Source organism: Somniosus microcephalus, chromosome 12 (assembly GCF_052327205.1).
Source record: "Somniosus microcephalus isolate GS21.2 chromosome 12, FLI_Smic_1.0, whole genome shotgun sequence".
NCBI classification, from domain to species: domain Eukaryota; kingdom Metazoa; phylum Chordata; class Chondrichthyes; order Squaliformes; family Somniosidae; genus Somniosus; species Somniosus microcephalus.
Genome location: NC_140998.1, coordinates 217,968,386 through 218,109,824, shown reverse-complemented (window position 1 = coordinate 218,109,824; position 141,439 = coordinate 217,968,386). Strand labels below are relative to the sequence as shown.

The following is a 141,439-nucleotide window of genomic DNA, read 5'->3' as shown; positions in this document are numbered from 1 at the left end:
GGAAAGGGCGGAGTTACCCCAGGGGCGGAGTTACAGTGGGGAAAGTGCGGAGTTACTCCAGGGGCGGAGTTACAGTGGGGAAAGGGGCGGAGTTACTCCAGGGGCGGTGTTATCCCAGGGGCGGAGTTACTCCAGGGGCGGAGTTACAGTGGGGAAAGGAGCGGAGTTACCCCAGTGGCGGAGTTACTCCAGGGGCGGAGTTACCCCAGGGGCGGAGTTACCCCAGGGGCGGAGTTACAGTGGGGAAAGGGGTGGAGTTACAGTGGGGAAAGGGCGGAGTTACCCCAGTGGCGCAGTTACTCCAGGGGCGGAGTTACCCCTGGGGCGGAGTTACAGTGGGGAAAAGGCGGAGTTACTCCAGGGGCGGAGTTACCCCAGGGGCGGCGTTACCCCAGGGGCGGAGTTACAGTGGGGTAAGGGGCGGAGTTACAGTGGGGAAAGGGCGGAGTTACCCCAGTGGCGGAGTTACAGTGGGGAAAGGGCGGAGTTACTCCAGGGGCAGAGTTACAGTGGGGAAAGGGCGGAGTTACTCCAGGGGCAGAGTTACCCCAGGGGCGGAGTTACAGTGGGGAACGGGGCGGAGTTACCCCCGGGGTGGAGTTACTCCAGGGGCGGAGTTACAGTGGGGAAAGGGCGGAGTTACCCCAGTGGCGGAGTTACCCCAGGGGCGGAGTTACAGTGGGGAAAGGGCGGAGTTACCCCAGTGGCGGAGTTACCCCAGGGGCAGAGTTACCCCAGGGGAAAGGGCGGAGTTACCCCAGGGGCGGAGTTACCCCAGGGGCGGAGTTACCCCAGGGGCAGAGTTACAGTGGGGAAAGGGCGGAGTTACTCCAGGGGCGGAGTTACCCCTGGGGCGGAGTTACAGTGGGGAAAGGGCAGAGTTACCCCAGGGGCGGAGTTACTCCAGGGGCGGAGTTACAGTGGGGAAAGGGCAGAGTTACAATGGGGAAAGAGCGGAGTTACCCCAGGGGCGGAGTTACAGTGGGGAAAGTGCGGAGTTACTCCAGGGGCGGAGTTACAGTGGGGAAAGGGGCGGAGTTACTCCAGGGGCGGTGTTATCCCAGGGGCGGAGTTACTCCAGGGGCGGAGTTACAGTGGGGAAAGGAGCGGAGTTACCCCAGTGGCGGAGTTACTCCAGGGGCGGAGTTACCCCAGGGGCGGAGTTACAGTGGGGAAAGGGGTGGAGTTACAGTGGGGAAAGGGCGGAGTTACCCCAGTGGCGCAGTTACTCCAGGGGCGGAGTTACCCCTGGGGCGGAGTTACAGTGGGGAAAAGGCGGAGTTACCCCAGGGGCGGAGTTACCCCAGGGGCGGAGTTACAGTGGGGTAAGGGGCGGAGTTACAGTGGGGAAAGGGCGGAGTTACCCCAGTGGCGGAGTTACAGTGGGGAAAGGGCGGAGTTACAGTGGGGAAAGGGGCAGAGTTACTCCAGGGGCGGAGTTACAGTGGGGAAAGGGCGGAGTTACTCCAGGGGCAGAGTTACAGTGGGGAAAGGGCGGAGTTACCCCAGGGGCAGAGTTACCCCAGGGGCGGAGTTACAGTGGGGAACGGGGCGGAGTTACCCCCGGGGTGGAGTTACTCCAGGGGCGGAGTTACAGTGGGGAAAGGGCGGAGTTACCCCAGTGGCGGAGTTACAGTGGGGAAAGGGCGGAGTTACCCCAGGGGCAGAGTTACAGTGGGGAAAGGGGCGGAGTTACCCCAGTGGCGGAGTTACTCCAGGGGCAGAGTTACAGTGGGGAAAGGGGCGGAGTTACCCCAGGGGAAAGGGCGGAGTTACCCCAGGGGCAGAGTTACAGTGGGGAAAGGGGCGGAGTTACCCCAGGGGCAGAGTTACAGTGGGGAAACGGGCGGAGTTACCCCAGTGGCGGAGTTACCCCAGGGGCGGAGTTACAGTGGGGAAACTGAGAGTTACTCCAGGGGCGGAGTTACCCCAGGGGCGGAGTTACAGTGGGGAAAGGGCGGAGTTACCCCAGGGGCAGAGTTACCCCAGGGGCGGAGTTACAGTGGGGAAAGGGCGGAGTTACCCCAGTGGCGGAGTTACCCCAGGGGCGGAGTTACAGTGGGGAAAGGGCGGAGTTACCCCAGTGGCGGAGTTACCCCAGGGGCGGAGTTACAGTGGGGAAAGTGAGAGTTACTCCAGGGGCGGAGTTACTCCAGGGGCGGAGTTACCCCAGGGGCGGAGTTACCCCAGGGGCGGAGTTACAGTGGGGAAAGGGGCGGAGTTACCCCAGGGGCGGAGTTACAGTGGGGAAAGGGGCGGAGTTACTCCAGGGGCGGAGTTACAGTGGGGAAAGGGCGGAGTTACCCCAGGGGCGGAGTTACAGTGGGGAAAGGGGCGGCGTTACCCCAGGGGCGGGGTTACCCCAGGGGCGGAGTTACAGTGGGGAAAGGGCGGAGTTACCCCAGGGGCGGAGTTACAGTGGGGAAAGGGCGGAGTTACCCCAGGGGCGGGGTTACAGTGGGGAAAGGGGCGGAGTTACTCCAGGGGCGGAGTTACCCCAGGGGCGGAGTTACAGTGGGGAAAGGGGCGGAGTTACTCCAGGGGGGGGAAGGGGCGGGGCTCTCTCTCTCTGGGCGGGGCTAGCCGAGTGGGCGGGGTCATCTCCCCTCGGTGGGCGGGGTTAGATGAGTGGGCGGGGTTATCGCAGTGGGCGGGGTTAACTCCCGAGCGCGTCGGTTTGCCTTTTGAATTTCAAACTCCAACGACCGCCCTGCCGCTTGCCGCTCCTCACCGCCTCCGCTCGCTCGGCCCGCTCTCTACTCCCGGTGAGTCTCTCGGTCGGTGTCCGCTCTCTCCTCCCGGTCAGTCAGTCTCTCTCTCTCTCTCGGTCGGTATCCGCTCTCTCTCTCCTCACACTCGCGGCCTTGCACCGCGCGCACTCTCTCTCGCCTCGCTCCAGAAACCCACCAATCAGCGCCGCCCTCCGGCGGCCACCCACCAATGGGAGATGGAGGAGTGAGTGGTGGGCGTGGCGCGTTGGTTAACAGCCAATCGCTGCTCCGCCCCCCCCCCGCTCCGTCCATCCATCCAATCAGAAAACCCGCCCCCACGGCGTTCGAAGCCGGCCAATCACGGGCATCCGGAACGAACCGGCCAATCAGCGGCCTCCAGACACCAAACCGGATAAAATAAAAGCAGGAAATGCTGGAAACGCTCAGCAGGTCAGGGGCAGCATCTGTGGACAGAGGAAAAACAGAGTTAACGTTTCAGGTCGAGGACCAGTCGTCAAAACTGGCCAATCAGTGGTCGCCAAACTCCAAACTGGCCAATCAGTGGTCTCCAAACAAAACTGGCCAATCAGTGGTCGCAAAACTCCAAACTGACAATTCAGTGGTCGCCAAACACATATCTGGCCAATCAGTGGTCGCCAAACAAAACTGACCAATCAGTGGTTGCAAAACTCCAAACTGGCCAATCAGTGGTCTCCAAACACATATCTGGCCAATCAATGGTCTCCAAACAAAACTGACCAATCAGTGGTCTCCAAACACAAAACTGGCCAATCAGTGTTCTTCAAACAAAACTGGCCAATCAGTGGTCTCCAAACACAAAATTGGCCAATTAGTGGACTCCACTGACCAGTCAGTGGTCTCCAAACACAAAACTGGCCAATCAGTGATCTTGTAATAAATAGCTGTTAGATTCAAAGATGGGTTTTAATTCTTCGAACAGAGACTGACAACATGCAGCCGGGAACAGATAGCAGAAATGCCAGCAAGGTCGAATATCAAACATCAAACGACAAATAGAAGTGATAAGGGAATCGTAAAATGCAAGGAAACAGGGAGGATAGCACCTGCTAGATAACAAGGAGCCACGAAGCCATAAAATGCCCTTGAAGAAACTTGACCAAACATTCCTCAGAAAGGTAAGAGGGAGGCTTGTCACCAATACAGAAAGGGACGGCGAGGGATGCCTTCCTGCTTCACAATTGGACAATAGGATGGGGGATCAAATCATTGACACCAGGTGATTACCAGCCCACCGAAATAACTATAAATATAGACGACCGAGAGAGGAAATCAGGCAGTTAGGGGCGAAGGCTTCCCCGAGGTGGCTACGGCCTAACACCTTGGTCAAGTTAAGCCTCTGAGGTGGCTGACGGCCTAACCCCTCCAACAGCTTGTGAGATGACCCAACGGAAGTGACCACTGCAGCAGACTGCAGGAATCCGCCTTATCCGAGACCACCGTACTGCCTCCCCGTCCGTCCGGTCGTGGCATTCTGATTCAGGAGTCGTACATCGCTTTCTACTGTCACGGGTTGTATCTCTATTATACTCGGCTTAAACCATATGTAATATCTGATTATGCTTTAAAACTAGCTCTTTAATAAAAGCCGTGCAACTTCTAAAGCCCTGTTGGGTAATCTGTGTGTGAGCCTGTGATTCGAATCATACAGTCTCCAAACACAAAACTGACCAATCAGTGGTCTACAAACAAAACTGGTCAATCAGTGGTCTCCAAACACAAAACTGACCAATCAGTGGTCTCCATAGAAACATAGAAGATAGGAGCAGGAGTAGGCCATTCGGCCCCTTGAGCCTGCTCCGCCATTCAATGCGATCATGGCTGATCGTCCAAATTCAGTACCCTGTCCCTGCTTTCTCCCCATATCCCTTGATCCCTTTAGCCTTAAGAAATATATCCAACTCCTTCTTGAATATATTTAATGTATTGGCCTCAACTGCCCTGTGTGGTAGAGAATTCCACAGGTTCACCACTCTCTGGGTGAAGAAATTCCTCCTCATTTCTGTCCTAAATGGCCTACTCCTTATCCTTAGACTGTGACCCCTGGTTCTGGATTCCCTGACCATCGGGAACATCCTTCCTGCATCTAGTCTGTCCAATCCTGTCAGATTTTTTAAAGTTTCAATGAGATCCCCTCTCATTCTTCTAAACTCCAGCGAGTACAAGCCCAATCGACCCAATCCCTCCTCATACATCATTCCTGCCATCCCAGGTATCAGCCTGGTGAATCTTCGCTGAACTCTTTCCATGGCAAGAACATCCTTCCTCAGATAAGGCGACCAAAACTGCACACAGTACTCAAGATGTGGTCTCACCAAGGCCCTGTACAACTGCAGCAAGACATCCTTGTTCCTGTACTCAAACCCTCTCGCTACGAAGGCCAACATACTGCTGCACCTGCATGCTTACCTTCAGCGACTGGTGCACAAGGACACCCAGGTCTCATTGCACTTCCCCTTCTCCCAATCTATTGCCATTCAGATAATAATCTGCCTTCCTGTTTTTGCCACCAAAGTGGATAACCTCACATTTATCCACGTTATATTGCATCTGCAATGCTTTTGCCCAAGCACCCAACCTGTCCAAATCATCCTGGAGTTTCTCGGCATCCTCCTCACAGCACACATGCCCACCCAGCTTTGTGTCATCTGCAAATTTGGAGATATTACATCTAGTTCCCTTGTCTAGATCATTAATATATATTGTGAATAGCTGGGGCCCAAGGACCGATCCCTGCGGTACCCCACTAGTCACTGCCTGCCACTCGGAAAAAGACTCATTTATTCCAACTCTTTGCTTTCTGTCTGCCAACCAGTTCTCTATCCAAGTCAATACCTTGCCCCCAATCCCATGTGCCTTAACTTTACACGCTAATCTCTTATGCGGGACCTTATCGAAAGCCTTCTGAAAGTCCAAATACACCACATCCACTGGTTCTCCCTTATCTATTTTACCAGTTACATCCTCAAAAAATTCCAGTAGATTAGTCAAGCACGATTTACCTTTTGTAAATCCATGTTGACTTTGTCCGATCCTGTCACTGTTTTACAAGTGCCCTGCTATTACATCTTTTATAATGGACTCTAGCATTTTCCCCACTACCGATGTCAGGCTTACCGGTCTGTAATTCCCCGTTTTCTCTCTACCACCTTTTTTGAATAGTGGGGTAACATTAGCTACCCTCCAGTCCATGGGTACTGTTCCAGATTCCATCGACTGTTGGAAGATGATCAGCAATGCATCAACTATTTCTAGGGCTACTTCCTTAAGTACCCTAGGATGTAGATTATCAGGCCCTGGGGATTTATCGGCCTTCAATCCCATCAATTTCCCTAACACCATTTCCCTACAAATACTGATTTCTTTCAGCTCCTCCCTTTCATCAGACCCTATGTTCCCCGACATCTCTGAGAGGTTATTTGTGTCCTCCTTTGTGAAGACAGAACCAAAATATGTATTTAATTGGTCTGCCATTTCTTTGTTCCCCATTATAAATACCCCTGATTCTGACTGCAAGGGACCTACGCTTGACTTCACCAATCTTTTTCTCTTCACATATCTATAAAAGCTTTTACAGTCAGTTTATATGTTCCCTGCAAGCCTACTCTCATATTCTATTTTCCCTTTCTTAATTAATCCCTTTGTCCTCCTTTGTTGAATCCTAAACTGCTCCCAATCCTCAGGTTTACTGCTTTTTCTGGCCAATTTATATGTCCTCTCCTTGGATCTTATGCTATCCCTAATTTCCCTTGTTAGCCACGGTTGAGTCACCTTTTTTGTTTTATTTTTATGCCAAACTGGGATGAACAAATTCTGTAGTTCATCCATGCAGTCTTTTAATGTTTGCCATTGCCTATCCACCGTCAACCCTTTGAGTGACATTCCCCAATCAATCCTACTCCACTCACGCCTCAGACCATCATAGTTTCCTTTATTTAAATTTAGGACCCTAGTCTCTGAGCCGACTACTTCATTCTCCATCTTAATGAAGAATTCGATCATATTATGATCGCTCCGACCCAAGGGGCCTCGTACAACAAGATTGCTAATTAATCCTTTCTCGTTACATAATACTCAGTCTAAGATGGCCTGATCTCTGGTTGGTTCCTCGACATATTGGTCCAAAAAACCATCCCATAAACACTCCAGGAATTCCACCTCCACAGTATTATTACTAATTTGGTTAGCCCAATCTATATGTAGATTAAAGTCACCCATGATGACTGCCGTGCCCTTATTGCACGCTTCTCTAATTTCCCTTTTAATGCCATCCCCAGCCTCCGCATTACTGTTTGGAGGTCTATATACCACTCCCACTAACGTTTTCTGCCCCATGGTATTTCTCAGTTCTACCCATACAGATTCCACATCATCAGAGCTAATATCCTTCCTTACAATTGTGTTAATCCCTTCTTTAACCAGCAATGCTACCCCACCTCCCTTTCCTTTTTGCCTGTCTTTCCTGAATATTGAATACCCCTGGATGTTGAGTTCCCAGCCTTGGCCACCCTGGAGCCATGTTTCCGTAATCCCAATCAAATCATATTCGTTTACCTCTATTTGCGCAGCTAATTCATCCACCTTATTACGAATGCTCCTCACATTAAGACACAAAGCCTTCAGGCTTGTTTTTTTAACGCTCTTAGACCTATTAGAATTATTATTTACTGTGGCCATGTTTGATTTAAACCGTTGATTTCTCTGACTGCCACTTTTGTTTTTCTCCTTCCTATCTTTTTTCTTTTATCCTTGTTTCCCTTTCCTCTTTCCCCCTGCTCAGGTTCCCAACCCCCTGCCATTTTAGTTTAAACCCTCCCCCAGAGCACTAGCAAACACTCCCCCTAGGACATCGGTCCCGGCCCTGCCCAGGTGCAAACCGTCTGGTTTGAACTGGTCCCACCTCCCCCAGAACCGGTTCCAATGTCCCAGGAATTTGAATCCCTCCCCCTCACACCATTCCTCTAGCCACGTATTCATCTGAAATATCCTTCTATTTCTACTCTGACTAGCACGTGGCACTGGTAGCAATCCTGAGATTACTACCTTTGAGGTCCTATTTTTAAATTTGCCTCCTAACTCCCTATATTCAGCTTTTAGGACCTCATCCCGCTTTTTACCTATATCATTGGTACCTATATGCACCACGAGAACTGGCTGTTCACCCTCCCCTTCCAAAATGTTCTGCAGCCGCTCTGAGACATCCTTGACCCTTGCACCAGGGAGGCAACACACCATCCTGGAGTCTCGAAACACAAAACCGGCCAATCAGTGGTCTCCAAACACAAAACTGGCCAATCAGTGGTCTCCAAACACAAAACCGGCCAATCAGACAGCTCCAAACAAAACTGACCAATCAGCCATATCGAAACACAAAACTGGCCAATCAGCCGTATCCAAGCACAAAACTGGCAAATCGTGTTTGACAAATTTATTAGTGTTTTTTGAGGATGTATCTAGCAGGGTAGATAAAGGGGAACCAGTGGATGTAGTATATTTGGATTTCCAAAAGGCATTCGCTAAGGTGCCACATAAAAGGTTATTACACAAGATTAGGGCTCATGGGGTTGGGGGTAATATAGTAGCATGGATAGAGGATTGGTTAATGGACAGAAAACAGAGAGCAGGGATTATCGGATCTTTTTCAGGTTGGCAGGCTGTAACTAGTGGGGTGCAGCAAGGATCAGTGTTGGGGCCTCAGCTATTTACAATCTATATTAATGACCTAGATGAAGGGACCGAGTGTAATGTGTCCAAGTTTGCTGATGATACAAAGCTCGGTGGGACAGTAAGGTCTGAGGAGAACACAAAGAGACTGCAAAGGGATATAGATAGACTAAGTGAGTGGGCAGTAAGGTGGCAGATGGAGTATAATGTAGGGAAATGTGAGGTTATTCACTTTGGTAGGAAGAATAGAAAAACAGAATATTTTTTAAATGGTGAGAAACTTTCAAATGTTGGTGTTCAGAGAGATTTGGGTGTCCTCGTGCAAGAAACACAGAAAGCTAGCATGCAGGTACAGCAAGCAATACGGAAGGCAAATGGCATGTTGGCCTTCATTGCAAGGGGGTTGGAGTATAAGGGTAAGGAAGTCTTGCTACAATTGTACAGGGCCTTGGTGAGACCACACCTGGAGTACTGGGCACAGTTCTGGTCTCCTTATCTGAGGAAGGATATACATGCCCTAGAGGCGGTGCAACGAAGGTTCACTAGATTGATTCCTGGGATGAGAGGGCTGTCCTATGAGGAGAGATTGTGTAGAATGGGCCGATACTCTCTGGAGTTTAGAAGAATGAGAGGTGATCTCATTGAAACATACAAGATTCTGAAGGGGATTGACAGGGTAGATGCTGAGAGGCTGTTTCCCTCTGGCTGGAGTGTCAAGAACCAGGGGTCACAGTCTCAGGATAAGGGGTAGGCCATTTAAGACTGAGATGAAGAGGAATTTCTTCACTCGGAGGGTTGTGAATCTTTGGAATTCTCTGCCCCGGAGGGCTGTGAATGCTGAGTCTTTGAGTATATTCAAGGCTGAGATCGATAGATTTTTGGACTCGAGGGGAATCAAGGGATACGGAGATCGGGCGGGAAAGTGGAGTTGAGGTCAATGATCAGCCGTGATCTTACTGAATGGCGGAGCAGGCTCGAGGGGCCGCATGGCCAATCCTGCTCTTACTACTTATGTTTTCATTCAGTCATGCAAAGAGACTGGAACAGCTAGGTTTGTTCTCCTTAGAGCAGAGAAGGTTAAGGGGAGATTTAATAGAAGTGTTCGAAATCATGAAAGGTTTTGATCGAGTAGAGAGGGAGAAACTGTTTCCAGTGGCAGGAGGGTCGGTAACCAGAGGACACAGATTTTAAGGTGCGATAACAAAATACTGCGGTCGTAGGAATCCGAAACAAACACAGAAAATGCTGGAAATGCTCAGCAGGTCAGGCAACATCCGTGGAGAGAGAAACAGAGTTAACGTTTCAGGTCGATGACCTTTCATCAGAGCCGGAAAAAGTTAGAGAGGTATCAGATTTTAAGCAGATGCAGAGGCTGGGAAAGCGGGGAGGGGAGGAAAGAACCAAAGGGACGGTCTGTGATAGGGTAGACGGTCTGTGATAGGGTCGGAGGCAGCAGTTGTTAAATGCTGCAAATGGGAATGGCCGAAACATCAACGGCCTGCCATCTGGAAAAAATAGAGGCATAGTCTGAAACTGTTGAACTCGATGTTGAGTCCAGAAGGCTGTAAAGTGCCTAATCGAAAGGTGAGGTGATGTTCCTCGAGCTTATAGAGTCATAGAGTCATAGAGTAATACAGCACGGATAGAGGCCCTTCGGCCCATCGTGTCCGCGCCGGCCATCAAGCCCTGCCTAATCTAATCCCATATTCCAGCATTTGGTCCGTAGCCTTGTATGCTATGGCATTTCAAGTGCACATCCAAATGCTTCTTAAATGTTGTGAGGGTTTCTGCCTCCACAACCCTTTCAGGCAGTGAGTTCCAGACTCCAACCACCCTTTGGGTGAAAAAGTTCTTTCTCAAATCCCCTCTAAACCTCCCGCCCTTTACCTTGAATCTATGCCCCCTAGTTATTGACCCCTCTACTAAGGGAAAAAGCTCCTCAGCATCCATCCTATCTATGCCCCTCATAATTTTGTACACCTCAATCATGTCCCCCCTCAGCCTCCTCAGCTCCAAGGAAAACAAACCCAATCTGCCCAGTCTCTCTTCATAGCTGAAGCGCTCCAGCCCTGGTAACATCCTGGTGAACCTCCTCTGCACCCTCTCTAACGCGATCACATCCTTCCTGTAGTGTGGCGACCAGAACTGCACACAATATTCCAGCTGTGGCCTAACCAGTGTTTTATACAGCTCCATCATAACCTCCTTGCTCTTATATTCAATGCCTCGGCTAATGAAGGCAAGTATCCCATATGCCTTTTTTACCACCTTATCCACCTGTTCCGCCGCCTTCAGGGATCTGTGCACTTGCACACCCAGATCCCTCTGACCCTCCGTCTTGCCTAGGGTCTTTCCATTCATTGTGTATTCCTTTGCCTTGTTAGTCCCCCCAAAGTGCATCACCTCGCACTTTTCCGGGTTAAATTCCATTTGCCACTGTTCCGCCCATCTGACCAACCCATCTATATCGTCCTGCAGACTGAGGCTACCCTCCTCGCTATTTACCACCCTACCAATTTTTGTATCATCCGCGAACTTACTGATCATACCTTTTACATTCATATCCAAGTCATTAATGTAGACCACAAACAGCAAAGGACCCAGCACCGATCCCTGTGGTACCCCACTGGCCACAGGCTTCCAGTCACAAAAACAACCTTCGACCATCACCCTCTGCCTTCTGCCACTAAGCCAGTTTTGTATCCAATGTGCCAAGGCACCCTGGATTCCATGGGCTCTTACCTTCTTGACCAGTCTCCTGTGCGGGACTTTATCGAAGGCCTTACTGAAATCCATGTATACCACATCCACTGCGTTACCCTCATCCACACACCTAGTCACCCCCTCAAAAAATTCAATCAAATTAGTCAGACATGATCTTCCCTTGACAAAGCCATGTTGACTATCCCTGATTAATCCTTGCCTCTCCAAGTGGAGACAAATTTTGTCCCTCAGGATTTTTTCCAATAATTTTCCTACCACTGATGTTAGGCTCACTGGCCTGTAGTTCCCTGGTTTTTCCCTACTACCCTTCTTGAATAATGGTATGTTGAGCTTCGTTGGAACAGTGTAAGAGGCCGAGGACAGAGAGGTGGGAGTGGAGTGGAGAATTAAAGTGACAGGCGACCGGAAGCTCGGGGTCACCCTTACGGACTGAACGGAGGTGTTCTGCAAAGCGGTCACCCAATCTGCGTTTGGTCTCCCCAGTGTAGAGGAGACCGCATCGTGAGCAGCGAATGCAGTATATTAGATTGCAAGAAGTACAAGTAAATCGCTGTTTCACTTGGAAGGAGTGTTTGGGGCCCTGGACAGTGGGAAGGGAGGAGGTAAAAGGGCAGGTGGTTGCATCGCCTGCGCTTGCACGGGAAGGTGCCGTGGGGAGGGGAGGGGCTGTTGGGGGTGATTGAGGAGTGGACCAGGGTGTGGCGGAGGGAGCGGTCCCTTGGGAATGCTGAAAGGGGAGAGGAGGGAAAGATGCGTTTGGTGGTGGGATCACGCTGGAGGTGGCGGAGGATGATCCGTTGAATGTGGAGGCTGGTGGGGTGGAAGGTGAGAACAAGGAGAACCCGATCGTGGTTCCGGGAGGGAGGGGAAGGGGTGAGAGCAGAAGTGCGGGGAATGGAACGGACACGGTCGAGGGCCGTGTCAACCACGGTAGAGGGGGATCCTCAGTTGAGGGAAAAGGAAGACATGTTGGAAGCACTGGTATGGAAGGTGGCATCGTCAGAGCAGATGCGGCGGAGATGTTGAAACTGGGAGAACGGAATAGAGTCCTTACAGGAGGCGGGGTGGGAGGAAGTGTAGTCCAGGTAGCTGTGGGAGTCAGTGGCTTGGAGAGCTATAGAGAGCTGCCACCTTGAGGAGAAGATCATCATCGCAGGAAACCACAATCTCTCGTTCGACCAGGGGGTACATGGAGAGTTGGGGTTCAAGGTGGGGTACACCCTGATCGGGGCGGAGGGAAAATCAGCCGGGGTCCCTGCTCGTGATCAGTAAATCCTGCCGCAGAGTGCGACAAGACGGAGGATCAGCTGTAGCACCCCATGTGGGAATTCCCCTTCCCGCTCCACACCCCCGCCCCCCCCCCCCCGAAACCCACCGCCGCTGCCCAGACCAAGGGGGGGTGGGTGGTGCGAGGGAAATGGGGCTTTGCACGTGGCTGCATGGGTAAAGCATTGTTGAGGGTGCTGGAGCATTCAAAAGGATATCGAGGCACTGGAAACATAGAAACATAGAAGATAGGAGCAGGAGTAGGCCATTCGGCCCCTTCGAGCCTGCTCCGCCATTCAATGAGATCATGGCTGATCATCCAAGTTCAGTACCCTGTCCCTGCCTTCTCCCCATATCCCTTGATCCCTTTAGCCTAAAGAAATATATCCAACTCCTTTTTGAATATATTTAATGAACTGGCCTCCACTGCCCTCTGTGGCAGAGAATTCCACAGGTTCACCACTCTCTGGGTGAAGAAATTCCTCCTCATCTCAGTCCTAATTGGCTTACCCCTTATCCTTAGACTGTGACCCCTGGTTCTGGACTCCCCCGGCCATCAGAAACATCCTTCCTGCATCTAGTCTGTCCAGGCCTGACAGAATTTTATAGGTTTCGATGAGATCCCCTCTCAATCTTCTAAACTCCAGCGAGTATAAACCCAATCGACACAATCTCTCCTCATACGTCATTCCTGCCATCCCAGGTATCAGCCTGGTGAATCTTCGCTGCACTCCCTCCATGGCAAGAACATCCTTCCTCAGGTAAGACGACCAAAACTGCACACAATGCTCAAGGTGTGGTCTCACCAAGGCCCTGTACAACTGCAGCAAGACATCCTTGTTCCTGTACTCGAACCCTCTCGCTACGAAGGCCAACATACCATTTGCCTTCTTAACCGCCTGCTGCACCTGCATGCTTACCTTCAGCGACTGGTGCACAAGAACACCCAGGTCTCTTTGCACTTCCCCTTCTCCCAATCTATTGCCGTTCAAATAATAATCTGCCTTCCTGTTTTTGCCACCAAAGTGGATAACCTCACATTTATCCACATTATAGTGCATTTGCCATGTTTCTGCCCAATCACCCAACCTGTCCAAATCGTTCTAGTTTCTAGAAAGTGCAAAGCAAGATTGACAAGGGTGATACCAGAACTGAAGAGGTTTATAAGTTACCAGGAAAGACTGAATCGGTTAGGGCTCCTTTCTCTAGACAAGGGAAGGCTGAGGGGTTTGACCTGATAGAGGTCTTCTGAAGGGGGTTCGATAGGGTAGACGTAGAGAAGATGTTTCCACTTGTGGGCGAGACCAGAACTAGGGGCCGTCAATATAAGACGGTCACTAATAAATCCAATGGGGAATTCAGGAGAAACTTCTTCACCCAGAGAGTGGTGAGAATGTGGAACTCGCTACCACAGGGAGTGGTTGAGGCAAATTGCGGAGATGCATTTAAGGGGGAAGCTGGATAAACACACGAGGGAGAAAGGAATCGAAGGATATGGTGATAGGGTGAGATGAAGAGGGGTGGGAGGAGGCTCGTGGGGAGCATAAACACCGGCGCGGACCATTTGGGCCGAATGGCATGTTTCTATTCTGTAATATTCGATGTAATATGTAAAAGGGCAGAGGGAAATAATCCAGTAAGGTTTTAAGGAGGAGGGAGGTGGGGCGGAGGGAATCCCAGAGTTTAGGACCAGGCAGCTGATGGCACGGCCGCCAATGGTGGAGCAAAGGGACATAAGAACATAAAAATGAGAAGCAGGACTCGGCCGCACGGCCCCTCGAGCCTGCTCCGCCATTCAATAAGATCATGGCCGATCTTCGACCTCAACTCCACTTTTCCCGCCCTATTGCCCACATCCCTCAATTCCCCTGGAGTCTAAAAATCGATCTCGGCCTTGAACATGCCCAACGACGGAGCAGCCCTCTGGGGCAGAGAATGTCACAGGTTCACAACCCTCCGAGTGAAGAAATTCCTCCTCACCTCAGTCTTAAAAGTCCGACCCCTTATCCCGAGACTGTGACCCCTGGTTCTCTCGCCAGGGGAAACTATCTCTCAGCATTTACAGAGTGCGGGATGTGCAAGGGGCCTTAAGAGGAATAATTCCCTCTGTTCTGATTTTGTCTCAACCCCTTCCTATTCTCTTACAAAGTCTTTCTCCTAGTATCTGTCTTCTTTAATATTTAAACTAAATTCATATCCACTAGCCCTTCTGTCCTGTGTATGTATGTATTCTTGTTCCACTCATCTGATCCCTTAAATATTTTATATCTTGGTCTGCTCACCCATCACCCCGCCCTGTGCTCGCTGACCTACATTGGCAACGGCTCGATTTAAAAATTCTCATCCTCGTGTTCAAATCCCCTCCATGGCCTCCTCGCTCCCCTCTCCTTATCTCTGTAACCTCCTCCAACCCCTACAACCCTCCCTATCTCTGTAACCTCCTCCAGCCCCCTACAACCCTCCCTATCTCTATAACCTCCTCCAGCCCCTACAACCCTCCCTATCTCTGTAACCTCCTCCAGCCCCTACAACCCTCCCTATCTTTGTAACCTCCTCCAGCCCCCTACAACCCTCCCTATCTCTGTAACCTCCTCCAGCCCCCTACAACCCTCCCTATCTCTGTAACCTCCTCCAGCCCCCTACAACCCTCCCTATCTCTGTAACCTCCTCCAGCCCCTACAACACTCCCTATCTCTGTAACCTCCTCCAGCCCCCTACAACCCTCCCTATCTCTGTAACCTCCTCCAGCCCCCTACAACCCTCCCTATCTCTGTAACCTCCTCCAGCCCCTACAACACTCCCTATCTCTGTAACCTCCTCCAGCCCCTACACCCCTCCCTATCTCTGTAACCTCCTACAGCCCCTACAACCCTCCATATCTCTGTAACCTCCTCCAGCCCCCTACAACCCTCCCTATCTCTGTAACCTCCTCCAGCCCCTACAACCCTCCCTATCTCTGTAACCTCCTCCAGCCCCTACAACACTCCCTATCTCTGTAACCTCCTCCAGCCCCCTACAACCGTCGCTATCTCTGTAACCTCCTCCAGCCACCTACAACCCTCCCTATCTCTATAACCTCCTCCAGCCCCTACAACCCTCCCTATCTCTGTAACCTCCTCCAGCCCCTACAACCCTCCCTATCTCTGTAACCTCCTCCAGCCCCCTACAACCCTCCCTATCTCTATAACCTCCTCCAGCCCCTACAACCCTCCCTATCTCTGTAACCTCCTCCAGCCCCTACAACCCTCCCTATCTCTGTAACCTCCTCCAGCCCCCTACAACCGTCGCTATCTCTGTAACCTCCTCCAGCCACCTACAACCCTCCCTATCTCTATAACCTCCTCCAGCCCCTACAACCCTCCCTATCTCTGTAACCTCCTCCAGCCCCTACAACCCTCCCTATCTCTGTAACCTCCTCCAGCCCCTACAACCCTCCGAGATCTTGGCGCTCCTCCAATTCTGGCCTCTTGCGCAGCCCCCCCCCCCCCAACTGATTTCCATCGCTCCACCATTGGCGGCCGTGCCTTCAGCCGCCTGGGCCCTGAACTCTGGAATTCCCTCCCTAAACCTCTCCGCCTCTCTCTCCTCCTTTAAGACGTTCCTTAAAACCCACCTCTTTGACCGAGCTGTCCTAATACCTCCTGATGTGGCTCGGGGTCAGATTTTGTTTGATAATCGCTGCTGTGAAGCACCTTGGGACATTTTACTATGTTAAAGGCACGGTACAAATGGGGGGAGTTGATGATATAAACCACCTTCTCTCTGGGCCCGTGTTCCTGTCCCTGGGGTCAGTGCAGCCACCCTCTCTTTAAACAGTGGATGGATAACAGTGAGATGGCCTCAGAATCTCCCACCGTTCCTGTTCCAGCCTCCAGACGTGAGAAAGAAGATCGACCACTGCAGAATGTTCTAGCCTCTCAAAGAGAGAGAGAACGAGACAACAGGAGACGCGATGATCGCAGGTTCCAACGTGAAGAGGAGGAGAGGCATTGCTCATTCATGGAGGAGTCAGAAACCACAAACCAGAGAGTGAGGGAGTGAGAGGCAGAGAGAGACAGAGTGAGAGGGAGAGAGAGACAGAGTGAGAGGGAGAGAGAGACAGAGTGAGAGGGAGAGAGAGACAGAGGGAGAGGGAGAGAGAGACAGAGGGAGACAGAGTGAGAGGGAGAGAGACAGAGTGAGAGAGACAGTGAGAGTGAGAGAGAGAGACAGAGTGAGAGAGGGATAGAGAGAGAGAAATGGAGAGGGAGAGAGAAATGGAGAGATAGAGAGACAGAATGAGACGGAGTGCAGGAGAGTGAGAGGGAGAGTGAGAGAGAGAGTGAGGATTAGAGGGAGAGAGGGAGGATGAGAGGGAGAGAGAGAGGATGAGAGGGAGAGAGAGAGGGAGAGAGATGGAGTGAGGATGAGAGAGGGAGAGAGATGGAGAGTGAGAGGGTATTGAGGTAGGGAGAGGGTACTGAGGGCGAGGAGAGGGTACTTAGGGCGAGGAGAAGGTACTTAGGGCGAGGAGAGGGTACCGAGGGAGGGGAGAGGGTACCGAGGGAGGGGAGAGGGTACCGAGGGAGGGGGGAGTGTACCGAGGGAGGGGAGAGTGTACCGAGGGAGGGGAGAGTGTACCGAGGGAGGGGAGAGTGTACCGAGGGCGAGGAGAGGGTACCGAGGGCGAGGAGAGGGTACCGAGGGAGGGGAGAGTGTACCGAGGGAGGGGAGAGTGTACCGAGGGAGGGGGGAGTGTACCGAGGGAGGGGGGAGTGTACCGAGGGAGGGGGGAGTGTACCGAGGGAGGGGGGAGTGTACCGAGGGAGGGGGGAGTGTACCGAGGGAGGGGGGAGTGTACCGAGGGCGGGGGGAGTGTACCGAGGGAGGGGGGAGTGTACCGAGGGAGGGGGGAGTGTACCGAGGGAGGGGGGAGTGTACCGAGGGAGGGGGGAGTGTACCGAGGGAGGGGGGAGGGTACCGAGGGAGGGGAGAGGGTACCGAGGGAGGGGAGAGTGTACCGAGGGAGGGGAGAGGGTACCGAGGGAGGGGAGAGGGTACCGAGGGTGGGGAGAGCGTACCGAGGGTGGGGAGAGCGTACCGAGGGAGGGGAGAGCGTACCGAGGGAGGGGAGAGCGTACCGAGGGAGGGGAGAGCGTACCGAGGGAGGGGAGAGCGTACCGAGGGAGGGGAGAGCGTACCGAGGGAGGGGAGAGTGTACTGAGGGAGGGGAAGGTGCGCCTTCCCCTTTAAGTAGCCGGTCCCCTGTGTAAGGTCAGCCTGCCCTTAGATAAGGGAGAACCAGTGGATGTGGTGTATTGGGATTTTCAGAAGACCTTTGATAAAGTCCCACATAAGAGGTTAGTGTGCAAAATTAAAGCACATGGGATTGGGGTAATATACTGGCATGGATTGAAAATTGGTTAACAGGCAGGAAACAGAGAGTAGGAATAAATGGGTCTTTTTCGGGGTGGCAGGCGGTGATTAGTGGGGTACTGCAGGGATCAGTGCTTGGGCCCCAGCTATTCACAATATATATCAATGATTTGAATGAGGGGACTAAATGTAATGTTTCCAAGTTTTCTGATGACACGAAACTAGGTGGGATTGTGAGTTGTGAGGAGGATGCAAAGTGGCTTAAAGGCAATTTAGACAAGTTGGGTGAGTGGGCAAATACATGGCAGATGCAGTATAACGTGGATAAATGTGAAGTTATCCACTTCGGTAGGAAAAACAGAAAGTCAGAGTATTATTTTAATGGTGATAGATTGGGAAATGTTGATGTACAGAGGGACCTGGGTGTCCTTGTACACCAGTCACTGAAAGCAAACATGCAGGTGCAGCAAGCAGTTAGGAAGGCAAATGGTATGTTGGCCTTCATTGCAAGATGATCTGAGTACAGGAGCAAGGATGTCTTACTACAGTTATACAGGGCCTTGGTGAGACCACAGCTGGAGTAGTGTGTGCAGTTTTGGTCTCCTTACCTAAGAAAGGATATACTTGCCATAGAGGGAGTGCAGCGAAGGTTCACCAGTCCGATTCCTGGGATGGAAGGACTGTCGTATGAGGAGCGATTGGGTCGATGACAGGGCTAGACAGACTGGATGCAGGGAGGATGTTTCCCCTGGCTGGGGGGGGATCTAGAACGAGGGGTCACAGTCTCGGGATATGGGGTAGGACATTTGGGACTGAGATGAGGAGAAATCTCTTCACTCAGAGGGTGGTGAACCTGTGGAATTCTCTACCACAGAAGGCTGTGGAGGCCAAGTCACTGAATATATTTATGAAGGAGATAGATAGATTTCTAGACACAAAAGGCATCAAGTTGTATGGGGAGAGAGCGGGAATATGGTATTGAGATAGAGGATCAGCCATGATCATATTGAATGGCGGAGCAGGCTCGAAGGGCCGAATGGCCTACTCCTACTCCTGTTTTTCTATGTTTCTATGTTTCCCCTTTAAGCAGCCGGTCCCCAGTGTAAGATGCGCCTGCCCCTTTAAGGAACCGGTCCCCAGTGTAAGGTGTGCCTGCCCTTTTAAGCAGCCGGTCCTCTGTGTAAGGTGCACCTGCCCCTTTAAGGTGTCGGTCCCCAGTGTAAGGTGCACCTGCCCCTTTAAGGAGCCGGTCCCCAGTGTAAGGTGTGCCTGCCCCTTTAAGGTGTCGGTCCCCAGTGTAAGGTGCACCTGCCCCTTTAAGGAACCGGTCCCCAGTGTAAGGTGTGCCTGCCCTTTTAAGCAGCCGGTCCTCTGTGTAAGGTGCACCTGCCCCTTTAAGGTGTCGGTCCCCAGTGTAAGGTGCACCTGCCCCTTTAAGGAGCCGGTCCCCAGTGTAAGGTGTGCCTGCCCCTTTAAGGTGTCGGTCCCCAGTGTAAGGTGCACCTGCCCCTTTAAGGAACCGGTCCCCAGTGTAAGGTGTGCCTGCCCTTTTAAGCAGCCGGTCCCCAGTGTAAGGTGCACCTGCCATTGTAAGGAACTGGTCCCCAGTGTAAGGTGTGCCTGCCCCTTTAAGGAGCTGGTCCTGCAGTGCAAGGTGCGCCTGCCCCTTTAAGCAAAGCCTGCCTCTTTAAGGTGCCGGTCCTGCAGTGTAAGGTGAGCCTGCTCCTTTAAGGAGCCAGTGTACGGTGTGCCTGCCCCTTTAAGCAAAGCCTGCCCCTTTAAGGTGCCGGTCCTGCAGTGTAAGGTGAGCCTGCTCCTTTAAGGAGCCAGTCCTCAGTGTACGGTGTGCCTGCCCCTTTAAGGAACCAGTCCCAATGTGGTAAGGTGTGTGCCTTTCCCTTTAAGTAGCCGGTCCTGCAGTGCAAGGTGCGCCTGCCCCTTTAAGCAAAGCCTGCCCCTTTAAGGCGGGGCCGCGCACGGCGCTCAGGGCGTGTCGGAGCCTCGGGGACGCTGACAGGACAGGGGGAGCGGGAGCGAGCGGCGGGTCCCGGAGATCCCCATCCCGATCTTCATCCCCATCCCGATCCGAGCCGAGCCCGGGCGGGCGATGAGCGGCGGCTGGCAGGTAGCGTCCGGGGTCCGGTTCATGGACCATGGTCCATTCCCGGGAGAGGGAAGGAAGGAAGGAGGATGGAGGAGAGGGAGAGGCACCTGAAGCAGATACTCCCCCGGGGAGAGAGGATGGGGGAGAGGGAGAGGTGATAGGGGAGGGAGAGGCACCTGCAGCAGATGCTCCCCTGGGGAGAGAGGGATGGGGAGAGGAGGATGGGGGGGGAGAGGAGGATGAGGGAGAGGAGGATGGGGGGAGAGAGGATGGGAGGAGAGAGGATGAGGGAGGATGGAGGAGAGGATGGGGTGAGGACAGGTAGAGGAGGATGAGGGAGGATGGAGGAGAGGGAATGGGGAGAGAGGATGGGTAGAGGAGGATGGGGGGAGGGGATGGGGAGAGGAGGAGGATGGGGGGAGGGGATGGGGAGAGGAGGAGGATGAGGGAGCGGGGATGGGGAGAGGAGGATGAGGGAGAGGGGATGAGAGGAGGATGGGGGGAGAGGGGATGAGGGGAGAGGAGGCTGGGGGAGAGAGGATGGGGAGAGAGGATGGGGAGAGGAGGAGGAGGATGAGGGAGCGGGGATGGGGAGAGGGGATGGGGAGAGGAGGATGAGGGAGAGGGGATGAGAGGAGGATGGGGGGAGAGGGGATGAGGGAGAGGGGATGAGAGGAGGATGGGGGGAGAGGGGATGAGGGGAGAGGAGGCTGGGGGAGAGAGGATGGGGAGAGGAGGCTGGGGGAGAGGTGGATGGGGGGAGAGGAGGATGGGGAGAGGTGGATGGGGGGAGAGGGGGATGGGGAGAGGGGATGAGGGGAGAGAGGATGAGGGGAGAGGGGATGAGGGGAGAGAGGATGGGGGGAGAGGAGGCAGGGGGGAGAGGGGATGGGGAGAGGAGGCTGGGGGGAGAGGAGGCTGGGGGAGAGAGGATGTGGAGAGGGGATGAGGGGAGAGGAGGCTGGGGGAGAGGATGGGGAGAGGAGGATGGGGGGAGAGGGGATGAGGGGAGAGGAGGCTGGGGGAGAGAGGATTGGGGGAGAGGAGGCTGGGGGAGAGAGGATGGGGGGAGAGGGGATGAGGGGAGAGAGGATGGGGGAGAGGATGGGGAGAGGAGGATGGGGGGGATGAGGGGAGAGGAGGATGGGACAGGGGATGAGGGGAGAGGAGGATGGGGGGAGAGGGGATGAGGGGAGAGGAGGCTGGGGGAGAGAGGATGGGGGAGAGGAGGATGGGGGAGAGGAGGATGGGGGAGAGGAGGCTGGGGGAGAGAGGATGGGGAGAGGAGGATGGGGAGAGAGGAGGATGGGGGAGAGAGGATGGGGGGAGAGGGGATGAGGGGAGAGGAGGCTGGGGGAGAGGAGGGGGAGAGGGGATGAGGGGAGAGGGGATGAGGGGAGAGGAGGCTGGGGGGGAGAGGGGATGAGGGGAGAGGAGGCTGGGGGAGAGAGGGGATGAGGGGAGAGGAGGCTGGAGGAGAGGATGGGGAGAGGAGGATGGGGGAGAGGGGATGAGGGGAGAGGAGGCTGGGGGAGAGAGGATGGGGGGAGAGGAGGATGGGGGGAGAGGAGGATGGGGGGAGAGGAGGATGAGGAGAGAGGATGGGGGAGAGGGATGAGGGGAGAGAGGAGGCTGAGGGATGAGGGGAGAGAGGAGGCTGGGGGAGAGGGGATGAGGGGAGATGGGATGTGGAGAGGAGGATGGGGGAGACAGGATGGGGAGAGGAGGCTGGGGGAGAGGAGGATAAGGGAGAGGAGGATGAGGGAGCGGGGATGGGGGGAGGAGGGGATGGGGGATGGGGAGGATGGAGGAGAGGGGATGGGGGAGGATGGAGGAGAGGGGATGGGGGGATGGGGAGGATGGAGGAGGAGATGGGGGAGGATGGAGGAGAGGGGATGGGGAGGATGGAGGAGAGGGGATGGGGGAGGATGGAGGAGAGGGGATGGGGAGGATGGAGGAGAGGGGATGGGGGAGGATGGAGGAGAGGGGATGGGGGAGGATGGAGGAGAGGGGATGGGGGAGGATGGAGGAGAGGGGATGGGGGAGGATGGAGGAGAGGGGATGGGGGAGGATGGAGGAGAGGGGATGGGGGAGGATGGAGGAGAGGGGATGGGGAGGATGGAGGAGAGGGGATGGGGGAGGAGGGGATAGGGGAAGATGGAGGAGAGGGGATTGGGGGGGAGGAGGGGATGGGGGGATGGAGGTGGGGGGATGGGGAGAGGGGATGGGGAGGATGGGATGGGGAGGATGGGGGAGAGGAGGATGGGGGGATGGGGAGGATGGGGGGAGAGGGGATGGGGGAGAGGGGATAAGGGATGAGGGGATAAGGGATGAGGGGATAAGGGATGAGGGGATGAGTGATGGGGAGATGGAGGAGAGGGGATGGGGAGAGGAGAGGGGATGGGGAGAGAGGATGGGGAGAGGAGATGGAGGAGGGTGGAGAGAGAGGATGGGGGAGGATGGAGGAGAGGGAGAGCGAGCGGGAGAGTGGGATTGGACTGAGAGCGAGCGGGAGAGTGGGATTGGAATGGGAGCGAGCAGGAGACTGGGATTGGAATGGGAGTGAGCGGGAGAGTGGGATTGGAATAGGAGCGAGCGGGATTGGAATGGGAGCGAGCAGGAGACTGGGATTGGAATGGGAGCGAGCGGGAGAGTGGGATTGGAATAGGAGCGAGCGGGATTGGAATGGGAGCGAGCGGGAGAGTGGGATTGGAATAGGTGCGAGCGGGATTGGAATGGGAGCAAGCGGGAGAGTGGGATTGGAATGGGGGAGAGTGGGATTGGAATGGGAGCGAGCGGGAGAGTGGGATTGGAATAGGAGCGAGCGGGATTGGAATGGGAGCGAGCGGGAGAGTGGGATTGGAATGGGAGCGAGCGGGAGAGTGGGATTGGAATGGGAGCGAGCGGGATTGGAATGGGAGCGAGCGGGAGAGTGGGATTGGAATGGGAGCGAGCGGGAGAGTGGGATTGGAATAGGAGCGAGCGGGATTGGAATGGGAGCGAGCGGGAGAGTGGGATTGGAATAGGAGCGAGTGGGATTGGAATGGGAGCGAGCGGGAGAGTGGGATTGGAATGGGAGCGAGCGGGAGAGTGGGATTGGAATAGGAGCGAGCGGGATTGGAATGGGAGCGAGCGGGAGAGTGGGATTGGAATAGGAGCGAGCGGGAGAGTGGGATTGGAATGGAAGCGAGCGGGAGAGTGGGATTGGAATGGGAGCGAGCGGGATTGGAATGGGAGCGAGCGGGAGAGTGGGTTTGGAATGGGAGCGAGCGGGAGAGTGGGTTTGGAATAGGAGCGGGCGGGAGAGTGGGATTGGAATAGGAGCGAGCGGGATTGGAATGGGAGCGAGCGGGAGAGTGGGATTGGAATGGGAGCGAGCGGGAGAGTGGGATTGGAATGGGAGCGAGCGGGAGAGTGGGATTGGAATGGGAGCGAGCGGGAGAGTGGGATTGGAATAGGAGCGAGCGGGATTGGAATGGGAGCGAGCGGGAGAGTGGGATTGGAATAGGAGCGAGCGGGAGAGTGGGATTGGAATGGAAGCGAGCGGGAGAGTGGGTTTGGAATGGGAGCGAGCGGGAGAGTGGGTTTGGAATGGGAGCGAGCGGGAGAGTGGGATTGGAATAGGAGCGAGCGGGATTGGAATGGGAGCGAGCGGGAGAGTGGGATTGGAATGGGAGCGAGCGGGAGAGTGGGATTGGAATGGGAGCGAGCGGGAGAGTGGGATTGGAATGGGAGCGAGAGGGAGAGTGGGATTGTATTGGTAGCGAGCGGGAGAGTGGGATTGGAATGGGAGCGAGCGGGAGAGTGGGATTGGAATGGGAGCAAGCGGGTGAGTGGGATTGGAATGGGAGCGAGCGGGATTGGAATGGGAGCGAGCGGGAGAGTGGGATTGGAATGGGAGCGAGTGGGATTGGAATGGGCGATTGGTGGTGGAGATCAGCGGTGTTGGATGGGCTGAGTCGGCTGGTTTGTTGTGTGATTCTGGAACGCTCATCCTCTATATTTTATTTGGTTTTGCAGTGAGGACGGTGAAATCTGGCGCTGGAGGACTGCGAGGAGTTCAAACTCTAACAGACCCGTCCCGTCCCGCGGAATATTTCTTCCTGCATCTTCCTTTCGACCGGTAAGTTTTTACTTTCTCTCTCAGTCTGCTGATTTGCAGAGTGAATTTACTGAATTGACTCCTCTCTCCCGACATATATATTCCCGGTTTACAGATACATTATAACTTTTCCTCGATGAGGTGCAAGTGCCCCTCAACCCCCCTCACCCTCGCCAGGTCCTGGGGCGGAGCGGGGGCACTGAACACTTGATTGGTACGTTTGGGATTTGTGCACATACTCCCGGCCAACCTTCCCAGGCCAGTACTGAGGGAGGCCAGTACTGAGGGAGGGGCAGTACTGAGGGAGCGCCGCACTGTCGGAGGGGCAGTACTGAGGGAGCGCCGCACTGTCGGAGGGGCAGTACTGAGGGAGCGCCGCACTGTCGGAGGGGCAGTACTGAGGGAGCTCCGCACTGTCGGAGGGGCAGTACTGAGGGAGCGCCGCACTGTCGGAGGGGCAGTACTGAGAGAGCGCCGCACTGTCGGAGGGGCAGTACTGAGGGAGCGCCGCACTGTCGGAGGGGCAGTACTGAGGGAGCGCCGCACTGTCGGGGGGGCAGTACTGAGGGAGCGCCGCACTGTCGGAGGGGCAGTACTGAGGGAGTGCCGCACTGTCGGAGGGGCAGTACTGAGGGTATTTAATAATAATAAGGAGGTCCCTTCTTTCGTATTACCTCATCTGGTTCTCTCTCTCTGTCTCTCTCTCTCCTTCTCTCTTTTTTTCTCTCTCTCCCTCGTTCTGTCTCACTCTGTCCTATTCCGAGTCTCTCTCTCTGTCTCTCTCTGTGTCTCTCTCTCTGTCTCTCTGTCTGTCTCTCCCTCTCTCTCCGTCACTCTCTCTCTGTCTCCCTCTCTGCGTCTCTCTCTCTGCGTCTGTCTCTGTCTCTCTGTCTCTCTCTCTGTCTCTCTCTCTGTGTCTCTCTCTCTCTCTCTCTCTCTCTGTGTCTCTCTCTCTCTCTGTCTCTGTCTCTGTCTCTCTCTGTCTCTCTTTCTCTCTGCGTCTCTCTCTCCCCGCAGGGATGGGCACAGATGCTTCTTCCAGCCATTATTGATTAATCTCTAAGTGCAGATTATGAAGCCAGGCCCTGCTTCAGTTCGGCCCATTAGCTCCACAAGGATCAGGCGGGAGCTGAACGTAACGAGTGGAAGGGTTGAGTGCGGATGAGCAGCACTGTCTCCCCTCCGTGCCCCTCGCCCGCCCACCCATCTCCCACTGCCCCCCCAGGCACTGACCCCCCTCACCCACCCTACCGTCCCCCCCCCCCATCTCACCCCCGCACCGTGCCCGCTCCACCGCCCCCTCCTCAACCCTGCACCGCCCCCCCTCCTCGCCTGCCCCACTGTTTCCCCAGGGTGACGGGAACGCCCCGGGGCCCGGGGTTGGTCTGAGCCTGAGCTGCCGTGTAATGAAGCAGCATCTTGGTGAGGTTCTGGGCGGGGGGTCACCACAAGTCGATCGTCCGCGTCCCGTGTTAGCTGGCGAGATGCTCACACTCGCTCTGTCTCTCTCTCTCTCGCTCGCTCTGTCTCTCTGTCTCTCTCTCTGTCTCTCTCTCTCTGTCTCTCTCTCTCTGTCTCTCTCTCTCTGTCTCTCTCTGTCTCTCTCTCTCTGTCTCTCTCTCTCTGTCTCCCTCTCTCGCTCCCTCTCTCGCTCCCTCTGTCGCTCCCTCTCTGTGTCTCTCTCTCTCTCGCTCCCTCTCTGTCTCGCTCCCTCTCTGTCTCGCTCCCTCTCTGTCTCGCTCCCTCTCTGTCTCTGCCTCGCGCTCTCCCTCTCTCTGTCTCGCTCTCCCTCTCTCTGTCTCGCTCTCCCTCTCTCTGTCTCGCTCTCCCTCTCTCTGTCTCGCTGCCCCTCTCTCTGTCTCGCTCCCCCTCTCTCTGTCTCGCTCCCCCTCTCTCTGTCTCGCTCCCCCTCTCTCTGTCTCGCTCCCCCTCTCTCTGTCTCGCTCCCCCTCTCTCTGTCTCGCTCCCCCTCTCTCTGTCTCGCTCCCCCTCTCTCTGTCTCGCTCCCCCTCTCTCTGTCTCGCTCCCCCTCTCTCTGTCTCGCTCCCCCTCTCTCTGTCTCGCTCCCCCTCTCTCTGTCTCGCTCCCCCTCTCTCTGTCTCGCTCCCCCTCTCTCTGTCTCGCGCCCCCTCTCTCTGTCTCGCGCCCCCTCTCTCTGTCTCGCGCCCCCTCTCTCTGTCTCGCGCCCCCTCTCTCTGTCTCGCGCCCCCTCTCTCTGTCTCGCGCCCCCTCTCTCTGTCTCGCGCCCCCTCTCTCTGTCTCGCGCCCCCTCTCTCTGTCTCGCGCCCCCTCTCTCTGTCTCGCGCCCCCTCTCTCTGTCTCGCGCCCCCTCTCTCTGTCTCGCGCCCCCTCTCTCTGTCTCGCGCCCCCTCTCTCTGTCTCGCGCCCCCTCTCTCTGTCTCGCGCCCCCTCTCTCTGTCTCGCGCCCCCTCTCTCTGTCTCGCGCCCCCTCTCTCTGTCTCGCGCCCCCTCTCTCTGTCTCGCGCCCCCTCTCTCTGTCTCGCGCCCCCTCTCTCTGTCTCGCGCCCCCTCTCTCTGTCTCGCGCCCCCTCTCTCTGTCTCGCGCCCCCTCGCTCTGTCTCGCGCCCCCTCTCTCTGTCTCGCGCCCCCTCTCTCTGTCTCGCGCCCCCTCTCTCTGTCTCGCGCCCCCTCTCTCTGTCTCGCGCCCCCTCTCTCTGTCTCGCGCTCCCTCTCGTTCTCGCCCTCTCTCTGTCTCGCTCTCGCCCTCTCTCTGTCTCGCTCTCGCCCTCTCTCTGTCAATTCAATTCAATTCAATTCAAATCGCTTTATTGGCATGACAAGTTGCATCTTATGTTGCCAAAGCATCGAAAAACATTCATGTTTGTACACAAAAATATAGATCTAGCCATACAGTGTATAAACAGATATATCCCTGAGTGTATAAATATACTTTCATGTAATTTATATATACTCTTTTCTTATATTTAGTGGTTGTCCCTCTGTTTATGGCAAGCTGTAACATAGTGTGCCGCTAGTGTTACACAATTTCTCTCTTCCCCTAGTAGGTATGGGTGTTTTTGGTCGTCATTCAAATTTCTGAATTCCGGGCATATTTTTGTGAATTTTGGGTAGAAATTCTCCCTTATGCCCTGATATTTTCTACAAGCTGTGAGGAAGTGCATCTCTGTCTCCACCACTCCCTGACTGCAGTGAGAGTATATCCTGTCCTCTCTTGGTAGCCGGGTCTGTCTGTGTCTACCTTTTTCGATCGCCAGGCTATGTTCACTAAGTCTGTACATTGTCAAGGTTTTTCTCAGTTTGCTATCCTTTACCATGGTCAGGTAATCAGCCATGTTGTATTGTCTGTTTAGGGCCAAGTAGCAATTGAGTTTGCTTTGGGTTTTTGTTGTTTCTGCCCAATATGACAGATATTTTTCGTTTTGCTTAGCGACGATTGTGTTGGGTCGAATTCTTTGTGTTACGCTGTCACTGTCCTGGGGCTGGTTATTGTTAGTAGTGTTAGTAGTTACTTCACTGAGTCCCAGGACTAGTTGACTGAGGGTATTCTTCTTTATGGTCCTCTCTTGGCATTTCAGGGCTTCGTAATGATAACATTGGGGGTTGCTCATTTCTAGGTGTTTCCAGAATTTGGTGGCTCTTTTTTGGATAGTGATTATTAATGGATATTGGCCTAGTTCTGCCCTGCATGCATTGTTTACGGTTTTCCTTTGAGTCCGGAGGATACTTTTACAGAATTCTGCATGTAGGATCTCAATTGGGTGTTTGTCCCATTTTGCAAATTCTTGTTGTGTTAGCGGTCCCCACACCTCACTGCCATAGAGTGCAATTGGTTCAATTACTGATTTGAAAATTTTGAGCCAAATGCTAATTGGGATTTCTATTTGGATTGATTTTTTAATGGCATAGAAAGCCCTTCTTGCTTTCTGTTTCAGTTCATTCACGGCCAGTTTGAAATTTCCCGTAGAACTGATTTTTAAGCCCAAGTATGTGTAGTTAGTGGTTTGTTCAATTTTGGTTGTTCCTAGTGTGAAATTTATTTTGGGTCCCTGATGTCTGGACCTTTGCTGGAACACAAGGACTTTGGTTTTTTGGGGATTTATTGTCAGGGCCCAAGTCTGGCAGTACGACTCCAGCAGATCCAGGTTCTGCTGTAGACCCTCCTTAGTTGGTGATAGCAGAACCAGGTCATCTGCATAGAGGAGGAATTTAACCTTGCATTCGTCTCGCTCTCGCCCTCTCTCTGTCTCGCTCTCGCCCTCTCTCTGTCTCGCTCTCGCCCTCTCTCTGTCTCGCTCTCTCTCCCTCTCTCTGTCTCGCTCTCTCGCCCTCTCTCTGTCTCGCTCTCTCGCCCTCTCTCTGTCTCGCTCTCTCGCCCTCTCTCTGTCTCGCTCTCTCGCCCTCTCTCTGTCTCGCTCTCTCGCCCTCTCTCTGTCTCGCTCTCTCGCCCTCTCTCTGTCTCGCTCTCTCGCCCTCTCTCTGTCTCGCTCTCTCGCCCTCTCTCTGTCTCGCTCCCCCTCTCTGTCTCGCTCTCCCTCTCTCTGTCTCGCTCTCCCTCTCTCTGTCTCGCTCTCCCTCTCTCTGTCTCGCTCCCCCTCTCTCTGTCTCGCTCCCCCTCTCTCTGTCTCGCTCCCCCTCTCTCTGTCTCGCTCCCCCTCTCTCTGTCTCGCTCCCCCTCTCTCTGTCTCGCTCCCCCTCTCTCTGTCTCGCTCTCCCTCTCTCTGTCTCGCTCTCCCTCTCTCTGTCTCGCTCCCCCTCTCTCTGTCTCGCTCCCCCTCTCTCTGTCTCGCTCCCCCTCTCTCTGTCTCGCTCTCCCTCTCTCTGTCTCGCTCTCCCTCTCTCTCCCTCTCTCTGTCTCGCTCTCCCTCTCTCTGTCTCGCTCTCCCTCTCTCTGTCTCGCTCTCCCTCTCTCTGTCTCGCTCTCCCTCTCTCTGTCTCGCTCTCCCTCTCTCTGTCTCGCTCTCCCTCTCTCTGTCTCGCTCCCCCTCTCTCTGTCTCGCTCCCCCTCTCTCTGTCTCGCTCCCCCTCTCTCTGTCTCGCTCCCCCTCTCTCTGTCTCGCTCCCCCTCTCTCTGTCTCGCTCCCCCTCTCTCTGTCTCGCTCCCCCTCTCTCTGTCTCGCTCCCCCTCTCTCTGTCTCGCTCCCCCTCTCTCTGTCTCGCTCCCCCTCTCTCTGTCTCGCTCCCCCTCTCTCTGTCTCGCTCCCCCTCTCTCTGTCTCGCTCCCCCTCTCTCTGTCTCGCTCCCCCTCTCTCTGTCTCGCTCCCCCTCTCTCTGTCTCGCTCCCCCTCTCTCTGTCCCGCTCCCCCTCTCTCTGTCCCGCTCCCTCTCGCTCTGTCCCGCTCCCCCTCGCTCTCTCTCTGGCTCGCCCTCGCTCTCTCTCTGGCTCGCCCTCGCTCTCTCTCTGGCTCGCCCTCGCTCTCTCTCTGGCTCGCCCTCGCTCTCTCTCTGGCTCGCCCTCGCTCTCTCTCTGGCTCGCCCTCGCTCTCTCTCTGGCTCGCCCTCGCTCTCTCTCTGGCTCGCCCTCGCTCTCTCTCTGCCTCGCTCTCTCTCGCTCTCTCTGTCTGGCTCGCTCTCTCTCTCTGCCTCGCTCTCTCTCTCTCTGCCTCGCTCTCTCTCTCTCTACCTCGTGCTCTCTCTCTCTCTCTGCCTCGCTCTCTCTCTCTCTCTACCTCGTGCTCTCTCTCTCTCTCTGCCTCGCTCTCTCTTTCTCTACCTCGTGCTCTCTCTCTCTCTCTGCCTCACTCTCTCTCTCTCTGCCTCGCTCTCTCTCTCTGCCTCGCTCTCTCTCTCTGCCTCGTTCTCTCTCTCTGCCTCTCTCTCTCTCTCTCTCTCTGCCTCGCGCTCTCTCTGTCTCGCTCTCTCTCTGTCTCTCAATTCAATTCAATTCAATTCAAATGCTTTATTGGCATGAAAGTTTACAGAGAACCATATTGCCAAAGCTTACATTGCAAAAAGGTACAGTTTTCTAACATTCTGTAGGTGTCAATCGATTTGACATTTGTTGGGTACATACAATATTACTTTTAAACAATATTAATTTTAAACAGTCTTTGTACTTCATTTGGTACGTTCAATATTAATTTTAAACAGTCTTAATTTTAAACAGTCCTCAGGTTGTGACATGTTGTTACATATTTGGCCCCAAGGTATGGTCTGTCTCCTTCTCCTAGGACTAATCTCAATTTTGACAGATCATCCAATTCCTTGAAATCTGGGGTTGTTTGGCTTAGCTTGTTGAATAATATGTTTCTTGATGTGTTGAATTTTTCGCATTTTAGGAGGAAATGCATTTCTGTTTCAACCTCGCCAGCCAGACATTGATCGCATATTCTATTCTCTCTAGGCTGCCAGGATTTCTTGTATCTGCCTTTTTCAATTTCCAGTTGGTGGTCGCTTAGTCTGTACCTGGTGAGGGTCTGTCTCTGTTTTGTGTCTCTGATGGTCGTGAGGTAGTCTGCCAGTTTATATTCTCTTTTTAGGGCCCGGTAACATTCTAATCTGCTTTGGCTTTCGGTTATTTTGTTCCAATGTTCCAGGTAGGTTTCTTTGCATTTTTTAATGATTTGGTTCACTCGGATTGGTGTTTGGATGGCTGTGTTGGTCTGGGGCTGGTCAGGGTCCGGCTGAGTACTTAGTTTCAGTAGCAGCTGACTCAGGGGACTCTTTTCTGGGTTTAGCTCTTGGGTCTGAAAGGCTTTGAAATGAAGGGTGTCTGGGGAGCTAGATTTGAGGTGATTTAGGAAGTTTAGTGCTCGTTTTTGGATGTTTATTATCAGTGGGTATCTGCCTAGTTCGGCTCTGCATGCATTTGTTGGCGTTTTTCTTTGGGTGCGAAGGATGCTTCGGCAGAATTCTGCATGTAGGGCTTCTATTGTGTGTTTTTCCCATTTAGTGCAGCTTTGGTGATTTAGCGGGCCCCATACTTCACTACCGTACAGTGCAATGGGCAGGATTATGCTGTCAAATATTTTGAGCCAGATTTTGATTGGGATTTGGATGTTGTAGAATTTTCTTTTTATTGCATATAGGGCTCTTCGGGCTTTTTCTTTTAGTGCATTCACTGCTATGCTGAAGCTCCCTGATGCTGTAATAGTTAGACCAAGGTAGGTGTAGCTCATAGTGTGTCCTATAGTGGTATCACTGAGGGTAAACTGGTATTTGTTTTCCTGACATCTGGGCCTTTTTTGAAAAATCATGATGTTGGTTTTCTTTAGATTTACTGTTAGAGCCCAATTTTGGCAGTATTTGTCGAGTAGGTCTAGTTGTTGCTGTAATCCCTGTTCTGTGGGAGACAGCAGAACCAGGTCGTCCGCATAGAACAGGGATTTCACTTCTCCATCCAGGAGACGGAGACCTGGTGACTCGCTTTGCTCCAGCATGTCTGCTAATTCATTTATGTATATGTTGAACAGGGTCGGGCTCAAATTGCAGCCCTGCCGGACGCCTCTTCTCTGGGTGAAGAAATCGGTGCGTTTGTCTCCAATTTTGACCCCGCATTTGTTTTTCAGATACATTGATTTAATAAGGTCATAGACTTTGCCCCCTATTCCACACTGAAGAAGTTTATAATAGAGCCCTTCGTGCCATATAGAGTCAAAGGCTTTCTTGAAGTCGATGAAACAGGCGAATATTTTCCCATTTTTTGTTTGGTGTATATGTTTTTCAATGAGGGTGTGAAGGGTATAGATATGGTCGGCGGTGCGGTGTTTTGGAAGAAAGCCTATTTGGTTTTTTCTGAGGATATTATGTTTGTTAAGAAAATCAAGTAATCTACTATTTAGAATACTGCAGAATAACTTCCCTAGACAACTGTTGACACAGATGCCGTGGTAGTTATTTGGGTCTGATTTGTTTCCACTTTTATATATGGGGGAGATTAGTCCTTGGCACCAGATATCGGGAAAAGAGCCTGAACGTAATATGATGTTGAATAATTTGAGTACCGCACCCTGCATCTCCATATTGCTGAACTTGAGCATTTCATTTTTGATGTTGTCTGGGCCACAGGCTTTCTTTAGGTGGAGAGATTTTGTTTTTGTGGCCAGTTCTTTCCATGTGATTGGGGAGTCTAGAGGGTTTTGGTTGTCTTTAATTGTTGCTTCTAATGTGTGGAGTTTTTCTGTGACCTGATGTTGACTTGGGTTTGTTTCGTTTATTGGGATGTCTTTGTAGAGGTTTTCAAAATGTGTTCTCCAGATGTCGCCATCTTGAATTGGTAATGCTTGCAATTGTGTTGTACTCAGGTTATTCCACATTTCCCAGAATTGTTTTGGATTGGTGGAGTTTTCAATTTCTTCGAGTATTTTGTGGGTATAGTTTTGTGTTTTGTTCCTAATGGTGTGTTTATATCTTTTGAGGGTTTCATTGTATCTAGTACGTAGGTCCGGATTGTTTGGTTGGCGATGCTTTTGGTTTGATATTTTTCTCAGGTCTTTTCTGGCATTTTTGCATTCGTGGTCAAACCATTTCTTATTTTTATTTTGTCTTTTGTGACGCTTCCTCTTCTGTTTCACAAGGTCGGCTTTTACAGCTGCCTCATGGAAGATCATATTTATATCCTCTATGGCCATGTTTACACCATCTCTGGTGATCTCGTATGGGTTTTCTTTAAATTTTGATATTTTACTTGTGAGATCAGGTGACTTTAGTGCTGTGATGAATTTTTCTCCACTGTCTGGGGCCCATCTGTATGTCTGGTTTATTTTATGGAGCTTACTGGGTTCCTTTTTTGTGTCTGTAGTTTGGGCAGAAAGTTTAAGGTACATATTTATTTGGTTATGGTCTGAGAGGGGGGATTGCTGCCTGACAGTGAATGAGTTGATATCGCAGGGGTCCAGGTCAGTGATTGTATAGTCCACCACACTAGACCCAAGAGTTGAGGAGTATGTGAGTCTCCCTAGGGAGTCCCCTCTGAACCTACCGTTAACTATGTACAGGCCTAAGGCTCGGCAGAGTTGCACTACCTCCCTACCGCTTTTATTTATTTCACGATCAAGGTTGTTCCGATTTGCGATGGCTGGTGTGACATCTAAAGGGGTCTGGCCAAACACATGGTTGTTTCCCTGTGGGTCTATGAAGTCAGGTTCACAACCGGTCCTTGCATTTAGGTCCCCACATATTATCACCTTTCCTTGGGCCTGGAAATGGCTGATTTCCATGCGGAGAGTATCAAATAACTCCTCTTCGAAATATGGCGATTCTATTGGAGGTATGTAGATCGCACATAAGTAAACGTCTTTTTTTGCTATTCCTATATTTTTATCTAGTTTTAGCCATACGTGTGATTTTCCCTGTTTTACCGGTGAGATGTGTTTGTCCAGTTCTCCCTTATACCACACCAATATTCCCCCGGAGGTTCTGCCCTTGCGTGTTTTAGTGTTCTTTACTGAGGGCACAATGATTTCATGGTACATTGGAGGACAGTGGGTCGGCACGTCCTTTTGGCACCATGTTTCTGTTAACACAATTATATCAATGTCTTTTATAGCTTTTAGGAATTCAGGGTCTGTACTCTTCATCCCAAAAGTTGAGGAGCGGAGGCCCTGGATATTCCAGCAGCTTATGTGGAAAGAACGCATTTATATAGTTCAATAAAACGAAATAAAATGGACCTATTTTGTGGGATGAGTGTGGAAACACTATTTTCTATAATGCTAAATGATGATTTAGTATAAATTTCATGAGGCATGCACTTATATCTATCTAATAATAGTAATAATACTGATAAGATAACAATAATGATAATGATAAATAACAATATTAATAATTTCTCCGGCTTTCTATCCGGCTGTTCAGCATCGTCATGATCTTTCTCAGTTCTTGGTCTACAGTCTGTGGTCTAGAGGGGGGTCTTGGGTCAGGTATAAAAGCACGGTTCTGTTGTTGGTTTTGTAATGGGGGGTGGGGGACATTGGTGGTCCTGTTTGGGCTCCCAATGGTAGAGGGGGTGGGAGGGCTGCGTCTTTTGGCAGTGTTTATGAGGTTTCTTGCGAAGACCCACATCCGCTGTTTGAGTAGATGTATTTCGTCATAGAGGTCCCTTGTGTTGATGTTTGGATGATGGGCCAGGGAGACATTGGGGAGGACAGAACATCTCGTGTCGATCTCCCTGTTGGTGTTGTGGATTATATAGGCTGGGGTGTCCTTTCTGGGCAGTAGTGTGGAGATCACGATCCGCGCCTCGGGGAATTCCCTGCTGGCCTTTTCCGCCATCCTGCTCACCGCCCTAGCAGTGCCTTCCTGTAGGGTGCGTAGGTCGTTCGTGCCTGTGTGGATCACAATCCATTTGGGGCTTCCAAGGGATTCTTTGTTCAGGATCTTCATTGCTTGGTCTGTGTTGCTGCACCATTTTTTCAGGACTTGATGGTCTGGGAACAGCCTCTGGGGGTCCAGAAACTTTCCGTTGGAGCCGGTCAGCAGGACCGCCTGAGGGGCTGGTTTTTCAGACTGGGTAACAGTAGTCTGGGTAGGACTCTCCTGGTGGCTGGTTGTTGGCTGGGATTCTGGGATATGTTGTGTGGCAGGAGCGGGGTTTGGGGCTTTCGGTGTGTCCTCGTTTGGGGGGGTATCTGTCGGTTTTTGTGTTCCTGTGTGTGAGGACTGGGTAGCAGTAGTCTGGGCATGATTCGACTGAGGGCTGGTTGGAGTGGGGTTTGTGGCTTTCGGTGTGTCTTCGTGTGGGGTGGCATCCGGCGGGTTCTGTGTCCTTGTGTGTGTTGTTTTTGTGTCCTCAGGTTTTTGGACCTTAAGAGGTTTGTGTTGCCTGCTGAGCCTTTCTACGGTCTCCTTCGTTTTGTTTAGTTGAGTACGGAGTTCTTTGATCTCATTTCTTTGCTCCTCTATGGTCTTTCTCAGCTTGTGGATGGTGGACTCGTGTTCCGTTTTTAGCTGTTTGAATTCCTCCTTCAGATTCTTGGCCAGTGTTTCTCTGTATTCGTTGAAATCAAGTTCTAGTTTGGCCAGATTCTCTTTCATCATTTTGTTTTCGTTGAGAGGTGTGGGGGGGGTGGAGATGGACAGGGAGGTGTTTTCCTCTGCTGGTCTCGCTTCTTCTTCCTCCACTTGGCTCTCATCATCCTCTGTTCGACTCTCTTTTGCTTCCTGTCCATTGGTCCTCTTTGTGTCTGCCTTAGTTTTCAACTGGGGGAATTCCTTTTCGAAGGAGTCCAGATTTTCCACATTCCCCTGTATCATGATCTTTCTATTTTTGTTGTAGTAGCTTATGGTTAGCAGGGGGTCATCTTTATCTAGGTTTCCATCTTTACATATTTTCAGTCTGCCTCCACTGCCAATACCTTCACTGGAGACGTATGCGTAGTGTTTTTGTAAAGTCTCCTTCCAGGAGGTGACGTATTCGGTGTAGAATATGAGGTTGTTCTTCAGCTTAGTCCCTTTGTGTGTGGTATAGTCAACGTAGATGATCTCTGGGTTATTGTTTAGTGTTGTGTACTTGTATTTTTCCTTTGCTTTATTTTTTGTGCATTGCTCAGGATATATCATTTCCCTGCTCATTGTAGTCGTTTGTTTTTTGTCTCAGATAGATATCTTTTTTTTCCCTCTTTTTTGTGTCGTGTTCCACCTTAGCCCACTTTTAGGTCCAAAATTGGGAGTTTTTCAGGGGTTCATCTTTGATATAGCTGTTCTTAAAGGTTTATCTTTCTCTTTCTCTCACAGGATCTTGGTTCGGGTAGTTTATCGTTTCTCTCGGGTTTCTATTCCTTTTCCTCGCGGGTTTGTTCTTTTTTCGGGTTTTTTCGAACTAAATTTAAATAAAATTAAACTTTTTCCGAACTAACTTTAACTAAAATGAAACTTAGGTAGAATTAGGTAAAACTTATTTCTCCGGTTTTTTTTCTCTTCCGACTCGCTCTCCGGGTCTCGGACTCGCTCTCTCTCTCCGTGCTCCAAACTCATCCACTCTCCGTGCCCCGGCCTCATTCGCTTTCCGCGCTCTGGGCGGATCTCCTCGCGTCGTCGTGTCGGTCTCAGGCCCCCGGGTTTTTTGACGGACCAGGCTGTTTTCTGCCCTGGTCTCCCGGTCTCCGTTCCCGCGGTCTCTGGGCCTCGCGGTTTCGGGTTCACCCTCCCCAGGCCTCTTACTCGTTTTCCCGGTTCGGGCCGCTCCTCCCGTTCTCCGACCTCGCGGTCTCGGGTTCGCCCTCCCCAGGCCTCTTACTTGTTTTCCCGGTTCGGGCCGCTCCTCCCGGTCTCCGATCCCGCGGTCTCTGGGCCTCGCGTTCTCGGGTTCACCCTCCCCAGGCCTCTTATTTATTGTCCTGGTTCGGGCTGCTCCTCCCGGTCTCCGGTCTCGCGGTTCAGGCCTCTGTTTCTCTCTCTCTCCAGCTTTTTCTCTCCAGCGCCAGAGACTTGAAACACACGAGATGGTCTCTCTCTCTGTGATATTTGTCCCAATCTCTCTCTCTCTCACTCCCAGTCTCTCTCTCTCTCTGTCTCTCTCTGTCTCTGTCTCTCTGTCTCTCTCTCTCTGTCTCTCTGTCTGTCTCTCTCTGTCTCAATTCAATTCAATTCAATTCAATTCAATTCAATTCAATTCAAATGCTTTATTGGCATGAAAGTTTACAGAGAACCATATTGCCAAAGCTTACATAGTAAAAAGGTACAGTTTTCCAACATTCTGTAGGTGTCAATCGATTTGACATTTGTTGGGTACATACAATATTACTTTTAAACAATATTAATTTTAAACAGTCTTTGTACTTCATTTGGTACGTTCAATATTAATTTTAAACAGTCTTAATTTTAAACAGTCCTCAGGTTGTGACATGTTGTTACATATTTGGCCCCAAGGTATGGTCTGTCTCCTTCTCCTAGGACTAATCTCAATTTTGACAGATCATCCAATTCCTTGAAATCTGGGGTTGTTTGGCTTAGCTTGTTGAATAATATGTTTCTTGATGTGTTGAATTTTTCGCATTTTAGGAGGAAATGCATTTCTGTTTCAACCTCGCCAGCCAGACATTGATCGCATATTCTATTCTCTCTAGGCTGCCAGGATTTCTTGTATCTGCCTTTTTCAATTTCCAGTTGGTGGTCGCTTAGTCTGTACCTGGTGAGGGTCTGTCTCTGTTTTGTGTCTCTGATGGTCGTGAGGTAGTCTGCCAGTTTATATTCTCTTTTTAGGGCCCGGTAACATTCTAATCTGCTTTGGCTTTCGGTTATTTTGTTCCAATGTTCCAGGTAGGTTTCTTTGCATTTTTTAATGATTTGGTTCACTCGGATTGGTGTTTGGACGGCTGTGTTGGTCTGGGGCTGGTCAGGGTCCGGCTGAGTACTTAGTTTCAGTAGCAGCTGACTCAGGGGACTCTTTTCTGGGTTTAGCTCTTGGGTCTGAAAGGCTTTGAAATGAAGGGTGTCTGGGGAGCTAGATTTGAGGTGATTTAGGAAGTTTAGTGCTCGTTTTTGGATGTTTATTATCAGTGGGTATCTGCCTAGTTCGGCTCTGCATGCATTTGTTGGCGTTTTTCTTTGGCTGCGAAGGATGCTTCGGCAGAATTCTGCATGTAGGGCTTCTATTGTGTGTTTTTCCCATTTAGTGTAGCTTTCTCTGTCTCTCTCTCTGTCTCTCTCTGTCTCTCTCTCTCTCTCTCTCTCTCTGTCTCTCGGTCTCTCTCTGTGTCCGGGTGTTTAGGGACACTGATTCTCCGGGGGTTTGGGATGGGTTAATGTGTCGGGGTGTTGTGAGCGTTATCTGGGTACTGGCTGGGAGGAAGCAAGGTCTCAGACCACAGGCCGGGAGTTTCCTGCCTGGAGGTAAAATTAGATCGGAGCATTTCACAATCACTCAGTGAACAGATTCACTTTAACATAAACAATGATTGAGAAAAGGGTCACCACCGCACTGCACACTGAAACGGGAGCAGTTCCCAGCAAACATCTCTCTCTAGCACTCCCTCAGTACTGCCCCTCCGACAGTGCGGCGCTCCCTCAGTACTGCCCCTCCGACAGTGCGACGCTCCCTCAGTACTGCCCCTCCGACAGTGCGGCGCTCCCTCAGTACTGCCCCTCCGACAGTGCGGCGCTCCCTCAGTACTGCGCCTCCAACAGTGCGTCTCTCCCTCAGTAATGCCCCTCCGACAGTGCGGCACTCCCTCAGTACTGCCCCTCCGACAGTGCGGCTCTCCCTCAGTACTGCACCTCCGACAGTGCGGCTCTCCCTCAGTAATGCCCCTCCGACAGTGCAGCGCTCCATCAGTACTGCGCCTCCGGCAATGTGCTGTTCCTTCAGTACTGCCCCTCCGACAGTGCAGCGCTCCCTCAGTACTGCCCCTCCGACAGTGCGGCGCTCCCTCAGTCCTGCCCCTCCGACAGTGCAGCGCTCCCTCGGTACTGCCCCTCTGACAGTGCGGCGCTCCCTCGGTACTGCCCCTCCGACAGTGCGGCACTCCCCCAGTACTGCCCCTCCGACAGTGCGGCGCTCCCTCAGTACTGCCCCTCCGACATTGCGGCGCTCCCTCAGTACTGCCCCTCCGACAGTGCAGCTCTCCCTCAGTAATGCCCCTCCGACAGTGCGGTGCTCCCTCAGTACTGCCCCTCCGACAGTGCGGCGCTCCCTCAGTACTGCCCCTCCGACAGTGCGGCGCTCCCTCAGTACTGCCCCTCCGACATTGCGGCGCTCCCTCAGTACTGCCCCTCCGACAGTGCAGCTCTCCCTCAGTAATGCCCCTCCGACAGTGCGGCGCTCCCTCAGTACTGCCCCTCCGACAGTGCAGCGCTCCCTCAGTACTGCCCCTCCGACAGTGCGGCGCTCCCTCAGTCCTGCCCCTCCGACAGTGCAGCGCTCCCTCGGTACTGCCCCTCTGACAGTGCGGCGCTCCCTCGGTACTGCCCCTCCGACAGTGCGGCACTCCCCCAGTACTGCCCCTCCGACAGTGCGGCGCTCCCTCAGTACTGCCCCTCCGACATTGCGGCGCTCCCTCAGTACTGCCCCTCCGACAGTGCAGCTCTCCCTCAGTAATGCCCCTCCGACAGTGCGGTGCTCCCTCAGTACTGCCCCTCCGACAGTGCGGCGCTCCCTCAGTACTGCCCCTCCGACAGTGCGGCGCTCCCTCAGTACTGCCCCTCCGACATTGCGGCGCTCCCTCAGTACTGCCCCTCCGACAGTGCAGCTCTCCCTCAGTAATGCCCCTCCGACAGTGCGGCGCTCCCTCAGTACTGCCCCTCCAACAGTGCAGCTCTCCCTCAGTACTGCCCCTCCAACAGTGCAGCTCTCCCTCAGTACTGCCCCTCCGACAGTGCAGCGGCAGCCCGGTGCCGACCTCTTGACACGTGATCAGAGTGCCTGCGGGGCCTTCAAGCACGTGCCTGAACGTGTTCACGCCAACATGTACCGTCCCACAGTCGCAGAACATGCCAAGGTGGGACAGCACGGCAGTGTGAGTCTCTGCCTGGGCGCTCGCTGGCTCACCACCATCGGCCAGACTACTGACGGCTTCAACGACTGTGCAGAGCTAAGCGGCTTATAGCGGCCGTCTGTCGGTGCGGAGGACCCAGAAATAGAGCCAGGCCTTTCAGGAGTGATATTAGGAAAAACTTCCACACACCAAGTGTGGCAGAAGTTTGGAACTCTCTTCCGCTAACAGCAATCGATGTTTGGTCAATTGTTCATTTTAAATCTGAGATTGATAGATTTTTGTTAACCAAAGGTATTAAGGGGTATGGGGCTAACAAGACTAACAAGGCAAGGGAATACACAATGAATGGTAGGACCCTAGGAAGGACAGAGGATCAGAGGGACCTTGGTGTACATGTACATAGATCCCTGAAGGCAGCGGAACAGGTAGATAAGGTGGTTAAAAAGGCATATGGGATACTTGCCTTCATTAGCCGAGGCATAGAATATAAGAGCAGGGAGGTTATGATGGAGCTGTACAAAACGCTAGTTAGGCCACAGCTCTGGTCGCCACACTATAGGAAGGATGTGATTGCTTTGGAGAGGGTGCAGAGGAGATTCTCCAGGATGTTACCTGGGCCGGAGCACTTCAGCTATGAAGAGAGACTGGACAGGCTGGGGTTGTTTTCCTTAGAGCAGAGAAGGCTGAGGGGGGATCTGATTGAGTTGTACAAAATTATGAGGGGCATAGATAGGGTGGATAGCAAGGAACTTTTCCCCTTAGTAGAGGGGTCAATAACCAGGGGGCACAGTTTCAAGGTGAGGGGCAGGAGGTTTAGAGGGGATTTGAGGAAAAACTTTTTCACCCAGAGGGTGGTTGGAGTCTGGAACTCACTGCCTGAAAGGGTGGTAGAGGCAGGAACCCTCACAACATTCAAGAAGCATTTAGATCAGCACTTGAAACGCCGTAGCATACAAGGCTACGGACCAAGTGCTGGAAAATGGGATTAGAATAGACAGGGCTTGATGGCCGGCGCGGACACGATGGGCCGAAGGGCCTCTTTCTGGACTGTATAACTCTATGGCCTAGAAATTCGGTGGGCTGCACCACTAGTTAGCGCCTAAAGAGGGCACTCAGTGGCTTTAGCGCCGCTGGCCACGCCTCCCGCGATATTTAGCTGGGGCGCTAATGGCGGCGTTAGCCTGTTGCGCTGCACCGCCACCGATGACGTCATCGGTGTGCGCAGCGCCCCGCTACCGGCCCGATCGCGATATTTGGCAGCGACCGCCTCTGTAGCGCCGCTCGCTAATCGCGCCCGGTTCACGGGGCCTACGTGTGGCGGCAGTGGCGCAAAGTAAGGTGGAGGTGCGGGGCGGCTGTTTTTTTCGGCGGCCGCCTGCCAGCACCTCCGTCCCCGGCCTCCTGATCCGCCCCCCGCCCCGGGCAGTGCCGGCTGTTTTCCGAGAGCCCGGCACTTCTCCTCAGAGATCGATAGATTTTTGTTAACCAAAGGTATTAAGGGATACGGGGCAAAGGCGGGTGGATGGAGTTCGGTCGCAGATCAGCCACGATCGCATTGAATATCGGAACAGGCTCGAGGGGTTGAATGGGCCTCCTCCTGTTCCTGTGTAACAGGCTCGAGGGGCTGAATGGGCCTCCTCCTGTTCCTGTGTAACAGGGTCGAGGGGCCGAATGGGCCTCTTCCTGTTCCTGTGTAACAGGCTCGAGGGGCTGAATGGGCCTCCTCCTGTTCCTGTGTAACAGGCTCGAGGGGCTGAATGGGCCTCCTCCTGTTCCTGTGTAACTGGCTCGAGGGGCTGAATGGGCCTCCTCCTGTTCCTGTGTAACAGGCTCGTTGGGCTGAATGGGCCTCCTCCTGTTCCTGTGTAACAGGCTCGATGGGCTGAATGGGCCTCCTCCTGTTCCTGTGTAACAGGCTCGAGGGGGCTGAATGGGCCTCCTCATGTTCCTGTGTAACAGGCTCGAGGGGCTGAATGGGCCTCCTCCTGTTCCTGTGTAACAGGCTCGAGGGGGCTGAATGGGCCTCCTCCTGTTCCTGTGTAACAGGCTCGAGGGGCTGAATGGGCCTCCTCCTGTTCCTGTGTAACTGGCTCGAGGGGCTGAATGGGCCTCCTCCTGTTCCTGTGTAACAGGCTCGAGGGGCTGAATGGGCCTCCTCCTGTTCCTGTGTAACAGGCTCGAGGGGGCTGAATGGGCCTCCTCCTGTTCCTGTGTAACAGGCTCGAGGGGCTGAATGGGCCTCCTCCTGTTCCAGTGCAACAGGCTCGAGGGGCTGAATGGGCCTCCTCCTGTTCCTGTGTAACAGGCTCGAGTGGCTGAATGGGCCTCCTCCTGTTCCTGTGTAACAGGCTCGAGGGGGCTGAATGGGCCTCCTCCTGTTCCTGTGTAACAGGCTCGAGGGGCCTGAATGGGCCTCCTCCTGTTCCTGTGTAACAGGCTCGAGGGGCCTGAATGGGCCTCCTTCTGTTCCTGTGTAACAGGCTCGAGGGGCTGAATGGGCCTCCTCCTGTTCCTGTGTAACAGGCTCGAGGGGGCTGAATGGGCCTCCTCCTGTTCCTGTGTAACAGGCTCGAGGGGGCTGAATGGGCCTCCTCCTGTTCCTGTGTAACAGGCTCGAGGGGCCTGAATGGGCCTCCTCCTGTTCCTGTGTAACAGGCTCGAGGGGCCTGAATGGGCCTCCTCCTGTTCCTCTGTAACAGGCTCGAGGGGCGGAATGGGCCTCCTCCTGTTCCTGTGTAACAGGCTCGAGGGGCCTGAATGGGCCTCCTCCTGTTCCTCTGTAACAGGCTCGAGGGGCGGAATGGGCCTCCTCCTGTTCCTGTGTAACAGGCTCGAGGGGCGGAATGAGCCTCCTGATTTTGTGTAACAGTTTCGAGGGGCTGAATGTGTTGTGTTTTGAGTTTTGCTTCAATTAAGTTTGTCCCAGTTCCCGGGTGTTACCTGAAGGGGGTGCTGGGGGGCTCGGTTTTACTTTGTCTTTCACTTTCAGTTTCGCGTTCTGCCATGCAGACAATGTGCTGTAATGTCCACCTATTTACTCAGTAAATAGTAAAAGGTACATTCCGTCTCCTCTATTCATTACTGTTCGGTCAAGATGCAATACTGGCGACGAGGCGGCTGTTGAACTCTCTAGAAGGACGGAGATAGACATGCGAACCTACAGCCGTGATATTGGAAATTGCGACGAGCGGGCCACTCAGCTAGCAACATCAACGGCATTTTGATAGTTGGCTAGCTGCGACGTAGACGGCGGACAGAGTATTGTGTGGACCAGGCAACTACCGTGAGTGTAGCTACCGTAACTCTGGCCGGAGGAGAAAAAGAATAAAATAATTTTAAAAAGAAAAAAGTCCGTGGGTCTTAAAGGGACAGTGCACATTAAAACTATGACGACCTTGGGACGTATTGAAGAGTTCTCTGGGGATAAGGACAGTTCATGGGAGGAATACGCAGAAAGACTGGGGTGTTTCTTTGAGGCCAATAATATTGACAAAGAGAAGAAGCGCTCAGTGTTGCTAAGTGTATGCGGAGCTGCTACTTACTCCGTCCTGCGTTCATTGGTGGCGCCTCGTAAACCTAGTGAGGTGGATTATGCTGATTTGATTGAGAAGCTGCAGAAACATTTTAACCCAAAACCCTCAGAGATTGTGCAGCGTTTCCATTTTCACAATTGTAAACAACAGCCTGGACAATCTATTTCAAGTTACATTGCTGAGTTGAGGAAACGCTCATTACATTGTAATTTTGGTGACCAGTTAGACAATATGCTCCGTGATCAGATTGTGTGTGGAGTGCTGGACTCGGCATTGCAGAGACAGCTGTTAGCGGAGAAGGCCCTGACGTTCTGACTGGCCGAGGAGAAGGCTTTAGCAGCAGAGGCTGCATCGATGAACACACGTATGCTCCGTACAGAGGCAGCACCATCTCAGGCCGCCGAGGACGTGCACAAGACCACACACGCAGCTGCTGCTGCGAGAGACATGGAGGCAACTAAAGAGACAGGAAGAAAATGTTTCCGCTGTGGGGCTCTCCATGGTTCCACTACATGCAAATTTGTGTCAGCGGTATGTCATTTCTGTAAGAAAAGAGGACACATAGCTCGTGTCTGCATGAAGAAAGCTCAGGCTGCTGCAGTAGGGCCAAAACAAGCATCGCAGACACACACCCTGACACTGGAGGACAACGATGAGTACACAGTGTATACCACGGAAGCTGAGCAGCTACCCCACAGGGGATACATGGCAAATGTGATCATGAGTGGGGCACCACTCTGCATGGAGGTGGATTCAGGCTCAGCGTGTTCGTTGATAAGTGAAAAGACTTACAATAGGCTGTGGCCAAGTGAACCCCCGGCGATGGCTCAGGTCAGTGGCGTGCTACGGCAGTGGTCCCAAGCTCAACTCCAGGTGCTGGGTATGATTCATGTGGAAGTTAAGTATCAGGCAGTCAAGGACACACTTCCACTTTATGTGGTGGCGGGGCAGGGCACAAGCCTGCTGGGCAGAGATTGGTTTGAGCCCCTCGGTATTGAAGTGACAGGAGTACACACGGTACAGCGACAGCCCATAATGCCTATGTTGGAGAACTATGAAGAGGTTTTTGGTGAGTTCGGGGCCTGTCGGGGACCGCCAGTCTCAATCGAAGTGGACCCAGGGGTAGCGCCTAAGTTCTTCAAGCCGCGACCAGTTCCTTTTGCGTTGCGCAAGAAGGTGGATGAGGCCCTGGATAAGCTGGTGAACCAAGGGGTTCTCTTGCCAGTGAAGAACTCCCGTTGGGCCAACCCTATCGTTCCCATTGCAAAGAAGGATGGGGGCCTGCGAACTGTGGAGATTACAGATGTACGGTTAATACTGCTGTGTTACCAGATGTGTATCCCTTACCAACAGTTACAGAGCTGTTTTCAACACTGGCTGGAGGCACTCTGTTCACCAAGCTGGATCTCAAGCAAGCATACCAGCAACTGGTCCTGGATGAAGAGTCAGCCGAGCTGTTGACAATCAACACCCACAGAGGACTTTTCCGAGCCACAGGGCTGCAGTTTGGGGTGTCTACGGCTGTGGCAATCTTTCAGAGGTTCATGGACACCCTGTTGGCTGGTGTTCCAGGAGTTCAGCCTTACTTGGATGACATACTGATTACAGGCAAGACACAGGAAGCCCATGATGAGCGGCTGCAGGAAGTACTACGCCGGCTGGCTGAGGTAGGACTACGCCTTCAGAAGGAGAAATGTGTGTTCGCTGCCAATGGGGTGGAGTTCTTGGGATTCCGAGTGGACAGAGACGGTGTGCATCCGACTACGGAGAAGGTGGAGGCTATCAGGAGCGCTCCCACCCCCAAGAACAAGACCGAACTGCAGGCATTCCTCGGACTGTTAAACTTCTACAGTTGTTTTCTCAAGGGCAAAGCCAAAATCTTAGAGCCACTGCACAGGCTGTTAGACCAAGCAACAGTGTGGAACTGGACCTCAGCTCATGAAACAGCCTACAGACAGGCAAAGGAACTGCTACAAGCAGATAAGGTTCTGGCACACTATGATGAAAACAAGTCATTGGTGTTGGTGTGTGATGCCTCACCATACGGGCTGGGAGCTCTGTTGGGTCACATAGAGCCAGATGGCCGGGAAGCGCCTATCAGTTTTGCCTCAAGAACACTCTCAACAATAGAACGTAATTACGCCCAGATTGACAAGGAGGCCCTAGCCATCATATTTGGGGTAAAGAAGTTCAGCCAGTACCTGTTAGGGAGACAGTTCGTCATCTACACAGACCACAAGCCACTCTTGGGGCTCCTGCATCACTCCAAGCCCATGCCCCAGATCATATCACCGCGTATGCTTCGGTGGAGTCTGATGTTGGGGGCCTACAGTTATGAACTTTGCTGCAGGCCTGGGAAGATGCTGGCTAATGCTGATGCTCTGAGTCGCTTGCCTTTGAACCGGCCGATGGCTGAGACGCCACCACCCCTGGAGGTGCTGCTACTGGAGGAGGTTCCGGAGGCCCCACTCCATGCCCAGCGGATTGGCAGCCTCACACAGAAAGTTCCAGTCTTATCATGGGTGCTACGCTGGCTGCTGCATGGCTGGCCCTCCGAGGTCCAGGAGGAGCATTTCAAGCCCTTCGTTCAGAGGCGCCATGAAATGTCTGCACACAAGAACTGCGTGCTCTGGGGAAGCCGTGTGGTGGTTCCTGCCGCCGCAAGAGAGGAGGTGCTGAAAATGCTGCATGACTCACACCCTGGGATTGTGCACATGAAGGCGTTGGCGAGAAGCTACGTCTGGTGGCCGGGGTTGGACCGAGACGTGGAGGAGGTGGTAAAGAGCTGTGAGACATGTCAGCTGACTCGCCATAGCCCATCCAAGGCTCCCCTTCACCCCTGGGAGTGGACCACTCGTAAATGGTCAAGACTCCACATTGACTTTGCAGGGCCATTTCAGGGGAAGGTCTTTTTGATAGTGGTGGATTCTCATTCGAAATGGCTGGAGGTGGCTATCATGAGCTCCATGACATCCAGTGCAGTGATCAACGCGTTGCGTTTGCTGTTTGCCACACATGGGGTCCCCGACGTGCTGGTTTCGGACAATGGAGCAGCCTTCACGTCAGCGGAGTTCAAGGCTTTTGCAGGCAGAAACTGGATCCGCCACGTGACCACAGCGCCCTATCACCCCTCCTCTAACGGGCAGGCAGAGAGGATGGTGCAAACCACCAAAGAGGCACTGGTGAGGATATCGGTGGGGGACTGGCAAACCAGATTGGCCAGGTTCCTGATATCACAGCATACCACACCAAACTCAGCAACGGGGAAGAGTCATAGAAACATAGAAACATAGAAGATAGGAGCAGGAGTCGGCCATTCGGCCCTTCGAGCCTGCTCCGCCATTCAATGAGATCATGGCTGATCATCCAAACTCAGTACCCTGTCCCTGCCTTCTCCCCATATCCCTTGATCCCTTTAGCCTTAAGAAATATATCCAACTCTTTCTTGAATATATTTAATGAACTGGCCTCCACCACCCTCTGTGGCAGAGAATTCCACAGGTTCACCACTCTCTGGGTGAAGAAATTCCTCCTCATCTCAGTCCCAAATGTCCTACCCCTTATCCTTAGACTATGACCCCTGGTTCTGGACTCCCCGATCATCGGGAACATCCTTCCAGCATCTAGTCTGTCTAGGCCTGACAGAATTTTATAGGTTTCGATGAGATCCCCTCTCAATCTTCTAAACTCCAGTGAGTATAAGCCCAATCGACACAATCTCTCCTCATACGTCATTCCTGCCATCCCAGGTATCAGCCTGGTGAATCTTCGCTGCACACCTTCCATGGCAAGAACGTCCTTCCTCAGATAAGGCGACCAAAACTGCACACAATACTCAAGGTGCGGTCTCACCAAGGCCCTGTACAACTGTAGCAAGACATCCTTGTTCCTGTACTCGAACCCTCTTGCTACGAAGGCCAACATACCATTTGCCTTCTTAACCGCCTGCTGCACCTGCATGCTTACCTTCAGCGACTGGTGCACAAGAACACCCAGGTCTCTTTGCACTTCCCCTTCTCCCAATCTATTGCCATTCAAATAATAATGTGCCTTCCTGTTTTTGCCACCAAAGTGGATAACCTCACATTTATCCACATTATAGTGCATTTGCCATGTTTCTGCCCAATCACCTAACTTGTCCAAATCGTACTGGAGTTTCACGACATCCTCCTCACAGCTTACCCTCCCACCCAGCTTTGTGTCATCTGCAAATTTGGAGATATTACATCCAATTCCCTCGTCCAGATCATTAATATATATTGTGAACAGCTGGGGTCCTAGGACCGATCCTTGCGGTACCCCACTAGTCACTGCCTGCCACTCGGAAAACGACCCGTTTATTCCAACTCTTTGCTTTCTGTCCGTCAACCAGTTCTCTATCCAAGTCAATACCTTGCCCCCAATCCCATGTGCCTTAATTTTGCACGCTAATGTCTTATGCGGGACCTTACCGAAAACCTTCTGAAAGTCCAAATACACCACATCCACTGGTTCTCCCTTATCTATTTTACCAGTTACATCCTCAAAAAATTCCAGTAGATTAGTCAAGCATGATTTACCTTTTGTAAATCCATGTTGACTTTGTCCGATCCTGTCACTGCTTTCCAAGTGCTCTGCTGTTACATCTTTTATAATAGACTCTAGCATTTTCCCCACTACCGATGTCAGGCTTACCGGTCTATAATTCCCCGCTTTTTCTCTGCCACCTTTTTTGAATAGTGGGGTAACATTAGCTACCCTCCAATCCATGGGTACTGTTCCAGAGTCTATCGAGTTCTGGAAGATGACCAGCAATGCATCTACTATTTCTAGGGCCACTTCCTTAAGTACCCTGGGATGTAGATTATCAGGCCCTGGGGATTTATCGGCCTTCAGTCCCATCAATTTCCCTAACACCATTTCCCTACAAATACTGATTTCTTTCAGTTCCACCCTTTCATCAGACCCTATGTTCCCCGGCATCTCTGGGAGGTTATTTGTGTCCTCCTTTGTGAAGACAGAACCAAAGTATGTATTTAGTTGGTCAGCCATTTCTTTGTTCCCCATTATAAATTCCCCGATTCTGACTGCAAGGGACCTACGCTTGACTTCACCAATCTTTTTCTCTTCACATATCTATAAAAGCTTTTACAGTCAGTTTTTATGTTCCCTGCAAGCTTACTCTCATATTCTAGTTTCCCTTTCTTAATTAATCCCTTTGTCCTCCTTTGTTGAATCCTGAACTGCTCCCAATCCTCAGGATTATTGCTTTTTCTGGCCAATTTGTATGTCCTCTCCTTGGATCTTATGCTGTCCCTAATTTCCCTTGTTAGCCACGGTTGAGTCACCTTTTTTGTTTTATTTTTATGCCGAGATGCTGATGGGTCGCCGGCTGGCGACTGCACTGGACCGGCTACACCCGGACTACAGGGATGAGATGCACACAAAGCAAGAAGAGCTGGCTAAGAAGCACCAGGGCACCGCCAGGCAGTTCGAGCCGTCAGAGACTGTGCTTGCCCGTTGCTATGCAGGAGGAGACAAATGGATGCCTGCCGTGGTGGAGCAGGCCACGGGTCCCCTGTCGTACAGCGTCCGTACACCTGATGGCCAGCTACACAGACGCCACGTAGACCAGCTACGGGGCGTACTCCGGTGAGAGTAACAGAGACATCACAGGCTAGGCCATTGTCTCCGCCACCTCTGCCAGGCAGTGACAGCCTGCTTCCTGCAACAACGATGGAAGCCACATCGACAGAAGGTGTCACGGAGTCATCAGCCACGGAGGAAGGTTTTCCTGCGGCTAGCAGTGGCACCCCGACTATGCCTGTCCAGCGGCGCTCAAGTCGGGTTAGATTCCGCCCCAGACGCCTGGAGGACTAAGGGGTTTTATCTGGGGGAAAGGAGTGTTGTGTTTTGAGTTTTGCTTCAATTAAGTTTGTCCCAGTTCCCGGGCGTTACCTGAAGGGGGTGCTGGGGGGCTCGGTTTTACTTGTCTTTCACTTTCAGTTTGGATTCTGCCATGCAGACAATGTGCTGTAATGTCCACCCATTTACTCAGTAAATAGTAAAAGGTACATTCCGTCTCCTCTATTCATTACTGTTCGGTCAAGATGCAATAACAATTGTATTAATCCCTTCTTTAACCAGTAATGCTACCCCACCTCCCTTTCCTTTTTGCCTATCTTTCCTGAATATTGAATACCCCTGGATGTTGAGTTCCCAGTCTTGGCCATCCTTGAGCCACGTTTCCGTAATCCCAACCAAATCATATTCGTTTACCTCTATTTGCGCAGCCAATTCGTCCACCTTATTACAAATGCTCTTCGCATTAAGACACAAAGCCTTCAGGCTTGTTTTTTTAACGCTCTTAGACCTATTAGAATTGTTATTTACTGTGGCCACGTTTGATTTAAACCGTTGATTTCTCTGACTGCCACTTTTGTTTTTCTCCTTCCTATCTTTTGCTTTTATCCCTGTTTCCCTTTCCTCTGTCTCCCTGCTCAGGTTCCCAACCCCCTGCCATTTTAGTTTAAACCCCCCCGAACAGACTCGAGGGGCAGAATGGGCCTCCTCCTGTTCCTGTGTTCCTATGATGTGAGAAGCAGGCACACCCATCTCACTGACATTTGTAAGTCAATACCTGTTTTCCCTGCATTCACTGAATATATTTAAGTAGGAGATAGATAGAGTTCTAGACACAAAAGGCATCAAGGGGTATGGGGAGAGAGCGGGAATATGGTATTGAGATAGTGGGTCAGCCATGATCATATTGAATGGTGGAGCAGGCTTGAAGGGCCGAATGGCCGACTCCTGCTCCTATTTTTCCATGTTTCTATTATTAAAACACTATTTACATGCAGCACTTTCCTATGCAGAGTTAAAATTTAGATGCGGGGGGAAGTGTCCGTGATCACTAATCGCTTTGAAAAGGGGGGTCCTTCAACCAACTGGGCTCGGAGAGGCCCGAGGCCTTTGCGGGTGAAGATTTTTAATATATCTGTCATTAATAATTCAAGAACCGTCTTTCTCTGCACTTCCTGTTGCCAGCTTTTAGTCAGAATTTCGTGACAGCGTGGCTTCCGTTATAGATTCCTGCGGTCAGATACATCACGGTCACTCGCTGCACAAACCGCTTGCGCTTCTAATGACGGACCCCGCACGTGTCCGGGGATCAGCTCAGTCAGGCTCCTCCCACTCCTGCGCGCAGTATTCCAACCAACTGTGCCCAACGGGCGCCTACGTTTCGGTCTTCAGCGACGAGACCTGGGTGTCCTTGTGCACCAGTCACTGAAGGTAAGCATGCAGGTGCAGCAGGCGGTTAAGAAGGCAAATGGTATGTTGGCCTTCGTAGCGAGAGGGTTCGAGTACAGGAACAAGGATGTCTTGCTACAGTTGTACAGGGCCTTGGTGAGACCACACCTTGAGTATTGTGTGCAGTTTTGGTCGCCTTATCTGAGGAAGGATGTTCTTGCCATGGAGGGAGTACAGCGAAGATTCACCAGGCTGATACCTGGGATGGCAGGAATGACATATGAGGAGAGATTGGGTCAATTGGGCTTATACTCGCTGGAGTTTAGAAGAATGAGAGGGGATCTCATTAAAACTTATAAAATTCTGACAGGCTAGACAGACTAGATGCAGGAAGGATGTTCCCGATGGTCGGGGAGTCCAGAACCAGGGGTCACAGTCTAAGGATAAGGGGTAAGCCATTTAGGACAGAGATGAGGAGGAATTTCTTCACCCAGAGAGTGGTGAACCTGTGGAATTCTCTACCACAGAAGGCAGTTGAGGCCAATTCATTAAATATATTCAAGAAGGAGTTAGATATATTTCTTAAGGCTAAAGGGATCAAGGGATATGGGGAGAAAGCAGGGACAGGGTACTGAATTTGGATGATCAGCCATGATCTCATTGAATGGCAGAGCGGGCTCGAGGGGCTGAATGGCCTACTCCTGCTCCTATCTTCTATGTTTCTATGTTTCTATAATATCAAAGCAAGATATTGCGTCAAATTAAGGGCGGAACGTATGACTCTAAAGTAGGGAATTAATTATGTCTCCACAGCCAAGTTCGTTCTTCACTCTCCATCTGACGCTGCCTCCTCTGAACTGAGTTTAGAAGAATGAGAGGCGATCTCATTGAAACGTATAAGATTCTGAGGGGGATTGACAGGGTAGATGCTGAGAGGCTGTTTCCCCCTGGCTGGGGAGTCTAGAACCAGGGGTCACAGTCTCAGGATAAGGGGTCGGCCATTGAGGACTGAGATGAGGAGGAATTTCTTCACTCAGAGGGCGGTGAATCTTTGGAATTCTCTGCCCCAGAGGGCTGTGGAGGATCAGTCGTTGAGTATATTCAAGGCTGAGATCGAGAGATTTTTGGATTCTAGGGGAATCGAGGGATATGGGGATCGGGCGGGAAAGTGGAGTTCAGGTCGAAGATCAGCCGTAATCTCATTGAATGGCGGAGCAGGCTCGAGGGGCCGAATGGCCAATTCCTATTTCTTATATTTTCATGTATCAGGACATCACCAACCGTACCCATTCCCTGCTCACTCTCACCATGGTGGCAAGGTGGGTACCTGCACATTCGCCCGCCCGTGCAGGATCAATGGGCACGTACCTCGGAATGTCGGGGTTATAAATGTGAAGTCTTTTTGGCGCTCTCGGTGATGGTTATTCCCCAATCCCCCCCTTCTTCTCCATCTGTGCAGCTGGCCTGAATCTAGTGACAGCCGCTGCTCAGTAGGTCGTGGGTTTGACCGCAGTCACTCCGCTTGACCCCAGTGTAACCTCCCCCTGACCCCAGGGTAACCTCCGTCTGACTCAAGGGTAACCTCCGTCTGACCTAGTGTAACCTCCCCCCGACCCCAGTGTAACCTCCCCCTGACCCCAGTGTAACCTCCGTCTGACCCCAGTGTAACCTCCCACTGACCCCAGGGTAACCACCGCCTGACCCCAGTGTAATTCGCCCTGACCCCAGTGTAATCCCCCCTGACCCCAGTGCAAACTCTGACTGGCCCCAGTGTAATCCCCAACCCCAGTGTAACCTCCGCCTGACCCCAGTGTAACCCCCTGACCCCAGTGTAACCTCTGACTGACCCCAGTGTAAACCCCTGACCCCAGTGTAACCTCTGCCTGACCCCAGTGTAATCCCCCTGACCCCAGTGTAACCTCTGCCTAACCCCAGTGTAATCCACCCTGACCCCAGTGTAACCTCCGCCTGACCACAGTGTAACCTCCCGCTGACCTGTGTAATCCCGTGACCCCAGTGTAATCCCCCCTAAACCCCAGTGCAATTCCGTGACCCCAGTGTAATCCCCCGTGACCCCATTGTAATCCCCCGACCCGTGTAATCCCGTGACCCCAGTGTAATCCCCGTGACCCCAGTGTAATCCCCGTGACCCCAATGTAATCCCCCGTGACCTGTGTAATCCCGACCCGTGTAATCCCCGACCCCAGTGTAATCCCCACTGTGACCCCAGTGTAATCCCCGACCCCAGTGTAATCCCCCGTGACCCCAGTGTAATCCCGTGACCCCAGTGTAATCCCCCGTGACCCCATTGTAATCCCCCGACCCGTGTAATCCCGTGACCCCAGTGTAATCCCCCGTGACCCCAGTGTAATCCCGTGACCCCAGTGTAATCCCCCGTGACCCCAGTGTAATCCCGTGACCCCAGTGTAATCCCCCGTGACCCCAGTGTAATCCCCCGTGACCCGTGTAATCCCGTGACCCCAGTGTAATCCCCCCCGTGACCCCAGTGTAATCCCGCTGACCCCAGTGTAATCCCGCTGACCCCAGTGTAATCCCCCCTGTGACCCCAGTGTAATCCCCCTGACCCCAGTGTAATCCCCCCTGTGACCCCAGTGTAATCCCCCTGACCCCAGTGTAATCCCCCCTGTGACCCCAGTGTAATCTCTGAATCTCAGACCTGAACAATGGCAGATCAGCGCATGCGCGAACCGGCCCGGAACCTTGTGTGTCGGACCCTCGGGTTCCGGGGGACCGCTTTCGGGAAAGGACTCACTTCCGCCTGTTTGGCAGTTGAGCGGCCGAGCGGGTCGGCGGGTGGACTCTGTCTCTCGCTCGCTTTTTCTTTCTCACCTTTGCGCGCCATGACTCTCTTCCACTTCGGCAACTGCTTCGCCCTGGCCTACTTCCCTTACTTCATCGCCTACAAGTGCACGGGGCTGTGAGTATCGGCGGCGGCCAGCGGCCATTACCCTGCTCATTAGTATGCCGGTGACGTCATACGTCCTTATTAGCAGGCGGCGACGTCACTCCGTCGATTAGCACCTGTGACGTCGAAGCTCCTCAGCACGAGTAACGTCACCGCATTTTCATCGGCCTGGCTGCATTTATGACGTCATGCTCATTCGCGTGATCGACGTCACTATAGGCTCATTAGCATGTCCCTTCTGTGACGCGCGGCCGCCGATTAGCATGCTGCATGCATAATTAATCAGTGGTTCAATTACCTGTTTAAAGGGACATCGCCCCCCAGTGGGACTCAGTACCCCCCTCACCCACTCACCGCCCCCAGTGGGACTCAGTATCCCCCTCCCTGCCCCCAGTGGGACTCAGTAACCCCTCACCGCCCCCAGTGGGACTCAGTACCCCCCTCCCTGCCCCCAGTGGGACTCAGTAACCCCTCACCACCCCCAGTGGGACTCAGTACCCCCCTCACCACCCCCAGTGGGACTCCGTACCCCCCTCACCGCCCCCAGTGGGACTCCGTACCCCCCTCACCACCCCCAGTGGGACTCAGTACCCCCCTCACCGCCCCCCAGTGGGACTCAGTACCCCCCTCACCGCCCCCAGTGGGACTCAGTACCGCCCCCAGTGGGACTCGGTAGCCCCCTCACCGCCCCCAGTGGGACTTGGTACCCCCCTCACCGCCCCCAGTGGGACTCGGTACCCCCCTCACCGCCCCCAGTGGGACTCGGTACCCCCCTCACCGCCCCCAGTGGGACTCGGTACCCCCCCTCACCGCCCCCAGTGGGACTCGGTACCCCCCCTCACCGCCCCCAGTGGAATTCGGTACCCCCCTCACCGGCCCCAGTGGGACTCGGTACCCCCCTCACCGCCCCCAGTGGGACTCGGTACCCCCCTCACCGCCCCCAGTGGGACTCGGTACCCCCCTCACCGCCCCCAGTGGGACTCGGTACCCCCCTCACCGCCCCCAGTGGGACTCGGTACCCCCCCTCACCGCCCCCAGTGGGACTCGGTACCCCCCTCACCGCCCCCAGTGGGACTCGGTACCCCCCTCACCGCCCCCAGTGGGACTCGGTACCCCCCCTCACCGCCCCCAGTGGGACTCGGTACCCCCCCTCACCGCCCCCAGTGGGACTCGGTACCCCCCTCACCGCCCCCAGTGGAATTCGGTACCCCCCTCACCGGCCCCAGTGGGATTCGGTACCCCCCTCACCGCCCCCAGTGGGACTCGGTACCCCCCCTCACCGCCCCCAGTGGGATTCGGTACACCCCTCACCGCCCCCAGTGGGACTCGGTACCCCCCTCACCGCCCCCAGTGGGACTCCGTACCCCCCTCACCGCCCCCAGTGGGATTCGGTACACCCCTCACCGCCCCCAGTGGGACTCCGTAACCCCCTCAACGCCCCCAGTGGGACTCCGTACCCCCCTCCCCGCCCCCCAGTGGAACTCAGTACCCCCCTCCCCGCCCCCCAGTGGAACTCAGTACCCCCACTCCCCGCCCCCAGTGGGACTCAGTACCCCCACTCCCCGCCCCCAGTGGGACTCAGTACGCCCACTCCCCGCCCCCAGTGGGACTCAGTACCCCCACTCCCCGCCCCCAGTGGGACTCAGTACCCCCCACCCCCACTCCACGCCCCCAGTGGGACTCAGTACCCCCCCTCCCCGCCCCCAGTGGGACTCAGTACTCCCCTCCCCCATTCACCGCCCCCAGTGGGACTCAGTACCCCCACTCACCGCCCCCAGTGGGACTCAGTACCCCCACTCACCGCCCCCAGTGGGACTCAGTACCGCTCCTACCCCGCCTTCAAGGGGCTGAATGGGACTCCTCCTGTTACTGTGTAACAGGCTCGAGGGGCTGAATGGGCCTCTTCCTGTTCCTGTGTAACAGGCTCGAGGGGCTGAATGGGCCTCCTCCTGTTCCTGTGTAACAGGCTCGAGGGGCTGAATGGGCCTCCTCCTGTTCCTGTGTAACAGGCTCGAGCGGCTGAATGGGCTCCTCCTGTTCCTGTGTAACAGGCTCGAGGGGCTGAATGGCCCACTCGTGCAGTATCATTCGATGATGTTCTCCGTGGTTTCTATTCCAGATCAGAGTACAATGCTTTCTGGAGATGTGTTCAGGCCGGGGCGACATACCTGTTTGTGCAGCTCTGCAAGGTAAGATCTGTGATCTGTAACCCTTTCCCTCGTCTCCCCATCCCCACCCGAGCTGCTGGAATACTCGGCTCAAAGTTAACTCTCGCCCGTCCGAACGTTTACTGAAGTGCTTCCGGGTGTTGCACATTCAGACCAGTTCACCCCAGAACTGGTGTGGGGATTCAGGCTGGGAGTGAGTGTGAGTCCTTCACACCCGTACGGTGTGAGTCCTTCACACCCGTACAGTGTGAGTGGAGTGGAGGGACTGTGGGTTATGGTGAGGGGAGTTGATGGGGGTCCCGGGCTGTGGGTGGGTTACGGGGAGGGGTTGGGGGTCTTGGACTGTGGGTGGGTTACGGGGAGGGGTTGGGGGGTCTCGGGGCTGTGGGTGGGTTACGGGGAGGGGTTGGGGGGTCCGGGGGCTGTGGGTGGGTTACGGGGAGGGGTTGGGGGTCCGGGGGCTGTGGGTGGGTTACGGGGAGGGGAGGGGTTGGGGGTCCGGGGGCTGTGGGTGGGTTATGGGGAGGGGTTGGGGGTCCGGGGGCTGTGGGTGGGTTACGGGGAGGGGTTGGGGGTCCGGGGGCTGTGGGTGGGTTACGGGGAGGGGTTGGGGGTCTCTGGGCTGTGGGTGGGTTACGGGGAGGGGTTGGGGGTCCGGGGGCTGTGGGTGGGTTACGGGGAGGGGAGGTGTTGGGGGTCTGGGGGCTGTGGGTGGGTTACGGGGAGGGGAGGTGTTGGGGGTCTGGGGGCTGTGGGTGGGTTACGGGGAGGGTTTGGGGGTCTCAGGGCTGGGAGTGGGGTACGGGGAGGGGTTGGGGGTCCGGGGCTGTGGGTGGGTTACGGGGAGGGTTTGGGGGTCTCGGAGCTGGGAGTGGGTTACGGGGAGGGGTTGGGGGTCCGGAGCTGGGAGTGGGTTACGGGGAGGGGTTGGGTGTCCGGAGCTGTGGGTGGGTTACGGGGAGGGGTTGGGGGTCCGGGGGCTGGGGGTGGGTTACGGGGAGGGGAGGGGTTGGGGGTCTGGGGGCTGTGGGTGGGTTACGGGGAGGGGTTGGGGGTCTGGGGGCTGTGGTTGGGTTACGGGGAGGGGAGGGGTTGGGGGTCTGGGGGCTGTGGGTGGGTTACGGTGAGGGGAGGGGTTGGGGGGTCTGGGGGCTGTGGGTGGGTTACGGTGAGGGGAGGGGTTGGGGGGCTGGGGGCTGTGGGTGGGTTACGGGGAGGGGTTGGGGGTCTCGGGGCTGTGGGTGTGTTACGGGGAGGGGTTGGGGGTTTCGGACTGTGGGTGGGTTACGGGGAGGGGTTGGGGGTCTCGGGGCTGTGGGTGGGTTATGGGGAGGGGTTGGGGGTCTCGGGCTGTGGGTGTGTTATGGGGAGGGGTTGGGGGTCCGGGGGCTGTGGGTGGGTTACGGGGAGGGGTTGGGGGTCTCGGGCTGTGGGTGTGTTACGGGGAGGGGTCGGGGGTCCGGGGGCTGTGGGTGTGTTACGGGGAGGGGTTGGGGGTCCGAGGGCTGTGGGTGGGTTACGGGGAGGGGTTGGGGGTCTCGGGCTGTGGGTGTGTTACGGGGAGGGGTTGGGGGTCCGAGGGCTGTGGGTGGGTTACGGGGAGGGGTTGGGGGTTGATGTGCTATCAATCACTCAAAAGACTGAGATTAAGCGAGTAACTAACAGGCTTTTATTAACAAGAGAATGAAGGTGTGCCTCGAGTGGTCGACCAGTCCAGAATACAGAGGGACTGTGGAGCAGTCACCTTTATACTTGGACTCGTGGGTGGAGTCAGCCGAGGCATGTACAGGCATGTACACAGTGGAATACAAACAGTGGTTTACCACATTCACCCCTTGTTTAAAAATGAGTCCGGCGGGGTGAAGTGTATTAAAAGTTAGTGTATTGGAGTCTCTCCGGAGGTCTTGTCTGCCGCTGTGATCGACGTGGCGACGGCAGGGGTAGTGAAGCTTCCGGCGTCGAGTCCCACGTAGGCTGGGGCACTGGTGTGTAGTCCTCGTAGATGTCGAGCGGGTCGCAGGGCCCAAGCCCACCGTCTGCTGGGGTGGGTATCGGGTTGTGGTGGGAGTGGGTAGTGGGTTACTGCGGCCCCGAGGTTGCGAGGTCTCGTATGGAGACTGTGCCCTCCTGCCCGTCCGGGTACGCAATGTAAGCATACTGGGGGTTGGCGTGGAGGAGGTTGACCCTCTCGACCAGGGGGTCCGTTTTATGGGTCCTCACGTGTCTTCTCAGTAGGACCGGCCCTGGGGACGTCAGCCATGGCGGTAGCGATGTCCCCGATGTGGACCTCCTTGGGAAGACAAACATTTTTTCATGAGGGGTGGCGTTAGTGGCAGTGCAGAGCAGTGACCGAATAGAGTGGAGCGCATCGGGGAGCACATCCTGCCAGCGGGAGGTCGGAAGGCCCCTAGACTTTAAGGCTAGCAGGGCGGCCTTCCAAACTGTCGCATTCTCTCTTTCCACCTGTCCGTTCCCCCGGGGGTTGTAACTGGTGGTCCTGCTTGTGGCAATACCCCTAGCGAGCAGGTACTGACGGAGTTCGTCGCTCATAAACAATGAGCCCCGGTCGCTATGGATATAGCTGGGGAAACCGAACAGGGTGAAGAGGTCGTTCAGACATTTAATGACCGTGGCACTGGTCATGTCCGGGCAGGGGATGGCGAACGGGAAACGGGAGTACTCATCAATAATGTTGAGGAAGTACACATTGCGGTCGGAGGAGGGGAGAGACCCTTTAAAATCAACGCGAAGGGGCGAGTGGCTTTTATCAGGTGAGCCCTGTCTGGTCTATAAAAGTGCAGTTTGCACTCAGCGCAGACTTGGCAGTTCCTGGTCATGGTCCTGACCTCCTCAATGGAGTAAGGCAGGTTGCGGGCCTTGATGAGGTGGAAGAACCTGGTGACCCCCGGGTGGCAGAGGTCATTGTGGAGGGCCCGCAGTCTATCGATCTGCGCGCTGGCGCAGGTGCCACGCGATAGAGCATCCGGGGGTTCATTGAGCTTCCCGGGCCGGTACAAGATCTCGTAATTGTAGGTGGAAAGTTCGATTCTCCACCTCAAGATCTTGTCGTTTTTGATTTTGCCCCTCTGCTTGTTGTTAAACATAAAAGCAACTGAACGCTGGTCAGTGAGCAGGGTAAATCGTTTTCCGGCCAGGTAGTGCCTCCAATGACGCACAGCCTCCACAATAGCCTGGGCCTCCTTCTCAACGGCGGAGTGTCTGGTCTCCGGGCCCTGGAGGGTTCGTGAAAAGAAGGCCACGGGTCTCCCCGCCTGATTGAGGGTAGCGGCCAGGGCAAAGTCGGACGCGTCGCTTTCCACCTGGAAGGGGATGGATTCGTCCACTGCGTGCATGGTGGCTTTGGCAATGTCTTCCTTGATACGGTGGAAGGCTAAGCGGGCCTCTGCCGTCACGGGAAAAGAGGTGGACTTGATCAGCGGACGGGCCTTGTCCGCATAGTAGGGGACCCACTGGGCGTAATAAGAGAAAAACCCTAGGCACCTCTTCAGGGCCTTGAGGCAGTGGGGCAGTGGGAGTTCCATAAGGGGACGCATCCGGTCGGGGTCGGGACCGATGACTCCGTGTTCCACAACACAGCCAAGGATGGCGAGGCGGTTTGTGCGGAATATGCACTTCTCCTTGTTATATGTCAGGTTTAGGAGTTGGGCGGTGCGGAGGAATTTTTCGAGGTTTGCGTCATGGTCCTGCAAGTCATGGCCGCAGATGGTCACATTGTCCAGATAATGGGAAAGTGGGCTGCAACGCATTTTGATCGACCATCCGGTCCATCTCCCTTTGGAAGACGGAGACCCCGTTGGTGACGCCAAAGGGAACCCTAAGGAAGTGATAGAGGCGGCCGTTTGCCTCAAAGGCAGTATACTGGCGGTCCTCGGGGCAGATAGGGAGCTGGTGGTACGCTGATTTCAGGTCAATGGTCGAGAAGACGCGGTACTGCGCGATCTGGTTGACCATATCAGCTATACGAGGGAGTGGGTAAGCGTCCAGCAGGGTGTAGCGATTTATTGTCTGGCTGTAGTCGATGACCAGGCGCTGCTTCTCGCCGGTCTTAACGACCACAACCTGGGCTCGCCAGGGGCTGGTGCTGCCCTCAATAATCCCCTCCTTCAGGAGACGCTCCACTTCGGTTTTAATGAAAACCCTGTCCCCGGCATTGTATTGCCTGCTCTTTGTGGCGATGGGCTTACAGTCGGGGGTGAGGTTAGTAAACAGTGGGGGGGGGGGTGACTCTGAGTGTGGAGAGGTTGCACCTGGTGCGCGGCGGGCAATTTGGAAGCTGCTGGCTGCGGACTGTGAGTGGGGGGAGGGGTCCACCGTACGCCATCGTAACACTTTTAAGGTGGCACTGAAAATCTAACCCCAGTAGAACGGCAGCGCAGAGGTGGGGCAGGACCAGAAGTTAAAATTATCATACACAGTCCCGTCTACTACGAGTGTCACCACGCAGTAGCCGCCAATGTCCGCCGACTGGGACTCAGAGGCCATAGAAATCCGCTGGTCCGCAGGCAGGACTGGGAGAGAGCAACGCCGCACCGTGTCGGGGTGGATGAAGCTCTCCGTGCTCCCAGAGTCAAAAAGGCAGATTGTTTCGTGACCATTTACCTTAATGTCCATTGTGGACCGGGCCAGCTGGTGCGGTCTCGCTTGGTCCAGCGTAACGGAGGCCAGCGTAGGGGTCGGTGTGTCGCTGCGGGTATCAGATGAGGCGGTGTTGGGGGCCTGCTGCGTCCTGGCTGTCGTCCAAGATGGCGGCGTCCATGATCCCCATGTGGCTGGAGGAGTCCAAAATGGCTGCTGTTCCGGTGGTTCGCACATGGCTGGGGAGGCCCAAGATGGCGGCCCGCACGGCCCACACGCGGCGCTGCTGGGGTTCGGGGTGGCTTTGGCCCTGCAGATGCTGGCGTAGTGTCCTTTCTTCCCGCAGCCCGAGCAGATCACATTTTTCGCCGGGCAGCGCGCTCTGGGGTGTTTGGCCTGGCCACAGAAGTAGCATTTCTGGCCTTGGGGCACTGCTGTCTGGCCTTGGGACACTGCTGCGGTAGTTGGGCCGTTGCTGGGATGTGGCTGGGGTGGCACGGCACTATGAGACGGTCCTACCGTGTCCCAGGCTGTCGTTCCCCGCGGCGTCCACGGTGCAGAGGAGTAGGCGTCCATGCCCCGGTAGGCTGCGTCCAATGATAGTGCGAGTTCAGAGGCCTTGTTGAGATCGAGGTCACTCTGCTCCAACAGTCGCTGTCGGGTGTAATTGGACCTGTGGCCCGCTACAAAAGCGTCCCGGATAAGTTCCTCTGTGTACACGGCGGCCTTTACATCCTTACAACCACAGGCCCGGCCAAGCACGGACAGTGCCTGAAGGTATTCCTCGGTCGATTCCCCAGGTTGTTGTTTACGACTCCCCAGGAGGTGCCTAGCGTACACCTCGTTCACTGGGTGCGTGTACTGGTCCTTGAGGAGCTTGATAGCATCCACGTACGAGGTCGCGTCTTGGATGACCGAGTACACTCGGTGGTTCACTTTGGAGGTCAGGACATCCAGTTTGTCCTCGTCTGATTTGACCGTTTCAGCGGAGGCGATCAGGAATTTTTCAAAACACCTAAGCCAGTGAGTAAACTTGGTGGATGAGTCCGCCTCCCGATGATCTAAGTCCAGGCATGCTGGTGTGAGGATCTTCTCCATTATAAATCTTGTTAATAAAATTGATGTGCTATCAATAACTCAAAAGACTGAGATTAAGCAAGAAACTAACAGGCTTTTATTAACAAGAGAATGAAGGTGTGCCTCGAGTGGTCGACCGGTCCAGAATACAAAGGGGCTGTGGAGCAGTCACCTTTATACCTGGACTCGTGGGAGGAGTCAGCCGAGGCATGTACTGACATGTACACAGTGGAATACAAACAGTGGTTTACCACAGGGGTCTCGGGCTGTGAGTGGGTTACGGGGAGGGGTTGGGGGTCTCGGGCTGTGGGTGTGTTACGGGGAGGGGTTGGGGGTCTCGGGGCTGTGGGTGGGTTACGGGGGGGGGGGGGGGGTTGGGGGTCCGGGGCCTGTGGGTGGGTTACGGGGAGGGGTTGGGGGGTCTTGGGCTGTGGGTGGGTTACGGGGAGGGGTTGGGGGTCTCTGGGCTGTGGGTGGGTTACGGGGAGGGGTTGGGGGTCCGGGGGCTGGGGGTGGGTTACGGGGAGGGGTTGGGGGTCTCGGGCTGTGGGTGGGTTACGGGGAGGGGTTGGGGGTCTCGGGCTGTGGGTGGGTTACGGGGAGGGGTTGGGGGTCTCGGGGCTGTGGGTGGGTTACGGGGAGGGTTTGGGGGTCTCGGGCTGTGGGTGTGTTACGGGGAGGGGACGGTTTGGGGGTCTCGGGGCTGGGAGTGGGTTACGGGGAGGGGTTGGGGGTCTCGGGCTGTGGGTGGGTTACAGGGAGGGGTTGTGGGTCTGGGGGCTGTGGTTGGGTTACGGGGAGGGGTTGGGGGTCTCGGGCTGTGGGTGGGTTACGGGGAGGGGACGGTTTGGGGGGCTGGGGGTGGGTTACGGGGAGGGGTTGGGGGTCTGGGGGCTGTGGTTGGGTTACGGGGAGGGGTTGGGGGTCTGGGGGCTGTGGTTGGGTTACGGGGAGGGGTTGGGGGTCTGGGGGCTGTGGTTGGGTTACGGGGAGGGGTTGGGGGGCTGGGGGCTGTGGGTGGGTTACGGGGAGGGGTTGTGGGTCTGGGGGCTGTGGGTGGGTTACGGGGAGGGGTTGGGGGTCTGGGGGCTGTGGGTGGGTTACGGGGAGGGGTTGTGGGTCTGGGGGCTGTGGGTGGGTTACGGGGAGGGGTTGGGGGTCTGGGGGCTGTGGGTGGGTTACGGGGAGGGGTTGGGGGTCTGGGGGCTGTGGTTGGGTTACGGGGAGGGGTTGTGGGTCTGGGGGCTGTGGGTGGGTTACGGGGAGGGGTTGGGGGTCTGGGGGCTGTGGTGGGTTACGGGGAGGGATTGGGGGTCCGGGGCTGGGGGTGGGTTACGGGGAGGGGTTGGGGGTCTGGGGGCTGTGGTTGGGTTACGGGGAGGGGTTGGGGGTCTGGGGGCTGTGGTTGGGTTACGGGGAGGGGTTGGGGGTCTGGGGGCTGTGGTTGGGTTACGGGGAGGGGTTGGGGGTCTGGGGGCTGTGGTTGGGTTACGGGGAGGGGTTGGGGGTCCGGGGCTGTGGTTGGGTTACGGGGAGAGGTTGGGGGTCTGGGGGCTGTGGGTGGGTTACGGGGAGGGGTTGGGGGTCTGGGGGCTGTGGTTGGGTTACGGGGAGAGGTTGGGGGTCTGGGGGCTGTGGGTGGGTTACGGGGAGGGGTTGGGGGTCCGGGGCTGTGGTTGGGTTACGGGGAGAGGTTGGGGGTCTGGGGGCTGTGGTTGGGTTACGGGGAGGGGTTGGGGGTCTGGGGGCTGTGGGTGGGTTACGGGGAGGGGTTGGGGGTCTCGGGGCTGGGAGTGGGTTACGGGGGGGGGTTGGGGGTCCGGGGCTGTGGTTGGGTTACGGGGAGGGGTTGGGGGTCCGGGGCTGTGGTTGGGTTACGGGGAGAGGTTGGGGGTCTGGGGGCTGTGGTTGGGTTACGGGGAGGGGTTGGGGGTCTGGGGGCTGTGGGTGGGTTACGGGGAGGGGTTGGGGGTCTCGGGGCTGGGAGTGGGTTACGGGGGGGGGTTGGGGGTCCGGGGCTGTGGGTGGGTTACGGGGAGGGGTTGGGGGTCCGGGGCTGTGGTTGGGTTACGAGGAGGGGTTGGGGGTCCGGGGCGGTGGGTTACGGGGAGGGGTTGGGGGTCTGGGGGCTGTGGTTGGGTTATGGGGAGGGGTTGGGGGTCTGGGGGCTGTGGGTGGGTTACGGGGAGGGGTTGGGGGTCTCGGGGCTGGGAGTGGGTTACGGGGAGGGGTTGGGGGTCTCGGGGCTGGGAGTGGGTTACGGGGAGGGGTTGGGGGTCTGGGGGCTGTGGTTGGGTTACGGGGAGGGATTGGGGGTCCGGGGCTGTGGGTGGGTTACGGGGAGGGGTTGGGGGTCTGGGGGCTGTGGGTGGGTTACGGGGAGGGGTTGGGGGTCTCGGGGCTGGGAGTGGGTTACGGGGAGGGGTTGGGGGTCCGGGGCTGTGGGTGGGTTACGGGGAGGGGTTGGGGGTCTGGGGGCTGTGGGTGGGTTACGGGGACGGTTTGGGGGTCTCGGGGCTGGGAGTGGGTTACGGGGAGGGGTTGGGGGTCTGGGGGCTGTGGGTGGGTTACGGGGAGGGGTTGGGGGTCTCGGGGCTGGGAGTGGGTTACGGGGAGGGGTTGGGGGTCTGGGGGCTGTGGGTGGGTTACGGGGAGGGGTTGGGGGTCCGGGGCTGGGAGTGGGTTACGGGGAGGGGTTGGGGGTCTGGGGGCTGTGGGTGGGTTACGGGGAGGGGTTGGGGGTCCGGGGCTTTGGGTGGGTTACGGGGAGGGGTTGGGGGTCCGGGGCTGTGGGTGGGTTACGGGGAGGGGTTGGGGGTCTCGGGGCTGGGAGTGGGTTACGGGGAGGGGTTGGGGGTCTCGGGGCTGTGGGTGGGTTACGGGGAGGGGTTGGGGGTCCGGGGCTGTGGGTGGGTTACGGGGAGGGGTTGGGGGTCTGGGGGCTGTGGGTGGGTTACGGGGAGGGGTTGGGGGTCTGGGGGCTGTGGTTGGGTTACAGGGAGGGATTGGGGGTCCGGGGCTGTGGGTGGGTTACGGGGAGGGGTTGGGGGTCTGGGGGCTGTGGGTGGGTTACGGGGAGGGGTTGGGGGTCTGGGGGCTGTGGTTGGGTTACGGGGAGGGGTTGGGGGTCTGGGGGCTGTGGTTGGGTTACGGGGAGGGGTTGGGGGTCCGGGGCTGTGGGTGGGTTACGGGGAGGGGTTGGGGGTCTGGGGGCTGTGGTTGGGTTACGAGGAGGGGTTGGGGGTCTGGGGGCTGTGGTTGGGTTACGGGGAGGGGTTGGGGGTCTGGGGGCTGTGGTTGGGTTACGGGGAGGGGTTGGGGGTCTGGGGGCTGTGGTTGGGTTACGGGGAGGGGTTGGGGGTCTGGGGGCTGTGGTTGGGTTACGGGGAGGGGTGGGGTTGGGAGTGCTGTGTAAACTCATTGATCACCTTGTTCTCTCTCTCTCTCTCTTAAAGATGTTGTTCCTTGCCACCTTCTTTCCCACCTGGGATTCCCTTGTCGGTGTTTATGACTTCATTGGGGTGAGTCCAGGAGTCGTTGGTAGATCGGTAAACTCTCCGTTTACACCACAAGTCTGTCAGCGTCGGGCACGAGTTTCCCCCTCCAGATAATTTCATCTCCGCGTCAGCTGTTCGCGGTTTTGATGTCCCGTACCGGAATATTGAATGATCCAGTCTCCAGTAATCCCAGGCTACACCGAGTCAGATCCTCTAACACAGCAAAGGAGTGTTTGATGGGACAGTGTAGAGGGAGCTTTACTCTGTATCTAACCCCGTGCTGTACCTGCCCTGGGAGTGTTTGATGGGACAGTGTAGAGGGAGCTTTACTCTGTATCTAACCCCGTGCTGTACCTGCCCTGGGAGTGTTTGATGGGACAGTGTAGAGGGAGCTTTACTCTGTATCTAACCCGAGCTGTACCTGCCCTGGGAGTGTTTGATGGGACAGTGTAGAGGGAGCTTTACTCTGTATCTAACCCGTGCTGCACCTGCCCTGGGAGTGTTTGATGGGACAGTGTAGAGTGAGCTTTACTCTGTATCTAACCCGAGCTGTACCTGCCCTGGGAGTGTTTGATGGGACAGTGTAGAGGGAGCTTTACTCTGTATCTAACCCGTGCTGTATCTGCCCTGGGAGTGTTTGATGGGACAGTGTAGAGGGAGCTTTACCCTGTATCTAACCCGTGCTGTACCTGCCCTGGGAGTGTTTGATGGGACAGTGTAGAGGGAGATTTACTCTGTATCTAACCCGTGCTGTACCTGCCCTGGGAGTGTTTGATGGGACAGTGTAGAGGGAGATTTACTCTGTATCTAACCCGTGCTGTACCTGCCCTGGGAGTGTTTGATGGGACAGTGTAGAGGGAGCTTTACTCTGTATCTAACCCCGTGCTGTACCTGCCCTGGGAGTGTTTGATGGGACAGTGTAGAGGGAGCTTTACTCTGTATCTAACCCCGTGCTGTACCTGCCCTGGGAGTGTTTGATGGGACAGTGTAGAGGGAGCTTTACTCTGTATCTAACCCGTGCTGTACCTGCCCTGGGAGTGTTTGATGGGACAGTGTAGAGGGAGCTTTACTCTGTATCTAACCCGTGCTGTACCTGTCCTGGGAGTGTTTGATGGGACAGTGTAGAGGGAGCTTTACTCTGTATCTATCCCGTGCTGTACCTGCCCTGGGAGTGTTTGATGGGACAGTGTAGAGGGAGCTTTACTCTGTATCTAACCCCGTGCTGTACCTGCCCTGGGAGTGTTTGATGGGACAGTGTAGAGGGAGCTTTACTCTGTATCTAACCCCGTGCTGTACCTGCCCCGGGAGTGTTTGATGGGACAGTGTAGAGGGAGCTTTACTCTGTATCTAACCCGTGCTGTACCTGCCCTGGGAGTGTTTGATGGGACAGTGTAGAGGGAGCTTTACTCTGTATCTAACCCGTGCTGTACATGCCCTGGGAGTGTTTGATGGGACAGTGTAGAGGGAGCTTTACTCTGTATCTAACCCGTGCTGTCCCTGCCCTGGGAGTGTTTGATGGGACAGTGTAGAGGGAGCTTTACTCTGTATCTAACCCGTGCTGTACCTGCCCTGGGAGTGTTTGATGGGACAGTGTAGAGGGAGCTTTACTCTGTATCTAACCCATGCTGTACCTGCCCTGGGAGTGTTTGATGGGGCAGTGTAGAGGGAGCTTTACTCTGTATCTAACCCGTGCTGTACCTGCCCTGGGAGTGTTTGATGGGACAGTGTAGAGGAAGCTTTACTCTGTATCTAACCCGTGCTGTCCCTGCCCTGGGAGTGTTTGATGGGACAGTGTAGAGGGAGCTTTACTCTGTATCTAACCCGTGCTGTCCCTGCCCTGGGAGTGTTTGATGGGACAGTGTAGAGGGAGCTTTACTCTGTATCTAACCCTTGCTGTACCTGCCCTGGGAGTGTTTGATGGGACAGTGCAGAGGCAGCTTTACTCTTTATCTAACCCGTGCTATACCTGCCTTGGGAGTGTTTGATGGGACAGTGTAGAGGGAGCTTTACTCTGTATCTAACCCGTGCTGTACCTGCCCTGGGAGTGTTTGATGGGACAGTGTAGAGGGAGCTTTACTCTGTATCTAACCCGTGCTGTACCTGCCCTGGGAGTGTTTGATGGGACAGTGTAGAGGGAGCTTTACTCTGTATCTAACCCGTGCTGTACCTGCCCTGGGAGTGGTTGATGGGACAGTGTAGAGGGAGCTTTACTCTGTATCTAACCCGTGCTGTACCTGCCCTGGGAGTGGTTGATGGGACAGTGTAGAGGGAGCTTTACTCTGTATCTAACCCGTGCTGTACCTGCCCTGGGAGTGTTTGATGGGACAGTGTAGAGGGAGCTTTACTCTGTATCTAACCCCGTGCTGTACCTGCCCTGGGAGTGTTTGATGGGACAGTGTAGAGGGAGCTTTACTCTGTATCTAACCCGAGCTGTACCTGCCCTGGGAGTGTTTGATGGGACAGTGTAGAGGGAGCTTTACTCTGTAACTAACCCGTGCTGTACCTGCCCTGGGAGTGTTTGATGGGACAGTGTAGAGGGAGCTTTACTCTGTATCTAACCCGTGCTGTACCTGCCCTGGGAGTGTTTGATGGGGACAGTGTAGAGGGAGCTTTACTCTGTATCTAACCCGTGCTGTCCCTGCCCTGGGAGTGTTTGATGGGACAGTGTAGAGGAAGCTTTACTCTGTATCTAACCCGTGCTGTACCTGCCCTGGGAGTGTTTGATGGGACAGTGTAGAGGGAGCTTTACTCTGTATCTAACCCGTGCTGTCCCTGCCCTGGGAGTGTTTGATGGGACAGTGTAGAGGGAGCTTTACTCTGTATCTAACCCGTGCTGTACCTGCCCTGGGAGTGTTTGATGGGACAGTGTAGAGGGAGCTTTACTCTGTATCTAACCCGTGCTGTACCTGCCCTGGGAGTGTTTGATGGGACAGTGTAGAGGGAGCTTTACTCTGTATCTAACCCTTGCTGTACCTGCCCTGGGAGTGTTTGATGGGACAGTGCAGAGGCAGCTTTACTCTTTATCTAACCCGTGCTATACCTGCCTTGGGAGTGTTTGATGGGACAGTGTAGAGGGAGCTTTACTCTGTATCTAACCCCGTGCTGTACCTGCCCTGGGAGTGTTTGATGGGACAGTGTAGAGGGAGCTTTACTCTGTATCTAACCCGTGCTGTACCTGCCCTGGGAGTGTTTGATGGGACAGTGTAGAGGGAGCTTTACTCTGTATCTAACCCGTGCTGTACCTGCCCTGGGAGTGGTTGATGGGACAGTGTAGAGGGAGCTTTACTCTGTATCTAACCCGTGCTGTACCTGCCCTGGGAGTGTTTGATGGGACAGTGCAGAGGGAGCTTTACTCTGTATCGATCCCGTGCTGTACCTGCCCTGGGAGTGTTTGATGGGACAGTGTAGAGGGAGCTTTACTCTGTATCTAACCCGTGCTGTACCTGCCCTGGGAGTGTTTGATGGGACAGTGTAGAGGGAGCTTTACTCTGTATCTAACCCGTGCTGTACCTGCCCTGGGAGTGTTTGATGGGACAGTGTAGAGGGAGCTTTACTCTGTATCTAACCCGTGCTGTACCTGCCTTGGGAGTGTTTGATGGGACAGTGTAGAGGGAGCTTTACTCTGTATCTAACCCATGCTGTACCTGCCCTGGGAGTGTTTGATGGGACAGAGTAGAGGGAGCCTAACTCTGTTTCTAACCCGGGCTGTACCTGCCCTGGGAGTGTTTGATGGGACAGTGTAGAGGGAGCTTTACTCTGTATCTAACCCGTGCTGTACCTGCCCTGGGAGTGTTTGATGGGACAGTGTAGAGGGAGCTTTACTCTGTATCTAACCCGTGCTGTACCTGCCCTGGGAGTGTTTGATGGGACAGTGTAGAGGGAGCTTTACTCTGTATCTAACCCGTGCTGTACCTGCCCTGGGAGTGTTTGATGGGACAGTGTAGAGGGAGCTTTACTCTGTATCTAACCCGTGCTGTACCTGCCCTGGGAGTGTTTGATGGGACAGTGTAGAGGGAGCTTTACTCTGTATCTAACCCTTGCTGTACCTGCCCTGGGAGTGTTTGATGGGACAGTGCAGAGGCAGCTTTACTCTTTATCTAACCCGTGCTATACCTGCCTTGGGAGTGTTTGATGGGACAGTGTAGAGGGAGCTTTACTCTGTATCTAACCCCGTGCTGTACCTGCCCTGGGAGTGTTTGATGGGACAGTGTAGAGGGAGCTTTACTCTGTATCTAACCCGTGCTGTACCTGCCCTGGGAGTGTTTGATGGGACAGTGTAGAGGGAGCTTTACTCTGTATCTAACCCGTGCTGTACCTGCCCTGGGAGTGGTTGATGGGACAGTGTAGAGGGAGCTTTACTCTGTATCTAACCCGTGCTGTACCTGCCCTGGGAGTGTTTGATGGGACAGTGCAGAGGGAGCTTTACTCTGTATCGATCCCGTGCTGTACCTGCCCTGGGAGTGTTTGATGGGACAGTGTAGAGGGAGCTTTACTCTGTATCTAACCCGTGCTGTACCTGCCCTGGGAGTGTTTGATGGGACAGTGTAGAGGGAGCTTTACTCTGTATCTAACCCGTGCTGTACCTGCCCTGGGAGTGTTTGATGGGACAGTGTAGAGGGAGCTTTACTCTGTATCTAACCCGTGCTGTACCTGCCTTGGGAGTGTTTGATGGGACAGTGTAGAGGGAGCTTTACTCTGTATCTAACCCATGCTGTACCTGCCCTGGGAGTGTTTGATGGGACAGAGTAGAGGGAGCCTAACTCTGTTTCTAACCCGGGCTGTACCTGCCCTGGGAGTGTTTGATGGGACAGTGTAGAGGGAGCTTTACTCTGTATCTAACCCGTGCTGTACCTGCCCTGGGAGTGTTTGATGGGACAGTGTAGAGGGAGCTTTACTCTGTATCTAACCCGTGCTGTACCTGCCCTGGGAGTGTTTGATGGGACAGTGTAGAGGGAGCTTTACTCTGTATCTAACCCGTGCTGTACCTGCCCCGGGAGTGTTTGATGGGACAGTGTAGAGGGAGCTTTAATCTGTATCGAACCCATGCTGTACCTGCCGTGGGAGTGTTTGATGGGACAGTGTAGAGGGAGCTTTACTCTGTATCTAATCCGTGCTGTACCTGCCCTGGGAGTGTTTGATGGGACAGTGTCGAGGGAGCTTTACTCTGTATCTAACCCCGTGCTGTACCTGCCCTGGGAGTGTTTGATGGGACAGTGTAGAGGGAGCTTTACTCTGTATCTAACCCATGCTGTACCTGCCCTGGGAGTGTTTGATGGGACAGTGTAGAGGGAGCTTTACTCTGTATCTAACCCGTGCTGTACCTGCCCCGGGAGTGTTTGATGGGACAGTGTAGAGGTAGCTTTACTCTGTATCTAACCCGTGCTGTACCTGCCCTGGGAGTGTTTGACGGGACAGTGTAGAGGGAGCTTTACTCTGTATCTAACCCCGTGCTGTACCTGCCCCGGGAGTGTTTGATGGGACAGTGTAGGGAGCTTTACTCTGTATCTAACCCGTTGCTGTACCTGCCCTGGGAGTGTTTGATGGGACAGTGTAGAGGGAGCTTTACTCTGTATCTAACCCGTGCTGTACCTGCCGTGGGAGTGTTTGACGGGACAGTGTAGAGGGAGCTTTATCTATTGCAGGGCCTGTTGGTGCTGGGCTGGGGATTGAAAACTTTGCAGCCTTCCTTGTGAAGGGTGAAAATCACACTAGAAGGGGTGTAACTGAAATCGCTGTTGTGATTCTTCTGGCCAGGAGTTCATGAAATCGACGGTGGACCTGGCTGACCTGGTCGGTCTCCATCTGGTGATGTCCAAGAATGCGGGTAAAGGAGAATACAAGATCATGGTGGCTGCAATGGGCTGGTCCACCGCGGAGCTCATCATGTCCAGGTGAGGAGATCTGTCAGGATCAGCAACTGCTTGTCCCTGTCCCAGCCATCTCTCTCTCTCGCTGCCTTTCGCCCCTCCGACAGTGCGGCGCACCCTCAGTACTGCCCCTCCGACAGTGCGGCGCACCCTCAGTACTGCCCCTCCGACAGTGCGGCGCTCCCTCAGTACTGCCCCTCCGACAGTGCGGCGCTCCCTCAGTACTGCCCCTCCGACAGTGCGGCGCTCCCTCAGTACTGCCCCTCCGACAGTGCGGCGCTCCCTCAGTACTGCCCCTCCGACATTGCGGCGCTCCCTCAGTAGTGCCCCTCCGACAGTGCGGCGCTCCCTCAATACTGCCCCTCCGACAGTGCGGCACTCTGTCGGTACTGCCCCTCCGACAGTGCGGCGCTCCCTCAGTACTGCCCCTCCGACAGTGCGGCGCTCCCTCAGTACCGCCTCTCCGACAGTGCGGCGCTCCCTCAGTACAGACAGTGGCAGTGTGGTCCTGAATTCTGGGGCCCGAGCCCTGAGAGAGTGCTAAACCCACTGAGCCGCGGCTGAGGCTATTCAGTAACACCAGAGAGACCCGGGCGATCGAAACCGACCAACACTTGGACCTGCACGAGCGGTGTTTGGAGACGGACGGATTTCCTGAGCCCCTTCTCCTGTTTTTTTTTCTCCAGGTGTATCCCCCTGTGGGTCGGTGCCAGAGGGATTGAGTTTGACTGGAAGTACATTCAGATGAGCTTTGACTCCAACATCAGTCTGGTAAAGAACAGCACTCGCGCTCCGCGCGTTCTCCCTCTGTAAATAGCAATCACACAGGCTGATGGATGTTGGCCTTTATCTCGGGGTCGGATTCCCAAGGGGAGGAAGGGATGCTTCAGATGCCTTGGTAAGACCCCATCTAGATACTGCGTTCAGTTCTTTCCTGGGATGAGAGGGCTGTCCTATGAGGAGAGATTGTGTAGATTGGGCCGATACTCTGTGGAGTTTAGAAGAATGAGAGGTGATCTCATTGAAACATATAAGATTCTGAGGGGGCTTGACAGGGTAGATGCTGAGAGGTTGTTTCCCCCTGGCTGGGGAGTCTAGAACCAGGGGTCAGTCTCAGGATAAGGGCTCGGCCATTGAGGACTGAGATGAGGAGGAATTTCTTCACTCAGAGGGAGGTGAATCTTTGGAATTCTCTGCCCCAGAGGGCTGTGGAGGCTCAGTCGTTGAGTATATTCAAGGCTGAGATCGAGAGAGTTTTGGACTCTAGGGGAATCGAGGGATATGGGGATCGGGCGGGAAAGAGGAGTTGAGGTCGAAGATCAGCCGCGATCTTATTGAATGGCGGAGCAGGCTCGAGGGGGGCCGCGTGGGTCTTTGAAATACTGGGCGGGCCATTCATCATCATCAAAATACTTGAAGGAAGTGAGTTTCCAATCGACGCAGCCCCCGGGCCGACACCTCACACTTGATTGGTCAGGTTGGTTCTACCCCGAGCGCTTTTTTAAAGTTGGGTTTCCTGGCACCTCCCGCAGGTTCACTACATCGCCATGGCGGGACTCGTCTGGATGTTCTCTCGCTACGACCTCCCGAAACACTACCGCCTCCCGATAGCCGTCCTCCTGGGCCTCAGCGTCTACAAAGCCTTTCTCATGGAGTAAGTCTTCTGTCCGCAGTCAAACTAGGATTGCGCTAAAGCGAGCAAGCGTGTGTGTGTGTGTGTGAGGGAGCGCGTGTGTGTGTGAGGGAGCGCGTGTGTGTGTGAGGGAGCGCGTGTGTGTGTGTGAGGGAGCGTGTGTGTGTGTGTGAGGGAGCGTGAGTGTGTGTGAGGGAGCGTGTGTGTGAGGGAGCGTGTGTGTGTGTGAGGGAGCGTGTGTGTGTGTGAGGGAGCGTGTGTGTGTGTGAGGGAGCGTGTGTGTGTGTGAGGGAGCGTGTGTGTGTGTGAGGGAGCGTGTGTGTGTGTGAGGGAGCGTGTGTGTGTGTGAGGGAGCGTGTGTGTGTGTGAGGGAGCGTGTGTGTGTGTGAGGGAGCGTGTGTGTGTGTGAGGGAGCGTGTGTGTGTGTGAGGGAGCGTGTGTGTGTGTGAGGGAGCGTGTGTGTGTGTGAGGGAGCGTGTGTGTGTGTGAGGGAGCGTGTGTGAGGGCGTGTGTGTGAGCGGTGATGTGTGTGAGGAGCGTGTGTGTGTGTGAGGGAGCGTGTGTGTGAGGTGCTGTGTGTGAGGGAGCGTGTGTGTGTGTGAGGGAGCGTGCTGTGTGTGTGAGGAGCGTGTGTGTGTGTGTGAGCGTGTGTGTGGGAGCGTGTGTGTGGGAGCGTGTGTGTGCTGTGAGGAGCGCTGTGTGTGTGTGAGGGAGCGTGTGTGTGTTGTGGGAGCGTGTGTGCTGTGTGAGGCGTGTGTGTGGGAGCGTGTGTGTGTGTGAGGGAGCGTGTGTGTGTGTGTGAGGGAGCGTGGTGTGTGTGTGAGGGGAGTGTGTGTGTGAGGAGGTGCGTGTGTGTGTGAGAGGTGTGTGTGAGGGAGCGTGTGTGTGTGTGAGGGAGCGTGTGTGTGTGTGAGGGAGCGTGTGTGTGTGTGAGGGAGCGTGTGTGTGTGTGAGGGAGCGTGTGTGTGTGTGAGGGGAGCGTGTGTGTTGTGTGAGGGAGCGTGTGTGTGTGTGAGGGAGCGTGTGTGTTGTGTGAGGGAGCGTGTGTGTGAGGGAGCGTTGTGTGTGAGGGAGCGTGTGTGTGAGGGAGCGTGTGTGTGTGTGTGAGGGAGCGTGTGTGTCGTGTGAGGTGAGGGAGCGTGTGTGTGTGTGAGGGAGCGTGTGTGTGTGTGAGGGAGCGTGTGTGTGTGTGAGGGAGCGTGTGTGTGTGTGAGGGAGCGTGTGTGTGTGTGAGGGAGCGTGTGTGTGTGTGAGGGAGCGTGTGTGTGTGTGAGGGAGCGTGTGTGTGTGTGAGGGAGCGTGTGTGTGTGTGAGGGAGCGTGTGTGTGTGTGAGGGAGCGTGTGTGTGTGTGAGGGAGCGTGTGTGTGTGTGTGAGGGAGCGTGTGTGTGTGTGTGAGGGAGCGTGTGTGTGTGTGTGAGGGAGCGTGTGTGTGTGGGAGCGTGTGTGTGTGGGAGCGTGTGTGTGTGTGAGGGAGCGTGTGTGTGTGTGAGGGAGCGTGTGTGTGTGTGAGGGAGCGTGTGTGTGTGTGAGGGAGCGTGTGTGTGTGTGAGGGAGCGTGTGTGTGTGTGAGGGAGCGTGTGTGTGTGTGAGGGAGCGTGTGTGTGTGTGAGGGAGCGTGTGTGTGTGTGAGGGAGCGTGTGTGTGTGTGAGGGAGCGTGTGTGTGTGTGAGGGAGCGTGTGTGTGTGTGAGGGAGCGTGTGTGTGTGTGAGGGAGCGTGTGTGTGTGTGAGGGAGCGTGTGTGTGTGTGAGGGAGCGTGTGTGTGTGTGAGGGAGCGTGTGTGTGTGTGAGGGAGCGTGTGTGTGTGTGAGGGAGCGTGTGTGTGTGTGAGGGAGCGTGTGTGTGTGTGTGAGGGAGCGTGTGTGTGTGTGTGAGGGAGCGTGTGTGTGTGTGGGAGCGTGTGTGTGTGTGAGGGAGCGTGTGTGTGTGTGAGGGAGCGTGTGTGTGTGTGAGGGAGCGTGTGTGTGTGAGGGAGCGTGTGTGTGTGTGAGGGAGCGTGTGTGTGTGTGAGGGAGCGCGTGTGTGTGTGAGGGAGCGCGTGTGTGTGTGAGGGAGCGCGTGTGTGTGTGAGGGAGCGCGTGTGTGTGTGAGGGAGCGCGTGTGTGTGTGAGGGAGCGCGTGTGTGTGTGAGGGAGCGCGTGTGTGTGTGAGGGAGCGCGTGTGTGTGTGAGGGAGCGCGCGTGTGTGTGAGGGAGCGCGCGTGTGTGTGAGGGAGCGCGCGTGTGTGTGAGGGAGCGCGCGTGTGTGTGAGGGAGCGCGCGTGTGTGTGAGGGAGCGCGCGTGTGTGTGAGGGAGCGCGCGTGTGTGTGAGGGAGCGCGCGTGTGTGTGAGGGAGCGCGCGTGTGTGTGAGGGAGCGCGCGTGTGTGTGAGGGAGCGCGTGTGTGTGTGAGGGAGCGCGTGTGTGTGTGAGGGAGCGCGTGTGTGTGTGAGGGAGCGCGTGTGTGTGTGAGGGAGCGCGTGTGTGTGTGAGGGAGCGCGTGTGTGTGTGAGGGAGCGCGTGTGTGTGTGAGGGAGCGCGTGTGTGTGTGTGAGGGAGCGTGTGTGTGTGTGAGGGAGCGTGTGTGTGTGTGAGGGAGCGTGTGTGTGTGTGAGGGAGCGTGTGTGTGTGTGAGGGAGCGTGTGTGTGTGTGAGGGAGCGCGCGTGTGCGTGAGGGAGCGCGCGTGCGCGCGTGAGGGAGCGCGCGTGCGCGCGTGAGGGAGCGCGCGTGCGCGTGAGGGAGCGCGCGTGCGCGTGAGGGAGCGCGCGTGTGCGTGTGAGGGAGCGCGCGTGTGCGTGTGAGGGAGCGCGCGAACGAGCGAGTGTGGGCGTCCATGTGTGTGTGGGGGGGTGCGAGCGAGCGGGGGTGCATGCCTGTGTGCTGGGCGTTTATACGTGTATAAAAGTTTCAGACGGTGCCCACTCCCGCTGCGGCCTCTCTCGCCGCTGTGCAATGCTTGATCCCGATCCCGGGGCCGTTGAGTGTGCTCGCTCCACGTTGCCCTCCGGTAACCGGAGGCGTCCTTGTGGCAGCCCGTCTCCACAGCTACACGGGCTCGAGGTTTGGGCCATGACCCCCCACCCCCGGCTGGTTAGGCAGGAGCTGGAGCCTGGGCACCAGCACGGGTAACGCTGGAATCCAATCTGCCCTTCACAGCACGGCCCCGGCAAGATGTGTAACAATCTGCAGCTCGCTGATGTGCCACACTGCTGGTTACAGCACCGCAAGGGCAGCGCCGAGGGAAGGTAAGGCACAGGAAGTGTCTGGACTTCACTGCAGATCCCCCCCTGCCCTGTAATCCTGCTTGTCTCGGGATTCCTGGCGTGTTTGATCCCCGCAAGGCGGGTGCTGTTTCACGAGAGACTGTGTGACGTGTTCCTGCGACTAACCCCGTCCTTTTCCCCCTTCCTTCCTTCCTCCTTCCCCCTGCTCTTCCCCCACAGGTCGTTCGTCCACGTCTTTGTGTTGGGCAGTTGGACGGCGCTTCTTGTCAAGGCCATGGTGACGGGGGCCATTTCCCTCAGCGCCTTGATCCTGTACATCAGCCTGGTGCACGGGAATTAACGGCGAGCGGCTGGTGGGGTAGGGAACCGGCGGCGGAGCGAGGTGTCCCTGTAATGTGTGGGGGGGGGTGGGGGCGGTGGGGTGTTCAGTGGTACCTGGGCTGGGCCGATCGGCATTACTGATAACGTCCTGACAACTGGCCCTGTGTCTCCGCGCCCAACAACAGTGGAGTCTTGCCCAGACTCGGACCTGCGCGTAAGCTGGGTCGGAATCTGCTCAGGCCCTCTACCTAATCGTGCCCCCCCGCCTTCGCCCACCATCTCCTCCAGAAAGGGGACACTCCCCCACTCCCGTTAACCAACCCGCGAGGCGTGCGCTATTCGACTGCGGGGGGGCATCGCCACCGCTCCGGCTCTGCGCCTGTGTGTCCTGGCAGCAATTGCTGGGGGGGCCGTTATCACGGATCCCCTCGCCCTCCCTGTGCCCCCGGCAGTATCTTCCCCTCTCCTTTCCCTCCCCAACCCCCACCACCCACCCTCCGCCCTGTCCCCGTGCGGCTCAGCCTGGGGAGTGGGGACGGGTGTCCAAGCGGTCCCGTTGGCTGGACCGTTCTGCTCTCCCGGCGCACGCTCTCTGACACCCCCCCCCCCCCCCCCTCCTGCCGGCCAGCGACCCAGAAGCACAGCGCGTGTGTAATGCCTGCTGGATCCAGTACCCCCCTGCGCCAATTGATCCGCCCCTCCCTCCCTCCTGAGCTTGCACAGTCTCGAGCGCTGTGAAAAATGGCACGGCTCTCTCCTCGCGGTACACCGCCCCTCCTTCTAAAGAGGGCAGAGTTCGGCCCCTGTGGAGTCGAGAGTCTCGAGGGGGGTGAGGGGGCGAGAGAGGGAGGTATGTGGGGAGGGGGTGGGTTGCTGTGACATCCAATAGCATGGCATGGGGGGGGTGCGGTCTTCAACTGACGAGCTGAGGAATTCCCTCCTGCCACACCCTGGGGAACAACTCGTCTTCACCCAGAATCAGCCTGGGACTCCCGTGACGGGCCCGATACCGAACGGGGGGTTTGACGTCTATCCCTGCCCCTGCCCCCCACGCCAGGGCAATGTGGCCGCGCGTCTTGTGTCGTCGAAACGTCAAAAAACGGGGCTCGACTCCTGGGCTGCACCCCGCTGCTGGAACGTGGCCGCAACGGCTCCCCTCCCGGGAGACCCGGGACCCAACGGGATCGAGCGGTCGGAGGCGGGATCGGCCTGCTGAGAGACTCTGGCTGCCCCGGAATGTCGTCGGGATATTCCCTCCAGACTGAAGGCAGTGGCTCCCACATCAACTCTGTACGTTTAGCAAATAAAATCTCTTCAAAAATACCGTCCCGCTGTGACCCTGGCTGCAGGTTGTATTTGTACTTCAGAATCGTCGTTGAACGAGCTCTCCAATTAGTCCCATCCCCCCTGCTCTTTCCCCACAGCCCTGTGAATTTTTCCCCTTCAAGTATTTCTCCAATTCCCCTTTTGAAAGTTACTATTGAATCTGCTCCCACCGCCCTTTCAGGCAGCGCGTTCCAGATCACAACAACTCGCTGCGTAAAAACAATTCTCCTCATCTCCCCCTCTGGTTCTTTTACCGATTATCTTCAATCTGTGTCCTCTGGTTACCGACCCTCCTGCCACTGGAAACAGTTTCTCCTTATTTACTCCATCAAAACCCCTCATGATTTTGAACACCTCTATTAAATCTCCTCTTCATAGAATCAGAGAAATTTATCCCACAGAAGGAGGCCATTCGGCCCATCGTGTCCGTGCCGGCCGACAAAGAACGATCCAGCCTAATCCCACTTTCCAGCTCTCGGTCCGTAGCCCTGCAGGTTACGGCACTTCAAGGGCATATCCAAGTACTTTTTAAATGTGATGAGGGTTCCTGCCTCGACCACCCTTTCAGGCAGTGAGTTCCAGACCCCCACCACCCTCTGGGTGAAGAAAGTTCTCCTCAACTCCCCTCTAATCCTCCGAGCAATGACTTTAAATCTTTGACCCCTCTGCTAAGGGAAACGGTCCTTCCTGTCCACTCTATCTGGGCCCCTCATCATTTTATACACCTCAATTAAATCTCCCCTCAGCTTCCTCTGTTCCAAAGAAAAAAACCCCAGCCTCTCCAATCTTTCCTCATCGCTGAAACTCTCCAGTCCTGGCAACATCCTCGTAAATCTCCTCTGCAACTTCTCCAGTGCAATCACATCCTTCCTGTAATGTGGTGTGTGCACGCAGTACTCTAGCTGCGGCCTAACCAGTGTCTTAAGCCTCTTGGCCTCCTCTGCTCCTAGGAGGACGGTGGCATAGTGGTTAGCACTGTTGCCTCACAGCGCCAGGGACCCGAGTTCGAATCCGGCCTCGGGCGACTGTCTGTGTGGAGTTTGCACATTCTCCCCGTGTTTGCGTGGGTTTCCTCCGGTTTCCTCCCACAGTCCAAAGATGTGCGGGTTAGGATGATTGGCTATGATAAATTGACCCTTAGTGTTAGGGGGATTAAATACGTGGGGTTACGGGGATAGGGTGGGATATGTGTTGGTGTAGGGGTTACGGGGATCAGGTGGGCTATGTGTCAGTGCAGGCTCGATGGGCCGAAATGGCCTCTATCTGCACTGTGGGGTTTCTGTGATTCTGTGAGAACAACCCCAGATTCTCCAGCCTCTCCGCCTAACTGTATCTGATCCTGTCTTCGCCCAACACCCAAACGTACTCCCCACCTGGAGACACCGGGTAGGCGTCAGGAGCAGGAACCTGGCTGAGTTTTTCCCTCCTCCCTAACCCAGGGCTGCAGTGTCCTCTATATGTAACTGGTAGAATAGATAAAGAAGAACCAGTAGATGTGGTGTATTTGGATTTTCAGAAGGCCTTTGATAAAGTCCCACATAAGAGGTTAATGTGCAAAATTAAAGCACATGGGATTGGGGGTAATATACTGGCATGGATTGAAAATTGGTTAACAGACAGGAAACAGAGTAGGAATAAATGGGTCTTTTTCGGGGTGGCAGGCGGTGACTAGTGGGGTACCGCAGGGATCAGTGCTTGGGCCCCGGCTATTCTCAAGCTATACCACATCTTGAGTATTGTGTGCAGTTTTGGTCGCCTTATCTGAGGAAGGATGTTCTTGCCATGGAAGGAGTTCAGCGAAGATTCACCAGGCTGATACCTGGGATGGCAGGAATGACGTACGAGGAGAGATTGTGTCGATTGGGCTTATACTCGCTGGAGTTTAGAAGAATGAGAGGGGATCTCATCGAAACTTATAAAATTCTAACAGGACTGGACAGACTAGATGCAGGAAGGATGTTCCCGATGGTCGGGGAGTCCAGAACCAGGGGTCACGGTCTAAGGATAAGGGGTAAGCCATTTAGGACTGAGAGGAGGAATTTCTTCACCCAGAGAGCGGTGAACCTGTGGAATTCTCTACCACAGAAGGCAGTTGAGGCCAATTCATTAAATATATTCAAGAAAGAGTTGGATATATTTCTTAAGGCTAAAGGGATCAAGGGATATGGGGAGAAGGCAGGGACAGGGTACTGAGTTTGGATGATCAGCCATGATCTCATTGAATGGCGGAGCAGGCTCGAGGGGCCGAATGGCCTCCTCCTGCTCCTATCTTCTATGTTTCTATTCACAATATATACCAATGATTTGGATGAGGGAACCAAATGTAATATTTCCAAGTTTGCTGACGACACGAAACTAGGTGGGATTGTGAGTTGTGAGGAGGATGCAAAGAGGCTTCAAGGCGATTTAGACAAGTTGAGTGAGCGGGCAAATACATGGCAGATGCAGTATAACGTGGATAAATGTGAAGTTATCCATTTCAGTCGTAAAAACAGAAAGGTAGAGTATTATTTAAATGGTGAAAGATTGGGGAATGCTGATGTACAAAGGGACCTGGGTGTCCTTGTACATGAGTCACTGATAGTGAATGTACAGGTGCAGCAAGCCATTAGGAAGGCAAATGGTTTGCTGGCCTTCATTACAAGAGGATTTGAGTACAGGAGTAAAGAAGTCTTACTCCAATTATATAGGGCCTTGGTGAGACCACACCTGGAGTACTGTGTACAATTTTGGTCTCCTTACCCAAGGAAGGATATACTTGCCATAGAGGGAGTGCAACGAAGGTTCACGAGATTGATTCCTGGGATGGCGGGACTGTCGTATGAGAAGAGATTGAGTAAACTAGGCCTGTATTCTCTTGAATTCGGAAGAATGAGAGGGGATCTCATTGAAGCATACAAAATTATTACAGCGGTTGATAGGATGGATGCTGGGAGAATGTTTCCCTTGGCTGGGGAGTCTAGAACCAGGGGCCACAGCCTCAGGATAAAGGTTAGGCCATTCAGGACTGAGATGAGGAGGAATTTCTTCACACAGAGGGTAGTGAATCTTTGGAATTCTCTACCCCAGAGGGCTGTGGAGGCTCAGTCGTTGGGTATATTCAAAACAGAAGTCGATAGACTTCTGACTAGTAAGGGCATCAAGGGATATGACGATAGGGCCGGTGAATGGAGTTGAGGCAGAAGATCAGCCATGATCTCATTGAATGGCGGAGCAGGCTCGAAGGGCCGACTCCTGCTCCTATTTCTTATGTTGGCCTTCATTGCAAGAGGATTTGAGTACAGGAGCAAGGATGTCTTCCTACAGTTGTATAGGGCCTTGGTGAGACCACACCTGGAGTACTGTGTGCAGTTTTGGTCGCCTTACCTAAGACAGGATATACTTGCCATAGAGGGCGTGCAGCGAAGGTTCACCAGACTGATTCCTGGGATGGCAGAACTGTCGTATGAGGAGAGATTGGGCCGACTAGGCCTGTATTCACTAGAGTTTAGAAGAATGAGGGGGATCTCATTGAAACGTATAAAATTCTGACAGGACTAGACAGACTGGATGCAGGGAGGATGTTTCCCCTGGCTGGGGGGGTCTAGAACGAGGGGTCACAGTCTCAGGACACGGGGTAGGACATTTAGGACTGAGATGAGGAGAAATTTCTTCACTCAGAGGGTGGTGAACCTGTGGAATTCTCTACCACAGAAGGTTGTGGAGGCCAAGTCACTGAATATATTTAAGAAGGAGATAGATAGATTTCTAGACACAAAAGGCATCAAGGGGTATGGGGAGAGAGTGGGAATATGGTATTGAGATAGAGGATCAGCCATGATCATACTGAATGGTGGAGCAGGCTCAAAGGGCCGACTCCTGCTCCTATTTTTCTGTGTAGCTGGGGTTGTTCTCCTTAGAGCAGAGAAGGTTAAGAGGAGATTTAATAGAGGCGTTCAAAATCAGGAGGGGTTTTGATGGAGTAAATAAGGAGAAACTGTTTCCAGTGGCAGGAGGGTCGGTAACCAGAGGACACAGATTGAAGATAATCGGTAAAAGAACCAGAGGGGGAGATGGCGGAGCAGGCTCGAATGGCCTCCTCCTGCTCCTATTATTCTATGTTTCTGTATCGGCCCGGGCAGCCGCCAGTTATCTCAGCACGGGCCGGTGATGGAGCGTGGGCCCTTCCTGTGCTGTGCGGTTCCCAACGTACATATCCCTTGACCCTTTGGGGTTCAGAAGGGAGAGTGCGGGCGTGCGTGCGTGCGCGAGAGCGGCGTGATGTCCAACAGACTGTCGTGTTCCTATTCGGAGTTTGCGAGCACGAACTCAAGTGACACTCGAAGGGCAAGCAGTCGGTCCAAAACGTTTAATTAAAAGTTCACAATCTGGATCATCCGTTACAGAGACGCTGTTTCCGACGCCGCCCGCCTGTTACAATCGGAGCCCGCCAATGCTGGCCCCTTCCTCTCCCGAGGGCGCTGAACCTCGCTGGGGCGCGGGTTTCCCTCGTCAGAGGCGCCCCGTGCGTGTGCCAGACTTTCGACAGCGGGGGCTTCTGTCGGGACTCGCAGGAACAGGATACCCACCACCACCCCCCGTGCAATCTCCAGTATTGAGGTCAGTTATCGAAGCCCTAAAACCCGCCCCAGCTCGGATCGGGCGGACTCGTCACTAGGCCGAGAACGAAGCCTGGGCCTTTCCTGCTCGGTGAGTGGCTGGGGGCTCGGTACCAGGGAGAGGCCAGAGGAAGTGTTGTTCTGGACCGTGTTGTTCACTCAACACTGGGGGGGAAAAACTACTTTATCATTGACACAGGGAGCGACACCCGATAGCGCCAAAGGCACGGTTAATAATTAATAGATATTTTATAAATAACTTCACACAGCCGGCACAGACACGAGGGGCCGAACGGCCTCCTTTGCTGCCATAAATTTCTATGATTCTACGAGCGATGACCATCACGACATTGAAAGTAAAGAACAAAACAAATATAAGGTTCGAATCTCATCGCACAAAAACATGGACTAATGATGCTGTTAAATCATGACGAGATAAGTGAGTCTTGCGGGATGATGCTTTCAGTAATAGAGTTCCTTGTCCCACCAACCTACAGACAAAGGAAGAGAGAATGAATTACAAATAGACACACGCTGAAACATCCAGCACAGAGTGAGCTTTACTCTGTATCTAACCCATGCTGTACCTGCCCTGGGAGTGTTTGATGGGACAGTGTAGAGGGAGCTTTACTCTGTATCTAACCCGTGCTGTACCTGCCCCGGGAGTGTTTGATGGGACAGTGTAGAGGGAGCTTTACTCTGTATCTAACCCGTGCTGTACCTGCCCTGGGAGTGTTTGATGGGACAGTGTAGAGGGAGCTTTACTCTGTATCTAACCCGTGCTGTACCTGCCCTGGGAGTGTTTGATGGGACAGTGTAGAGGGAGCTTTACTCTGTATCTAACCCGTGCTGTACCTGCCGTGGGAGTGTTTGATGGGGACAGTGTAGAGGGAGCTTTACTCTGTATCTAACCCGTGCTGCACCTGCCCTGGGAGTGTTTGATGGGGCAGTGCAGAGGGAGCTTTACTCTGTATCTAACCCGTGCTGCACCTGCCCTGGGAGTGTTTGATGGGACAGTGTAGAGGGAGCTTTACTCTGTATCTAACCCGTGCTGTACCTGCCCTGGGAGTGTTTGATGGGACAGTGTAGAGGGAGCTTTACTCTGTATCTAACCCGTGCTGTACCTGCCCTGGGAGTGTTTGATGGGACAGTGTAGAGGGAGCTTCACTCTGTATCTAACCCGTGCTGTACCTGCCCTGGGAGTGTTTGATGGGATAGTGTAGAGGGAGCTTTACTCTGTATCTAACCCGTGCTGTACCTGCCCTGGGAGTGTTTGATGGGACAGTGTAGAAGGAGCTTCACTCTGTATCTAACCCGTGCTGTACCTGCCCTGGGAGTGTTTGATGGGATAGTGCAGAGGGAGCTTTACTCTGTATCTAACCCGTGCTGTACCTGTCCTGGGAGTGTTTGATGGGACAGTGTAGAGGGAGCTTTACACTGTATCTAACCCGTGCTGTACCTGCCCTGGGAGTGTTTGACGGGACAGTGTCGAGTTACCGAGAGGAACCGGTTGCCACTTCTTTAATACTCACTTCCGGGATTTCTGCGCACTCCAAGCTTTCTGATCTCATCGTACACGAAGATTAAGATGCCGAAAGGAATGGGGACGAACCACCATTGACCCCTGTAGAGAATGAAGCCCAGGTTAGTGCGCTGGTCTCTCCACCTCACCCTGTCCCTGACGGGAGCAGTTTTACCTCCCAGCCCCCCCCTCCCCCACCCCCCGGAGCTCGAACGCCAACACGGCCTTGCGGTATCCTGGGGAGTGCTGCCCTTACGAGTAAAGCCTGAAATACAGGGAGCCCCTCGGCCTCTCTTAGCGACGCGGGTGGATTTTCAGCGACCCCCACCCTCCCTCCTTCATGCCGCTGTTTTAAGTGTTCTTCCCGGTCTCCCGGGCCAACACCACTTGGGGGAGGGAAAAAAACCAGACCAGCTGGTCATTCGGTGCTGGTTGTGGGATCTTGCTGTGTACAAAATGGTGGCCGCCTTTGCTGATATCGCATCAGCCGCTGAACCGCTACCTGGTGTGTGAAGCGCTTGAAGATCTTTGAGAGACATGAGAAGGCACGTTATAACAACAACTTCCATTTATACAGCGTCTTTAACGTAGTGAAACGTCCCAGGGTGCTTCACAGGAGCGTTACAAAACAAGATTTGACAACGAGTCACCTAAGGAGGAGGTTACAGAGATAGGGAGGGTTGTAGGGGGCTGGAGGAGGTTACAGAGATAGGGAGGGTTGTAGAGGGCTGGAGGAGGTTACAGAGATAGGGAGGGTTGTAGGGGCTGGAGGAGGTTACAGAGATAGGGAGGGTTGTAGAGGGCTGGAGGAGGTTACAGAGATAGGGAGGGTTGTAGGGGGTTGAAGGAGGTTACAGAGATAGGGAGGGTTGTAGGGGGCTGGAGGAGGTTACAGAGGTAGGGAGGGTTGTAGGGGGCTGGAGGAGGTTACAGAGATAGGGACAGTTGTAGGGGGCTGGAGGAGGTTACAGACAGGGAGTGTTGTAGGGGCTGGAGGAGGTTACAGAGATAGGGAGGGCTGTAGGGGCTGGAGGAGGTTACAGAGGGGGGGCTGGAGGAGGTTACAGAGATAGGGAGGGTTGTAGGGGCTGGAGGAGGTTACAGAGATAGGGAGGGTTGTAGGGGCTGGAGGAGGTTACAGAAATAGGGAGGGTTGTTGGGGCTGGAGGAGGTTACAGAGATAGGGAGGGCTGGAGGAGGTTACAGAGATAGGGAGGGTTGTAGGGGCTGGAGGAGGTTACAGAGATAGGGAGGGTTGTAGGGGATGGAGGAGGTTACAGAGATAGGGAGGGTTGTAGGGGCTGGAGGAGGTTACAGAGATAGGGAGGGCTGTTGGGGGCTGGAGGAGGTTACAGAGATAGGGAGGGTTGAAGTGGCTGGAGGAGGTTACAGAGATAGGGAGGGTAGTAGGGGCTGGAGGAGGTTACAGAGATAGGGAGGGTTGTAGGGGCTGGAGGAGGTTACAGAGATAGGGAGGATTGTAGGGGGCTGGAGGAGGTTACAGAGATAGGGAGGATTGTAGGGGCTGGAGGAGGTTACAGAGATAGGGAGGGTTGTAGGGGCTGGAGGAGGTTACAGAGATAGGGAGGGTTGTAGGGGGCTGGAGGAGGTTACAGAGATAGGGAGGGTTGTAGGGGCTGGAGGAGGTTACAGAGATAGGGAGGGTTGTAGGGGCTGGAGGAGGTTACAGAGATACGGAGGGTTGTAGGGGCTGGAGCAGGTTACAGAGATAGGGAGGGTTGTTGGGGGCTGGAGGAGGTTACAGAGATCTGGGAGGGTTGTAGTGGCTGGAGGAGGTTACACAGATAGGGAGGGTTGTAGGGGGCTGGAGGAGGTTACAGAGATAGGGAGGGTTGTAGGGGCTGGAGTAGGTTACAGAGATAGGGAGGGTTGTAGGGGCTGGAGGAGGTTACAGAGATAGGGAGGGTAGTAGGGGCTGGAGGAGGTTACAGAGATAGGGAGGGTTGTAGGGGCTGGAGGAGGTTACAGAGATACGGAGGGTTGTAGGGGCTGGAGCAGGTTACAGAGATAGGGAGGGTTGTTGGGGGCTGGAGGAGGTTACAGAGATCTGGGAGGGTTGTAGTGGCTGGAGGAGGTTACTCAGATAGGGAGGGTTGTAGGGGGCTGGAGGAGGTTACAGAGATAGGGAGGGTTGTAGGGGGCTGGAGGAGGTTACAGAGATAGGGAGGGTTGTAGGAGATGGAGGAGGTTACAGAGATAGGGAGGGTTGTAGGGGCTGGAGTAGGTTACAGAGATAGGGAGGGTTGTAGGGGGCTGTAGGAGGTTACAGAGATAGGGAGGGTTGTAGGGGCTGGAGGAGGTTACAGAGATAGGGAGGGTTGTAGGGGGCTGTAGGAGGTTACAGAGATAGGGAGGGTTGTAGGGGCTGGAGGAGGTTACAGAGATAGGGAGAGGTGTAGGGCTGGAGGAGGTTACAGAGATAGGGAGGGTTGTAGGGGCTGGAGGAGGTTACAGAGATAGGGAGGGTTGTAGGGGATGGAGGAGGTTACAGAGATAGGGAGAGTTGTTGGGGCTGGAGGAGGTTACAGAGATAGGGAGGGTTGTAGGGGGCTGGAGGAGGTTACAGAGATAGGGAGGGTTGTTGGGGGCTGGAGGAGGTTACAGAGATCTGGGAGGGTTGTAGTGGCTGGAGGAGGTTACACAGATAGGGAGGGTTGTAGGGGGCTGGAGGAGGTTACAGACAGGGAGGGTTGTAGGGGGCTGGAGGAGGTTACAGAGATAGGGAGGGTTGTAGGGGATGGAGGAGGTTACAGAGATAGGGAGGGTTGTAGGGGCTGGAGTAGGTTACAGAGATAGGGAGGGTTGTAGGGGGCTGGAGGAGGTTGCAGAGATAGGGAGGGTTGTAGGGGCTGGAGTAGGTTACAGAGATAGGGAGGGTTGTAGGGGGCTGGAGGAGGTTACAGAGATAGGGAGGGTTGTAGGGGCTGGAGGAGGTTACAGAGATAGGGAGGGTTGTAGGGGGCTGGAGGAGGTTACAGAGATAGGGAGGGTTGTAGGGGGCTGGAGGAGGTTACAGAGATAGGGAGGGTTGTAGGGGCTGGAGGAGGTTACAGAGATAGGGAGGGTTGTAGGGGGCTGGAGGAGGTTACAGAGATAGGGAGGGTTGTAGTGGCTGGAGGAGGTTACAGAGATAGGGAGGGTTGTAGGGGGCTGGAGGAGGTTACAGAGATAGGGAGGGTTGTAGGGGCTGGAGGAGGTTACAGAGATAGGGAGGGTTGTAGTGGCTGGAGGAGGTTACAGAGATAGGGAGGGTTGTAGGAGATGGAGGAGGTTACAGAGATAGGGAGGGTTGTAGGGGCTGGAGTAGGTTACAGAGATAGGGAGGGTTGTAGGGGGCTGTAGGAGGTTACAGAGATAGGGAGGGTTGTAGGGGCTGGAGGAGGTTACAGAGATAGGGAGGGTTGTAGGGGCTGGAGGAGGTTACAGAGATAGGGAGGGTTGTAGGGGGCTGGAGGAGGTTACAGAGATAGGGAGGGTTGTAGGGGGCTGGAGGAGGTTACAGAGACCGGGAGGGTTGTAGGGGCTGGAGGAGGTTACAGAGATAGGGAGAGGTGTCGGGCTGGAGGAGGTTACAGAGATAGGGAGGGTTGTAGGGGCTGGAGGAGGTTACAGAGATAGGCAGGGTTGTAGGGGCTGGAGGAGGTTACAGAGATAGGGAGGGTTGTAGGGGCTGGAGGAGGTTACAGAGATACGGAGGGTTGTAGGGGCTGGAGCAGGTTACAGAGATAGGGAGGGTTGTTGGGGGCTGGAGGAGGTTACAGAGATCTGGGAGGGTTGTAGGGGCTGGAGGAGGTTACAGAGATAGGGAGGGTTGTCGGGGGCTGGAGGAGGTTACAGAAATAGGGAGGGTTGTAGGGGGCTGGAGGAGGTTACAGAGACAGGGAGGGTTGTAGGGGCTGGAGGAGGTTACAGAGATAGGGAGAGGTGTAGGGCTGGAGGAGGTTACAGAGATAGGGAGGGTTGTAGGGGCTGGAGGAGGTTACAGAGATAGGGAGGGTTGTAGGGGATGGAGGAGGTTGCAGAGATAGGGAGAGTTGTAGGGGCTGGAGGAGGTTACAGAGATAGGGAGGGTTGTAGGGGGCTGGAGGAGGTTACAGAGATAGGGAGGGTTGTTGGGGGCTGGAGGAGGTTACAGAGATCTGGGAGGGTTGTAGTGGCTGGAGGAGGTTACACAGATAGGGAGGGTTGTAGGGGGCTGGAGGAGGTTACAGACATAGGAGGGTTGTCGGGGGCTGGAGGAGGTTACAGAGATAGGGAGGGTTGTAGGGGATGGAGGAGGTTACAGAGATAGGGAGGGTTGTAGGGGCTGGAGTAGGTTACAGAGATAGGGAGGGTTGTCGGGGGCTGGAGGAGGTTACAGAGATAGGGAGGGTTGTAGGGGCTGGAGGAGGTTACAGAGATAGGGAGGGTTGTAGGGGGCTGGAGGAGGTTACAGAGATAGGGAGGGTTGTAGTGGCTGGAGGAGGTTACAGAGATAGGGAGGGTTGTAGGGGCTGGAGGAGGTTACAGAGATAGGGAGGGTTGTAGTGGCTGGAGGAGGTTACAGAGATAGGGAGGGTTGTAGGGGCTGGAGGAGGTTACAGAGATAGGGAGGGTTGTAGGGGGCTGGAGGAGGTTACAGCGATAGGGAGGGTTGTAGTGGCTGGAGGAGGTTACAGAGATAGGGAGGGTTGTAGGGGCTGGAGGAGGTTACAGAGAAAGGGAGGGTTGATGGGGCTGGAGGAGGTTACAGAGATAGGGAGGGTTGTAGGGGCTGGAGGAGGTTACAGAGATAGGGAGGGTTGTAGGGGGCTGGAGGAGGTTACAGAGATAGGGAGGGTTGTCGGGGGCTGGAGGAGGTTACAGAGATGGGGAGGGCTGTAGGGGGCTGGAGGAGGTTACAGAGATTGGGAGGGTTGTAGGGGCTGGAGGAGGTTACAGAGATAGGGAGGGTTGTAGGGGGCTGGAGGAGGTTACAGAGATGGGGAGGGTTGTAGGGGCTGGAGGAGGTTACAGAGATAGGGAGGGTTGTAGGGGGCTGGAGGAGGTTACAGAGATAGGGAGGGTTGTAGGGGCTGGAGGAGGTTACAGAGATAGGGAGGGTTGTAGGGGGCTGGAGGAGGTTACAGAGATGGGGAGGGTTGTAGGGGGCTGGAGGAGGTTACAGAGATTGGAGGGTTGTAGGGGCTGGAGGAGGTTACAGAGATAGGGAGGGTTGTAGGGGCTGGAGGAGGTTACAGAGATAGGAGGGGTTGTAGGGGGCTGGAGGAGGTTACAGAGATGGGGAGGGTTGTAGGGGCTGGAGGAGGTTACAGAGATAGGGAGGGTTGTAGGGGGCTGGAGGAGGTTACAGAGATAGGGAGGGTTGTAGGGGCTGGAGGAGGTTACAGAGATAGGGAGGGTTGTAGGGGGCTGGAGGAGGTTACAGAGATAGGGAGGGTTGTAGGGGGCTGGAGGAGGTTACAGAGATAGGGAGGGTTGTAGGGGCTGGAGGAGGTTACAGAGATAGGGAGGATTGTCGGGGCTGGAGGAGGTTACAGAGATAGGGAGGGTTGTAGGGGCTGGAGGAGGTTACAGAGATAGGGAGGGTTGTAGGGGGCTGGAGGAGGTTACAGAGATAGGGAGGGTTGTAGGGGCTGGAGGAGGTTACAGAGATAGGGAGGGTTGTAGGGGGCTGGAGGAGGTTACAGAGATAGGGAGGGTTGTAGGGGGCTGGAGGAGGTTACAGAGATAGGGAGGGTTGTAGGGGCTGGAGGAGGTTACAGAGATAGGGAGGGTTGTAGGGGCTGGAGGAGGTTACAGAGATAGGGAGGGTTGTAGGGGCTGGAGGAGGTTACAGAGATAGGGAGGGGTGTAGGGGCTGGAGGAGGTTACAGAGATAGGGAGGGTTGTAGGGGCTGGAGGAGGTTACAGAGATAGGGAGGGTTGTAGGGGCTGAGGAGGTTACAGAGATAGGGAGGGTTGTAGGGGCTGGAGGAGGTTACAGAGATAGGGAGTGTTGTAGGGGCTGAGGAGGTTACAGAGATAGGGAGGGTTGTAGGGGGCTGGAGGAGGTTACAGAGATAGGGAGGGTTGTAGGGGGCTGGAGGAGGTTACAGAGATAGGGAGGGTTGTAGGGGCTGGAGGAGGTTACAGAGATAGGGAGGGTTGTAGGGGCTGGAGGAGGTTACAGAGATAGGGAGGGGGCGAGGAGGGATTTCAAAACGAGGATGAGAATTTTACCATTGAGGCGTTGCCGGACTGGGAGCCAGTGTAGGTCAGCGAGCAACAGGAGGGGTGATGGGTGAACAGGACTCGGTGAGAGTTAGGACACTGGGGCAGCGGAATTTGGGATGAGCTGGGTGGGAGGTGGTCGGCCAGCCGGGAGAGCGTTGGAATAGTTGGGAGTTGGGAGGCAACAGAAAGCATGGACGAGGGCTTCAGCGGTACGGAGCTGCCTCACCAATCCTGTTGGCAGTACCTACCGAATGGGCATGAAGTTGAAGATATTTGGCATCCCGGGACAATAGCAGAGGAAGTTGCCCAGCAATATCTGGAATAAGATGGCCGACAGCAAGACCTTGTTCCTGGAGAAAAAAAACAACATTCAGAAAAGAAAAGTGAAATCATCGAATCTTTTGTTTTTATTCGTTGATGTGTGCGTCGCTGGCAAGTGTTTATTGCCCGTCCCTAATTGCCCTCGAGAAGATGGTGGTGAGCCGCTATTCCAGAGGGCAGTTAAGAGTCAACCACACTGCTGTGTGTCTGGAGTCACATATCGGCCAGACCCTGGTAAGGACAGCAGATTTCCTTCCGACAATCCGATAGTTTCGCGGTCACCGTTCCTGATGCTAGCTATTTAATTCCAGATTTATTTAATCAACTGAATTTAAATTCCCCCCCAGTCCCAACGGGGTTGGGATTTGAATTCACAGCCTCTGGATCATTAGTCCAGGCCTCTGGATTACTGGTGCAGTTACATAACCACTACGCAACCGCACCCTCATAGAAACCTACAGCCCGTCGTGCCTCTGCCGGCTCTTTGAACGGGCGGTCGTGTTCAGTGTCCCTCACCACCCCCCCGTCCCCCCCCCCCGCTTTCTGTCTGTGACCCTGTCACTTTCTCGCCCTCAACATAAGGAGCAGGAGTCGGCCATTCGGCCCCTCGAGCCTGCTCCGCCGTTCAATAAGGTCAGGGCTGATCCGATCTTGGCCTCAACTCCATTTCCCTGCCCGCTCCCCATAACCCTCGACTCCCTTATCGTTCAAAAATCTGTCTATCACCACCTTTAATATATTCAATGACCCAGCCGCCACAGCCCTCTGGGGGAGAGAATTCCACAGGTTCACGACCCTCTGAGAGAAGAAATTCCTCCTCATCTCCGTCTTAAATGGGCGACCCCTTATTCTGAAACTATCAAATCAAATCAACTTTTATTGTCATTGTTAGTGCACAAGTGCAGTACAACGAAATGTAGGCTTGCGGCTCCGAGAGTGTACAATTTGTTCTAGATTCCCCCACGAGGGGAAACATCCTCCCTGCGCCTACCCTGTCGAGCCCCCTCAGAATCTTATATGTTTCAATAAGATCATTCTTCTAAATCCAATGAGTATAGACCCAACCTGCTCGACCTTTTCTTATAAGACAACCCCTTCATCTGCGGAATCAACCTCGTGAATCGTCTCTGAACTGCCTCCAATGCAAGTATATCCTTCCTTAAATAAGGAGTCCAAAACTGTACGCAGTACTCCAGGTGTGGTCTCACCAACGCCCTGTACAGTTGTAGCAGGACTTCCCTATTTTTATACTCCATCCCCCTTGAAATAAAGGCCACATTCCGTTTGCCTTTGCAGATTCTTTGAGTCCTCCTCACAACTTGCTTTCCCACCTCTCTTTGTATCATCAGCAAATTTGGCTACATTACACTCGATCCCTTCATCCAAGTCATTAATGTAGATTGTAAATAGTTGAGGCCCCAGCACTGATCCCTGCGGCACCCCACTTGTTACTGATTGCCAACCTGAAATGACCCATTTATTCCGACTCTCTCTCTCTGGTCAGTTAGCCAATTCTCTATCCGGTACCCGTCCAACTCCCTGATGGAATCAGCTCCCACCATCTTTTCAGGCCAAGCGTTCCAGATCTCCGCAACTCTCTCGAGTGAGAAAATCTCCCCTCACCTCCCCTCTAGATCTTACGCCGATGATTTTGAATCGACGACCTCTGGTTACTGACCCAGTCGCCAGAGGGGAATAATTTTTAATCAACTTGGCTCCGCCGCCTTTAAGCGTTTGTGCAGGCGGACGCCAGAGGTCTCGGTGTCCGCTCGTCTACCCTTTTCAAAACCGTGCCGTTTCAATATTATACTGTGAGTCCTCCCAAAGCTTTGCACCTCTCTGCGTTGAGCTCCAGTTGTCGGTCAAAAGCGAAGCGTCGTCCGAGGGTTGCTGGGGGGTGGGGGTTCGCTCGGCCGTGTGTGTGTCCGTCTACTTACCTGAAGACGCCTTGCTGAAACATGGAGAGACGTCTGGTCTTTCTGATGAGGCAGTCGGCGATCTGGCACATCTCAATGCTGATGAAGAAGACCGTGTAGCAGGTGTACTGCTGATAACGGCGTTGCCAGAACGTCTGAGAAAAAAACAAGGCCAAACAGTTAAAGGGGAGGGGGGGAGCAGGTTCGGACGCTTGATCTCCCACTTCAGCGACAGACGCTGGCCACCAGCTCATCAACCCCCGCGAACCTGTCACACAGCAAAAGGAGGAGGCCCATTCAGCCCCCTCGAGCCTGTTACACAGGAACAGGAGGAGGCCCATTCAGCCCCTCGAGCCTGTTACACAGGAACAGGAGGAGGCCCATTCAGCCCCTCGATCCTGTTACACAGGAACAGGAGGAGGCCCATTCAGCCCCTCGATCCTGTTACACAGGAACAGGAGGAGGCCCATTCAGCCCCTCGAGCCCGTTACACAGGAACAGGAGGAGGCCCATTCAGCCCCTCGAGCCTGTTACACAGGAACAGGAGGAGGCCCATTCAGCCCCTCGAGCCTGTTACACAGGAACAGGAGGAGGCCCATTCAGCCCCTCGAGCCTGTTACACAGGAACAGGAGGAGGCCCATTCAGCCCCTCGAGCCTGTTACACAGGAACAGGAGGAGGCCCATTCAGCCCCTCGAGCCTGTTACACAGGAACAGGAGGAGGCCCATTCAGCCCCTCGAGCCTGTTACACAGCAACAGGAGGAGGCCCATTCAGCCCCCTCGAGCCTGTTACACAGGAACAGAAGGAGGCCCATTCAGCCCCTTGAGCCTGTTCCCCCATTCAATCAGATCAGGGCTGATCTGTATCTTAACTCCATCTACCCACCTTGGTTCCGTAACCCTTAATACCCTCACCCAACACAAATCTATCCATCTCAGTCTTGACATTTTCAATTGACCCCCAGCCTCAGCTTTTTGGGGGAGAGAGTTCCAGATTTCCACTACCCTTTGTGTGAAGAAGTGTTTCCTGACATCACCCCTGAACGGCCTGGCTCTAATTTTAAGGTTCTGCCCCCTTGTTCTGGACTCCCCCCACCAGAGGAAATAGTTCCTCTCTCTCTAGCCTATCAAATCCTTTAATCATTTTCAACAGCTCCATTAGATACCTTGGGGCCTTTGGAGACCCCCCAGTCAAGTGTTACCACTGATTTAGTGACCTCGCAACACTGGGTTAGGCAATGCTCAATTTCAGGTAGTGGAAGGTGTACCTGTCCACGAGTGGTGTCTGTCCATGGACCCCTCAATCTCTCTCCGCTCCTCCACAGTTCCCCGCGTCTCGCCATTGAGAAAACACTCGGGTCTACCTTCGCTCCAAAGTGGGCAACCTCGCACTGTCCCCACGTTAAACTGCGTCTGCCACAGGTTTGCCCATTCGCTCAATCTATCGATGCCCCTTTGTGACTCTCTGCTCCCGTCTACACACGTTACTATGCCGCCTAACCTGGTGTGCTCAGCAATAGAAACATAGAAGATAGGAGCAGGAGTAGGCCATTAGGCCCCTCGAGCCTGCTCCGCCATTCAATGCGATCATGGCTGATCATCCAAATTCAGTACCCGGTCCCTGCTTTCTCCCCATATCCCTTGATCCCTTTCGCCTTAAGAAATATATCTAACTCCTTCTTGAATATATTTAATGAATTGGCCTCAACTGTCTTCTGTGGTAGAGAATTCCACAGGTTCACCACTCTCTGGGTGAAGAAATTCCTCCTCATAGAGTTTTACAGCACAGAAAGAGGCCCTTCGGCCCATCGTGTCCGCGCCGCCCATCCATCCCTGTCCAGTCTAATCCCATTTTCCAGCATTTGGTCCATAGCCTTGTATGCAATGGCATTTCAAGTGCTCATCCAAATGCTTCTTGAATGTTGTGAGGGTTCCTGCCTCTACCACCCTTTCAGGCATTGAGTTCCACATTCCAACCACCCTCTGGGTGAAAAAGTTCCTCCTCAAATCCCCTCTAAACCTCTTGCCCCTTACCCTGAATCTATGCCCCCTTGTTATTGACCCCCCTACTAAGGGGAAAAGTTCCTCTTTATCTACCCTATCTATGCCCCTCATCATTTTGTACACCTCAATCAGGTCCCCCCTCAGCCTTCTTTGCTCCAAGGAAAACAACCCCAGCCTGTCCAGCCTGTCTTCATAGCTGAGGCGCTCCATCCCAGGTAACATCCTGGTGAATCTTCTCTGCACCCTCTCCAAAGCAATCACATCCTTCCTATAGTGAGGCGACCAGAACTGCACACAGTATTCCAGCTGTGGCCTCACCAGCGTTTTGTACAGCTCCATCATAACCTCCCTGCTCTTATATTCCATGCCTCGGCTAATGAAGGCAAGTATCCCATATGCCTTTTTAACCACCTTATCTACCTGTTCCGCTGCCTTCAGGGATCTATGTACATGTACACCAAGGTCCCTCTGACCCTCTGTACTTCCTAGGGTCCTACCACTCATTGTGTATTCCCTTACCTTATTTGTCCGTCCAAAATGCATCACCTCGTCTCTGTCCTAAATGGCTTACCCCTTATCCTTAGACTGTGACCCCTGGTTCTGGACTCCCCCGCCATCGGGAACATCCTTCCTGCATCTAGTCTGTCTAGTCCTGTTAGAATTTTATAAGTTTCAATGAGATCCCCTCTCATTCTTCTAAACTCCAGCGAGTATAAGCCCAATCGACCCAATCTCTCCTCATATGTCGTTCCTGCCATCCCAGGTATCAGTCTGGTGAATCTTCGCTGCACTCCCTCCATGGCAAGAACATCCTTCCTCAGATAAGGCGACCAAAACTGCACACAATACTCAAGGTGTGGTCTCACCAAGGCCCTGTACAACTGCAGCAAGACATCCTTGCTCCTGTACTCGAACCCTCTCGCTACGAAGGCTCACGATTCCTTCATCCAAGTCATTGATCAATATATTCACAATATATATTAATGATCTGGACGAGGGAACTAGATGGAATATCTCCAAGTTTGCAGACGACACAAAGCTGGGTGGGCGTGTGTGCTGTGAGGAGGATGCCGAGAAACTCCAGGATGATTTGGACAGGTTGGGCGATTGGGCAATGCATGGCAGATGCAATATAACGTGGATAAATGCAAGGTTATCCAATTTGGTGTCAAAAACAGGAAGGCAGATTATTATCTGAACGGCAATAGATTGGGAGAAGGGGAAGTGCAAAGAGACCTGAGTGTCCTTGTGCACCAGTCGCTGAAGGTAAACATGCAGGTGCAGCAGGCGGTTAAGAAGGCAAATGGTATGTTGGCCTTCATAGCGAGAGGGTTCGAGTACAGGAACAAGAATGTCTTGCTGCAGTTGTACAGGGCCTTGGTGAGACCACACCTTGAGTATTGTGTGCAGTTTTGGTCGCCTTATCTGAGGAAGGATGTTCTTGCCATGGAGGGAGTGCAGCGAAGATTCACCAGGCTGATACCTGGGATGGCAGGAATGACGTATGAAGAGAGATTGGGTCGATCAGGCTTATATTCGCTGGAGTTTAGAAGAATGAGAGGGGATCTCATTGAAACTTATAAAATTCTAACAGGACTAGACAGACTAGATGCAGGAAGGATGTTCCCGATAGCGGGGGAGTCCAGAACCAGGGGTCACAGTCTAAGGATAAGGGGTAAGCCATTTAGGACAGGGATGAGGAGGAATTTCTTAACCCAGAGAGTGGTGAACCTGTGGAATTCTCTACCACAGAAGGCGGTGGAGGCCAATTCATTAAATATATTCAAGAAGGAGTTAGAGATATTTCTTAAGGCTAAAGGGATCAAGGGATATGGGGAGAAGGCAGGGACAGGGTACTGAGTTTGGATGATCAGCCATGATCTCATTGAATGGTGGAACAGGCTCGAGGGGCCGAATGGCCTCCTCCTGCTCCTATCTTCTATGTTTCTATAATGAAAGTCCGAGGCCCCGGTACAGATCCTTGGGGGACACCACTGGTCACGCCCTGCCAATTGGAGTACCTTCTCCCCACTCTGTCTCCGCCCTCCCAACCAACTCCCTACCCATGTCAACAGGTTGCCTCCAATTCCATGTCCTCTCATTTTGGCTAACACTTGGGGCCCAGTGATCGTCAGCATGTCAAGGAATGGACGGGAGGGATTTTTGCTTTGTCCCCAGACTCCAGCCGCTAACACGCCACCTGTTCCCCGACTCCCCGGAACTATAAGGAATGCCCATAGACGTACCCACTCCTGTCCGTAGCTGTCCTGCAACGATTGGATACTCTGGTCTTCCCATTGCGCTCTGAGCCCGATGCACAGGAGGGGGTACCAGCCCTCTTGGACCATGGCCGTGAAGTAGTCCGTGAAACCAGCGAACGACTGAATGATCCCTGTTGTGGGACGGAGAAAGACAAGCCTTAGAAAGATTCACATGGCACCCAATAGTTCTCGCAATAATAGTTCCCCTCTCTCCTCCCCCACCTCACACTGGGTGAGCAGTCAACCTGCGAACCAGCGCTGACCTCGGTGTCATATCTCAGTGGGTTTAGCACTCCCACACGCCTCTGAGTCAGAAGGTCATGAGGTCAAGACGTGAGCACAAAAATTCAGGCCGACGCTCCCAGTGCCAGTACTGAGGGATTGCCGCACTGTCGGAGGGGCTGTACTGAGGGAGCGCCGCACTGTCGGAGGGGCAGTACTGAGGGAGCGCCGCACTGTCGGAGGGGCTGCACTGAGGGAGCGCCGCACTGTCGGAGGGGCAGTACTGAGGGAGCGCCGCACTGTTGGAGGGGCAGTACTGAGGGAGCGCCGCACTGTCGGAGGGGCAGTACTGGGGGAGCGCCGCACTGTCGGAGGTGCAGTACTGAGGGAGCGCCACTGTCGGAGGGGCAGTACTGGGGGAGCGCCGCACTGTCGGAGGGGCAGTACTGAGGGAGCGCTGCACCGGAGGGGCAGTACTGAGGGAGCGCCGCACTGTCGGAGGGGCAGTACTGAGGGAGTGCCGCACTGTCGGAGGGCAGTACTGAGGGAGTGCCGCACTGTCGGGGGGGCAGTACTGAGGGAGCGCCACACTGTCGGAGGGGCAGTACTGGGGGAGCGCCGCACCGGAGGGGCAGTACTGAGGGAGCACCGCACCAGAGGGGCAGTTCTGAGGGAGTGCTGCAATGTTGGAGGGCCACTATTGGACGAAGAGCAGGGGGAATTCTCCCCGGTGTCCTGGGGCCAATATTTATCCCTCAACCAACATCACTAAAACAGATGATCTGGTCATTATCACATTGCTGTTTGTGGGAGCTTGCTGTGCACAAATTGGCTGCCGCGTTTCCTACATTATAACAGTGACCACACTTCAAAAAAAGTACTTTGTTGGCTGTGAAGCGCTTTGGGACGTCCTGAGGTGGTGAAACGTGCTGTAGGAATTTCATACTGGGATATGAAAGAGGACGGGGTTATTGGACGTTGCTGGTCTCTGGGAAGGGTACGTACCGATCTGGAAGTATGAATAGACGGCGAGCTGCTCATTCACCAGGCGGTCCTTGCGAGGATTACGAGGCTTCAGGGTCATGATGTCGCTCTCGGCTTTCTCGTAGGCAAGGGACACCGAGGGGAACTGTTTATAACGAAAGGTTAGAATCGTGAAGACAGAACATTCAGGCACCATGATCATCACCAATATATCCAATAGGGAATTCAGGAGAAACTTCTTTCCCCAGAGAGTGGTGAGAATGGGGAACTTGCTACCACAGGGAGTGGTCGAGGCGAAGAGCAGAGATACATTTAAGGGGAAGCTGGATAAACACACGAGGGAGAAAGGAATAGAAGGATATGGTGATGGGGTGAGAGGAAGAGGGGTGGGAGGAGGCTGGTGTTGATGGGGCGAGATGAAGAGGGGTGGGAGGAGGCTGGTGTTGATGGGGTGAGATGAAGAGGGGTGGGAGGAGGCTGGTGTTGATGGGGTGAGATGAAGAGGGGTGGGAGGAGGCTGGTGTTGATGGGGTGAGATGAAGAGGGGTGGGAGGAGGCTGGTGTTGATGGGGTGAGATGAAGAGGGGTGGGAGGAGGCTGGTGTTGATGGGGTGAGATGAAGAGGGGTGGGAGGAGGCTGGTGTTGACGGGGTGAGATGAGCGGTGGGAGGAGGCTGGTGTTGACGGGGTGAGATGAAGAGGGGTGGGAGGAGGCTGGTGTTGATGGGGTGAGATGAAGAGGGGTGGGAGGAGGCTGGTGTTGATGGGGTGAGATGAAATGGGGTGGGAGGAGGCTGGTGTTGATGGGGTGAGATGAAGAGGGGTAGGAGGAGGCTGGTGTTGATGGGGTGAGATGAAGAGGGGTAGGAGGAGGCTGGTGTTGATGGGGTGAGATGAAGAGGGGTGGGAGGAGGCTGGTGTTGACGGGGTGAGATGAAGAAGGGTGGGAGGAGGCTGGTGTTGATGGGGTGAGATGAAGAGGGGTGGGAGGAGGCTGGTGTTGATGGGGTGAGATGAAGAGGGGTGGGAGGAGGCTGGTGTGAAACAGGGTTGTACTGGTAAGGGATGGGTTGGTACTGGGCTGTACTGGTAAGGGATGTGTTGGTACTGGGCTGTATTGGGAAGCGATGGGTTGGTACTGGGCTGTACTGGAAAGCGATGGGTTGGTACTGGACTGTACTGGGAAGAGACGGGTTGGTACTGGGCTGTATTGGGAAGCGATGGGTTGGTACTGGGCTGTACTGGGAAGTGATGGGTTGGTACTGGACTGTACTGGGAAGAGACGGGTTGGTACTGGGCTGTACTGAGAAGTGAGGGATGGTTCTGGACTGTACTGGGAAGCAATGGGTTGGTACTGGACTGTACTGGGAAGCAAAGGTTTGGTACTGGGCTGTACTGGGAAGTGAGGGATGGTACTGGGTTGTACTGGGAAGCGATGGGTTGGTACTGAGCTGTACTGGGAAGCGATCGGTTGGCACTGGGCTGTACTGGGAAGCAAAGGTTTTGTACTGGGCTGTACTGGGAAGCAATGGGTTGGTACTGGGCTGTACTGGGAAGCGAAGGTTTGGTACTGGGCTGTACTGGAAAGCGATGGGTTGGTACTGGGCTGTACTGGGAAGCGATGGGTTGGTACTGGGCTGTACTGGGAAGCGATGGGTTGGTACTGGGCTGTACTGGGAAGCGATCGGTTGGTACTGGGCTGTACTCTGAAGCGATGGGTTGGTACTGGGCTGTACTGGGAAGCGATGGGTTGGTACTAGGCTGTACTGGTAAGGGATGAGTTGGTACTGGGCTGTACTGGTAAGGGATGGGTTGGTACTGGGCTGTACTGGGAAGTGAAGGTTTGGTACTGGGCTGTACTCTGAAGCGATGGGTTGGCACTGGGCTGTACTGGGAAGCGATGGGTTGGTACTGGGCTGTACTGGGGAGCGATGGGTTGGTACTGGGCTGTACTGGGAAGCGATGGGTTGGTACTGGGCTGTACTGGGAAGCGATGGGTTGGTACTGGGCTGTTCTGGGAAGCGATGGGTTGGTACTGGGCTGTTCTGGGAAGCGATGGGTTGATACTGGGCTGTACTGGTAAGGGATGGGTTGGTACTGGGCTATACTGGGAAGCGAAGGTTTGGTACTGGGCTGTACTGGGAAGCGATGGGTTGGTACTGGGCTGTACTGGGAAGCAATGGGTTGGTACTGGGCTGCACTGGTAAGGGATGGGTTAGTACTGGGCTACACTGGGAAGCGAAGGTTTGGTACTGGGCTGTACTGGGAAGCAATGGGTTGGTGCTGGGCTGTACTGGGAAGCAATGGGTTGGTACTGGGCTGTACTGGGAAGCGAAGGTTTGGTACTGGGCTGTACTGGGAAGCAATGGGTTGGTACTGGACTGTACTGGGAAGAGACAGGTTGATACTGTTGAGTAACAGTGGCTGCATCGGAAAGACCCACCCAGACTTACGATATCAGTGGCGAGCTCAATGAAGAGGATGGTGATGCAACCCAGAGGCAGTGGAACGCTCATGGTGATGTAGATCAGGTACGGTGCCAGTTCCGGAATGTTCTTGGTCAATGTGTAGGCAATGCACTTCTTCAAGTTGTCAAAGATGAGCCGACCTGAGGAGGTAAGTAGAGAGGACAACAATGACTGGAGATTGTGGATGTAAACATCTGTCAGGTTGTAGGGTCAATGAGCCTCTGACCTTTAGCCTTTGCGCACACATGCTCCTCTCTGTAGAAATCGCAACCCATCGCACCGTCTCCAACCCGTGCTGTACCTGCCCTGGGAGTGTTTGATGGGACAGTGTAGAGGGAGCTTTACTCTGTATCTAACCCGTGCTGTACCTGCCCTGGGAGTGTTTGATGGGACAGTTTAGAGGGAGCTTTACTCTGTATCTAACCCGTGCTGTACCTGCCCTGGGAGTGTTTGATGGGACAGTGTAGAGGGAGCTTTACTCTGTATCTAACCCGTGCTGTACCTGCCCTGGGAGTGTTTGATGGGACAGTGTAGAGGGAGCTTTACTCTGTATCTAACCCCGTGCTGTACCTGCCCTGGGAGTGTTTGATGGGACAGTGTAGAGGGAGCTTTACTCTATATCTAACCCCGTGCTGTACCTGCCCTGGGAGTGTTTGATGGGACAGTGTAGAGGGAGCTTTACTCTGTATCTAACCCGTGCTGTACCTGCCCTGGGAGTGTTAGATGGGACAGTGTAGAGGGAGCTTTACTCTGTATCTAACCCGTGCTGTACCTGCCCTGGGAGTGTTTGATGGGACAGTGTAGAGGGAGCTTTACTCTGTATCTAACCCGTGCTGTACCTGCCCTGGGAGTGTTTGATGGGATAGTGTAGAGGGAGCTTTACTCTGTATCTAACCCGTGCTGTACCTGCCCTGGGAGTGTTAGATGGGACAGTGTAGAGGGAGCTTTACTCTGTATCTAACCCGTGCTGTACCTGCCCTGGGATGTTTGATGGGACAGTGTAGAGGGAGCTTTACTCTGTATCTAACCCGTGCTGTATCTGCCCCGGGAGTGTTAGATGGGACAGTGTAGAGGGAGCTTTACTCTGTATCTAACCCGTGCTGTACCTGCCCTGGGAGTGTTTGATGGGACAGTGTAGAGGGAGCTTTACTCTGTATCTAACCCGTGCTGTACCTGCCCTAGGAGTGTTTGATGGGACAGTGTAGAGGGAGCTTTACTCTGTATCTAACCCGTGCTGTACCTGCCCCGGGAGTGTTAAATGGGACAGTGTAGAGGGTGCTTTACTCTGTATCTAACCCATGCTGTACCTGCCCTGGGAGTGTTTGATGGGACAGTGTAGATGGAGCTTTACTCTGTATCTAACCCGTGCTGTACCTGCCCTGGGAGTGTTTGATGGGACAGTGTAGAGGGAGCTTTACTCTGTATCTAACCCGTGCTGTACCTGCCCCGGGAGTGTTAGATGGGACAGTGTAGAGGGAGCTTTACTCTGTATCTAACCCGTGCTGTACCTGCCCTGGGAGTGTTTGATGGGACAGTGTAGAGGGAGCTTTACTCTGTATATAACCCGTGCTGTACCTGCCCTGGGAGTGTTAGATGGGACAGTGTAGAGGGAGCTTTACTCTGTAGCTAACCCGTGCTGTACCTGCCCCGGGAGTGTTAGATGGGACAGTGTAGAGGGTGCTTTACTCTGCATCTAACCCATGCTGTACCTGCCCTGGGAGTGTTTGATGGGACAGTGTAGATGGAGCTTTACTCTGTATCTAACCCATGCTGTACCTGCCCTGGGAGTGTTTGATGGGACAGTGTAGAGGGAGCTTTACTCTGTATCTAACCCCGTGCTGTACCTGCCCTGGGAGTGTTTGATGGGACAGTTTAGAGGGAGCTTTACTCTGTATCTAACCCATGCTGTACCTGCCCTGGGAGTGTTTGATGGACAGTGTAGAGGGAGCTTTACTCTGTATCTAACCCGTGCTGTACCTGCCCTGGGAGTGTTTGATGGGACAGTGTAGAGGGAGCTTTACTCTGTATCTAACCCGTGCTGTACCTGCCCCGGGAGTGTTAGATGGGACAGTGTAGAGGGAGCTTTACTCTGTATCTAACCCGTGCTGTACCTGCCCCGGGAGTGTTAGATGGGACAGTGTAGAGGGAGCTTTACTCTGTATCTAACTCGTGCTGTACCTGCCCTGGGAGTGTTAGATGGGACAGTGTAGAGGGAGCTTTACTCTGTATCTAACCCGTGCTGTACCTGCCCTGGGAGTGTTAGATGGGACAGTGTAGAGGGAGCTTTACTCTGTATCTAACTCGTGCTGTACCTGCCCTGGGAGTGTTTGATGGGAGAGTGTAGAGGGAGCTTTACTCTGTATCTAACCCATGCTGTACCTGCCCTGGGAGTGTTTGATGGACAGTGTAGAGGGAGCTTTACTCTGTATCTCACCCGTGCTGCACCTGCCCTGGGAGTATTAGATGGGACAGTGTAGAGGGAGCTTTACTCTGTATCTAACTCGTGCTGTACCTGCCCTGGGAGTGTTAGATGGGACAGTGTAGAGGGAGCTTTACTCTGTATCTAACCCGTGCTGTACCTGCCCTGGGAGTGTTAGATGGGACAGTGTAGAGGGAGCTTTACTCTGTATCTAACCCGTGCTGTACCTGCCCTGGGAGTGTTTGATGGGACAGTGTAGAGGGAGCTTTACTCTGTATCTAACCCGTGCTGTACCTGCCCTGGGAGTGTTTGATGGGACAGTGTAGAGGAAGCTTTACTCTGTATCTAACCCCGTGCTGTAACTGCCCTGGGAGTGTTTGATGGGACAGTGTAGAGGGAGCTTTACTCTGTATCTAACCCGTGCTGTACCTGCCCTGGGAGTGTTTGATGGGACAGTGTAGAGGGAGCTTTACTCTGTATCTAACCCATACTCTACCTGCCCTGGGAGTGTTTGATGGGACAGTGTAGAGGGAGCTTTACTCTGTATCTAACCCGTGCTGTACCTGCCCTGGGAGTGTTTGATGGGGACAGGGTAGAGGGAGATTTACTCTGTATCTAACCCGTGCTGTACCTGCCCTGGGAGTGTTTGATGGGACAGTGTAGAGGGAGATTTACTCTGTATCTAACCCGTGCTGTACCTGCCCTGGGAGTGTTTGATGGGACAGTGCAGAGGGAGCTTTACTCTGTATCTAACCCTTGCTGTACCTGCCCTGGGAGTGTTTGATGGGACAGTGTAGAGGGAGCTTTACTCTGTATCTAACCCCGTGCTGTAACTGCCCTGGGAGTGTTTGATGGGACAGTGTAGAGGGAGCTTTACTCTGTATCTAACCCGTGCTGTACCTGCCCTGGGAGTGTTTGATGGGACAGTGTAGAGGGAGCTTTACTCTGTATCTAACCCATACTGTACCTGCCCTGGGAGTGTTTGATGGGACAGTGTAGAGGGAGCTTTACTCTGTATCTAACCCGTGCTGTACCTGCCCTGGGAGTGTTTGATGGGACAGTGCAGAGGGAGCTTTACTCTGTATCTAACCCCGTGCTGTAACTGCCCTGGGAGTGTTTGATGGGACAGTGTAGAGGGAGCTTTACTCTGTATCTAACCCGTGCTGTACCTGCCCTGGGAGTGTTTGATGGGACAGTGTAGAGGGAGCTTTACTCTGTATCTAACCCGTGCTGTACCTGCCCTGGGAGTGTTAGATGGGACAGTGTAGAGGGAGCTTTACTCTGTAGCTAACCCGTGCTGTACCTGCCCCGGGAGTGTTAGATGGGACAGTGTAGAGGGTGCTTTACTCTGCATCTAACCCATGCTGTACCTGCCCTGGGAGTGTTTGATGGGACAGTGTAGATGGAGCTTTACTCTGTATCTAACCCATGCTGTACCTGCCCTGGGAGTGTTTGATGGGACAGTGTAGAGGGAGCTTTACTCTGTATCTAACCCCGTGCTGTACCTGCCCTGGGAGTGTTTGATGGGACAGTTTAGAGGGAGCTTTACTCTGTATCTAACCCATGCTGTACCTGCCCTGGGAGTGTTTGATGGACAGTGTAGAGGGAGCTTTACTCTGTATCTAACCCGTGCTGTACCTGCCCCGGGAGTGTTAGATGGGACAGTGTAGAGGGAGCTTTACTCTGTATCTAACCCGTGCTGTACCTGCCCCGGGAGTGTTAGATGGGACAGTGTAGAGGGAGCTTTACTCTGTATCTAACCCATGCTGTACCTGCCCTGGGAGTGTTTGATGGGACAGTGTAGAGGGAGCTTTACTCTGCATCTAACACGTGCTGTACCTGCCCCGGGAGTGTTAGATGGGACAGTGCAGAGGGAGCTTTACTCTGTATCTAACTCGTGCTGTACCTGCCCTGGGAGTGTTAGATGGGACAGTGTAGAGGGAGCTTTACTCTGTATCTCACCCGTGCTGTACCTGCCCCGGGAGTGTTAGATGGGACAGTGTAGAGGGAGCTTTACTCTGTATCTAACTCGTGCTGTACCTGCCCTGGGAGTGTTAGATGGGACAGTGTAGAGGGAGCTTTACTCTGTATCTAACCCGTGCTGTACCTGCCCTGGGAGTGTTAGATGGGACAGTGTAGAGGGAGCTTTACTCTGTATCTAACTCGTGCTGTACCTGCCCTGGGAGTGTTTGATGGGACAGTGTAGAGGGAGCTTTACTCTGTATCTAACCCATGCTGTACCTGCCCTGGGAGTGTTTGATGGACAGTGTAGAGGGAGCTTTACTCTGTATCTAACCCGTGCTGTACCTGCCCCGGGAGTGTTAGATGGGACAGTGTAGAGGGAGCTTTACTCTGTATCTAACCCGTGCTGTACCTGCCCCGGGAGTGTTAGATGGGACAGTGTACATAGATACATAGATACATAGAAGATAGGAGCAGGAGTAGGCCATTCGGCCCTTCGTGCCTGCTCCGCCATTTAATGAGATCATGGCTGATCCTTTAATTCAGTATCCCGTCCCCGCCTTCTCTCCGTAACCCTTAACCCCTTTTGCCCGTAGAAATATATCTAATTCCCTCTTAAATATATTTAATGAGCTGGCGTACACTGCCCTCTGTGGCAATGAGTTCCACAGGTTCACCACTCTCTGAGTGAAGAAATTCCCCCTCATCTCTGTCCTAAATGGTTTAGCCCTTATCCTTAAATTATGTCCTCTAGTTCTGTTCTCACCCGCCAAGGGAAACATTCCTTCTGCATCCAGTCTGTCTAGACCTGTCAGAATTTTATACACTTCTATGAGGTCCCCTCTCAATCTTCTAAACTCCAGTGTGTACATCCCTAAACTACATAGTCTCTCCTCATAGGTCATTCCCGCCATTCCTGGTATCAGCCTGGTGAATCGCCGCTGCACCCCCTCCATGGCAAGAACATCCTTCCTCAGATGAGGCGACCAAAACTGTACACAGTACTCGAGGTGTGGTCTCACCAGTGCCCTGTACAGCTGCAGCAAGGTATCCCTGTTCCTGTATTCTAACCCTTTTGCTATGAAGGCCAGCATACCGTTTGCCTTCTTGACCGCCTGTTGCACCTGCATGCTCGCCTTCAGTGACTGGTGTACAAGAACACCCAGGTCTCTCTGTACTTCCCCCTCTCCCAATCTATTGCCATTTAAATAATAATTTGCCCTCCCGTTCCTGCACCCAAGGTGGATAACTTCGCACTTGTCCACATTATAGTGCATCTGCCATTTATCCGCCCAATCGCCCAGTCTGTCCAAATCGCTCTGGAGCTTCCTGGTCTCTTCCTCTGAGCCCACCCCACCTCCTAGTTTAGTGTCGTCTGCAAATTTGGAAATGCTGCATCCGACTCCCTGATCCAGGTCATTAATGTAAATTGTGAACAGCTGGGGGCCCAGGACAGATCCCTGTGGTACCCCACTTGTTACTGCCTGCCATTCAGAAAATGAGCCGTTTATTCCAACTCTCTGTTTTCTATCTGACAGCCAGTTCCCTATCCACGCCAAAACTTTCCCCTTTATCCCATGAGCCTCAATTTTCCATGCTAATCTTTTATGTGGGACCTTATCGAAGGCCTTTTGGAAGTCCAGGTACACCACATCTACTGGCTCTCCCCCATCTATTCTACCAGTTACTCCCTCAAAAAATTCCAATAGATTAGTCAAGCACGATTTACCCTTTGTAAATCCATGTTGACTCTGTCCTATCCTGTCCCCATTTGCTAAGTGCTCCGCTATTTCATCCTTAATGATGGACTCCAGCATTTTGCCCACAACTGATGTAAGGCTTACAGGTCTGTAATTACCTGCTTTTTCCCTACCCCCCTTTTTGAATAGTGGGGTAACGTTAGCTACCCTCCAATCCATCGGCACTGTTCCCGAGTCTAATGAATTCTGAAAAATCATCCTTAGTGCATCCGCTATCTCTAGGGCCACCTCCTTCAGTACCCTAGGATGCATGTTATCAGGCCCTGGGGATTTGTCCACCTTCAATCCCTTTAGCTTCCTTAACACCATATCCTTAGAGATATTGATTTGCGTCAGTTCCTCCTTTGCCAATGTCCCTATTTTTCCCGATATCCCAGGGAGGTTTTTTGTGTCTTCCTTCGTAAAGACTGACCCAAAGTATGCATTTAGTTGATCTGCCATTTCCTTATTTCCCATTATATATTCCCCCGTATCTGACTGCAATGGACCAACTTTGGTTTTCACCAGTCTTTTCCTTTTGATATATTTATAAAAGCTTTTGGAGTTAGTTTTTATATTTTCCGCCAGCTTGTTTTCGTAAGCTATTTTGCCCCTCTTGATCATGCCCTTTGCCCTCCTTTGCTCTATCTTAAACTGTTCCCAATCTTCCGCTCTGGCGCTTTTTTTGGCTATTTTATACGCCCTATCTTTGGATTTTATGCTGTCTCTAATTTCCCCTGTTATCCACGGTTGAGTCACCTTTTTAGATTTCCTTTTATGCCAGATTGGTATAAACAATTTTTGCAATTTTGTCATTCTATCTTTAAATGTTTGCCATTGTTTATCTACCTCCAGTCCTCTCAGGAACGTTGTCCAATCAGACCTACTCAGTTCCCGTCTCATGGCATCATAATTCCCCTTGTTTAAATTCAGGACCTTAGTCTCTGAGTCAATTTCTTCGCTCTCCATTTCGAGTGAGAAATCGATCATGTTATGATCGCTCTGACCCAAGGGTCCCCGTACAACAAGATTACTGATTAGTCCCTTCTCATTGCACAGTACCCAGTCCAATATAGCCTGTTCCCGAGTTGGTTCCTCGACATATTGATCCAGATAACCATCCCTTAAACACTCAAGGAATTCCTCCTCCTCATTATTTTTACTGATTAGGCTAGTCCAATCTATATGTAAGTTAAAGTCACCTATGATGACAGCTGTGCTCTTATTGCACGCTTCTCTAATTTCCCTCGTGATGCCCTCCCTAACCTCTATTTTACTATTTGGAGGCCTATATACCACTCCTATTAATGTTTTTCGCCCCTCGCTATTTCTTAGCTCCACCCATATAGATTCTGTATTAACTGAGTTAATATCCTTCCTTTCAATTGCATTTATCCCCTCTTTTACTAGCAATGCTACCCCTCCTCCCTTTCTTTTTTGTCGATCCTTCCTAAATACTGAATACCCCTGTATGTTAAGCTCCCAGCCCTGCTCACCCTGCAACCATGTTTCCGTAATCCCAATTAGATCATAATTATTAACCTCTATTTCCACAGCTAATTCATCTACCTTGTTCCTGATGCTTCTCGCATTAAGGTATAAAACCCTCAGGCTTTTTTTATGCTCACATTTTTTATGAATTAGTTTGGCCCTTTGTTTTTTGTTCCTCACCCTTTTACCATTTATTTCTGTCTGCCTTTCACTTTCCTCTATTTCACTACATAGGTTTCTAGCCCCCTGCCATACTAGTTTAAATGCTCCCGAACTGCTTTATCAAAAATTACCCCGAGAACATCAGTTCCATCTCTGCACAGGTGTAGACCGTCCCTTTTGTATAGGTCACACCTACCACAAAACTGGTTCCAATGCCTCAAAAATTTAAAACCCTCCCTCTTACACCACTGCTCAAGCCACGTATTTAGCCTAACTATCCTGTTCTCTGTACTCTTACTAGCACGTGGCACTGGTAGTAATCCAGAGATTACTACCTTCGAGGTCCTACTTTTTAGCTTGGCTCCTAACTCCCTAAATTCTACTTGTAGGACCTCTTCCCTTTTTTTAGCTACGTCGTTGGTACCAACATGTATCACGACAACTGGCTGTTCCCCCTCCCCCTCCAGAATGTTCTGCACCCGCGCCGAGACATCCTTGACCCTTGCACCAGGGAGGCAACATACCATCCTGGAGTCTCGGTCGCGACCACAGAAACCCCTATCTATTCCCCTTACAATCGAATCCCCTATTACTATAGCCCTGCCACTCTTTTTCCCTCCCTTCTTTGCAACAGAGGGAGCTTTACTCTGTATCTAACCCATGCTGTACCTGCCCTGGGAGTGTTTGATGGGACAGTGTAGAGGGAGCTTTACTCTGCATCTAACCCGTGCTGTACCTGCCCCGGGAGTGTTAGATGGGACAGTGTAGAGGGAGCTTTACTCTGTATCTTACTCGTGCTGTACCTGCCCTGGGAGTGTTAGATGGGACAGTGTAGAGGGAGCTTTACTCTGTATCTCACCCGTGCTGCACCTGCCCCGGGAGTATTAGATGGGACAGTGTAGAGGGAGCTTTACTCTGTATCTAACTCGTGCTGTACCTGCCCTGGGAGTGTTAGATGGGACAGTGTAGAGGGAGCTTTACTCTGTATCTAACCCGTGCTGTACCTGCCCTGGGAGTGTTAGATGGGACAGTGTAGAGGGAGCTTTACTCTGTATCTAACTCGTGCTGTACCTGCCCTGGGAGTGTTTGATGGGACAGTGTAGAGGGAGCTTTACTCTGTATCTAACCCGTGCTGTACCTGCCCCGGGAGTGTTTGATGGGACAGTGTAGAGGGAGCTTTACTCTGTATCTAACCCGTGCTGTACCTGCCCTGGGAGTGTTTGATGGGACAGTGTAGAGGGAGATTTACTCTGTATCTAACCCCGTGTTGTACCTGCCCCGGGAGTGTTTGATGGGACAGTGTAGAGGGAGCTTTGCTCTGTATCTAACCCGTGCTGTACCTGCCCTGGGAGTGTTTGATGGGACAGTGTAGAGGGAGCTTTACTCTGTATCTAACCCATACTGTACCTGCCCTGGGAGTGTTTGATGGGACAGTGCAGAGGGAGCTTTACTCTGTATCTAACCCGTGCTGTACCTGCCCTGGGAGTGTTTGATGGGGACAGTGTAGAGGGAGATTTACTCTGTATCTAACCCGTGCTGTACCTGCCCTGGGAGTGTTTGATGGGACAGTGTAGAGGGAGCTTTACTCTGTATCTAACCCGTGCTGTACCTGCCCTGGGAGTGTTTGATGGGACAGTGTAGAGGGAGCTTTACTCTGTATCTAACCCGTGCTGTACCTGCCCTGGGAGTGTTTGATGGGACAGTGTAGAGGAAGCTTTACTCTGTATCTAACCCCGTGCTGTAACTGCGCTGGGAGTGTTTGATGGGACAGTGTAGAGGGAGCTTTACTCTGTATCTAACCCGTGCTGTACCTGCCCTGGGAGTGTTTGATGGGACAGTGTAGAGGGAGCTTTACTCTGTATCTAACCCATACTGTACCTGCCCTGGGAGTGTTTGATGGGACAGTGTAGAGGGAGCTTTACTCTGTATCTAACCCGTGCTGTACCTGCCCTGGGAGTGTTTGATGGGGACAGTGTAGAGGGAGATTTACTCTGTATCTAACCCGTGCTGTACCTGCCCTGGGAGTGTTTGATGGGACAGTGTAGAGGGAGCTTTACTCTGTATCTAACCCGTGCTGTACCTGCCCTGGGAGTGTTTGATGGGACAGTGTAGAGGGAGCTTTACTCTGTATCTAACCCGTGCTGTACCTGCCCTGGGAGTGTTTGATGGGACAGTGTAGAGGGAGATTTACTCTGTATCTAACCCCGTGCTGTACCTGCCCCGGGAGTGTTTGATGGGACAGTGTAGAGGGAGCTTTACTATGTATCTAACCCGTGCTGTACCTGCCCTGGGAGTGTTTGATGGGACAGTGTAGAGAGAGCTTTACTCTGTATCTAACCCGTGCTGTACCTGCCCTGGGAGTGTTTGATGGGACAGTGCAGAGGGACCTTTACTCTGTATCGAACCCCGTGCTGTATCTGCCCTGGGAGTGTTTGATGGGACAGTGTAGAGGGAGCTTTACTCTGTATCTAACCCATACTGTACCTGCCCTGGGAGTGTTTGATGGGACAGTGTAGAGGGAGCTTTACTCTGTATCTAACCCGTGCTGTACCTGCCCTGGGATTGTTTGATGGGGACAGTGTAGAGGGAGATTTACTCTGTATCTAACCCGTGCTGTACCTGCCCTGGGAGTGTTTGATGGGACAGTGTAGAGGGAGCTTTACTCTGTATCTAACCCGTGCTGTACCTGCCCTGGGAGTGTTTGATGGGACAGTGCAGAGGGAGCTTTACTCTGTATCTAACCCTTGCTGTACCTGCCCTGGGAGTGTTTGATGGGACAGTGTAGAGGGAGCTTTACTCTGTATCTAACCCCGTGCTGTAACTGCCCTGGGAGTGTTTGATGGGACAGTGTAGAGGGAGCTTTACTCTGTATCTAACCCGTGCTGTACCTGCCCTGGGAGTGTTTGATGGGACAGTGTAGAGGGAGCTTTACTCTGTATCTAACCCATACTGTACCTGCCCTGGGAGTGTTTGATGGGACAGTGTAGAGGGAGCTTTACTCTGTATCTAACCCGTGCTGTACCTGCCCTGGGAGTGTTTGATGGGACAGTGCAGAGGGAGCTTTACTCTGTATCTAACCCCGTGCTGTAACTGCCCTGGGAGTGTTTGATGGGACAGTGTAGAGGGAGCTTTACTCTGTATCTAACCCGTGCTGTACCTGCCCTGGGAGTGTTTGATGGGACAGTGCAGAGGGAGCTTTACTCTGTATCTAACCCCGTGCTGTAACTGCCCTGGGAGTGTTTGATGGGACAGTCTAGAGGGAGCTTTACTCTGTATCTAACCCGTGCTGTACCTGCCCTGGGAGTGTTTGATGGGACAGTGTAGAGGGAGCTTTACTCTGTATCTAACCCATACTGTACCTGCCCTGGGAGTGTTTGATGGGACAGTGTAGAGGGAGCTTTACTCTGTATCTAACCCGTGCTGTACCTGTCCTGGGAGTGTTTGATGGGACAGTGTAGAGAGAGCTTTACTCTGTATCTAACCCGTGCTGGACCTGCCCTGGGTGTGTTTGATGGGACAGTGTAGAGGGAGCTTTACTCTGTATCTAACCCGTGCTGTACCTGCCCTGGGAGTGTTTGATGGGACAGTGTAGAGGGACCTTTACTCTGTATCTAACCCCGTGCTGTACCTGCCCTGGGAGTGTTTGATGGGACAGTGTAGAGGGAGTTTTACTCTGTATCTAACCCGTACTGTACCTGCCCTGGGAGTGTTTGATGGGACAGTGTAGAGGGAGCTTTACTCTGTATCTAACCCGTGCTGTACCTGCCCTGGGAGTGTTTGATGGGACAGTGTAGAGGGAGCTTTACTCTGTATCTAACCCGTGCTGTACCTGCCCCGGGAGTGTTTGATGGGACAGTGTAGAGGGAGCTTTACTCTGTATCTAAACCCTGCTGTACCTGCCCTGGGAGTGTTTGATGGGACAGTGTAGAGGGAGCTTTACTCTGTATCTAACCCATGCTGTACCTGCCCTGGGAGTGTTTGATGGGACAGTGTAGAGGGAGCTTTACTCTGTATCTAACCCGTGCTGTACCTGCCCCGGGAGTGTTTGATGGGACAGTGTAGAGGGAGCTTTACTCTGTATCTAAACCCTGCTGTACCTGCCCTGGGAGTGTTTGATGGGACAGTGTAGAGGGACCTTTACTCTGTATCTAACCCCGTGCTGTACCTGCCCTGGGAGTGTTTGATGGGACAGTGTAGAGGGAGCTTTACTCTGTATCTAACCCGTGCTGTACCTGCCCCGGGAGTGTTTGATGGGACAGTGTAGAGGGAGCTTTACTCTGTATCTAACCCGTGCTGTACCTGCCCTGGGAGTGTTTGATGGGACAGTGTAGAGGGAGCTTTACTCTGTATCTAACCCTTGCTGTACCTGCCCTGGGAGTGTTTGATGGGACAGTGTAGAGGGAGCTTTACTCTGTATCTAACCCGTGCTGTACCTGCCCTGGGAGTGTTTGATGGGACAGTGTAGAGGGAGCTTTACTCTGTATCTAACCCCGTGCTGTAACTGCCCTGGGAGTGTTTGATGGGACAGTGTCGAGGGAGCTTTACTCTGTATCTAACCCGTGTTGTACCTGCCCTGGGAGTGTTTGATGGGACAGTGCAGAGGGAGCTTTACTCTGTATCTAACCCCGTGCTGTAACTGCCCTGGGAGTGTTTGATGGGACAGTGTAGAGGGAGCTTTACTCTGTATCTAACCCGTGCTGTACCTGCCCTGGGAGTGTTTGATGGGACAGTGTAGAGGGAGCTTTACTCTGTATCTAACCCATACTGTACCTGCCCTGGGAGTGTTTGATGGGACAGTGTAGAGGGAGCTTTACTCTGTATCTAACCCGTGCTGTACCTGCCCTGGGAGTGTTTGATGGGGACAGTGTAGAGGGAGATTTACTCTGTATCTAACCCGTGCTGTACCTGCCCTGGGAGTGTTTGATGGGGACAGTGTAGAGGGAGCTTTACTCTGTATCTAACCCGTGCTGTACCTGCCCTGGGAGTGTTTGATGGGACAGTGTAGAGGGAGATTTACTCTGTATCTAACCCCGTGTTGTACCTGCCCCGGGAGTGTTTGATGGGACAGTGTAGAGGGAGCTTTACTATGTATCTAACCCGTGCTGTACCTGCCCTGGGAGTGTTTGATGGGACAGTGTAGAGAGAGCTTTACTCTGTATCTAACCCGTGCTGTACCTGCCCTGGGTGTGTTTGATGGGACAGTTTAGAGGGAGCTTTACTCTGTATCTAACCCGTGCTGTACCTGCCCTGGGAGTGTTTGATGGGACAGTGTAGAGGGACCTTTACTCTGTATCTAACCTCATGCTGTACCTGCCCTGGGAGTGTTTGATGGGACAGTGTAGAGGGAGTTTTACTCTGTATCTAACCCGTACTGTACCTGCCCTGGGAGTGTTTGATGGGACAGTGTAGAGGGAGCTTTACTCTGTATCTAACCCGTGCTGTACCTGCCCTGGGAGTGTTTGATGGGACAGTGTAGAGGGAGCTTTACTCTGTATCTAACCCGTGCTGTACCTGCCCCGGGAGTGTTTGATGGGACAGTGTAGAGGGAGCTTTACTCTGTATCTAAACCCTGCTGTACCTGCCCTGGGAGTGTTTGATGGGACAGTGTAGAGGGAGCTTTACTCTGTATCTAACCCATGCTGTACCTGCCCTGGGAGTGTTTGATGGGACAGTGTAGAGGGAGCTTTCCTCTGTATCTAACCCTTCTCGTACCTTGCTCCACACCGGTCACAATGGATGCAAAGTTATCGTCCAGGAGAATCATGTCCGCCGCGTTTTTGGCCGCATCCGACCCGGCAATCCCCATGGCGATACCGATGTCGGCTTTCTTCAGTGCCGGCGAGTCGTTGACACCATCCCCGGTGACAGCAACAATGAAGCCCTGAGAGAGAGAGAGGGGAGGAAATGGCGTCAACCCGCGACTGGAAGCCGGATCGGGAAGGTGCGCTCGCTCGCTCGCGCGCCGTGCCCGCACCGAGGAGGGAGACCGGGTGCCCGGGCACCCATTCGGTGTCGGGTTTGGCTCGGTGCAAGATCTTGATCGCCGCCTAGTGGCGTTGTACTAAAAAGGAAGGTCTGTGATAGGATGGAAGGTGGACGAGGTTAAGCGGCATTAAGGGATATTCAAGGCTCTAGATGAAGTGTAAATGGCACTGGCCAAATGAAGGACAGCTGCCGTGTGGGAGAGAGAGGGAAAAAAAAAAAGATATTAAGACAGGCGACCAAAAGCTGGGTCAAAGAGGTCGGTTTTTAAGGAGTGTCTTAAAGGAGGAGAGAGAGGCGGAGAGGTTTAGGGAGGGAATTCCAGAGCTCGGGGCCCAGGCGGCTGAAGGCACGGCCGCCAATGGTGGAGCGATGGAAATCGGGGGATGCTCAAGAGGCCGGAATTGGAGGAGCGCAGCGATCTCGGAGGGTTGTAGGGCCTGGAGGAGGTTACAGAGATAGGGAGGGTTGTAGGGGCTGGAGGAGGTTACAGAGATAGGGAGGGTTGTAGGGGCTGGAGGAGGTTACAGAGATAGGGAGGGTTGTAGGGGCTGGAGGAGGTTACAGAGATAGGGAGGGTTGTAGGGGCTGGAGGAGGTTACAGAGATAGGGAGGGTTGTAGGGGCTGGAGGAGGTTACAGAGATAGGGAGGGTTGTAGGGGGCTGGAGGAGGTTACAGAGATAGGGAGGGTTGTAGGTGCTGGAGGAGGTTACAGAGATAGTGAGGGTTGTAGGGGCTGGAGGTGGTTACAGAGATAGGGAGGGTTGTAGGGGCTGGAGGAGGTTACAGAGATAGGGAGGGTTGTAGGGGCTGGAGGAGGTTACAGAGATAGGGAGGGTTGTAGGGGCTGGAGGAGGTTACAGAGATAGGGAGGGTTGTAGGGGCTGGAGGAGGTTACAGAGATAGGGAGGGTTGTAGGGGCTGGAGGTGGTTACAGAGATAGGGAGGGTTGTAGGGGCTGGAGGAGGTTACAGAGATAGGGAGGGTTGTAGGTGCTGGAGGAGGTTACAGAGATAGTGAGGGTTGTAGGGGCTGGAGGTGGTTACAGAGATAGGGAGGGTTGTAGGGGCTGGAGGAGGTTACAGAGATAGGGAGGGTTGTAGGGGCTGGAGGAGGTTACAGAGATAGGGAGGGTTGCAGGGGGACGGCACACACCTGGGCATTCCAAGCGGGGGCGCCACACCACCAGTGCTGGTCGGTACCTTCGGCCAAGGTGGGGGTGGCGGTCTAGAGGAGTTGAGGTAGGCGGGCGGCAGGAGCGGGACGCCTGTCAAAGAATGGAGGCGGCGTAGAGTCGCTTCACTCACCAGCTTCTGGCAGCTCTCCACGATGATCAGCTTCTGTTGCGGCGAGGTCCGGGCGAACACGATCTCCGGATGTGTGCGCAGGATGTCCATCAGCTCTTCGGGAGGCATGTCCTTCAGCTGGCTCCCGTTAACCACGGCCGCGCGGGCTTCCCTGCGGGTGGCAGATAGGGGGCACTGTTACTGCAGGCAACCTGGACCAGGAACAGGAGGAGCCCATTCAGCCCCTCGAGCCTGTTACACAGGAACAGGAGGAGGCCCATTCAGCCCCTCGAGCCTGTTACACAGGAACAGGAGGAGGCCCATTCAGCCCCTCGAGCCGGTTACACAGGAACAGGAGGAGGCCCATTCAGCCCCCTCGAGCCTGTTACACAGGAACAGGAGGAGGCCCATTCAGCCCCTCGAGCCTGTTACACAGGAACAGGAGGAGGCCCATTCAGCCCCTCGAGCCTGTTACACAGGAACAGGAGGAGGCCCATTCAGCCCCTCGAGCCTGTTACACAGGAACAGGAGGAGGCCCATTCAGCCCCTCGAGCCTGTTACACAGGAACAGGAGGAGCCCATTCAGCCCCTCGAGCCTGTTACACAGGAACAGGAGGAGGCCCATTCAGCCCCTCGAGCCTGTTACACAGGAACAGGAGGAGCCCATTCAGCCCCTCGAGCCTGTTACACAGGAACAGGAGGAGGCCCATTCAGCCCCCTCGAGCCTGTTACACAGGAACAGGAGGAGGCCCATTCAGCCCCTCGAGCCTGTTACACAGGAACAGGAGGAGCCCATTCAGCCCCTCGAGCCTGTTACACAGGAACAGGAGGAGGCCCATTCAACCCCCTCGAGCCTGTTACACAGGAACAGGAGGCCCATTCAGCCCCTCGAGCCTGTTACACAGGAACAGGAGGAGGCCCATTCAACCCCCTCGAGCCTGTTACACAGGAACAGGAGGAGGCCCATTCAGCCCCTCGAGCCTGTTACACAGGAACAGGAGGAGGCCCATTCAACCCCCTCGAGCCTGTTACACAGGAACAGGAGGCCCATTCAGCCCCTCGAGCCTGTTACATGGGAACAGGAGGAGGCCCATTCAACCCCCTCGAGCCTGTTACACAGGAACAGGAGGAGGCCCATTCGGCCCCTCGAGCCAGTTACACAGGAACAGGAGGAGGCCCATTCAGCCCCTCGAGCTTGTTACACAGGAACAGGAGGAGGCCCATTCAGCCCCTCAAGCCTGTTACACAGGAACAGGAGGAGGCCCATTCAGCCCCTCGAGCCTGTTCCGCCATTCAGTGAGATCGTGGCTGATCTGCGACCGAACTCCATCTACCTGCCTTTGCCCCGTATCCCTCAATACCTCTGGTTTACAAAAATGAAAGGAGATCTCATTGAAACTTATAAAATTCTAACAGGACTGGACAGACTAGATGCAGGAAGGATGTTCCCGATGGCGGGGGAGTCCAGAACCAGGGGTCACAGTCTAAGGATGAGGGGTAAGCCATTTAGGACAGAGATGAGGAGGAATTTCTTCACCCAGAGAGTGGTGAACCTGTGGAATTCTCTACCACAGAAGGCGGTGGAGGCCAATTCATTAAATATATTCAAGAAGGAGTTGGATATATTTCTTAAGGCTAAAGGGATCAAGGGATATGGGGAGAAGGCAGGGACAGGGTACTGAGTTTGGATGATCAGCCATGATCTCATCGAATGGCGGAGCAGGCTCGAGGGGCCGAATGGCCGACTCCTGCTCCTATCTTCTATGTTTCCATGAGCTGGAGTTGATGCCTGGTGGATGGTGGTGAAAATCCGGGATAACTCGAGGAAGGGGGCAGTGTAACCGGGAAGGGGCTGTTTTCTGTTTACCGTTGGTCGACCTGTTCCACAGGAATCCTCTTGCGAGCGGCAATGTCCTCCACCGTCTCGCTGCCCTCGGAGATGATTCCCACACTGGCGGCGATGGCCTTGGCGGTGATGGGATGGTCGCCAGTCACCATGATCACCTGCACACACATCGACAGCGATGAAATATAAACCCCCCCCGAACCCATCGATTAGATTCCAGCCTGTAACTCACTCCTGGGTATCTGTTATTCTTCTACATATAAACCTCCCGAACCCCTCGATTAGATTCCAGCCTGTGACTCACTCCCAGGTATCTGTTATTCTATATATAAACCCCCCGAACCCCTCGATTAGATTCCAGCCTGTGACTCACTCCCAGGTATCTGTTATTCTATATATAAACCCCCAAACCCATCGATTAGATTCCAGCCTGTAACTCACTCGCGGGTATCTGTTATTCTACATATAAACCCCCCGAACCCCTCGATTAGATTCCAGCCTGTAACTCACTCCCGGGTATCTGTTATTCTATATATAAACCCCCCGAACACCTCGATTAGATTCCAGCCTGTAACTCACTCCCGGGTATCTGTTATTCTATATATAAATCCCCCGAACCCCTCGATTAGATTCCAGCCTGTAACTCACTCCCGGGTATCTGTTATTCTATATATAAACCCCCCGAACCCCTCGATTGGATTCCAGCCTGTAACTCACTCCCAGTTATCTGTTATTCTATATATAAACCCCCCGAACCCCTCGATTAGATTCCAGCCTTTAAATCACACCCGGGTATCTGTTATTCTATATATAAACCCCCCGAAACCCTCGATTAGATTCCAGCCTGTAACTCACTCCCGGGTATCTGTTATTCTGTATATAAACCCCCCGAACCCCTCGATTAGATTCCAGCCTGTAACTCACTCCCGGGTATCTGTTATTCTATATATAAACCCCCCGAACCCCTCGATTAGATTCCAGCCTGCAACTCACTCCCGGGAATCTGTTATTCTATATATAAACCCCCCGAACCCCTCGATTAGATTCCAGCCTGTAACTCACTCCCGGGTATCTGTTATTCTATATATAAACCCCCCGAACCCCTCGATTAGATTCCAGCCTGCAACTCACTCCCGGGAATCTGTTATTCTATATATAAACCCCCCGAACCCCTCGATTAGATTCCAGCCTGTAACACACTCCCGGGTATCTGTTATTCTATATAAAAAAAACCCCGAACCCCTCGATTAGATTCCAGCCTGCAACTCACTCCCGGCTATCTGTTATTCTATATATAAACCCCCCGAACCCCTCGATTAGATTCCAGCCTGTAACTCACACTCGGGTATCTGTTATTCTATATATAAACCCCCCGAACCCCTCGATTAGATTCCAGCCTGTAACTCACTCCCGGGTATCTGTTATTCTATATATAAAACCCCTGAACCCCTCGATTAGATTCCAGCCTGTAACTCACTCCCGGGTATCTGTTAGTCTATATATAAACCCCCCGAACCCCTCGATTAGATTCCAGCCTGTAACTCACTCCCGGGTATCTGTTATTCTATATATAAACCCCCCGAACCCCTCGATTAGATTCCAACCTGTAACTCACTCCCGGGTATCTGTTATTCTACATATAAACACCCCCCGAACCCCTCGATTAGATTCCAGCCTGTAACTCACTCCCGGGTACCTGTCATTCTATATATAAACCCCCCCGAACCCCTCGATTAGATTCCAGCCTGTAACTCACACCCGGGTATCTGTTATTCTATATATAAACCCCCCCGAACCCCTCGATTATATTCCAGCCTGTAACTCACTCCCGGGTATCTGTTATTCTATATATAAACCCCCCCGAACCCCTCGATTAGATTCCAGCCTGTAACTCACTCCCGGGTATCTGTTATTCTATATATAAACCCCCCGAACCCCTCGATTAGATTCCAGCCTGTAACTCACTCCCGGGAATCTGTTATTCTATATATAAACCCCCCGAACCCCTCGATTAGATTCCAGCCTGCAACTCACTCCCGGGTATCTGTTATTCTATATATAAACCCCCCGAACCCCTCGATTAGATTCCATTTGATCGCTCAGTCGCCACCTACCCTGATCCCTGCTGTCCTGCATTTAACCACAGCATCTGGTACAGTAGCTCTGGGCGGGTCGATCATTGAGATCAATCCATCGAAGCACAGCCCACTAGTGGGGAAATTCAAGTCATCCGTGTCAAAGTTGAATCCTCTGGGAAATTCCTTCTCCATCAGGTATATGTGGCAGAATCCTGGGCAGGGGAGGGAGAAGTTATTTTAAACTTACATCGAACCTTGGTTAGACCACACTTGGAGCACGGTGCATAGTTCTGGTCTCCGTATACCTTGGTTAGACCACACTTGGAGCACCGTGCACAGTTCTGGTCTCCATATACCTTGGTTAGACCACACTTGGAGCACCGTGCACAGTTCTGGTCTCCATATACCTTGGTTAGACCACACTGGGAACACTGTGCACAGTTCTGGTCTCCATATACCTTGGTTAGACCACACTTGGAGCACCGTGCACAGTTCTGGTCTCCATATACCTTGGTTAGACCACTCTTGGAGCACAGTGCACAGTTCTGGTCTCCGTATACCTTGGTTAGACCACACTTGGAGCACCGTGCACAGTTCTGGTCTCCATATACCTTCGTTAGACCACACTTGGAGCACTGTGCACAGTTCCGGTCTCCATATACCTCGGTTAGATCACACTTGGAGCACTGTGCACAGTTCTGGTCTCCATATACCTCGGTTAGATCACACTTGGAGCACTGTGTACAGTTCTGGTCTCCATATACCTTGGTTGGACCACACTTGGCGCACTGTGCACAGTTCTGGTCTCCATATACCTCGGTTAGACCACACTTGGAGCACTGTGCACAGTTCTGGTCTCCATATACCTTGGTTAGACCACACTTGGAGCACTGTGCACAGCTCTGGTCTCCATATACCTTGGTTAGACCACACTTGGAGCACTGTGCACAGTTCTGGTCTCCATATACCTTGGTTAGACCACACTTGGAGCACCGTGCACAGTTCTGGTCTCCATATACCTTGGTTAGACCACACTGGGAGCACTGTGAACAGTTCTGGTCTCCGTATACCTTGGTTAGACCACACTTGGAGCACTGTGCACAGTTCTGGTCTCCATATACCTTGGTTAGACCACACTTGGAGCACCGTGCACAGTTCTGGTCTCCATATACCTTGGTTAGACCACACTGGGAGCACTGTGAACAGTTCTGGTCTCTGTATACCTCGGTTAGACCACACTTGGAGCACTGTGCACAGTTCTGGTCTACATATACCTGGGTTAGACCACAGTTGGAGCACCGTGCACAGTTCTGGTCTCCATATACCTTGGTTAGACCACACTTGGAGCACCGTGCACAGTTCCGGTCTCCATATACCTTGGTTAGACCACACTTGGAGCACTGTTCACAGTTCGGGTCTCCATATACCTTGGTTAGACCACACTTGGAGCACTGTGCACAGTTCCGGTCTCCATATACCTTGGTTAGACCACACTTGGAGCACTGTGCACAGTTCCGGTCTCCATATACCTTGGTTAGACCACACTTGGAGCACTGTGCACAGTTCAGGTCTCCATATACCTTGGTTCGACCACATTTGGCGCACCATGCACAGTTCTGGTCTCCATATACCTTGGTTAGACCACACTTGGAGCACTGTGCACAGTTCTGGTCTCCATATACCATGGTTAGACCACACTTGGAGCACTGCACACAGTTCTGGTCTCCATATACCTTGGTTAGACCACACTTGGAGCACCGTGCACAGTTCTGGTCTCCAGATACCTTGGTTAGACTACACTTGGAGCACCATGCACAGTTCTGGTCTCTGTATACCTTGGTTAGACCGCACTTGGAGCACTGTGCACAGTTCTGGTCTCCATATACCTTGGTTAGACCACACTTGGAGCACTGTGCACAGTTCTGGTCTCCATATACCTTGGTTAGACCACACTTGGAGCACTGTACACAGTTCTGGTCTCCATATACCTTGGTTAGACCACACTTGGAGCACTGTGCACAGTTCTGGTCTCGTAATACCTTGGTTAGACCACACTTGGAGCAATGATACATACCAGTGTTTATGCTCTACACAAGTCTCCTCCTGCCTTTTGTCTGATTTACGCTTCTGTGAAGCTCCTCGGGACGTTTTACTAGACTAAAGGCGCGGTATCAATGTGAGTTGTTCAGTTACCCAGCACTCTCTCTCCCAGGCCACCCAGGTCCATGTAGGCTGTTTGAAATGCTTCCTTCCACTGCTCGTCCAGCGGCAGCTCCTGACCCTTGATCATGATGGTGGCGCATTGCTCGAGGATACGTTCCGGAGCCCCCTTCATCACCAGCACGTAGCGGAGGTCTAAGGGGTCCTCCATCTCGTGGATCGACAGCTGCCAGGGTCACAGAGAATCACAGCCAGTTACAGCGAGTCCACAGCACAGACAGAGGCCATTCGGCCCCACTAATCCGTGCTGGTGTTTATGCTCCACACCAGCCTCCTCCCACCCCTCCTCATCTCACCCCATCAACACCAGCCTCCTCCCACCCCTCTTCATCTCACCCCATCAACACCAGCCTCCTCCCACCCCTCTTCATCTCACCCCATCAACACCAGCCTCCTCCCACCCCTCTTCATCTCACCCCATCAACACCAGCCTCCTCCCACACCTCTTCATCTCACACCATCACCACCAGCCTCCTCCCACCCCTCTTCATCTCACCCCATCAACACCAGCCTCCTCCCACCCCTCTTCATCTCACCCCATCAACACCAGCCTCCTCCCACCACTCTTCATCTCACCCCATCAACACCAGCCTCCTCCCACCCCTCTTCATCTCACCCCATCAACACCAGCCTCCTCCCACCCCTCTTCATCTCACCCCATCAACACCAGCCTCCTCCCACCCCTCTTCATCTCACCCCATCAACACCAGCCTCCTCCCACCCCTCTTCATCTCACACCATCACCACCAGCCTCCTCCCACCCCTCTTCATCTCACCCCATCAACACCAGCCTCCTCCCACCCCTCTTCATCTCACCCCATCAACACGAGCCTCCTCCCACCCCTCTTCATCTCACCCCATCAACACCAGCCTCCTCCCACCCCCCTTCATCTCACCCCATCAACACCAGCCTCCTCTCACCCCTCTTCATCTCACCCCATCAACACCAGCCTCCTCCCACCCCACTTCATCTCACCCCGTCAACACCAGCCTCCTCCAATCCCTCTTCATCTCACCCCATCAACACCGCCTCCTCCCACCCCTCTTCATCTCACCCCATCAACACCAGCCTCCTCCCACCCTCTTCATCTCACCCCATCAACACCAGCCTCCTCCCACCCCTCTTCATCTCACCCCATCAACACCAGCCTCCTCCCACCCCCCTTCATCTCACCCTATCAACACCAGCCTCCTCCCACCCCTCTTCATCTCACCCCATCAACACCAGCCTCCTCCCACCCCTCTTCATCTCACCCCATCAACACCAGCCTCCTCCCACCCCCCTTCATCTCACCCCATCAACACCAGCCTCCTCCCACCCCTCTTCATCTCACCCCATCAACACCAGCCTCCTCCGACCCCTCTTCATCTCGCCCCATCAACACCAGCCTCCTCCCACCCCTCTTCATCTCACCCCGTCAACACCAGACTCCTCCCACCCCCCTTCATCTCACCCCATCAACACCAGCCTCCTCCCACCCCTCTTCATCTCACCCCATCAACACCAGCCTCCTCCGACCCCTCTTCATCTCACCCCATCAACACCAGCCTCCTCCCACCCCTCTTCATCTCACCCCATCAACAACATCCTCCTCCCACCCCTCTTCATCTCATCCCGTCAACACCAGCCTCCTCCAATCCCTCTTCATCTCACCCCATCAACACGAGCGTCCTCCCACCCCTCTTCATCTCACCCCATCAACACCAGCCTCCTCCCACCCCTCTTCATCTCACCCCATCAACACCAGCCTCCACCCACCCCTCTTCATCTCACCCCATCAACACCAGACTCCTCCCACCCCTCTTCATCACACCCCGTCAACACCAGCCTCCTCCCACCCCTCTTCATCTCACCCCATCAACACCGCCTCCTCCCACCCCTCTTCATCTCACCCCAGCAACACCAGCCTCCTCCCTCCCCTCTTCATCTCACCCCATCAACACCAGCCTCCTCCCTCCCCTCTTCATCTCACCCCATCAACACCAGCCTCCTCCCTCCCCTCTTCATCTCACCCCATCAACACCAGCCTCCTCCCACCCCTCTTCATCTCACCCCATCAACACCAGCCTCCTCCCACCCCCCTTCATCTCACCCCATCAACACCAGCCTCCTCCCACGCCTCTTCATCTCACCCCATCAACACCAGCCTCCTCCCTCTCCTCTTCATCTCACCCCATCAACACCAGCTTCCTCCCACCCCTCTTCAGCTCACCCCATCAACACCAGCCTCCTCCCACCCCGCTTCATCTCACCCCATCAACACCAGCCTCCTCCCACCCCTCTTCATCTCACCCCATCAACACCAGCCTCCTCCCTCCCCTGTTTATCTCACCCCATCAACACCAGCCTCCTCCCTCCCCTCTTCATCTCACCCCATCAACACCAGCCTCCACCCACCCCTCTTCATCTCACCCCATCAACACCAGCCTCCTCCCAACCCTCTTCATCTCATCCCATCAACACCAGCCACCTCCCACCCCTCTTCATCACACCCCGTCAACACCAGCCTCCTCCCACCCCTCTTCATCTCACCCCATCAACAACGCCTCCTCCCACCCCTCTTCATCACACCCCGTCAACACCAGCCTCCTCCCACCCCTCTTCATCTCACCCCATCAACACCGCCTCCTCCCATCCCTCTTCATCTCACCCCATCAACACCAGCCTCCTCCCGCCCCTCTTCATCTCACCCCATCAACACCAGCCTCCTCCCTCCCCTCTTCATCTCACCCCATCAAAACCAGCCTCCTCCCTCCCCTCTTCATCTCACCCCATCAACACCAGCCTCCTCCCACCCCTCTTCATCTCACCCCATCAACACTAGCCTCCTCCCACCACCCTTCATCTCACCCCATCAACACCAGCCTCCTCCCACCCCTCTTCATCTCACCCCATCAACACCAGCCTCCTCCCACCCATCTTCATCTCACCCCATCAAAACTAGCCTCCTCCCACCGCTCTTCATCTCAACCCATCAACACCAGCCTCCTCCCACCCCTCTTCATCTCACCCCGTCAACACCAGCCTCCTTCCACCCCCCTTCATCTCACCCCATCAACACCAGCCTCCTCCCACCCCTCTTCATCTCACCCCATCAACACCAGCCACCTCCCTCCCCTGTTTATCTCACCCCATCAACACCAGCCTCCTCCCTCCCCTCTTCATCTCACCCCATCAACACCAGCCTCCTCCCTCCCCTCTTCATCTCAGCCCATCAACACCAGCCTCCTCCCTCCCCTCTTCATCTCACCCCATCAACACCAGCCTCCTCCCACCCCTCTTCATCTCACCCCCTCAACACCAGCCTCCTCCCACCCCCCTTCATCTCACCCCATCAACACCAGCCTCCTCCCACCCCCTTCATCTCACCCCATCAACACCAGCCCCCTCCCACCCCTCTACATCACACCCCATCAACACCAGCCTCCTCCCACCCCTCTTCATCTCACCCCATCAACACCAGCCTCATCCCTCCCCTCTTCATCTCACCGCATCAACACCAGCCTCCTCCCACCCCTCTTCATCTCACCCCATCAACACCAGCCTCCTCCCACCCCTCTTCATCTCACCCCACCAACACCAGCCTCCTCCCACCCCCCTTCATCTCACCCCATCAACACCAGCCTCCTCCCTCCCCTCTTCATCTCACCCCATCAACACCAGCCTCCTCCCACCCCTCTTCATCTCACCCCATCAACACCAGCCTCCTCCCACCCCTCTTCATCTCACCCCTTCAACACCAGCCTCCTCCCACACCCTTCATCTCACCCCATCAACACCAGCCTCCTTCCACCCCTCTCCATCTCACCCCATCAACACCAGCCTCCTCCCACCCCTCTTCATCTCACCCCATCAACACCAGCCTCCTCCCACCCCCCTTCATCTCACCCCATCAACACCAGCCTCCTCCCACCCCTCTTCATCTCACCCCATCAACACCAGCCTCCTCCCACCCCTCTTCATCTCACCCCGTCAACACCAGCCTCCTCCCTCCCCTCTTCATCTCACCCCATCAACACCAGCCTCCTCCCACCCCCCTTCATCTCACCCCATCAACACCAGCCTCCTCCCTCCCCTCTTCATCTCACCCCGTCAACACCAGCCTCCTCCCACCCCTCTTCATCTCACCCCATCAACACCAGCCTCCTCCCACCCCTCTTCATCTCACCCCTTCAACCCCAGCCTCCTCCCTCCCCTCTTCATCTCACCCCATCAACACCAGCCTCCTCCCTCCCCTCTTCATCTCACCCCATCAACACCAGCCTCCTCCCACCCCTCTTCATCTCACCCCATCAACACCAGCCTCCTCCCTCCCCTCTTCATCTCACCCCATCAATACCAGCCTCCTCCCACCCCTCTTCATCTCACCCCATCAACACCAGCCTCCTCCCTCCCCCCTTCATCTCCCCCCATCAACACCAGCCGCCTCCTCCCAACCCTCTTCATCTCACCCCGTCAACACCAGCCTCCTCCAATCCCTCTTCATCTCACCCCATCAACACGAGCGTCCTCCCACCCCTCTTCATCTCACCCCGTTAACACCAGCCTCCTCCCACCCCCATTCATCTCACCCCATCAACACGAGCCTCCTCCCACCGCTCTTCATCTCACCCCATCAACACCAGCCATCTCCCACCCCTCTTCATCACACCCTGTCAACACCAGCCTCCTCCCACCCCTCTTCATCTCACCCCATCAAAACCGCCTCCTCCCACCCCTCTTCATCTCACCCCATCAACACCAGCCTCCTCCCACCCTCTTCACCTCACCCCATCAACACCAGCCTCCTCCCACCCCTCTTCATCTCACGCCATCAACACCAGCCTCCTACCACCCCCCTTCATCTCACCCCATCAACACCAGCCTCCTCCCACCCCTCTTCATCTCACCCCATCAACACCAGCCTCCTCCCACCCCCCTTCATCTCACCCCGTCAACACCAGCCTCCTCCTACCCCTCTTCATCTCACCCCATCAACAACATCCTCCTCCCACCCCTCTTCATCTCATCCCGTCAACACCAGCCTCCTCTATTCCCTCTTCATCTCACCCCATCAACACGAGCGTCCTCCCACCCCTCTTCATCTCACCCCGTTAACACCAGCCTCCTCGCACCCCCATTCATCTCACCCCATCAACACCAGCCTCCTCCCACCTCTCTTCATCTCACTCCATCAACACCAGCCTCCTCCCACCCCTCTTCATCTCATCCCATCAACACCAGCCATCTCCCACCCCTCTTCATCTCACCCCGTCAACACCAGCCTCCTCCCACCCCTCTTCATCTCATCCCATCAACACCAGCCTCCTCCCACCCCTCTTCATCTCACCCCATCAACACCAGCCTCCTCCCACCCCTCTTCATCTCACCCCATCAACACCAGCCTCCTCCCACTCCTCTTCATCTCACCCCATCAACAACGCCTCCTCCCACCCCTCTTCATCTAACCCCATCAACACCAGCCTCCTCCCACCCCTCTTCATCTCACCCCATCAACACCAGCCTCCACCCACCCCTCTTCATCTCACCCCATCAACACCAGCCTCCTCCCACCCCTCTTCATCTCATTCCATCAACACCAGCCATCTCTCACCCCTCTTCATCACACCCCGTCAACACCAGCCTCCTCCCACCCCTCTTCATCTCACCCCATCAACACCGCCTCCTCCCACCCCTCTTCATCTCACCCCATCAACACCAGCCTCCTCCCTCCCCTCTTCCTCACACCCCATCAACACCAGCCTCCTCCCACCCCTCTTCATCTCACCCCATCAACACCAGCCTCCTCCCACCCCCCTTCATCTCACCCCATCAACACCAGCCTCCTCCCACCCCTCTTCATCTCACCCCATCAACACCAGCCTCCTCCCTCTCCTCTTCATCTCACCCCATCAACACCAGCCTCCTGCCACCCCTCTTCATCTCACCCCGTCAACACCAGCCTCCTCCCACCCACCTTCATCTCACCCCATCAACACCAGCCTCCTCCCACCCCTCTTCATCTCACCCCATCAACACCAGCCTCCTCCCTCCCCTCTTCATCTCACCCCATCAACACCAGCCTCCTCCCTCCCCTCTTCATCTCACCCCGTCAACACCAGCCTCTTCCCACCCCTCTTCATCCCACCCCATCAACACCAGCCTCCTCCCACCCCTCTTCATCTCACCCCATCAACCCCAGCCTCCTCCCTCCCCTCTTCATCTCACCCCATCAACACCAGCCTCCTCCCACCCCTCTTCATCTCACCCCATCAACACCAGCCTCCTCCCTCCCCTCTTCATCTCACCCCATCAATACCAGCCTCCTCCCACCCCTCTTCATCTCACCCCATCAACACCAGCCTCCTCCCTCCCCCTTCATCTCCCCCCATCCACACCAGCCGCCTCCTCCCACCCCTCTTCATCTCACCCCGTCAACACCAGCCTCCTCCAATCCCTCTTCATCTCACCCCATCAACACGAGCGTCCTCCCACCCCTCTTCATCTCACCCCGTTAACACCAGCCTCCTCCCACCCCCATTCATCTCACCCCATCAACACCAGCCTCCTCCCAACCCTCTTCATCTCACCCCATCAACACCAGCCTCCTCCCACCCCTCTTCATCTCACGCCATCAACACCAGCCTCCTCCCACCCCCCTTCATCTCACCCCATCAACACCAGCCTCCTCCCACCTCTCTTCATCTCACCCCATCAACACCAGCCTCCTCCCACCCCCCTTCATCTCACCCCGTCAACACCAGCCTCCTCCCATCCCTCTTCATCTCATCCCGTCAACACCAGCCTCCTCCAATCCCTCTTCATCTCACCCCATCAACACGAGCGTCCTCCCACCCCTCTTCATTTCACCCCGTTAACACCAGCCTCCTCCCACCCCCATTCATCTCACCCCATCAACACCAGCCTCCTCCCACCCCTCTTCATCTCACTCCATCAACACCAGCCTCCTCCCACCCCTCTTCATCTCACCCCATCAACACCAGCCTCCACCCACCCCTCTTCATCTCACCCCATCAACACCAGCCTCCTCCCACCCCTCTTCATCTCATCCCATCAACACCAGCCATCTCCCACCCCTCTTCATCACACCCCGTCAACACCAGCCTCATCCCACCCCTCTTCATCTCACCCCATCCACAACGCCTCCTCCCACCCCTCTTCATCTCACCCCATCAACACCAGCCTCCTCCCTCCCCGCTTCATCTCACCCCATCAACACCAGCCTCCTCCCTCCCCTCTTCATCTCACCCCATCAACACCAGCCTCCTCCCTCCCCTCTTCATCTCACCCCATCAACACCAGCCTCCTCCCACCCCTCTTCATCTCACCCCATCAACACCAGCCTCCTCCCACCCCCCTTCATCTCACCCCATCAACACCAGCCTCCTCCCACCCCTCTTCATCTCACCCCATCAACACCAGCCTCCTCCCTCTCCTCTTCATCTCACCCCATCAACACCAGCCTCCTCCCACCCCTCTTCATCTCACCCCGTCAACACCAGCCTCCTCCCACCCCCCTTCATCTCACCCCATCAACACCAGCCTCCTCCCACCCCTCTTCATCTCACCCCATCAACACCAGCCTCCTCCCACCCCTCTTCATCTCACCCCATCAACACCAGCCTCCTCCATCCGCTCTTCAGCTCACCCCATCAACACCAGCCTCCTCCCTCCCCTTTTCATCTCACCCCATCAACACCAGCCTCCACCCTCCCCTCTTCATCTCACCCCATCAACACCAGCCTCCTCCCACCCCTCTTCATCTCACCCCATCAACACCAGCCACCTCCCACCCCCCTTCATCTCACCCCATCAACACCAGCCTCCTCCCACCTACTTCATCTCACCCCATCAACACCAGCCTCATCCCTCCCCTCTTCATCTCACCCCATCAACACCAGCCTCCTCCCACCCCTCTTCATCTCACCCCATCAACACCAGCCACCTCCCACCCCCCTTCATCTCACCCCATCAACACCAGCCTGCTCCCACCCCTCTTCATCTCACCCCGTCAACACCAGCCTCCTCACACCCCTCTTCATCTCACCCCATCAACACCAGCCTCCTCCCACCCCTCTTCATCTCACCCCATCAACACCAGCCTCCTCCCACTCCTCTTCATCTCACCCCATCAACAACGCCTCCTCCCACCCCTCTTCATCTCACCCCATCAACACCAGCCTCCTCCCACCCCTCTTCATCTCACCCCTTCAACACCAGCCTCCACCCACCCCTCTTCATCTCACCCCATCAACACCAGCCTCCTCCCACCCCTCTTCATCTCATCCCATCAACACCAGCCATCTCTCACCCCTCTTCATCACACCCCGTCAACACCAGCCTCCTCCCACCCCTCTTCATCTCACCCCATCAACACCGCCTCCTCCCACCCCTCTTCATCTCACCCCATCAACACCAGCCTCCTCCCTCCCCTCTTCATCTCACCCCATCAACACCAGCCTCCTCCCTCCCCTCTTCATCTCACCCCATCAACACCAGCCTCCTCCCACCCCCCTTCATCTCACCCCATCAACACCAGCCTCCTCCCACCCTTCTTCATCTCACCCCATCAACACCAGCCTCCTCCCTCTCCTCTTCATCTCACCCCATCAACACCAGCCTCCTCCCACCCCTCTTCATCTCACCCCGTCAACACCAGCCTCCTCCCACCCACCTTCATCTCACCCCATCAACACCAGCCTCCTCCCACCCCTCTTCATCTCACCCCATCAACACCAGCCTCCTCCCTCCCCTGTTTATCTCACCCCATCAACACCAGCCTCCTCCCTCCCCTCTTCATCTCACCCCATCAACACCAGCCTCCTCCCTCCCCTCTTCATCTCAGCCCATCAACACCAGCCTCCTCCCTCCCCTCTTCATCTCACCCCATCAACACCAGCCAACTCCTACCCCCCTTCATCTCACCCCATCAACACCAGCCTCCTCCCACCCCTCTTCATCACACCCCATCAACACCAGCCTCCTCCCTCCCCTGTTTATCTCACCCCATCAACACCAGCCTCCTCCCTCCCCTCTTCATCTCACCCCATCAACACCAGCCTCCTCCCACCCCTCTTCATCTCACCCCATCAACACCAGCCTCCTCCCACCCCCCTTCATCTCACCCCATCAACACCAGCCTCCTCCCTCCCCTCTTCATCTCACCCCATCAACACCAGCCTCCTCCCACCCCTCTTCATCTCACTCCATCAACACCAGCTTCCTCCCACCCCTCTTCATCTCACCCCTTCAACACCAGCCTCCTCCCACCCCCTTCATCTCACCCCATCAACACCAGCCTCCTCCCACCCCTCTTCATCTCACCCCATCAACACCAGCCTCCTCCCACCCCTCTTCATCTCACCCCATCAACACCAGCCTCCTCCCACCCCCCTTCATCTCACCCCATCAACACCAGCCTCCTCCCACCCCTCTTCATCTCACCCCATCAACACCAGCCTCCTCCCACCCCTCTTCATCTCACCCCGTCAACACCAGCCTCCTCCCTCCCCTCTTCATCTCACCCCATCAACACCAGCCTCCTCCCACCCCCCTTCATCTCACCCCATCAACACCAGCCTCCTCCCTCCCCTCTTCATCTCACCCCGTCAACACCAGCCTCTTCCCACCCCTCTTCATCTCACCCCATCAACACCAGCCTCCTCCCACCCCTCTTCATCTCACCCCATCAACCCCAGCCTCTTCCCTCCCCTCTTCATCTCACCCCATCAACACCAGCCTCCTCCCACCCCTCTTCATCTCACCCCATCAACACCAGCCTCCTCCCTCCCCTCTTCATCTCACCCCATCAATACCAGCCTTCTCCCACCCCTCTTCATCTCACCCCATCAACACCAGCCTCCTCCCTCCCTCTTCATCTCCCCCCATCAACACCAGCCGCCTCCTCCCACCCCTCTTCATCTCACCCCGTCAACACCAGCCTCCTCCAATCCCTCTTCATCTCACCCCATCAACACGAGCGTCCTCCCACCCCTCTTCATCTCACCCCGTTAACACCAGCCTCCTCCCACCCCCATTCATCTCACCCCATCAACACCAGCCTCCTCCCACCGCTCTTCATCTCACCCCATCAACACCAGCCATCTCCCACCCCTCTTCATCACACCCCGTCAACACCAGTCTCCTCCCAACCCTCTTCATCTCACCCCATCAACACCAGCCTCCTCCCACCCCTCTTCATCTCACGCCATCAACACCAGCCTCCTCCCACCCCCCTTCATCTCACCCCATCAACACCAGCCTCCTCCCACCCCCCTTCATCTCAGCCCGTCAACACCAGCCTCCTCCCATTCCTCTTCATCTCATCACGTCAACACCAGCCTCCTCCAATCCCTCTTCATCTCACCCCATCAACACGAGCGTCCTCCCACCCCTCTTCATTTCACCCCGTTAACACCAGCCTCCTCCCACCCCCATTCATCTCACCCCATCAACACCAGCCTCCTCCCACCCCTCTTCATCTCACTCCATCAACACCAGCCTCCTGCCACCCCTCTTCATCTCACTCCATCAACACCAGCCTCCTGCCACCCCTCTTCATCTCACCCCTTCAACACCAGCCTCCACCCACCCCTCTTCATCTCACCCCATCAACACCAGCCTCCTCCCACCCCTCTTCATCTCATCCCATCAACACCAGCCATCTCCCACCCCTCTTCATCACACCCCGTCAACACCAGCCTCCTCCCACCCCTCTTCATCTCACCCCATCCACAACGCCTCCTCCCACCCCTCTTCATCTCACCCCATCAACACCAGCCTCCTCCCTCCCCGCTTCATCTCACCCCATCAACACCAGACTCCTCCCTCCCCTCTTCATCTCACCCCATCAACACCAGCCTCCTCCCTCCCCTCTTCATCTCACCCCATCAACACCAGCCTCCTCCCACCCCTCTTCATCTCACCCCATCAACACCAGCCTCCTCCCACCCCCCTTCATCTCAACCCATCAACACCAGCCTCCTCCCACCCCTCTTCATCTCACCCCATCAACACCAGCCTCCTCCCACCCCCCTTCATCTCAACCCATCAACACCAGCCTCCTCCCACCCCTCTTCATCACACCCCATCAACACCAGCCTCCTCCCTCCCCTGTTTATCTCACCCCATCAACACCAGCCTCCTCCCTCCCCTCTTCATCTCACCCCATCAACACCAGCCTCCTCCCACCCCTCTTCATCTCACCCCATCAACACCAGCCTCCTCCCACCCCCCTTCATCTCACCCCATCAACACCAGCCTCCTCCCTCCCCTCTTCATCTCACCCCATCAACACCAGCCTCCTCCCACCCCTCTTCATCTCACTCCATCAACACCAGCTTCCTCCCACCCCTCTTCATCTCACCCCTTCAACACCAGCCTCCTCCCACCCCCTTCATCTCACCCCATCAACACCAGCCTCCTCCCACCCCTCTTCATCTCACCCCATCAACACCAGCCTCCTCCCACCCCTCTTCATCTCACCCCATCAACACCAGCCTCCTCCCACCCCCCTTCATCTCACCCCATCAACACCAGCCTCCTCCCACCCCTCTTCATCTCACCCCATCAACACCAGCCTCCTCCCACCCCTCTTCATCTCACCCCGTCAACACCAGCCTCCTCCCACCCCTCTTCATCTCATCCCATCAACACCAGCCATCTCTCACCCCTCTTCATCACACCCCGTCAACACCAGCCTCCTCCCACCCCTCTTCATCTCACCCCATCAACACCGCCTCCTCCCACCCCTCTTCATCTCACCCCATCAACACCAGCCTCCTCCCTCCCCTCTTCATCTCACCCCATCAACACCAGCCTCCTCCCTCCCCTCTTCATCTCACCCCATCAACACCAGCCTCCTCCCACCCCCCTTCATCTCACCCCATCAACACCAGCCTCCTCCCACCCTTCTTCATCTCACCCCATCAACACCAGCCTCCTCCCTCTCCTCTTCATCTCACCCCATCAACACCAGCCTCCTCCCACCCCTCTTCATCTCACCCCGTCAACACCAGCCTCCTCCCACCCACCTTCATCTCACCCCATCAACACCAGCCTCCTCCCACCCCTCTTCATCTCACCCCATCAACACCAGCCTCCTCCCTCCCCTGTTTATCTCACCCCATCAACACCAGCCTCCTCCCTCCCCTCTTCATCTCACCCCATCAACACCAGCCTCCTCCCTCCCCTCTTCATCTCAGCCCATCAACACCAGCCTCCTCCCTCCCCTCTTCATCTCACCCCATCAACACCAGCCAACTCCTACCCCCCTTCATCTCACCCCATCAACACCAGCCTCCTCCCACCCCTCTTCATCACACCCCATCAACACCAGCCTCCTCCCTCCCCTGTTTATCTCACCCCATCAACACCAGCCTCCTCCCTCCCCTCTTCATCTCACCCCATCAACACCAGCCTCCTCCCACCCCTCTTCATCTCACCCCATCAACACCAGCCTCCTCCCACCCCCCTTCATCTCACCCCATCAACACCAGCCTCCTCCCTCCCCTCTTCATCTCACCCCATCAACACCAGCCTCCTCCCACCCCTCTTCATCTCACTCCATCAACACCAGCTTCCTCCCACCCCTCTTCATCTCACCCCTTCAACACCAGCCTCCTCCCACCCCCTTCATCTCACCCCATCAACACCAGCCTCCTCCCACCCCTCTTCATCTCACCCCATCAACACCAGCCTCCTCCCACCCCTCTTCATCTCACCCCATCAACACCAGCCTCCTCCCACCCCCCTTCATCTCACCCCATCAACACCAGCCTCCTCCCACCCCTCTTCATCTCACCCCATCAACACCAGCCTCCTCCCACCCCTCTTCATCTCACCCCGTCAACACCAGCCTCCTCCCTCCCCTCTTCATCTCACCCCATCAACACCAGCCTCCTCCCACCCCCCTTCATCTCACCCCATCAACACCAGCCTCCTCCCTCCCCTCTTCATCTCACCCCGTCAACACCAGCCTCTTCCCACCCCTCTTCATCTCACCCCATCAACACCAGCCTCCTCCCACCCCTCTTCATCTCACCCCATCAACCCCAGCCTCTTCCCTCCCCTCTTCATCTCACCCCATCAACACCAGCCTCCTCCCACCCCTCTTCATCTCACCCCATCAACACCAGCCTCCTCCCTCCCCTCTTCATCTCACCCCATCAATACCAGCCTTCTCCCACCCCTCTTCATCTCACCCCATCAACACCAGCCTCCTCCCTCCCTCTTCATCTCCCCCCATCAACACCAGCCGCCTCCTCCCACCCCTCTTCATCTCACCCCGTCAACACCAGCCTCCTCCAATCCCTCTTCATCTCACCCCATCAACACGAGCGTCCTCCCACCCCTCTTCATCTCACCCCGTTAACACCAGCCTCCTCCCACCCCCATTCATCTCACCCCATCAACACCAGCCTCCTCCCACCGCTCTTCATCTCACCCCATCAACACCAGCCATCTCCCACCCCTCTTCATCACACCCCGTCAACACCAGTCTCCTCCCAACCCTCTTCATCTCACCCCATCAACACCAGCCTCCTCCCACCCCTCTTCATCTCACGCCATCAACACCAGCCTCCTCCCACCCCCCTTCATCTCACCCCATCAACACCAGCCTCCTCCCACCCCCCTTCATCTCAGCCCGTCAACACCAGCCTCCTCCCATTCCTCTTCATCTCATCACGTCAACACCAGCCTCCTCCAATCCCTCTTCATCTCACCCCATCAACACGAGCGTCCTCCCACCCCTCTTCATTTCACCCCGTTAACACCAGCCTCCTCCCACCCCCATTCATCTCACCCCATCAACACCAGCCTCCTCCCACCCCTCTTCATCTCACTCCATCAACACCAGCCTCCTGCCACCCCTCTTCATCTCACTCCATCAACACCAGCCTCCTGCCACCCCTCTTCATCTCACCCCTTCAACACCAGCCTCCACCCACCCCTCTTCATCTCACCCCATCAACACCAGCCTCCTCCCACCCCTCTTCATCTCATCCCATCAACACCAGCCATCTCCCACCCCTCTTCATCACACCCCGTCAACACCAGCCTCCTCCCACCCCTCTTCATCTCACCCCATCCACAACGCCTCCTCCCACCCCTCTTCATCTCACCCCATCAACACCAGCCTCCTCCCTCCCCGCTTCATCTCACCCCATCAACACCAGACTCCTCCCTCCCCTCTTCATCTCACCCCATCAACACCAGCCTCCTCCCTCCCCTCTTCATCTCACCCCATCAACACCAGCCTCCTCCCACCCCTCTTCATCTCACCCCATCAACACCAGCCTCCTCCCACCCCCCTTCATCTCAACCCATCAACACCAGCCTCCTCCCACCCCTCTTCATCTCACCCCATCAACACCAGCCTCCTCCCACCCCCCTTCATCTCAACCCATCAACACCAGCCTCCTCCCACCCCTCTTCATCACACCCCATCAACACCAGCCTCCTCCCTCCCCTGTTTATCTCACCCCATCAACACCAGCCTCCTCCCTCCCCTCTTCATCTCACCCCATCAACACCAGCCTCCTCCCACCCCTCTTCATCTCACCCCATCAACACCAGCCTCCTCCCACCCCCCTTCATCTCACCCCATCAACACCAGCCTCCTCCCTCCCCTCTTCATCTCACCCCATCAACACCAGCCTCCTCCCACCCCTCTTCATCTCACTCCATCAACACCAGCTTCCTCCCACCCCTCTTCATCTCACCCCTTCAACACCAGCCTCCTCCCACCCCCTTCATCTCACCCCATCAACACCAGCCTCCTCCCACCCCTCTTCATCTCACCCCATCAACACCAGCCTCCTCCCACCCCTCTTCATCTCACCCCATCAACACCAGCCTCCTCCCACCCCCCTTCATCTCACCCCATCAACACCAGCCTCCTCCCACCCCTCTTCATCTCACCCCATCAACACCAGCCTCCTCCCACCCCTCTTCATCTCACCCCGTCAACACCAGCCTCCTCCCTCCCCTCTTCATCTCACCCCATCAACACCAGCCTCCTCCCACCCCCCTTCATCTCACCCCATCAACACCAGCCTCCTCCCTCCCCTCTTCATCTCACCCCGTCAACACCAGCCTCTTCCCACCCCTCTTCATCTCACCCCATCAACACCAGACTCCTCCCACCCCTCTTCATCTCACCCCATCAACCCCAGCCTCTTCCCTCCCCTCTTCATCTCACCCCATCAACACCAGCCTCCTCCCACCCCTCTTCATCTCACCCCATCAACACCAGCCTCCTCCCTCCCCTCTTCATCTCACCCCATCAATACCAGCCTTCTCCCACCCCTCTTCATCTCACCCCATCAACACCAGCCTCCTCCCTCCCCCTTCATCTCCCCCCATCAACACCAGCCGCCTCCTCCCACCCCTCTTCATCTCACCCCGTCAACACCAGCCTCCTCCAATCCCTCTTCATCTCACCCCATCAACACGAGCGTCCTCCCACCCCTCTTCATCTCACCCCGTTAACACCAGCCTCCTCCCACCCCCATTCATCTCACCCCATCAACACCAGCCTCCTCCCACCGCTCTTCATCTCACCCCATCAACACCAGCCATCTCCCACCCCTCTTCATCACACCCCGTCAACACCAGTCTCCTCCCAACCCTCTTCATCTCACCCCATCAACACCAGCCTCCTCCCACCCCTCTTCATCTCACGCCATCAACACCAGCCTCCTCCCACCCCCCTTCATCTCACCCCATCAACACCAGCCTCCTCCCACCCCCCTTCATCTCAGCCCGTCAACACCAGCCTCCTCCCATCCCTCTTCATCTCATCACGTCAACACCAGCCTCCTCCAATCCCTCTTCATCTCACCCCATCAACACGAGCGTCCTCCCACCCCTCTTCATTTCACCCCGTTAACACCAGCCTCCTCCCACCCCCATTCATCTCACCCCATCAACACCAGCCTCCTCCCACCCCTCTTCATCTCACTCCATCAACACCAGCCTCCTGCCACCCCTCTTCATCTCACTCCATCAACACCAGCCTCCTGCCACCCCTCTTCATCTCACCCCATCAACACCACCCTCCACCCACCCCTCTTCATCTCACCCCATCAACACCAGCCTCCTCCCACCCCTCTTCATCTCATCCCATCAACACCAGCCATCTCCCACCCCTCTTCATCACACCCCGTCAACACCAGCCTCCTCCCACCCCTCTTCATCTCACCCCATCCACAACGCCTCCTCCCACCCCTCTTCATCTCACCCCATCAACACCAGCCTCCTCCCTCCCCGCTTCATCTCACCCCATCAACACCAGACTCCTCCCTCCCCTCTTCATCTCACCCCATCAACACCAGCCTCCTCCCTCCCCTCTTCATCTCACCCCATCAACACCAGCCTCCTCCCACCCCTCTTCATCTCACCCCATCAACACCAGCCTCCTCCCACCCCCCTTCATCTCAACCCAACAACACCAGCCTCCTCCCACCCCTCTTCATCTCACCCCATCAACACCAGCCTCCTCCCTCTCCTCTTCATCTCACCCCATCAACACCAGCCTCCTCCCACCCCTCTTCATCTCACCCCGTCAACACCAGCCTCCTCCCACCCCCCTTCATCTCACCCCATCAACACCAGCCTCCTCCCACCCCTCTTCATCTCACCCCATCAACACCAGCCTCCTCCCTCCCCTCTTCATCTCACCCCATCAACACCAGCCTCCTCCCACCCCTCTTCATCTCACCCCATCAACACCAGCCTCCTCCATCCGCTCTTCATCTCACCCCATCAACACCAGCCTCCTCCCTCCCCTCTTCATCTCACCCCATCAACACCAGCCTCCTCCCTCCCCTCTTCATCTCACCCCATCAACACCAGCCTCCTCCCACCCCTCTTCATCTCACCCCATCAACACCAGCCACCTCCCACCCCCCTTCATCTCACCCCATCAACACCAGCCTCCTCCCACCCCTCTTCATCTCACCCCATCAACACCAGCCTCATCCCTCCCCTCTTCATCTCACCGCATCAACACCAGCCTCCTCCCACCCCTCTTCATCTCACCCCATCAACACCAGCCTCCTCCCACCCCCCTTCATCTCACCCCATCAACACCAGCCTCCTCCCACCCCTCTTCATCTCACCCCATCAACACCAGCCTCCTCCCTCCCCTCTTCATCTCACCCCATCAACACCAGCCTCCTCCCACCCCTCTTCATCTCACCCCGTCAACACCAGCCTCCTCCCACCCCTCTTCATCTCACCCCATCAACACCAGCCTCCTCCCACCCCCTTCATCTCACCCCATCAACACCAGCCTCCTCCCACCCCTCTTCATCTCACCCCATCAACACCAGCCTCCTCCCACCTGTCTTCATCTCACCCCATCAACACCAGCCTCCTCCCACCCCTCTTCATCTCACACCATCAACACCAGCCTCCTCCCACCCCTCTTCATCTCACCCCATCAACACCAGCCTCCTCCCACCGTTCTTCATCTCACCCCATCAACACCAGCCTCCTCCCACCCCTCTTCATCTCACCCCATCAACACCAGCCTCCTCCCACCCTTCTTCAGCTCACCCCATCAACACCAGCCTCCTCCCACCCCTCTTCATCTCACCCCGTCAACACCAGCCTCCTCCCTCCCCTCTTCATCTCACCCCCTCAACACCAGCCTCCTCCCTCCCCTCTTCATCTCACCCCCTCAACACCAGCCTCCTCCCACCCCTCTTCATCTCACCCGCTCAACAGCAGCCTCCTCCCACCACCCTTCATCTCACCCCATCAACACCAGCCTCCTCCCACCTCTCTTCATCTCACCCCATCAACACCAGCCTCCTCCCTCCCCTCTTCATCTCACCCCATCAACACCAGCCTCCTCCCACCCCTCTTCATCTCACCCCATCAACACCAGCCTCCTCCATCCCCTCTTCATCTCACCCCATCAACACCAGCCTCCTCCCACCTCTCTTCATCTCACCCCATCAACACCAGCCTCCTCCCACCTTTCTTCATCTCACCCCATCAACACCAGCCTGCTCCCACACCTTTTCATCTCACCCCATCAACACCAGCCTCCTCCCTCCCCTCTTCATCTCACCCCATCAACACCAGCCTCCTCCATCCCCTCTTCATCTCACCCCATCAACACCAGCCTCCTCCCACCCCTCTTCATCTCACGCCATCAACAACCACCTCCTCCCACCCCTCTTCATCTCAACCCGTCAACACCAGCCTCCTCACAACCCTCTTCATCTCACCCCATCAACACCAGCCTCCTCCCACCCCTCTTCATCTCACCCTATCAACAACCGCCTCCTCCCACCCCTCTTCATCTCAACCCGTCAACACCAGCCTCCTCACAACCCTCTTCATCTCACCCCATCAACACCAGCCTCCTCCCACCCCTTTTCATCTCACCTCATCAACACCAGCCTCCTCCCACCCCTCTTCATCTCACCCCATCAACACCAGCCTCCTCCCACCCTTCTTCATCTCACCTCGTCAACACCAGCCTCCTCCCACCCCTCTTCACTCACCCCGTCAACACCAGCCTCCTCCCTCCCCTCTTCGTCTCACTCCATCAACACCAGCCTCCTCCCACCCCCCTTCATCTCACCCCATCAACACCAGCCTCCTCCCACCCCTCTTCATCTCACCCCATCAACACCAGCCTCTGCCCACCCCTCTTCATCTCACCCCATCAACACCAGCCTCCTCCCACCCCTCTTCATCTCACCCCATCAACACCAGCCTCCTCCCACCCCTCTTCATCTCACCCCGTCAACACCAGCCTCCTCCCACCCCTCTTCATCTCACCCCATCAACACCAGCCTCCTCCCACCCCTCTTCATCTCACCCCACCAACACCAGCCTCCACCCACCCCTCTTCATCTCACCCCATCAACGCCAGCCTCCTCCCACCCCTCTTCATCTCACCCCATCAACACCAGCCTCCTCCCACCCCTCTTCATCACAGCCCATCAACACCAGCCTCCTCCCACCCCTCTTCATCTCATCCCATCAACACCAGACTCCTCCCACCGCTCTTCATCTCACCCCATCAACACCAGCCTCCTCCCACCCCTCTTCATCTCACCCCATCAACACCGCCTCCTCCCACCCCTCTTCATCTCACCCAATCAACAACAGCCTCCTCCCACCCCCTCTTCATCTCACCCCATCAACATCAGCCTCCTCCCACCCCTCTTCATCTCACCCCATCAACACCAGCCTCCTCCCACCCCTCTTCATCTCACCCCATCAACACCAGCCTCCTCCCACCCCTCTTCATCTCACCCCATCAACACCAGCCTCCTCCCACCCCCCTTCATCTCACCCCATCAACACCAGCCTCCTCCCACCCCTCTTCATCTCACCCCATCAACACCAGCCTCCTCCCTCCCCTCTTCATCTCACCCCATCAACACCAGCCTCCTCCCACCCCTCTTCATCTCACCCCATCAACACCAGCCTCCTCCCTCCCCTCTTCATCTCACCCCATCAACACCAGCCTCCTCCCACCCCTCTTCATCTCACCCCATCAACACCAGCCTCCTCCCACACCCCTTCATCTCACCCCATCAACACCAGCCTCCTCCATCCCCTCTTCATCTCACCCCATCAACACCAGCCTCCTCCCTCCTCTCTTCATCTCACCCCATCAACACCAGCCTCCTCCATCCCCTCTTCATCTCACCCCATCAACACCAGCCTCCTCCCTCCCCTCTTCATCTCACCCCATCAACACCAGCCTCCTCCCACCCCCCTTATCTCACCCCATCAACACCAGCCTCCTCCCTCCCCTCTTCATCTCACCCCATCAACACCTGCCTCCTCCCACCCCTCTTCATCTCACCCCATCAACACCAGCCTCCTCCCAGCCCCCTTCATCTCACCCCATCAACACCAGCCTCCTCCCACCCCTCTTCATCTCACCCCATCAACACCAGCCTCATCCCTCCCCTCTTCATCTCACCGCATCAACACCAGCCTCCTCCCACCCCTCTTCATCTCACCCCATCAACACCAGCCTCCTCCCACCCCCCTTCATCTCACCCCATCAACACCAGCCTCCTCCCACCCCTCTTCATCTCACCCCATCAACACCAGCCTCCTCCCTCCCCTCTTCATCTCACCCCATCAACACCAGCCTCCTCCCACCCCTCTTCATCTCACCCCGTCAACACCAGCCTCCTCCCACCCCTCTTCATCTCACCCCATCAACACCAGCCTCCTCCCACCCCCTTCATCTCACCCCATCAACACCAGCCTCCTCCCACCCCTCTTCATCTCACCCCATCAACACCAGCCTCCTCCCACCTGTCTTCATCTCACCCCATCAACACCAGCCTCCTCCCACCCCTCTTCATCTCACACCATCAACACCAGCCTCCTCCCACCCCTCTTCATCTCACCCCATCAACACCAGCCTCCTCCCACCGTTCTTCATCTCACCCCATCAACACCAGCCTCCTCCCACCCCTCTTCATCTCACCCCATCAACACCAGCCTCCTCCCACCCTTCTTCAGCTCACCCCATCAACACCAGCCTCCTCCCACCCCTCTTCATCTCACCCCCGTCAACACCAGCCTCCTCCCTCCCCTCTTCATCTCACCCCCTCAACACCAGCCTCCTCCCTCCCCTCTTCATCTCACCCCCTCAACACCAGCCTCCTCCCACCCCTCTTCATCTCACCCGCTCAACAGCAGCCTCCTCCCACCACCCTTCATCTCACCCCATCAACACCAGCCTCCTCCCACCTCTCTTCATCTCACCCCATCAACACCAGCCTCCTCCCTCCCCTCTTCATCTCACCCCATCAACACCAGCCTCCTCCCACCCCTCTTCATCTCACCCCATCAACACCAGCCTCCTCCATCCCCTCTTCATCTCACCCCATCAACACCAGCCTCCTCCCACCTCTCTTCATCTCACCCCATCAACACCAGCCTCCTCCCACCTCTCTTCATCTCACCCCATCAACACCAGCCTGCTCCCACACCTTTTCATCTCACCCCATCAACACCAGCCTCCTCCCTCCCCTCTTCATCTCACCCCATCA

At 54.8% G+C, this 141,439-nt stretch overlaps 3 protein-coding genes across 4 annotated transcripts in view; 1 reads left to right on the top strand and 2 right to left on the bottom strand.

Moving 5' to 3' along the window:
- The window catches only part of aaas (achalasia, adrenocortical insufficiency, alacrimia), a 42,818-nt gene extending 39,858 nt beyond the window's left edge, over positions 1-2,960 (bottom strand). The window contains exon 1 of one of the 2 annotated variants that reach the window (XM_086004058.1): positions 2,732-2,960. The gene's annotated coding sequence lies outside the window, so the exon portion shown is untranslated. The remainder of the gene's footprint in view (positions 1-2,731) is intronic. The other variant, XM_086004059.1, reaches the window with a different exon arrangement.
- A 49,863-nt stretch (positions 2,961-52,823) lies between these two features.
- LOC147110125 (BOS complex subunit TMEM147) lies at positions 52,824-76,690 on the top strand. The gene is made up of 7 exons (XM_086004057.1): positions 52,824-53,016; positions 55,124-55,193; positions 64,301-64,366; positions 70,097-70,233; positions 70,896-70,980; positions 71,742-71,863; positions 75,266-76,690. The coding sequence occupies exons 1-7, from the start codon at positions 52,940-52,942 to the stop codon at positions 75,384-75,386; spliced, it is 678 nt and encodes a 225-aa protein (XP_085860183.1). The 5' UTR covers positions 52,824-52,939; the 3' UTR covers positions 75,387-76,690.
- A 4,336-nt stretch (positions 76,691-81,026) lies between these two features.
- On the bottom strand, positions 81,027-120,557 carry LOC147110124 (potassium-transporting ATPase alpha chain 1-like). Its single transcript, XM_086004056.1, has 12 exons — positions 120,365-120,557; positions 118,208-118,383; positions 116,115-116,251; positions 114,269-114,419; positions 112,691-112,859; positions 99,191-99,345; positions 96,759-96,882; positions 95,517-95,662; positions 91,288-91,421; positions 89,278-89,379; positions 82,824-82,915; positions 81,027-81,782 (listed from the first exon to the last, which is right to left on the bottom strand). The coding sequence occupies exons 1-12, from the start codon at positions 120,540-120,542 to the stop codon at positions 81,754-81,756; spliced, it is 1,593 nt and encodes a 530-aa protein (XP_085860182.1). The 5' UTR covers positions 120,543-120,557; the 3' UTR covers positions 81,027-81,753.
- Positions 120,558-141,439: the final 20,882 nt, after the last annotated feature.

Bases quoted from the DNA above. Each gene is read 5' to 3' on its own strand.
- LOC147110125 (XM_086004057.1), top strand. From the start codon at position 52,940: ATGACTCTCTTCCACTTCGGCAACTGCTTCGCCCTGGCCTACTTCCCT. The intron at 64,367-70,096 runs GTGAGTCCAGGA...TCTTCTGGCCAG, and splicing joins GTGTTTATGACTTCATTGGG to GAGTTCATGAAATCGACGGT. The intron at 70,234-70,895 runs GTGAGGAGATCT...TTTTTTCTCCAG, and splicing joins GCGGAGCTCATCATGTCCAG to GTGTATCCCCCTGTGGGTCG.
- LOC147110124 (XM_086004056.1), bottom strand. From the start codon at position 120,542: ATGGAGGACCCCTTAGACCTCCGCTACGTGCTGGTGATGAAGGGGGCT. The intron at 91,422-95,516 runs GTACGTCTATGG...TTTTTTTCTCAG, and splicing joins ACAGCTACGGACAGGAGTGG to ACGTTCTGGCAACGCCGTTA. The intron at 81,783-82,823 runs GTGAGTATTAAA...CTTTGTCTGTAG, and splicing joins AGTGCGCAGAAATCCCGGAA to GTTGGTGGGACAAGGAACTC.